General features: G+C 39.2%; 3 protein-coding genes and 2 long non-coding RNA genes across 10 annotated transcripts; 4 read left to right on the top strand and 1 right to left on the bottom strand.

Moving 5' to 3' along the window:
• Positions 1-495: 495 nt before the first annotated feature.
• On the top strand, positions 496-61573 carry LOC101747185 (uncharacterized). 4 transcript variants are annotated; one of them, XM_062668815.1, is made up of 5 exons: positions 496-671; positions 15514-15670; positions 58791-59018; positions 59668-60679; positions 60754-61573. In XM_062668815.1, exons 3-5 carry the CDS (start codon positions 58844-58846, stop codon positions 60926-60928), a joined length of 1362 nt encoding a protein of 453 aa, XP_062524799.1. In that variant the 5' UTR covers positions 496-671; positions 15514-15670; positions 58791-58843; the 3' UTR covers positions 60929-61573. The 4 variants fall into 4 exon arrangements, with proteins under 4 accessions (XP_062524799.1, XP_037866931.1, XP_062524800.1 ...); XM_038011003.2 differs by lacking the exon at positions 496-671 and having other exon boundaries at positions 15541-15670; positions 58804-59018; XM_062668816.1 differs by lacking the exons at positions 496-671; positions 15514-15670 and adding an exon at positions 15697-15910.
• On the bottom strand, positions 38596-54955 carry LOC101747046 (trypsin, alkaline C). The gene is made up of 4 exons (XM_012693868.4): positions 54705-54955; positions 52207-52378; positions 50757-51015; positions 38596-38938 (listed from the first exon to the last, which is right to left on the bottom strand). Exons 1-4 carry the CDS (start codon positions 54748-54750, stop codon positions 38648-38650), a joined length of 768 nt encoding a protein of 255 aa, XP_012549322.3. The 5' UTR covers positions 54751-54955; the 3' UTR covers positions 38596-38647.
• Positions 61574-62264: 691 nt separating the features above from the next.
• LOC134198952 (uncharacterized) lies at positions 62265-62923 on the top strand. The gene has a single exon (XR_009973251.1). It is a non-coding gene; the product is annotated as an uncharacterized LOC134198952 (long non-coding RNA).
• An 11260-nt stretch (positions 62924-74183) lies between these two features.
• Lix1 (protein) lies at positions 74184-102190 on the top strand. 3 transcript variants are annotated; one of them, XM_038010825.2, is made up of 5 exons: positions 74184-74791; positions 93477-93661; positions 97016-97209; positions 98461-98661; positions 101953-102190. In XM_038010825.2, the coding sequence occupies exons 1-5, from the start codon at positions 74770-74772 to the stop codon at positions 102119-102121; spliced, it is 771 nt and encodes a 256-aa protein (XP_037866753.1). In that variant the 5' UTR covers positions 74184-74769; the 3' UTR covers positions 102122-102190.
• Positions 77421-87090, top strand: LOC110386778 (uncharacterized). The gene is made up of 5 exons (XR_005244682.2): positions 77421-77559; positions 77706-77956; positions 78102-78288; positions 78619-86476; positions 86596-87090. It is a non-coding gene; the product is annotated as an uncharacterized LOC110386778 (long non-coding RNA).
• Positions 102191-134771: the final 32581 nt, after the last annotated feature.

Here is a 134771-nt window from a genome sequence, read left to right on the forward strand (position 1 = left end):
TTTAGCATAGACAATGGTGTTCTGTGCTCTTTGTTTTGCATTTCATTGTTTTTTTTTACAACTTCGTGGGTGGTGTTCTTACGTGTAGCTTCTGTTTGAGCACCTTTAAGAACAAGATAGGCTACCATAGCCATATTAGAGCGCATGAGAGGCGCGGACATTAGCTATTAAGTTATTAAACTGAAAAATTTAGTCGCCGTGGTCGAAACCGGCTTGGAACCATGATGATGATTTGCATTTCGAATATGATGAGGTCTTAGCAGTCGATTAATTTTATAGAATTTGTATTCACTCGTATGAAATGTCGTGGTTATTAGAATTTAATTGTTTAATATAATCTATCTGCGGTACCTATTACATTACATGTGTGTTCAAGTGTATATTGAAGCGTTACAGTACAGTTTTTGTGAAAAATTTTCCGTGAACAATTGCGCTCTTCGTCACGGCAGACGTTTAGACATTACGAATAGAATTTACGACACGTTAACTGAGTTTAAATTGGGGTAATCGAGCGATCACGACTAACGTGAAATATGTTCGTCCAAATCGTAGTTAATTTAACATTTTACAGTATGTTGTTTACTCGACTTACATTGTTATTTCTTTATTGAAGTGAAAACTTCTTTAGAATCGTTGTGATTTCAAACCGGATGCAACGGAAAAAACGACAGGTAAGAGACACAAATACAAAAATGTGTAGGATGAAGCCAGCAAAGAATGAGACAGAAATATACAGACTATTTAATACAGCGCCATCTGTGAGATTTTTTAATACTAACGTGTGTATGAAAGCTCTTGTAGTGAATTTTAATTTAGGATTATACGTGAAATTAAAATATCAATTCACAGAGGGCGCTACCTTACAATTATTTACTAATGACAAAATTTTACATATACTTAAGACGTTTAGGATATTTGTATTTTAATTTTGGAAGGTTTCACTTCTACCACGTGTGAATTGCACACATTTTGTTTTTTTATTTAAATAAGTACTGCCACATCACAAACATCTAACATTGAAAATAAATTTAAACTATTTAATTTATGGCCTGATGCATGTGACCAACAATGGCGTACATAGCATTGGCAATTCATCGGCTCGAAAATGGAATACAATAATAATAATAATAAAAAAAAACAGTATGTACTATTTGTTGAAATATTAATAAAAATGTCTAAAAATTTCATGTCATATCGAAAAGAAGAAATGTTAATACAATGTCAAGCAACAGCAAGTCAGTTATAGAACAAAAAATTATTAACGATTAAAGTTAAGGTGCGTTTTTTCTTTCTTTTCCTATTTTGTCCTTAAATACACGCAACTAATCACGCAAATTTCACGGAACGAATGTTCTATTAGTTTATTATTATATTATTAATATTTAGAAAAAGGAAAAAACGTGACTTTTATGACTACACTACATTTCTATATTCAAACTGCGACCTAGAAACAAGGAAGTACGTTTTTACGTTTTAAATGGACCGAAACGAAAAAGAATCGTTCCGATTTCACTCCCGTTTCCGACTGATTTCCATAATGATGCGGAAGAACAGGAAAATATAACGTCGCCTTTTGTCGCAGATGTTCAGAGCTCAAATTTTACAGGTCATTTAAAGGAACCGAAAAAGTTAAATCTAAATCGAGTCCGTCTGTGTTTGCTATGAACTTCTGTCACAGAGTCACGATGAAACCCTTTGCGCTTTTGACATTTGAGAATAGTCAAATGTTTTAATTAGTCATAGACCTATATAGTAGGGACACGACATATTGTTCTATACGTACAATTGCTTATATAAATATCACCCATTTTGAAGGCACATACATAAACATATATCTATCTCGTTCTTACTCACCACTTTAACTCGCAGGAAAACAATATAACAGTATTTCAGTGCGTACATAAAATGAAACATGAATATACGTAAATATCTCCGTCTCCGTCTAATGAGGCCGAAAATCCGCCATGTTTAGCGCGCCAAATGTCATTGTCACGTCAGTTCGGCCGTCTGTTTTGGGTTGTACATTATTTATTGACTATGATATCGATTTAATATGATTGATTATATAAAATTTCATAATTTATCATGCTTAAAACATACAAAAATAATAATTAAAACGTATTTTATAGGATCTCAAGAAAGTTGATGTCCTAAAACTATTATCTATATGTATTTAAATTCATTATGGAGCCCTCATCCGAAAAATCCATTTTTCGGTCGGAATCTATTGATCATGACACTAATCATAAATACCACTTTAAAATATGTCATCAAAACATATTTAGACATTCTGTTTAGATATTTCGGGAAAAAGGCTACCGACAAAATCTCTTCGGAACTATTTAAATAAAATAGTTTTATTCCGCAGTGAGTAAAACACTATTGTAAATTTGTTAAATATTTAATAATTAAGTGATTTTAGAGAGGAAGTCACAAGGAATGACGTTTGTAATTAATGAATAAATTATCTGTAGGTGTTTTTTTTTTTACGCGGTCCCTTGATAAGTTTAAAATTTGAATCACTCTCAAGCGAAAGTGATTCAAATGGTGCGGCGCACCTTCCTTGGGGTGCGCTGCGGTAGTATGTTACGGACTTTAGAGTCAGCAAAACAATTAAAATAGATTGTAATAGTCTAAGAAAAACACGTACTCAAAATACGATAACATTTAGCATGCTAGAAATGGGCTGATGGCTTTGAACTACGCCATATCTTTATGTTTTGCGACAAACGACAACTTTATAAAATCAGTGTAGCAACTTTTAAAAATCATCATATCGTTTACTTGGCAAATTCGAAGGACGAACTTGTCTTAGATTTCACCCATCTAAATCATATCATATTTGCACATAACAATATACCTACTTACTTCCCATTAAAGTATAAATTCTACAAATAAATAATACTCAACAATATTTAAAATAAAATGAGCCAAGAACGTTTATCGATAAAACCTGATAACATTGAAATCATTTGTACAGCACTAAAGCCGCCATGTTTTGTGGCCAGATGACGTCACAGTGGCACGAAATTTTGGTTGACGTTTCATTTCCATAGGTTTCCTACTTCATTGTAATTAGTTTACTATGGCAACATTTGGATAAAAATGAAAAGAGGTTTTTTTTTTTTTTCGCGCGTCGTAGTCTTTTACGATTTGATCTGGCGTTTTTATTTTCATTACACTTCCGTCGTTTCGAATACTTTACAGTTTTCAAAGTCACGGATGTAACTTAATTATTTAAATGTGAAGAAATTTTAAGTATCGACGCACTGTTGTCTGATTAGTCGTGATCTTCATCATAATTCAACTAGGTTTTTGGCTTATTTCAGAATTTGCTGTCAGCTGTTTTCGTTTACCGAATTGTGCATCGCGGTTTCTTCTATTTGGGGTACCGAGTTTTCGCTGTTCCCTTGTAATTAATTTCTACAAAAGCCAGACCGGTTTGATGGCGGTAATATTTCCGTTAGCTCCGACTTCCCGCTCGAAGCCGACATAATGTAGCCGCGTGGTGATAACAAATAGCTTGCAATGTTTTTTTTATTATCCTAGCTTCCATTTGTTTTTCGCAAGGTATTTCCCGCGGCTTTCTCTTCTAGAAAATTCTGCGTACTAAAGTAGTGAAAAAATGTTTTTGTATAGTCTATACTAATATTATAAAGAGGAAAGATTTGTTTGTTTGTTTGTTTGTATTGAATAGACTCCGAAACTAATGAACCGATTTGAAAAATTCATTCACTGTTTGGAAGCTACACTATTCCCGAGTGATATAGGCTATAATCTTTTTTGTATCGCGTGCCCTGCGAGAACTATTGCTGATAGAATAAAATATTATACTACGACTTTGTAGAACACATTATTATTAATAAAAAGTGTTGCGACATCATATGTGTAACTATTATACTTATGCCGCTATAAGTGTTCTTTTATTTTTAAAAATAAAACGTCAATTATCGTTGAAATTTTTGTTAAAGATCCAATGGAGCGGGCCGCTTGTACATAATAAAGCAGTAGAATCCAGTATGTTTGAACATTGAAGAAACGTATCAAAACCAGAAACTATTAATAAAACATATGCAGCGTTTTTTGGGTTTCTTTTCTCTGTCTGAAAATTTCTTTATACGGTTCGATGTTATATTTTTTATTTTTTTTTTATTGCTTAGTTGGATGGACGAGCTCACAGCCCACCTGATGTTAAGTGGTTACTAGAGCCCATAGACATCTACAACGTAAATGCTCCACCCACCTCGGGATATAAGTTCTAAGGTCTCAGTATAGTTACAACGGCTACCTCACCCTTCGAACCGAAACGCATTACTGTTTCACGGCGGAAATAGGCGGGGTGGTGGTACCTACCCGTGCGGACTCCCAAGAGGTCGTACCACCAGTGATTACGCAAGTTATAATTTTGCGGGTTTGATTTTTATTACACGATGTTATTCCTTCACCGTGGAAGTCAATCGTGAACATTTGCTGAGTACGTATTTCATTAGAAAAATTGGTACACGCCTGCGGGATTCGATCACCGGTGCATCGAATACTACATACGAATGCACCGGACGTTTTATCCTTCAGGCCACGACGACTTCAAAAATCGTGTTAAAAGTTACATAGCAAATAACATTATCAATACGAGCGTACCTCTGCCTGTCTCTTACGTTTTCATACCCAAACTACTGAGCTGACTTTGACGTAATTCGTTATGGAAATAGTTTGAAACCTAGTAATGAATATAGGCTAACTTTCATAGCACACCTGAGGACGGGTCTCTGCTCACGTCATGTAAAGTGTAATCCACGCATGCGAAGCTTCGATCGGAACGCTAGTACATAAATAGAACTTCATTACATTCGCATGATTGATCGTTATTACCTTAATATTTTTATTTCCAAAGTTTATATTTTATTTTATTTTTTTATCTTTTTTTTTTCTAAACGGTTAGCAGCGATTTATCTCTGCCCTTTGCATTGCTGACGTCCATGGGTGACGGTAACCACTCACCATCAGGTGGGCTGTATGAATCGCTGCCTACAAGGGCAATAAAAATTAATTCAAAACACTTCGTTTTGCATTGTTTTTATGATTAGGTTTGGAAAATCTGTATTTAACTAAAATGAGTTAGGTATTTGAATTATTATTAATCTCAAACGGAATTGAAGTCACTTCTGCTAAAGGCTTCCATACTTCCAGAACTTTCCATACAAGTGTACAGAATACATAATAGCGTTTCCTCGTTGTTATAATGTGATATTATTTATGATGCCCATCCCGACGTTAAGTAGGCAATCTGTGAATAGATTTTCTCGTGAAACTGCTGCAGGCCTTCAATAAAGGTGATTGATAGATGTATGACGTTCAAAATTTCTTGGTCACGTTTTGCGAAAGAACATTTTTATATTGCTATTTTAATGTATTAATTTTGTTACTATTTTCTGGAACGTTAATCATATTTTTTGTGTTTATTTTAGAATTTCTCATTATCTAATTGAAAATGGAAATTGTCGAAAGTATTATCAAAATAACTACACGAAAAAATGAACATTGATCACGCATATTGTCCATTAATTTCGTGCTGGTATCACTATGCCTTCCCTTAACATAATCCAGAAGTAGTAGAAATTCAAATTTCTTACAATTCCTGCTTGGTATTGCTTCGCTTGTGTTTGGAAGGTGGAATAAATATCATTTCCACATCCTTAAAGATCGGATCAGGTCCAATAACTCTTGCAAGAGACGCCTTCAGCTCTTAACGCTTGGAACAGACTTAGGGACCCCGGTAACCGTACTCATCGAACTCGGCGATGAGTTCCACATCCAACCTAACCCGTAACCTAACCCAGCCCGTTGAGTTTCTCGCCGGATCTTCTCAGTGGGTCGCGATTCCGATCCGGTAGTAGATTAATTCGCGAAGCAGCTGCTCTTGAGCTGTTAGGTCTTCTTAGGAGGCGCTTAGGCAGCTGTTAGTTAATCCCACCCCTCCTGGCTGAGCCTTTGCTCGCCCACCTGTCCTGGTGAAACTGGAAAGTTCTCCGGGTCGCCAGTTATCCTTCTATCATAAAAAAAGATATCATTACAATGTAGTTGACACATCTAGCTCAAGCTCAAACCTCCAAGCAAACCTCCAAAACCAAGCAAAAGACATTTACTAACCCCTTTATTTCTTTATAGAGATTAAGCCTAACTATTAGAAATATATATCAGTATCACGGTTTATTACCCACGGCCTCCGCTCCAGTGGAAAAGTTATGCCTTGGAAATCTTTAATCCCTCCAGGCTCTTTGTTCATAGTTTCTAACAACTTCAACGTAATGCGAGTTTTGCTTTTGTTTGCAACGCGGATCGTTACTAATCAATTTGTTAATGTTTCGTAATATTATAATATTATGAGTGGCTCTTACGGTACAGTAGTATTGCGCTAACCAAAGGTTTCGGACTGGTCGATACGATAACCAGTGTAATTTGAGTTTTTTCCAAAATTCAAATAGCCACTTTTTTAGGTGTTGTATTCATGTCTAGTGATGCACCCTGGCCTTGAATTAAACTCGGGGTCAATTACTTTAGACGTGCAAATGACTTCCGCAATGCATGAGAACATTATGTATATCCTAAAATGAAATTTACTGAATTTTTTTTGTACTTATTGATGTGAAGTATTCGTGGTCGATTTTAAATCGTGAGCCTGAAATCAAAGACACCGACTCCGACGATGGACTTCGTATCACATTGGGCAGTTACTAACCACAAAGTTACAGTCTCAGAGGTCACCCGATTTTTTGCTTACCTCGGGCATGACACCGTCTGGGAGAGCATATTAGACATAGGTATTGTTTTTGGCTGTTCTCGTTTTGCTAATGGCGAGTACTTACTTTGCGTAAATACTGCTTGGTGGTAGGACCTATTGTGAGTCTGCACGGGTAGGTACCACCGCCTTGCCTATTTCTGCCGTGAAGCAGTAATGCGTTTCGGTTTGAAGGGTAGGGCAGCCGTTGTAACTATACTGAGATCTTAGAACTTATATCTCAAGGTGGATGGCGCATTTACGTTGTAAATGTCTATGGGCTCCAGTAACCACTTAACACCAGGTGGGCTGTGAGCTCGTCCACCCATCTAAGCAATAAAAAAAACTTAAAAAAAAACTTGCATAATCACCACCAAATGGCTTATCCATCAACATTTCGCCCTGATATGGTTTTGTTGATTCTGCTGTACCGTTTTACCAATATCAACCTCAAGCAGTTCTTGAAAATGGTCTGCGCGTCGAGCAGTATTGGCAAAAAAGGAGTAATTAATAAAATATTTAGACCTGGCCCACGAGACTGTCGCAATCTGGTATATGGATTCAATCATCATTGTTCCGATTATAGTGTCGGTACCCAGTATGATAGCGAAAAGTTTCGATCAACATCTTAAGAAACTTTTATTATCCAGCTGGTTAGGGGCCTGATGTCGAAAACAGTTATTCTTGAAACGTGCTCGTATTGTGATGAGGTTTCAGAGGTAGACACTACTATAAGCAACTATTCATTTTTTATAATAATATAGTGTCTTTCGAAAATTACTTTTTTATTCATTAAAACTTTTTTATAATTTACCTGCTTTTAATAACTATAGTATAATAACAATAACGACAATTTCTCGATTTGGAAATCGAATCCACGATCCTCAATCTTGCAATAGGGCAATAATAATGACTATGCCGGCGAACCAGTCGTCAGTAATAGGTATTGCTAATGATTCAAAGTACTTCTAATGCAGCTGATGAGCACAGTTGTATATCCAACAATAAAGCTATTTCTAGTCGATATGGACAAAACCTAGCGAAGAATATATCAAGTCATTAGAAATAATGTTCGTATTCTACGTGCATTAGATGGGCTGTTGAATTCACCGCCCATTTGGTGTTAAATGGTTATCAGAGCCTATAGAATCGCAAAGTAAATGTCGTCTCTAAGCTTTGGAGATAAGATGGAAAATTGCATAGCGTCATAATACTGTGCTACTCTGCAGATCTGAATCTACCCATGCTACAAAATACGTAGGATAGTTGCGGGTACACAATAATACCAAGTGTGTTGTACTCCTTTCATTGCTTTTCCTGAATCCTGTTTTTTTCATATCAGGTTTGAAAGGTCCTCATAAGACCGTGGTCTGTTTATAACATTGTTATTGTGCAAGATCTACGGTGATCTGGCGACTGGTCAAAGTGGTCCTGCTCCCGAAAACAGTAAAATAGTCATAAACGAAACTAGAAATGCATAGAAGTTACGATCGCGTCTTTACAACACTGTTGCTTCTTAGACACACACGGTTGATTTCACCAACGTTTTTATAGATGTAAGATTTGCGAACATAAAATGTCTGGTGGTGATCTCGTGACTCGAAGCGTGTTTTACGATTGCATTTTACGTTCATCTCTGAGTATATGAAATTCCTTGTGACATTTCTCTGTTGCCGGACCAACGATGCTTCCGACGCCATATTGGTCCTCTCTCGTTTTTAATAACGGTGGGCGTTAAATAAATATTTTATGGTAGGGACAGGCTTTTCTTCCCGGATGCGTTCGTGATGTTTTTATCGCTGAATTTCGACGGCGCGTAACCTTAATGGCACAACCCGGAGATGTGTCACGTAGCGATTCTCGTTTTTCGATACGAGTTTTATTTATATAAAAAAAAAACAAAAATGTCTATCTCTATTGTTTTGTTCATGATGGAATAAATAAGTAAATGCAAATAAACGTTTTACAAGCGTGGCAAGAACAAACAATCCGAGAACACAAAAATGAAATTTATTTTATGAATTTGTTTTTTTTTTTCAGCCCGATTGTTGGAATCAAATCAAATCAAATTTTTTTTTTATTCAACATAAATGAAAGCACATACTTGTTGAACGTCAAAAAGAACTACTGCCAATTCACAAAAACTAGCCTCCGTCTTGAGAAGAACTGGCAAGAAACTCAGCGGGCATATCTTTTTTTTTAATATTAGTTTTTTTTTTAAATATTCATTTTTAGAAAGAGTATTATAACGTAACAATTATTGCAATATTGAAATGCCCGGAGTGAGCAACTCATTCCCACTTTGTGCAATCTTCTAGATAATCATTGACTTTATAGTAAGCTTTATCGCACACACGTTCTTTAATAGTTTTCTTAAGCCTATGTATATGTAGGTTCTGAACATCTTGTGGGATTTTGTTGTACAGACGTACAGACAAACACCCGAAAGAATTTCGTATCTTATGTAAGCTACTCATCGGCACATGAAGCTTGTGCTTGTTCCTAGTATTTCTATTATGTAAGTCAATCATAATAACTTAAACAATGTGGCAAGATGGGTTGCCCAAGCACATGGACTACGTGATGAATTTGTAGTTGTCAGGCTCAACGATAGTGACACAACTAAACCACTGCAAATAATTCGAATTTTATATCGTTCAATTTCTTTTAGCTCGCAGAAATCATTAGCTACCACATTTGCAATTTATTTTGAATGATGAGTAAATAAAAATTAATAAACACTATTATCAAAACATATCTATTTCTATTTATGTGACTTATATCTTCGTAGGACAAACATGGTAAGGTTTTATATCATTATTCTCCGTGACTTCAATATACGGTTCTCATTATTAATGAACAATAGAAAACCAATCACAATGCTATACAATAGACGGATCGCAACCCCTCGATAAAAGACAAGACTATGCGGGAAGTTTTATATGTGTGTACACTTTTACTTAGTAATGGATATTGGATGCTCGTGGCAAGTAGCTATCGCGCAAAGAAACTTAACGAAATCTCTCTTCAGATAAAGACTCCATTTATTTACGGTTAACAGCATTAAAATGTCGGATATTTGGTTGTTAATATTTGTGGGATAATCCCGTAATGAAGGTAGCGTTGTCAAGTCAAACATTTTAAATTGTTAAGTTCTTTTGTTTTTATTATTTTAATGTTTTTTTTTTATTTATTTTACACGTCTGAATACCATCATAGGATAAAGGAATAGATAAATGCTAATATTGTTTATCGCTCAGACAAAGCCTTCGATGAGACGGAGCAAAACAGGAAAATAGGTAATTTTTTTAGTGCTCAAAACTAATAATGTTTTTTGTTCATTGCTTCGTTCGAGCTGACAGCCCATCTGGTGTTAAATGGTTACCGGAGCCCATAGACATCTTAGACCACAGACAAGGTAAATGCCGCCATCCAAGTTCGAGATGCAAGCCATAGATTCAAGCTCGATCTAAGGTCTCAGTTTTATAGTAGAACGGCTGCCCCATCTTTCTTATCGAACGGCAGAAATAGGTAGGGTGGTGGTAGCTAACACGCCTTACCATCAGTTTTAGATTTAATCAAGGTTGAAGTTCAAGGAGAGCTTGAAGCAAAACACGTTATGTATGCCTATCAATAAAATCGTTCATATAGCTCTCACGGTCAGGACATTTTCTGCACATTTTAATCAAAGTTCATTGAAAAATATGATAGATATTACAAAAAAATCTTTACGTAAACATATAAATGCGTTATTTTTATTTTTTTGTGCCTAGCTGCGATCAGCCCTGGACTATGAACAGATGCGTTGCGTTTGCCATCGCGTCGAAGAGGCTCCTCACCAGGAGACCCTCATGAATAACCATCTGTCACCGATTCCATGTATATATCATGGCGTTTCAGTCATTTGATGTAACTGACTTTTATCAGCGCATTAGCTAGGGTATTTGGGTGGTTTTCCAGCCGAGTTCTGTACTTAGTCCCTGTTAACTTTATCTCTTCCTTAACAGTTCTCATGTTCATGGCTTCATGGATCTCAGTGTTTGTCACAATGCATTATGCATATGCGTTATGCAAACGAAAATATGACAGCCAATTTAAGTTGGCACGAGGTTTGAATTCGGGTCGCTCTATCCGCCACACTATAAAAAATGACAGATTTCAGAAAACAGTAGCGTGTAGCACCTTTAAAATACCTCCCTGAAACTGATTCATTAACGTAGAACAAAGCACTACATTGTCGGCATTAGGGTGGAGAAACAAGGGGAGATTATTATATTTAGTAGCCCCCTCGTGGTATCAGAAACGTTAAGGCTTCGACAGACGGCCAATTAAAGCGTTTGGTGTGGACCGGCCGTGCCTACAGATCGTTAATGAAAATTAGATTAGTTCGGGACGCGTTCTCCAATATATCCCGGGACTCGTCTATACTAATTTCATTTGACTCGGCACTGGAAAGGAAACCGTTGAAGACTGACACTATTTTTTTGTAAGTGTTCAAGGAAATTCTGAAAATAGCAGTGATAAAGTATAAACGTCAATAAATAATAGTACATTAATAATAATAATACATTTACGGAACGTACCGATACATTTTTGTTTTTTTTAATCATGCACGTACCTATATAGGTATAATACTAGCGAACCCGGTAGACGTTGTCCTGCTAAAATTCATTCAAGTCGATCCAGCCTTTTAGTTTTAGTATAGATAAGTAACTTCGATACCGACAGCAGCGCCATCTGCCGGGCTGATTTGTAAATCTAAACCATCAAGGGTGCCACCCAAACGCATATGAAGAAAATCATTCAAATCGGTCCAGCTGTTTAGGAGGAGTTCAGTGACAAACACACCCATAGAAGAAATAAGAATAACTAGCTGACCCGGCAGACTTCGTAGTGCCGCAATCGATAAATAAAAGACTTAAGATTTGTATAAAATAAACTTAAAACAAACAAAAGGAATCCGTTCGACGGGGGACACATCAAAGTGAAAACTATTTTTATTTAATTTCGAGCATTTTCATATTTATCTACCTTTTAAACCTTCTTTGGACTTCCACAAATAATTCAAGACCAAAATTAGCTAAATCAGTCCAGCCGTTCTCGAGTTTTCAGTGTTAACAATAACGCATAGTCATTCTAGTGGTTAGTATCAGAATTATTTAGTAGTTCGTTATTTATTTATTGAGGGATAAAGTAGACAAGGAAAATACGATGTCATCAGTTTCAGTAAACATCTTCTTTCCACAACGATTCTTGTTTATGTTTACGAAAATAGCTCGGATCAAGATTTTAATTTAAGGATGTCTAAGGTTTTCACAGATGTGAGGTGGTGTGTTTGTGGATGCCGGATGTAATAACTTCACGTTTGAAATTATATCATAAAAAAGTATGGATTTTTTTTTAAGGGATCTTATGACCCGGTAGCGAAGGCCTTTAAGTCATGTCTTATTTTAATTTTTATTTTTAATTTTATGAAAAATGATAATATGGAGTGAAATGAAATGAAATGAAGATGATTAATTTGAGACATTAATCAACTGGGATGAAATTAAATGAAATGAGATGAAATGATATGTGATGAAATATAATCTCAGTAAAATGGTGGTCATTTACTGAAAATTGTTTCAGTGGACTTCTTGGAGGATCCCGAGAAGTTACGTCCAGCGGCTTTGTTTCATTTTCCCACATTTGTGCACTTTCACATTAATATTAAACAGATAATAAACCACCATTATTACACATTGAAACCTGAAGAAACACTACATAGACGAAATAAAACAAATCATACAACTTCACTCCTCGCGTTCCCGCGAAAAAGTCCGTATGGAAATTTTAATATATATTTTTTGAACCACCCGCAATATGAGACAATTACAATTCAGCTGTCGCGCAGGTTTAGTGGCCTAGTGTGACGCAGAAGGTGTCCGAAAGTTACAATCGTTTTTGGGGCTATGTTCACGAAATATAAACTAGGTTAAACAAAAGGTATTTCTGGCATAGGATGAGCCCTTGGTGGACAAGCCGCACCCCACCCAGAAACAAGAGGTGGAAGTCCCAATGACTTTTCAATACGACTGTTCCGCTCTTCAAATGGGAATGAAGATATAACATTAGGCAGATATAGTTGGAATAGTTGTCCCACCCCTATTGATTGGGTAATCTCCTTTACCATCAGTAAAAATGGGGGAAATTAATCTTTTCCGCAGTCTCTTTTGGCTTCGGGAATGATATCTATTTATATACATTACTAATTATAATTACTATTTATTATAATATACATTATAATTACTATTTATATACAATACTTGTCTGCTATTCAATTTATTATTTATTATTATATTTAGACGACAAGAAATGTGTTCGAACTAAAATATCATTTTAAGGACAAGAGTGTCTCCGTTAGAAGTCGCTCTGAGTATTTAATAAACGGTTTATGTTTACTGTATTAATAACGGTTTGTGGCTATTAACATGATCGTCATCATAAAGTTATTAATTAGACATCAACTGATAAACATGGAGGAATTACGAAGAGAATAATAACTCTTTTAAACTTTTAGAGAACTATCTTTTATAAATAAGAATTAAGTAAAATTACAAGTAGCTGATGAAATACAGTAAGTAGCAAGTAATAACTCTGCTTAGATTATTAAATAAAAATGCTTTTTCTCTTTGGCTTCAAATAAGTTCGGTGCATTCGTATCTAGCGATGTAACGGTGCTCGAATCCCGCAGGCGGGTACCAATTTTTCTAATGAAATACGTACCTTAACAAATGTTCACGATTGACTTCCACGGAGAAGGAATATATATCAAAGTGTAATAAAAATCAAACCCGCAAAATTATAATTTGCGTAATTACTGGTGGTAGGACCTTTTGTGAGCCCGCACGGGTACGTACCACCACCCTGCCTATTTCTGCCGTGAAGCAATAATGCGTTTCGGTTTGAAGGGTGGGGCAGCCGTTGTAACTATACTGAGACCTTAAAACTTATATCTCAAGGTGGGTGGCGCACCAGTCCAGTAGCCACTTAACACCAGGTGGGCTGTGTGCTCGTCCACCCGTCTAAGCAATAAAAAAAAGTAGCGTATTTATTTTCACTGCACAGAGGATATCTGCAATGAAGAAGTGTGTGGTGTGTGTAAATAGTTGCACGCACGCACACAACTGCAGTCCTGTATCAAGGGAATGCCACAAATCGATCGGATAACCTCCTTTAATAGGTTTTCGCTTTGAGTTCACAAGCTCGAGTGGTTCGTTTTAATTCTATCAACCACTTTTCAGTAAATATTACTGGCGCTTAGTTGTGGGATTGGTTTTCGATATTGGGGTTTCGTTCGTTCGTTTTTCGTTCGAGCGTTTTACCTTTTATAATGAGTTTCATATGAGCTGGATTAGGATTAACGCTCCAAATCGGATAATATTAAAAGCCTGCAATCATTTCGAATCTATCTGCGAACCGAGAACAATAGCAAGGTTCACACGATTAGTGCAAATGTGAAATATAGCATTTCGTATTAAATCCGCATTTTCAATTAGCATAGTCATCGTGATTTAAACTCACAAATTACAGATAAAAAAACTCTTTGGTGCAATAAAAAAAAAAACGATTTCATATGCAGCACCGCTCACCTAGTTGAAAACAACTACAGACTACATATTCTCAACTTTCAGCACGATCTGCCCAATGGAAATTTGAAAAGTTTCACATTATGAAAATATCTCCGAGTTTCATTCACCGAGTTACAAGTTTTAATTTCGTTTACATTTATTACTAACGTTCTCGGGCATCATTTTGAATAAACTTTGTTACGAAAGGAATTAATTATGTTAATAGTTCCTTTATTCTTTTGTCGTCGGTACACACGACGCTAGAGAAACGCGTCAGATTTTATAAGGAAATCAGGATAAAATGAATGTAACTTTTATCACCTATGAATTATTTACGTGCGCGTTACGAGGTACGTGTGGGATTTCGACATGATTATTCCATAAATTATGTTTGTAATAATTCTCAGAATGTATCATGTTTACATTAGCGAAACCCACTCCTTCTAGGAATTTTAGATTCTGACGATATATGTATAAATGCATATAGAAAAAGACTATAACAGAATTGTTTGCTTTCATAAGTAATTAATGTCGGTTGTTTGTTTGTTTATTTTATTATCGGTGAACGCTATTCCAAGTAAATGAAGTTCTAAAACGTCTGAAGTTGTGTTCGCGACGGGAGCGTGAAAATGACGTTTGGTAATTTCATTTTCAATTGCCCCGCATGACTTCTTTTCCATTGTGCACGTTTGCAGACGAGTTGTTTGCGAAGTGCGAGGGTGCGGGCAGGATCCGGGAGCGCAGCCTGCCATCCGGCACGGGCCGGCATCTTCCGGCATTTCCTCGCTCCACAATCTCTTTTCCCCCTGCTTCATTATTCGGGACCCGGCCGGGTCGGAGGGGCTCGGGGCGGGCGCCAGTGTTGCTAGTCAATGCATCGATTTTAGACACATTTCGTGGAAATTTACGTATGAAAACAAAAAATAATTTGGTAATATTTTGTATTTGCTTAAGTGATCGTTTTAGTCCGGAACAGTATTCTAAGCTTTAGTTATGTCAAGTGATATGTTTGTCATATTTTAAATTAGAATATTCTTAAGGTTAAGCTTACAGCTTTTTCAAATTGTAAAACATACAAGCCTAACTAGATAACAGCTACTCATACATTTTTTGTTTATTTAAATATAGGAATTTTGATTGGTGGAATATGGCAACCCCGTGATCGGTGAGGCTGTGACGGTGCGCGCGGTGGCGGCCCGCGTCAGTCCGCGTGTAGCGGCGCGGCGTCTTGCAGTCCGGAGTGCCGCAGCCTCCGGACCCCCCCGCACCCGCCGCCCGCCCTCAGGTACCACGCATGCATCGCACCTATCCGCCCTGTTGCGCACTGCACACGACTGTTTACGTACTACGGCGGCTCTCACTTCACTGCCAACATTCTTTATTTTTGGCGGGCATTTTCCCAAGTCTATCTTTACCTACTCTGTTAATTTTACTTATTTGTATTTCTGTACTGTTTCCGAGGCTTTTCAATGTTATTCGTAAAATAATAAAGTAGTTACGATCGAACGCCTATTGTGTTAAACTGGTAAGTCACCTCTATGAAGTAATAGACGTAGTTAATTATTTAAGTAAGATTTGTGGTCTTTATTCAATTTAATTTTAATTAGAGGAATATTCGTGAAGTAAAAGAATACTTCATGAAAACATTGTCGAGAAGGACGTAACTAATTAAAAATGTATTCACTACTTCGTGTTCTAAGACTCATGATTTACAATTGAAATGGAATTCATTAACTTCGAAACTAAATTAAGAAACATTGCCCGAATCCTCGCTGGAATATTTGAGATATAACAGTTTACCACGAGTCAAAGGCGCGTGTTTTTCATAATTTGCATTCAGTTTCATGAATGTTTTATGTATTTACGCTTTACCAAGAAAAGTCGCGCATATATATATAAACTTACTATTGTAAGTACACAGTGAATTAATCTTGTTATTTGCTTCAAGAAGCTTATGTTTTATTATTTGTTATTTTTATAGGTACAAACTGAATTTAGTTTATCGGTGCTACTTGTGTTGTATGAAATTTGTAAGGGTACACAGGTAATCTTTCAGATTCCAATAATAATTATTTGTAATAGAGTTTGCAAAAGGTGTGTGTAGTATTTTAGATGTAAACAAAGAGAAGCGGGTAGAAATTCCTAGGTTTTTTTCAAAATATTCTTGTCTTCAGTGCTGATTCCCACATCATTATGATATACCTATCGTTTTAAATCTTTTGTTTATCTAAGGCCTTACATTACTCTTGAACATTACTGTCATATTACATTCAAATTTCATGGAACATATTTACGTCAAAGCATTTTCTTGACAGCTTTAAGACAAACAGGATTTAATAGGTATACAATTTTGAGATTAATCACTGTTCCATCTATTAGCTATATTTTAAACTATATTGGAGGTTAATAGCTTATCGTCAAGTGATTTTAGGTTCAATATTAGCTTTTGGGGACATTTAAAGTTTTCTAATGTATCGAGTAAAATATATATTCTAACGCATTTGAAGTTATGTCAAATGCTGGCAAAGCCTAATCTGTATAATTATGTATATAACAAAATAAATAAACAAAATAATATATACAAATATAATATGCTAAGCAATACTCAATTGTACTAGATAGACGGACGAGCTCACGGCTGTGCGGTTTTAAGTTGGTAACAGAGCCGATGGAAATAACGATGTTATTGTCACCGCCGCCCATCTTGACACAAGGGGTCGAAAACTCAATTAAATTGTGTATCACCTATGGCACTTGCCTGTGCTCAAATTCGAATGCATCACTGATTCGTAGTCACATGTGCGAGCTTACCACCTATCCGCCTAACCTTAAGGGGGGGCGGTTTATTCTTTGGAGTACATTTCTCCTCGTTACCCTACCCTGACGAAACACCACATTGACGGTCATCGGCACTACGAAAAATGGATCAGACGGCGGCCATCCAAAGCCCTTCTGGGTCTATATGACTCCACATACATCCCACGGGATATCCCGCACAGACAACTGCCACACGAATTCCACGACTCGCCTTAAGACAAGGGTCACGAAATAAGAAACTAACGTTTTCTTTAGGACAGATCTAAGAAGTTCGTTAACCGTACCGGCGAGTTTACCTTATATGTATTTTCATACCTACCATAAGGATATTGGATCGATGTACAAAAATATTAAGCACATCAAATGTTAAAGGATAGATCTTATGAATATTTAATGGCTGGAATAGTGGGTAGAGTAAAAATAAATGGGTCACACGAACAGGCTCCGTTTCGGGGGAATTCCTCTGCGTATTGGCGTCTACGCTGTAAGGTTTATAGCGGTCATCATAAAGCCTTTTTATTATTATTGAGTGAGAAATGCTATGACTAATGACTCGGGATAGTTAAATTGCGGCTCACGACCGCTATTGGCGTTGGTAGGATACGTCTAGCACGCGAGAAGCGATAAACTTTAAATTTTCGGGTTTGAAATCATCTCTAAATACGCCATATCATCAGGTCTGCTTTGCATATAATTACATAAAAACGTTCCGAAAACAAAAAGTGTATTTGCTAAATAGCATACCAATCGCATAAGATTTTATGTTTCCATAAAACACTTTTAAAATTTCATATCATTTATTCTTTGTTCGAACATAAAGTTTTGTATAAAACAAATTTATAACTTCATAATATTATTATAATTATTCAAAAGTGCTCTGTGAATTATTTATTACTCTGAACCGCAAACTCATGAATGTGATTGTAGACTAAGTTTTATGCTTCAAGTTGATATTGCAAATGTATTTTTACCCCTCAATTGAATTATTGTGTTTCATACAACACATAAAATCAATTCGTGACTGTTGAAACTGGGGAATTATACAATTCAACCGCAGCGTTCGATATAACGTTTGATTATGACAACACACAAGTTCCACAATGCATTAATCAAATAAAACATTTATTTACATTCAGTCTGTATAAACTTTATTTATTTATTGTTTTCATTTTTCATCGCGTACATTAATATTGGTTCGTTTGCAAATTTGTTCGAAGTGTATTTTGGACGTGTGGCGATTTTTCACCAAGCGAGTGAAATTGCTCGGTAGACCGACGGTCCAAATGCTACTGTTGGAAACTTGTATATCTACAAACTTATCTTGAAAAATTCGTAAGCCAGATTTAGGCATTCTTTAAATATCTATATATCCATATATATAAAAATGAATTGCTGTTCGTTAGTCTCGCTAAAACTCGAGAACGGCTGGACCGATTTGGCTAATTTCGGTCTTGAATTATTTGTGGAAGTCCAAAGAAGGTTTAAAAGGTAGATAAGTATGAAAATGCTTGGATTTAAATAAGAATAGCAATTTCGAACGTCGTTTTCAATTTCGTCGGACGGATTCCTTTTGTTTGTTTTAAGTTTATTTTATACAAAAGCTTAGGTCTTTTATTTATCGATTGAGGCACTACGAAGCCTGCCGGGTCAGCTAGTCTTATATATATTCTATGGTGACTATCTCCATAGACGTCAAAACGTTTTTGTTGGTGAATTGGAGAAAGAAACAGACTTTATGCATGCAGTAGAGTCCTCGGACTCCAATCACAAGGAGTTCACGTCGTAATGTCTATTGCCCGTAACCACCTAGCGCCTAGTAAGCTGTGAGCTTGTCCATACAACTAGTGCAAAAACAAGTGAGTTATTTTTTATGTTCGGTAGCTAGGTAGGACTGGTTTCAGGCTTATAACATTTCTAGACAAATTTTCAATGACGAATACGATAAAATCTGTGAATGGACTAATTTTAGAACACCACATTCGCTTAACAAGGAATCAGGTTCCAAAGACTGAATATAAAGACCAACGCTTTGAACTTTTTTTTTTTGTTGCTTTTTTTTTATTTTTTTATTGCCTTTGTAGGCAGACGGGCATACGGCCCACCTGATGGTGAGTGGTTACCGTCGCCCATGGACTTCAGCAATGTCAGGGACAGAGCCAAGCCGCTGCCTACCGCTTAATACTCTCCACAAGCCTCGTTTGAAGAAGGACATGTCATAGCGCTCGGGAAACACCGTGGAGGGGAGCTCATTCCATAGCCGGATGGTACGTGGCAAAAAAGATCTCTGGAAACGCACTGTGGATGATCGCAGTGGCTCCAGGTAGTATGGATGAACTCTACTCCGGTGGCGGGCGGTGCGATGGTAAAAACGAGATGCTGGTATCATCTCGAACAATTCCTCAGAGCACTCCCCATGGAACATACGGTACAAAATACAGAGGGAACCGAAGTCCCTCCGCAGACCCAGAGGCTCCAAACGATTATATGTGTGGACGAGCTCACATCCCACCTGGTGTTAAGTGGTTACTGGAGCCCATAGACATTTACCACGTAAATGCTGCGACCCACCTTGAGACAGGAGTTCTAAGGTCTCAGTATAGTCACAACGGCTACCCCACCCTTCAAACCAAAACGAATTACTGCTTCACGGCAGAAATATGCGGGGTGGTGGTACCTACCCGTGCGGACTCACGAGAGGTCCTACCACCGGTGATTACGCAATAATTTTGCGGGTTTTGATTTTTATTACACGATGTTATTCTTTCACCGTGGAAGTCAATCGTTAACAATTGTTAAGTACGTATTTCATTAGAAAAATTGGTACCCGACTACGGGATCCGAACACCGATGCGTCGCTACATACGAATTCACCGGACGTCTTATCCTTTAGGCCACGACGACTTCGAAATTATTTGAAATTACTTTAAACTTTAATACGTAGTGTATTTACATGTTAGTTTTTTTTAATTACTAGGCGATTTTCTGTTTAACACTAAAGGACGTAACGAAGCGATTTCAGTAAAGCTAAACTTTCTTTAGCTGTAGAAGATAGGGTTGTTGACTAATCGAAAAAGTAGATAGATATGAAAATAACGTTTTTGCTATTTTGTGATTTACATTTTAGTTAGTTGGGATTTTGTTCAATCTTTACGTCTTACGATCACGGTCTTACAGTCCACCTGATAGTAAGCGGCTACTGGAGTCGGAGCGGCTTGACATCACAATGTGAATACTGATTGCTACCTTCAAACGATAGCTTAAAGTCTACGAAGCTTACGTTGTTGTGTGGACCCGGTGGCCACTTAAAACCAAGTGGGCCGTAAGCTCGGCCGCTGATGTAGACAACAAAAAAAACTCGTGTTGTTTAATAACTGTTCAGCGTTTCAAATCAGGATGGATAGCTACCCCACGGTGGTGATAGGCAAAATATTAGTACCTACCTCGGTAATTTAATAATAAATTAAATGTGGGATAAATAGCGATCAATATAGCTATAAATTTGAGCGATTGACATTTGTTAGATAAAAATAAATGCAACCGATTTTTGGTGACGCATAGATAAAGTATTTTCCGAAAATTTTTATACGGATCATTATATTAAGCACTCAGTTTCAATTCATGTTTCAATAGATGAAAAGCGCAGAGTCCGAAACGCTCAATATAATATTTAAATCAAATTAAAAACAAAAAAACAAAATTCCTACATAATATATTTTATTTTATGTATAGCGCTAACAGGAATTGTTATTAGAATAGGTCGATCCTAAATAAGATTCTAATATTAAGATTTATAATCGGCCAAACAGTTGTGATGGTATAAGACCTAACAACCTCATATGCAGGATGCTCGGTTGATACAATATTTTTTAATTAAACGCGCGAACTGATGAATAAATTATAAAGTGTGTCGTATAGTGTCATTTCTCTTGTCTGAACCTGTGCTCGCCCAACTGTCCTGGTGAAACTCGGCCGGTGGCCTCCGGGCCACCAGTAAATCTTGCTTTTTATAAGCAGGTGTCTGCTAAACTAATATCATAGCATTGGCTTTTATCACAATTTTTCCACAAAACAATAATGCTTGGGCAAACCCTGCGCTAAGATTATTTTCTAGATGAGGCTTCAAAGGTATTACGAGTTAGGCAGCGGCTTAGTTTTGTCCCTCGCACTGACGATGTACGTAAAGGTATAAAATAATAACGGTAAATGCTTTCGATCGCGCAGAAGGTCGTCTCCTATCGTTGATTAAAAAATACGATTTGCTGTCTCATGATTGGAGATGGCATCTGAAGGCCTGTGTTGCCGCCTACGGTTACGAATAGGACTATAGTTTTTGTGGGTCTTGAGCGAGTTGCTTTATATCTGTCATATAAAAATTACAGTAAGCTGAGTCGACTATTCAGCTTAAGACAATTTTGTGCTTTAGTTGAGTCTGATTTTAAGCAGCTACCGACGTTTGTAGATGCTGCATCGTAAATTACGTCCCTTGAATAATTAGGTCGAAGTCACTTAGGACGAAGCTATATATACTTGAAACCTGCAATTGCTTCGCATTATAATAGACAAGACGGTGTTACTAACTAGGTGGGTTGACCGCGCGGTCTACCAGTGTCAAAAACAGCAATTGAGTGGTCGTGCAGCCGTGCAATGATTGCACACCAATTCTTTAATTTGTTTCTTCTTCTTCTTCTCAATTGTGTCATTCTTGGTAGATTTGTTGTGATCGTCATGTATTGTTGGTGGCGGGCAGACTTGATGCGTCTCAGGATGTCAAGCCTCCCTCCCTGCTCGAGGGCATTCTACTGCACTAATTTAAAGGACCTCCCATTGTAGTTTTAATTTGGTCGGTCCACCGTATTGGTGACTTCCTACGCGGTCTTTCACCATCCCCCCTTGCATGTGATCAAAATTTTATTTATTTATGATTAGAAAGATCAGCTGTCATATTTTTATACTGTATTTAACTACTAGCTTTTGCTCGCGCCTTCGTCCGCGTGGAATAGTTCATAAATAATGGTTTATTTTAGAATAAATCTGGTTAGCATAAAGAACATTATAGTAAGTCAACCTTAACATATAAACATGCTGTCGCAAACTTTTTGTTAGATTTTTTAAAGGGGAACAATTCTCTCATACATTACTTTAGCGAAACTTTCACCGTTTCCGCAGCGCACGCAGTGGAAGCTCTCAGAAGGGATTAAAACCACGATTTTGAAACATTCTTTACTGGTGCTCCGCTTGCATTGGTCTTAGCGTGATGTTATATAGCCTATAGCATTCCTCAATAAATGAGCTATCTAACACTGAAATAATTTTTCAAATCGAACCAGTAGTTCCTGAGATTAGCGCGTTCAAACAAACAAATTCTTTAGCTTTATAATATTAGTATAGATGAGCAAACTGCTTACCTTGTATTCGATAGTCAGCAAAGCCTATAGGCATCTGAACCTGTACGCTGCTACCAGTCATGAAATGTGAAATGTAGAAATATTTTATGCACATACGCGTGTGCATGGTAAAACCTACCACCCGTTATTGTCTAGTATATGTTCTCAGAGAACATGGCTGCCAAATCTCCGGTATTTCCATTAAGTGACTTTTACAACACCTATAGGGACAGACGGAACAATAATAATTACTGATAGTAATCATCATCATCATAGTCGGTTGCTCTTGGCAGAGCAGTCGTGGTCATGTGGAATTATTGTTTATTAAAGCCCTGACAGATGTTTTCCATAGTTTGCGAAACGAGGCTTGGCGCACGTTCTCGTTAAGTGGTGTTTCAGTAAGGTCTTTCACCTGATCAGTCCAGCGCATGGGGATTCGTCCACGAGATCTCTTACCATTGACCCTACCCTGAACAGCAAGTTTCTCGATAGATTCTGCTGGTCGTCACGATACGTGTCCAAAAAAAATATCGAAGAATCCTGGATTGCACTGTTGACGACAACCTTTGAGAGATATTTTTTAGTTTATGATAGTAATAAGTGGGAAAAAATCACGCACGGTCATCCGGCCTCAAAATTAAGGTTCCCTGTGTTAAGTGTACCAGACACTGGCATACATACTTAAAATTCGAATATAGATAAACACTCTAACGAAGAGTAAAAAACCTGTACATCACACAATTTTTTGTCCGATGTGGGAATCGAACCCACGACCCTCGGCGCTATGGTCTGGGGGGCTAGATACTGTACCACCGAGTCAGTCGAATATTGCTATACTCGTATATTCTAGGCCAACACATCAAACCTAATGCACTTCTCAGTGGGTCGCGATTCCGATCCAGTAGTAGATTCATTCGAGAACTAGCTGCCCTTGAGTTGTTAGATCTCCTCCAGAGGCGCTCGGGTAACTTTTTTTTTAATGCATAGATGGGTGGACGAGCACACAGACCACCTGGTGTTAAGTGGTTACTGGAACCCATCGACATCTACAACGTAAATGCGTCACTCACCTTGAGATATAAGTTCTAAGGTCTTAAATATAGTGACAACGGCTGCCCCACCCTTCAAACCGAAACGCATTACTGCTTCACGGCAGAAATAGGCAGAGTGGTACCTACCCGCGCGGACTCACAAGAGGTCCTACCACCAGTAAATTAGCTGTAAAGCAGCTGTTAGAAAATCCCTTCCCTCCTGGCTGAGCCTTAGTTCGCACATCTGTCCTGGTCATACTGGAAAGGCCTCCGGGCCACCAGTAATTTCCATTCCTAAAAAACACATAAAGCGGTTGCACAAAGGCTTATGTACACAACAATTCGTTGCCAGAACGCTGCCTAAATAAAATTATGTGCCTATCAGAACAAGTTATTGCATGTTTAATTATCCAACGAAGCGTGCTACCTCGTACACAATGAAATATTGTTTAATTAATGGCACAAAAGCAGTATATAGCTCGATCACAAACACGATGCTTAAAACGAGTACAGACAAGCGCCTTCATAGAATAATATGTATAGATTTATGTATAATTAAAAACATTTTTTGTTAGGGCCACGGACGACCGCGAAAACTAAAAAAACCGTCGAAGCGTCGAAGCGTAAATAATATAATGATAAGGTTTAATAAATTTTTTTTATTGCTTAGATGGGTGGACGAGCTCACAGCCCACCTGGTGTTAAGTGATTACTGGAGACCATAGACATCTACAACCTAAATGCGCCACCCACCTTGAAATATAAGTTCTAAGGTCTCAGTACAGTTACAACGGCTACCCCACCCTTCAAACCGAAACGCGTTACTGCTTCACGGCAGAAATAGGCGGGGTGTGGTACCTACCCGTGCGGACTCACAAGAGGTCCTACCACCAGTAAAAAATCTATATGTATGTACATATATTAATCAACTTCATACACAAATGGGAACAGTAGCGTTACTCAGTACCTAAGATAATTTCTCCTTCAAATTCATCCATATGAGTGATCGTAGCATTTACGAGTATTCATATCGCCTATTATCTTTATATTAATATTTGTATTCTCTTCACTGACGCATTTTAAATTACTAAATTAAACTTCCTCTCCTTATCAATGCGTATGGTTTCCAAAACATTCAGAACGATCTACTAGAAAGAAAAAAAAAGTCGATAAAATATTTTGTGATCGAAGTCTAAATAAAAGACATGAATAATTATGATAGTTATGTTATGTTAACATGAATTCATCATTACGACAGTTCCGACGTAAAATCGATATAAGAAAGATTAAACTGTAATTTGTCAAGTTTGTAAAATAAGTATTGTGTGGACAAACTTTATGTACGTCGTCCGTTATCTGTCTTTGCTGCTAATTTATCGTTTTTAGATAATTACTTTTAGTAAACCCAGAAGAAATGAACGATGTAATGATATTATTGTATCAATGGTACAAATGGTACCCTTTGCCTTATCCAACGCCGCCAGGTTTACGTTAAATCGCTTCTCGTGGCCGCCTACTTTTCAGAATTAGCTCAAGAGGAAGTCAGTCGGCCTAGACATGGATCCGACTGATCTACTGACACTTTTATTAGAGGCTTACTGCACTAAGAGCAGGCCTGTATACGGAATACCGACCCTGGTAACTGTAGTTTCTAGCCGGATGCATTCGTGAAGAAGCCGTCCATGTTAGATTTCCTTCCGAAGCGCCGATGGGGTAGCTGTTAGCGAATCCAATCCCTCCTGGTTGAGCACATGCTCATCCACCTCTTCTGGTAAATCTGAAACGGCTAGCAGCAATGACTGCATCGCACAAAAAGATTATTTTTGTCTTGTACGAAATGTTCTATGGGAGTACTGTGAAAAATTTTCTCAGCTTATTCAGTCGACCCAGCGACGGAAACAGAGTATGTTTCTATAATCTGTGCGTCTGCTTTTTTTTTATTATTTCAAAAATATGCAATGCAAAAGGATTATATATTTTTGAAGTGAAACTTCTTTATCGGCGTTGGAAAAAAATTTACCGTCACATTTTTCGGTTACGCGTCACATTTTTCCGTTACGCGCCATCTTTTTCTTCACCATTCATTGTTGCCGTACACAAGTGAAGGTGCCTCTTTACTCGGTAACAATAATTATAAAATACCGATGATTTTAAGTGGAGATTTTAATGTAAATTTTGCATCGGAAAATTCTTTGAAGCTAGTTGAATTTCTGAAAGATAAATTGAATTTATCCATGAAAAACAGTCCTCAAACGTCAACAACAAGATCTGGCACTACAATTGATGGAGTTTTTACTCGGTCACTAAATTTCGTGGAATGTAAACCATATATTTCATATTTCAGTTACCATAAGCCATTAATTACAAAAATATATAATGACAATGACAATGATAGTAATAATTCTATTACAATTAATGAAATGCTGTAATAATCTTAGTAGCAAAAAGGTAAAGTGAAATAATTGTATTATTTGTATTCATGTCTATGATAATAAAATCCTTTTGTTTAAACTTTATCTAATTTAACTTTATTTAACCAATTTCTAGAAAGTTGCATGTAGATCATTTTTCGAAAAATAAGGCCATAAACAAGTTTCACTTCTTACGTGTGTACACTAGTACACGCACACATTTTTTTTTACTGGTACTGTGTCACACTGCTACTGTCTTCGTTTTCCAGAACGATTACAGTCAGTCCGTTTATTTGATACATCGAAAATCGATTAAAACTAAAATTATTCACGATTCCGACATTAACATTTTAACTTAACATCGTATTTTTTTTAAAAATCCATTCGATTATTCATAAACGCGTAATTCTGTTCCATTAATGGACAAAGGGGTACCCGAGTTACGGAAATGTTACCCTAATAACGTTTGATAAACGAGTCGACCGGTGGAAATAATTTTAAAGGATCCCGTTTATTTGAAAGGGCAACAATTATGTGGTAAAATTAATAAGTTTTTGATTTTTATTTGCCGGCAGCACTAAACATTTCAAGAGAGATTAATGTCGTTAACGTTTTTATTAGGATCGCGTTATAAAGGATCAGATTGACCTGCTATTTTTAACCAGTCTATTACTACTGAATAGCTTTCGACCTTTTATCGAAGTATCTGTAGGTGCTCTTAGCACATTGTAATATTTATTATTATTCCTACATTAAAATGTATGTCTTTACTCCGTTCGTTTTCATGAAAGAGCCACTCATGTTTTATATAACAGGGATTAAATTAAACCAGATTAAAAATAAACGATTGCGGTCTCACAATTATTTCATACCTCAGTTATTCTACCGCTTCGGGAGGTTTATTACACGGTTGGCAACACTGGTAATCGGTACTCAAAATCGCTTGTTGGGAAATTGAGTGTTATAATGAAATGTTTTCAGAGTAGCACAGAAGAGTGAGCAACATTTTTAAAATAAGATTCGGATTTGAGGAGGATTAAAAGAAAAACAAACATAGTAATACGGAATATTCATTTATCATTTGTATGAGTTTTTCTTACGTTGGCTTAACTTTACATCATTTTATTGTTTTTTTTTATAAGGATTATTCGACTAATTTGGAATTGAAGTAAATAGCCGGTGTTAGGTATTGGTTGACTTGAATAATTTCTTAGCTGCTATAAAACTACTTTTTTAAAATCTAAGTACCAATGAAATTATTATATGTTTGAGTATTTTATATGAAAAAAAAAAAACTATAAAATTACTTTGCTGGTTTTTTTTTTTTTTTTTTTTTTTTTTTTTTTTTATGATTGAAAGTTTACTGGTGGCCCGAAGGCCTTTCCAGTTTCACCAGGACAGGTGGGCGAGCAAAGGCTCAGCCAAGAGGGGTGGGATTTGCTAACAACTGCCCGAGCGCCTCCGAAGGAGACCTAACAACTCAAGAGCAATTGTTTCGCGAATGAATCTACTACCGGATCGGAATCGCGACCCGCTGAGAAGATCCGGCGAGAAACTCAGCGGGCTGATGCATGGGTTAGGTTGCACGTCGACCTCTTTGTCGAGTTCGACGAGTACGGTTACCGGGGTCCCTAAGCCTGCCCCTAGTATTAGAGCTGAAGGCATCTAATGCAAAGGTTATTGGATCTGATGGATCCGTAAGGACGTGTCTAGGGCGTCGACGGTGACTGGCTCCTGCATGATCAGGATTCGGGGAGTAGTCAGCGGCGGCAACGATAAGGCGATTATCATGACGCATAGCCTTATCGAAGTATCGTTCCGACGCTGACTTCATGTATTTCCGAATTGATTCGAGGCCCAGGTCGTCGTGTAGGTCAACGTTCCTCACGAACCACGGAGCCCCGACAGCTAACCTGCAAAAGCGGGATTGTAGGGATTGGAGGGTGTCTATGTGTGTGCGGGCCGCGTGAGCGAACACCACACTCGCGTAAGTCATGACGGGCCTTATGCAAGTTTTGTAAAGTGTCACCTTGTTCCGAAGGGACATTTTACTCCGCTTACAGATCATGGGGTAGAGTCTACCGAGAATAAACGCGGCACGGTCACGGACTGATTTTATATGCGGGCGGAATGTCATCGATGCATCCAGGGTAACGCCCAGGTACTTGACCTTCCTGGCCCAGGGTATGGGTTGTCTAAAGAGAGTAATCGGTGGTGTGAGATTCCTCCTCCTAATCCGGGAGGAAATCCGTGTGGAGCTTCCCCTCTGAAATAGCACCGCAGTACTTTTCGCTGGGTTGATGTCTATGCGCCATTTTCGGAACCACTGTCCTAGGGCTAGGGCTGCGCTCTGAAGCTTCTTCGCGATTAGGGACTTGTTTCTACTGGAATAGTAAACAGTCGTGTCGTCGGCGAATAAAGCTAAATGGGTCGGCGGCGACCGGGGAATATCGTTAACGAATAAGCTAAATAGGAGGGGTGAGAGGACAGAGCCTTGCGGGACTCCAGCTGTGAGAGATCGTGGGGAGGAGCGGGTTCCCTCGACTCGATATCGAAAAGAGCGGTTCGACAAGAAGTCCCGTATGATGAGCACGAGACTATCCGGCACGCCCATGTTGAATAGTTTGAAAATCAAACCATTGTGCCAGACTTTGTCGAACGCTTTTGCGACGTCGAAGAAGAGAGCTCCCGTGTATAACGGTTTTGGTCGATTAAGCCCCACAAGAATGTGCTCCGTGAGGCGGTGCACCTGTTGAACGCATGAGTGATTTGTACGGAATCCGAATTGTTCATCGATAAGAATGCCCTTGGATGAGACGAAGTCTCTGAGGCGTTTGTAGAGCAGACGCTCATACAGTTTGCCTAGAGACATGAGGAGGCTAATCGGGCGGTAGCTCGTCGGATGATTTTTTGGTTTACCGGGTTTATGTATGCCGATAACGTCCGCTTCTTTCCACACCGCGGGAAAGATACAGTTCGCCATAGCGGCATTGAAAATAGATGCCAACATCACGATGAGTTGGACGGGTAGAAGTTTAATAACGCGGTTGGATATACCGTCGGAACCGGGAGCCTTGCGAGGACGTAGGTCTTTGATCAAGTCTTTAACTTCCATCGGGGTGACGGGTGGTAACGCATCAGAGGGTGGCAAGGAGGCTCTGCGTTCTACCTCACTGTCTACTAATTCTACATGAACAGGGTCCACGGATTGAGTGCTGGGCGTGCACTGGGTTTGCAATGTATCGGCCAGCAGCTCTGCTTTTTCGTCATCATCGAACGCCGCGAGTCGGCCTGAGGGGCCTACGAGGGGGGGCATAGTTACTACCGTATCCGATTTGAGAGTACGAGCTAAGCGGTAGTAAGACCTTTGAGAGGGCGCGAGTCCTTCTAAGAAATCAGACCATCTGGCATCTCGGACTTCGGTGATGCGAGACTTTACGTCGCGTTGTAGGGCACGCATTCGAATACGATTTTCCGCGGTAGGATACCTATCGTACGCACGGATCGAGGCGTTCTTAGCTCTAAGGAGTTCCCTAATATCGTCGGGCAATTTGAAGCGGTGAAGGAAGTCCTCCGCTACAACTTGCTTCGATGACCTATCTAATGTCGAGGTGATGTGTGACGTTACGATGTCTATGGCTTCAGCGGTATCCTGAGGAGACGGGATAGAGTCCGGACTAAACGGAAGCGATGGTGGATCAGATTCAGCCAGGCTGATGCCCAGCGTGTGCCAATCCACCACAGTCCTCGTGACGGGAACGGAATCGGGAGCGCGACCGAGCTTCATAACGACGGGACGGTGGTCTGAATCTAACTCTGAAACTACTTCGATCGAGTGTAAGCGCAGAGTTACGTTTTTTAATAACGCTATGTCGAGTATATCCGGGCGATGCGCGATATTTAGCGGGTAGTGAGTCGGGGTTAGCGGAGCGACGATATCGAAGGCGAGATCATCGACTAACGCGTCAAGCCGCCTGCCATTCGGGGTTGTGGTGTGTGAGTTCCACCTGATGTGTTTACAATTTAGGTCGCCCGCCAGAATGACAGAGCTCCCCATACCGAGCAGCGCCTCGATATCACTGCTTAGAACGATCTTATCCGGTGGAAGATAAACGGACGCGATAACGATCGGCGCGTGTCCCGTCAGTGAGATTCGGCACACTGATGCTTCGATATTAGCGAGCGCGGGAGGATCGAGCGGGACGCAATGCAGGGCTCTTCTATAGTAAATGACGGTACCACCACCACGGGCAGAGAGCCTGTCGTTCCTGACCATGTTATAGTTCGCGATTTTAGGGTCACGGCGCGCGGGCTTAAGTAGGGTCTCCTGCACTAAAAAGATATCAATTTGGTGGTCACGCAAAAAGTCAGAAACCTGATCACGTTGATTTGCGAGACCGTAAGCGTTAAAAAATCCTATCGTTACGGATAGGGGCTTTATTCTACTTATATACGCCATTGATTACCGGCGGAGTGAGGGGAGGACGTACGTATTTAATGACGCGTATACGTCGGCGTATTCCTGCACAACGGCGATAAAGTGTTGTGCAGTGGAGGCAGCGCGAATGGCGTCGCCCAAAGCGTTAACGCGCTCAAAGTTGATCGACTGAAAGAAGTCGATCGCTAAAGCGAGATTGTCGGACGCGGTCGGAGGGCAAGTCGCGGGAGAGGGACGAGTCGCGGGGGCGGGACGAATCGCGGAGGAGGGAGTTGTAGCCGTGTTCGTGTACGGCAGCGGTTTTGCCCAGGCCGAGACACTGGGCACCGCCGCCGGAACGAACGCTGGCTTAGCCTGCGACGCAGAGGGTGCCGAGGCTTTGATGTCTGGGCCGGAAGCTCGGAGGCGGTTTTGGCGGGCGACGCGGCGATTTATTTTAGGGGCTCGGGGGCAACCACGGTAATTCGCGGGGTGACCCTGTGTTCGACACAGGACGCAGCTAGGCGGTTCCGTCGCGGTTTTTTGGTCGCGAGCGCAGAGGGCCGTGGCGTGATCGCCCAAACACTTAACACATCGGGGGCGCGCGTGACAGTTACGGGAAGAGTGCCCGTACAATTGACAGTTATGGCACTGGCTAGGAGTGCCTTTTTTATGGGGGGCTTCGACAGCGATACCAGAGAGCCTACAGACGGTCTGTGTGTTAAAGATTTTCTTACCCTCGGGGGTAGGCTGGAGAGCGACTAGAACCATATTATATGGCTCCCTACCGCGACCGGTGTGCATACGGTGCACAGAATTCACTGGTAGGCCTTGTTCTAACAGGTCGGCTTTTACGAGCTCTACATCTAACTCTTTAGGGATTCCGCGTATTACAACGCGGAGTTCGCGCTCCTCCTGGAGCGTATACGTATGGAAACTTATACGCTCCTTACGGAGGTAAGAAGAGAGGGCCCTATGGTCGTCGGGTGTTTGAACCTTAATTTGAATGCCGTTCGCGAGGTTACGGGCATTCGTGAAATTTATATTTTTGGCCTTAAGGGCCAGGCAAACTCGATCCCAAGCTGCCTTCTCCTGAAGGATAACCGGGGGAGGGGTCTGGGTTTTATTTTGTGCCACCGGACGCGGCGACGGAGTGGCACGGGCTGGGGGCGCAACGGGAGTCTGAGGGCGGGGGCGCGACGCGTTCACGGCTTTGCTAATTTTAGCGGCCGCGGGAGCTCGAGACTCCGCGGCACGCTTCTTACCCTTCTGTACCAGGGTGAATCCATCCGTCGATGAAGCGGGGGCGAGGTCGACCTCCATGTCCGAGTCAGAGTCGGAGCACGAGGAGGCGGGTGCAGGCGACCTACGAGCAAGTGTAGGTGTTTTAGAGGGCGCGACGGAGGCCGCGGATGATCGCTCAGCTGAAACGATGGTCACGGCGGACGACGCAGCAGCTTTTCTCGCCAGTATAGGCGACACGGGAGCGGCAGGCACGACAGAGGCTGCGGTGCTCAATGCAGAAGCTCTGCACGCAGGTACAGGCGACGCAGGAGCAGCGAGCGCGGCGGAGTCCTCGAGAGGGCTCGCAGTGTGATTGGCCTTGAAGGCCAAAAACTCCGAGGCGAGCTGTGGGTGGCGAAGTCGGAGGAATTCCGCGAATACAGCGTCCATGATCGCTGAGTACCCAGGTGGGGCGGCCCCGGGTCTTGAAAACACTCGCCTTGCGGCGAGGCCCCAACTTCTCGGACCTGAGCGGTTCTATTGAACACAGGTGGCAATGCGGCGCGATTACTACAGGACAAAGAAAAAGCACAACAAAACAGAAATTACGAAAAGAAACAAAACAAATAAATACTTGCAGGAAACCACTTTGTCGGCAGATGTACCACGAACACAGAAACAACAAAAGGAAACAAAACAAATAAAAACTTCCAGAAAGAGCACTTAGTCGGCAGATGTACCACAAACACAGGCCGCGCGAACAATGGCCGGGCTAACAAAAGCCGGGCGAACAAAGACCGGGCGATCGAGTGGACGATGAGCACGTCCGCACGTGACGGGTGCCTCTATCGGAATGACTTTGCTGGTGCTGCTTACTTAAGTAGGTGAGCTCACGGGGCTCTAACTTGACGAAGTTGCTAACACTAGCCCTAGCGAACGATCAGAGGCGACATGTTAAAAATAAGGCCCCACAGCGCCCTTTCTAATTAAATCTTTCGATCCACTATCGGTGTTTTTTGGCATTCCGAACACCGGTCGACGAAGGGTTCGTCGTGAAAATTAACTAACAGACACGGCCCACTGAGTTTTTGTCGGAATGCCTTAGTCGATGGCAATTTCGACCCGGTGGTAGATTCAGCGAAGCACTGCTAGTGTTAGCAAAGTCTCCTGACTGAGCCCCTTGAAATCGCCTACACGTCACGTGCAGCGAATATACATTTCTTTACAATTACTTTAGTAACTAGTACTTTAATACTAACTTGTTTTAAACCAGGCACTCGAAAACAAGTGAAATACTAGTTTTCAAGTTTTAGCATCAACCATATTAACGAGTTTTCGATGTAAAAGTTTTAATTGTGTTCGTGTGTACGTTAAGTCGAGTTTCTAATCTATGTTAATAAGTTTTTAAGACTTAGCGGGTCATATCGGAGCATCGAACACGCGAGCCTTGCATTTGTTTGAAGATTTATTTTACATTTGAACACGAACGATTTTTCAATTGTAAATTAATGAAGAAAATCTTTGTTTCTTTTGTAATTTAAATAATGATTGTTGATTGAAAACTGCGCAATCACTTTCACTTTTCATCAAACCATAATTTGCAAAGCATAAATAGCTCTGTTTTATCAATTATAATAATTATGTAATTTAGCAAAATTATAATTTGCGTAATTACCGGTGGTAGGGCCTCTTGAGAGTCCGCGCGGTTAGGACCACCGCCCTGCCTATTTCTGCCATGAAGCAGTAATGCGTTTCGGTTTGAAGGGCGGGGCAGCCGTTGTAACTATACTGAGACCTTAGAACTGATATCTCAAGGTGGGTGGCGCATTTACGTCGTAGATGTCTATGGGCTCCAGTAACCACTTGACACCAGGTAGGCAGTGAGCTAGTCCAGATATCTAAGCAATAAAAAAAATATTTTTTTAGATCCGTAGATGTAAATAAGTCATATTTTAAATTAATTTTTCTTCGATTTCCGCGAGTAGTACACATAATTATACCTTAACTAGGTTTACTCTCGCATTTATTGTTGTTATTCTATCACTTCCGACGTCTCAAGTACTTTTTACAGTTTTCATGGTCACTGAACACTTTGAGTATTATGCTGACCACCCTTTAGTTCTCCATAAGAAATATCTATATATTAATACGTGAAGCAAAAACTTTGTATCCCTTTTTACGAAAATTGCGTGGACGGAGGAGTATGAAATTTTCTACACTATAGAAAATATAGAGAAGAAGTGCACAATGCTAATTTTTTTTTTAAATAATGCATAAAATATACTTTAAATCAATAAAGAAAACATTACACACACTACATACCACGTATTTGACGCACACACGCATGCATACTATTTATTGTCAAACTTTTGTTTTTGACGTCTGTTGTCAAATTGAGAATAGATTAAATATTGTTTGTCCTTGTTAATATTGGCGAAATTTGTGATTATAGAAATATAAAATACAATCATAAGAGTGTACAAACTTACAATTCCAATTAATTATAGTCGAATTTCGACTACTGCGGGACTTCTAGTTTTATTAAATACAAGGAATTAACTGTAAAACTAATTTTAGTTACGCGTTCAATTAATTTTACCATTTAATAATTTAAAGTAATGTCTGTACAAACAATGCCAGCGAGTTTATTAGTTACGCAAATGTGGAGTGTGACCGAAGGCCGCGTAGATGTGTTAGGCACTCTCGTTAGTCTAATAGCAGTAGGGAACTGAGGCCTGAGAACCACTTACACTTTGAAAGTCGTTGACAAGACGACTTCAGTTCTGGTCGTAGACAGCGTCGTTCATATAAATGCGGTCGGCAGTTGTCAAGTTGTTGCTAGCGACCCGCCCTCGCTTCGCTTCGGAAACATTAAATTTTATTATTGATAGCTGAGCCCCGAGATGTTATGTGATGAAGCCGCGGGGCGAAGCTAGTCTAAAAACCTAGCCTAAGTTACTCCTTATATCATCAGTTATCTATCAGTGAAAGTCCCGTCAAAATCGGTCCAGCCGTTCCAGAGATTAGCCGGAACAAACAGACAGACAAAAATTGTAAAAAATGTTATTTTGGTGTATGTACCGTATACATATATATTCATATCCATGTAGTAAAAAGAGACTATTTCAATATTACAAACATACACTCCAATTTTATTTATATGTATAGACTGCCTTCAAGGAAAAATAGGGAGGTTACTACTTCGACTATCTTTTTGATATTTTTTTATTTGAAAGCTCGTGTTTCTCGTGTGGACTCATTTAAACATGATCTAACCAGTAGTTTTTGAATTTTTCTTAATAATGCATATTCGATTGATGATATTCCTATTTAATTTTGTTGAAGCCGGTTTTCTTTTTTGTATTATTGTTACATTGCTGAATAAGGCAACTCAGAGCCTACCTGAAGTTAAATAAATATAGTGGATGGTGGAATCCTGGTATATTCAAATGACTTCAAACAGTACGCCAACTGTTTTGTCTGTCTGTCACCGTATTCCCACAGAGGTATATTATTTATGTATTGATCGACATTAGTTAAATAATTTAATAATCGGTGATAAATTACACACGACCACGTGTGACGTGACTAGAATTTTCTGTACTATGGTAAACAAACACTGATTGATATGCATACAATACATCTATATAATGCATCATATAATTATTTTATTTTTTTATCGTCCGTGTAAGCAGATGATTATACGGTCCATTTGACGGTGAGTGGTTACCGTCGCTCATGGACGTCACCAATGCCAGGAGCAGAGCCAAGCCGCTGCCTACCGCTTAATACAACAACAACAACAAGCCTTGTTTGAAGAAGGACATGTCATAGCGCTCGAAAAACACCGTAGAGGGGAGCTCATTCCATAGCCGTGGAAAACGTGGCAAAAAAGATCTCTGGAAACGCACTGTGGATGGACGCAGTGGCTCCAGGTAGTGTGGATGAACTCTACTCTATGAAAGATATTTAAAGTTATTTTTTATAGCGTAGTTCCGAAGTAGAACGAATTCATGACAAACTCATGCGTAAAATGGTTAGACAGACGTGAGAACTTCAGGCCTGAGGTCGAAATTTGTGGTATTGGCGAAATAATTGTATTTTAAAACAGATGTTCCACCCTTCAAACTGGAATACGTCATTGCTTCGCGACTGAAATAGGCGGAATCTTGATGATTCGTGCCCGTCCGGGTTTGCAATACGCCCAATCATCATTTAAATAGTGAAAAGGTTAATACGGAATTCCATTAATAACACAAATTGTTGATCTTAATTATAACTTTGAAAATCAAAGCGTATTTCACAATAATGATAATTTTAACTATATGCACACTGCATTACGGATTTATTTATTCAAATTATTATTATTTATTATCTATTATTATTATTATCTATTATTTTATTTAGTCTCGTCTCACTAAATTTACTCAGGAATTATACTACACGAAAATGGATGTCGTTTTCAATGACTTTTCATTGAGCAATAGAGGAAATGTAAATGGTTTCCAAAAATTCTATGACGTATGTCACAGTGAGAAATGAAGTCACGTACAATTCTGTATAAATACGAATGAGCTCTTACAAAAACAAAAGTTCCCGTGACACATTCTACGAGTATTATCACAACATATGTGCCAGAAGAGATGTCTTATTGTGATACCTTACCTACGTAAATTTTTATTCATACCATTGTTATGAAGGTAATGTGGAATATGTAAATATATCCAAAGTACTTTGATATATTATAGTCGGCTTAATGCGATATTTCCGAGCCCGTTGTATGAATAACGCTTACATACGTCACATACAATATGCCGCGATACTGAGGTAGCCAAACAGGCGCTACTCTTTCTTTCCCTTTTTTATTTATTTATCACTTAAGATTAAAATAAATCATGTAAACAACAGATAATTCAGGCTTTTTTTAAAGGTGAGCATTCGTTTTTATGTTATTACTATAGATTGGACAGAAAATATTACGATCCTCCCGACATTGAGTAGGCTTACGTGATACGCTCTGGGGTTCGGGATAAATAAATATTCTACCGAAGTATAAATTAAACCTGTATTAACACTTAGAACACTTAATGAACACTTTAAAATTCTCAATATATTTCTTCCGTTTCGCTTCAGGTGATCCGTTCGCTGTTTCGCTTCGAGTAGCTCCGATTACTGACTGACTGCGTGCCATCTCTGCAACGCTTTTATAGTCGATACGACGTCCCTAAATTTATCGAGAACATTCTGGGCAAGTCGAGTAGTTTCGATACGTGTTTCTGCTATCTGACAATAGATGGCGCTGTACTTCTCGATTTTATTTTCGATATTAGTTTCTGCTATTCGGAGATAGATGGCGTTACTCTTACCCGCGTAACAATAGTATACGTTACAGCAGAGATTCCAGAGTAATTTTTAAAACTGATCTAACTTTGTTTACTATCTATTGGTATAACGCCACTTGGTTTAACTCTCACAGCTATAATTGAATAATTTTTATAGTCCAAGTAGATGCACAAGAGAAACTATGCTATAGCTACTACTAGTATTAGTACTAGGAGCATCCTGCACCTCTGAGAATAAATCAATAGGATCCCACCCACGTGTTTAGGGCGTAGACTCTACCTATACATGTAATTCAGGTTCGTAGAGTACTGATATAATATTCGGAGAAGAGTAATCTCCATTTTCTTGTGAATCCCTGAGTCGCCAGTTACGACACCCATGGGAATTCTAGATGGGATATTCTAGGCCAACAGCACACAACGATATCTCGTCGCGTCATCCTAATATGCCCATTCATGAAACATGTGCACGGAAATTAAATTATGAAAATGTTAAAAAAATACCATTGTAAAAAGTGCTTTTACATTCACTGAGCTGTATTATTATTAATTCATAAAGCGAAACAGGTCACGCTCGAGAGTAAAAGTATGAATTTATGAGAACCAATAAAATAATTTTAATAATAGGCACAATTTAGATTTCGGCTTTTTGATAGATGTAAAAATAGAACTCGGGAAAATAGGCAAACATTTGTGAAATTTTAATGCTGGATATAGTTTTCATTGTTGTATATACGATGAGGAGAGCCGCAGACCGGGCTCAGTGGTGTAGATTGGGAGAGGCCTATGTCCAGCAGTGGATGACTATGGGCTGTTGATGATGGTGATGATATACGAGTATTTGACAAAAATGTTATCACTTGTTTGATTGTGTGATTAATTGTTTTAAGGCGCTGTCTAAACAGAAAATTACTTCAAAAACTCACGTTTAAGTAAACTTCGGCATCAAAGCACAACTTACTTAAGTTCTCAGTGATAACAATAGAATTTTTACGCATAGCATTGTCACAGATTGTTATTATGATTGAGTCAATGAAGACTTTAAAACTAATACAAAATTCGATTAAGTATGATTAAACAGCTGGATTTTCTCACCTGATATGAATGGGGTATTAAACGAAATCACACTAATCCAATTATTTGACGATAATTAAGAAGTGTTTTCGGAGATTGACGAATTTTTCGGAGATTGACAATGTAACTGTCTACTTATTTTATTAGTACACTGTATATGATATAGCTATCCAAAGGAGCCAAACTGCAATCAAACGAACCAATATTACATACACTACTGGTTATCTGATTCTTACCACGGTATTCACATTTAAAGAGTCCTTAATATCCTTAATATTTCGAGTAAATGCCGCCACCTACCTCGAGACATAACTGTTAAGGTCTCAGTTTTTACAGTAAACGACTGCCCCACATTTCAAACCGAAACGCATTACTGCTTCACGGTAGAAATATGCAGGCTGGGTGATGGTACCTACCCGCGCGGACTCGCAAGACGTCCTATCATCAGTTCAGACTTAACGTAGATGGCCGCGAAAGTTTAAAACAATTCAATCAAATAAAATACTGGAATCCTCAGCTTATATGATTTATTTTATGACAGAAAGTAATATAATAAATTGAATTAAGAGTTGCTTTGAATCCATGAAGTGTACCGGGATACGCGAGCGTAGACGCCAGGGTAGCGGGCATGACCGCAGTTATTTCCGAAAGAGCTCACACCAACGACCACGTTGTTGTGATAAAGCGGACCTCCAGAGTCACCGGTGCATGAGTCGCGACCGCCAACGTCCAGCCAGCCAGCGCAAAGCATGTTGTTTGTGATGGTATTACCACCATACCGAGACCTGCAGACGCTTTGGTTTACGACCCAGACTTGGACGTGACGAAGTTGCTCAGAGAGTGAGCCGCCGAACTGCAAGGAATAATATAATAATTATTATTATAAACAAACTAGCTGACCCGGCAAACGTTGTTTTGCCATATATAAGATTTCTAGGAAATTTCTAGTGTAGAAAAAAAAACCAACTTTTTGTAAGTGCGTAAGTATGTGGTAAATGAGTAAAAGAGGCATGTAGCGCTTAAATGATGAGGGAATATAAAAATAACAAAACCTCATTCAACCACATAATGCCTCAATAAATAAATAAAATAAAAATTAAATGTTAGCGGTGGACAACCCTTATCACTTAGGGATATGAAAAATAGATAGTAGCCGATTCTCCGACCTACTGAATAAGCATATAAAATTTTCAAAAAATCGGTCAAACCGTTTCAGAGGAGTACGGTATACTAACATTGTGACATGAGAATTTTATTTATAATCCGGGAAAAAGACACATGGTCATCGGCGTCACGTTAAGATTATCCTTAATAAGGATCTAGGAACTGGATAAACATTCATGCATATTTTTAAGCTGAAATAGATAGTTATTGAAAGGGATTTAAATATAAAAGTTTACTTTATTTTAAAATCGGTTTGAATGGAGTTCTTAGTGGTGGGCAGTGCTACCTAGAACTCATGTTTTAAGGAGGATGGCAGCATTTACGTAATTTATGCCCAAGCAATAAACATACACATTTATCTATATTAATATATAAATTCACAGGGGTTTTTACAGATGTTCCGTTATAATTACTGAACCATGCATCTGATTGACTTGAAACTTGGTATCCATGTAGAAAATACATATACTTAATGGATAATAATATTTATATGAGTGTTGGACTCCCTACATCAGTTGCCGGGGCGTTAATTATGAGAATCTTTGTGGGGGTGAGAAATAATAATGTTAATTTTAAATGCCCAGCGAAGCGGACGGGTACAGCTTGTATTATGTATTAATAGAACTAATTTAATTGTAATTGTAGCTTGATAGTACGCTGATAACTTAAGGCGCTATTCCAGCTACAAGCATACGGGAGCTCGTTCAATGATTGAAATACAATACTGACAATAATGACATATATGTCGAGATTTAAAAATAAATTTATGTAGCGCGTTTTTTTTGGGCGTTAATTTTTGTAAAATTTGATTAATAACTTATTCCCTGAGAGGTGCCCTCCACCCGGGCCTGAGCGTAATCTGTTACGCGGACGACACGTTGGTCGTGGCCCGGGGGGGGGGGGGGGGGAGTTTTGCTGAATCTGCCCGTCTTGCTACGGCTGGGGTGGCGCATGTCGTCCACAGGCCCCGGAGAGTGCCATCTGTCGATGCCCATATCGTGGTTGGCGGCGTCCGTATCGGGGTCGGGGTGCAGTTAAAGTACCTCGGCCTCATTCTGGACAGTCGTTGGACCTTCCGTGCTCACTTTCAGAGCCTGCTCCCTCGTTTGTTGGGGGTGGCCGGCGCGTTAAGCCGGCTTCTGACCAACGTCGGGGGCCTGACCAGGTGACGCGCCGTCTCTATACGGGGGTGGTGCGATCAATGGCCCTATACGGGGCACCCGTGTGGGGCCTGTCTCTGGCCGTGGGGGTGGCGAAGCTGCTGCAACGGCCGCAACGCACCATCGCGGTCAGGGTCATCCGTGACTATCGCACCATCTCCTTTGAGGCGGCGTGTGTATTGGCTGGAACGCCGCCTTGGGTTCTGGAAGCGGAGGCGCTCGCCGCTGACTATAAGTGGCGGGCTGACCTTCGTGTCCGGGGCGTGGCGCGTCCCAGCCCCAGTGTGGTCACAGCGCGGAGGGCCCAATCTCGGCGGTCCGTGCTGGAGTCATGGTCCAGACGGCTGGCTGATCCTTCGGCTGGTCGTAGGACCGTCGAGACGATTCGCCCGGTCCTTGTGGATTGGGTGAATCGTGACAGAGGACGCCTCACTTTCCGGCTCACGCAGGTGCTCACTGGACATGGTTGTTTCGGTGAGTTCCTGCACCGGATCACAGCCGAGCCGACGGCAAGTACCACCATTGTGGTTGCGACTTGGACACGGCAGAGCATACGCTCGTCGCCTGCCCCGCATGGGAGGGGTGGCGCCGTGTCCTCGTCGCAAAAATAGGAACCGACTTGTCGTTGCCGAGTGCTGTGGCATCGATGCTCGGCGACGACGAGTCGTGGAAGGCGATGCTCGACTTTTGCGAGTACACCATCTCGCAGAAGGAGGCGGCGGGGCGCGTTAGAGACGCACAATCCCGCCGCCGTCGAGCGGGGGGCAGGGAGGCGGATCTCGCCCAAGCCCTGGCCCTCTAAGTGTTTCGGGTCCCCCTCACATGTCGGTCTGGGGACCGGCGAGGGGGGCCTAAGAAGACGACGTGCAAGCTGCTCTGCATGCGTTTTAGGCAAGAGGATCCGGGTGATGGAAGGCCGGCTATCCTCGACCCACGCTGGTTCTGGCCCAGCGGGGTATGCCGTAGGGTAACCCACTCTAACCGACGCCATCTAGGCGGGCTTCGGACAGTCTGCTGACCGAGAGGGCTGGTGGTCGTGGCGCCAGTCCGGCGTGACGACCGCCAGTCCGGCGTCCCGAGGGGGAGGGTGATGGGAGAGATGTGCTCCGCACTAAACGCTTCACTTTCCCCCCTTTGCCTTGTCATGAGTTCTGTCTCATGCAAGGTTTGGACGTTGGTTGTTGAGCGACAGGAGGTTTTAGTCAGTTCGACTCTGACATACCCCGCCCAGTATCCCCAGAAAAGGGTGGAAGTCCGGCGATTTCCTCCTGACCAAAAAAAAATAAATTACTTATTCCCATAATTTTTTTGTTGTCGTTAGCATCGAAGATTGTTAATAGGTACCATATTTAAAAAAAACATTGACAAACAGAGGGGAAGAGCATATTGTTTTCTTTTTGTCTATTTATATATAGAATTTAAGACATGCCTAAGAAAATTATTTTAATTCGACAACGTTAATTACGGGAAATCTGAGATTAGAAAATTATCGATTACGTGTGTGCGATGCCGATATAATTAAGATATATTTTAATTATTGGCCTTATCGATCGAGGAAAATATATTATTATCATTAAATCACTGCTAACAGTAGTATTAAAGTCGATAAGGAATTGTATTTGCAACGTATGGTGGGAGATTTGTAAAAGACTTACTGTACCCATTTTTAATGACAATTAATGAATAAATGAAATCTGCCACGCTTTACTTTTAATTTGCTTAATTGAAGAGGATCGGATCACAAAAATAATTCAATTTATATGGATATAATTGATTAGAAAATGCATTTTACCACAATCTACTCAACTACAACCTCTCAAACTTTTTTAATAACAATACGCCCCGAGCAAACATAATGTTACTATATTACCGGCTAGTAGTTACCGGGTTTCCCATTTTAGCTATTTTATTTTTGGAACGAAGTTCCTTATCGCGCGTTGTGAAAGGGGGCTAGACGGAAAAAATTCTTACGAAAAGTTGTCACGACACTTTTTAGATCAGTCATTCTGACCAATCAACGTGTAGGCGCTTATCGCGTGACATTGCTCGTATCCGATTGGTCCGCGTAATGAGTACAGTTTCTCGAGATAGCGTTTCAACAATATTAATTTAGTTCATAGTATTGTTTTTTCTTCTTCATAATGCCGTAATTTATTATTATAATTTAAAAAAAATATTACAATTCCTTCACTAATTAATCGAAAGGAACTTCGTTCCATCCGGGTGTCCCTTGACACCTCTGAAGTTTTTTTATTTCATTTACTTCAGATTTTGCATCCATATTACATTCATTAACAATTATTGAGTAATAGTATTATTTTGTTACATTGGAAACGAATCGATTATTCCGATTTTAAGTAGTGTTGCTCTTATCCGGCTCAACTTTTCCAATAATCACGTGAATGTCAGTATAAAGTGCAAAACCGTGTCCGAACAGAGCGGGAAGAGTTTCGTTATACGAATCTGTACATACGTAACTTAGTGGCTTTAGTTTAAAAACTCCTGAATTCCTATAAACTATTGGAATCTTAATAGGGATGAAATGTGTTTTTTTTTTTGATTAGTTGAGTGGACGAGCTCCACGGACTATCTGATGTCAAGTTGTTACTGGAGCCCATAGAAATCTACAACGTAAAAGCCGCCACCTACCTTGAGATATAAGTTCTAAGGTCTCAAGTATAGTTAAAACGGCTGCCCTACCCTTCAAACCGAAACGCATTACTGCTTCACGGCAGAAATAGGCAGGGTGGTGGTACCTACCCGCGCGGACTCACAAGAGGTCCTACCACCAGTAATCACGCAAATTATAATTTTGCGGGTTTGATTTTTATTACACGATGTTATTCCTTCACCGTGGACATGTATACATGTATTATATTATGTGGATAAAGAAGTCTCCCATTCAAGAGTTACAATGTTATTCTTTGCACCTGTTGACGTTATGCTATCAAGGTTGGATTTGTTGATAACTTGAATTTTGTTAGGAAGTAGGTATCAACTCTTTGATGGAGTGTATAATCTTGAAATAGATATGTACGAATATCAATCAATTAATTAATCAGATTTAAAAAAACGAGATTAAATAGTAAGCCGCCCGATGAGTTTGTTATGATTAGCCTAAAACAGTTTATTAACGTAAAATAACGTTGATTTTTCATTAACCGCTTGATGAATAAAATAAACTAATGAAGCAAATGATAATACGACTGCGCTACCTCTTGGAACCTCTGGGTCTGCGGAGAGGCTTCGGTTCTCTCTGTATTTTGTACCGTATGTTCCATGGGGAGTGCTCTGAGGAATTGTTTGAGATGATCCCCTCATCTCCTTTTTATCATCGCATCTCCCGCCATCGGAGCAGAGTTCATCAATATTATCTGGAACTGCTGCGTTCATCGAAAGTCCGTTTCCAGAGGTATTTTTTGCCACGTACAATCCGGCTATGGAATGAGCTCCCCTCCACGGTGTTTCCCGAGCGCTATGACATGCCCTTCTTCAAACGAGGCTTGTGGAGAGTATTAAGCGGTAGGCAGCGGCTTGGCTCTGCCCCTGGCATTGCAGAAGTCTATGGCGACGGCAACCACTCACCATCAGGTGAGCCGTATGCTCGTCTGCTTACAAGGGCAATAAAAAAAATTTAGTGATATGTGACTATGTGTTATTTTTAATTTGATGTCATAATTTTTGTTGTTTCAGTTTTTGGAGTTTACTCCTTTAGAATCGATTTACATATATAGGCCCGGGGTATGAAAATTATGGGGACCAAAATCGTACTAGCATGTCACACGAAATGCGTTATGCGCCTGCGCCGGCAGTCCGCCACAAAGCCTCGTACTGATCGCGCGTTTCTCTCATTATTGTATTTTCATATATTTGTTAGTCGTTTGTTTTGTGTCTCGTTAATTTGTTAATAATCTGTAGTGTATCGTGTTGTCGTAATATAGAACTATTTCTCGTATTGTTTCGTTTAATTTTTTATATCCAGTAAACTCCAGTCGTGCGTCGGAGCGGACACACACACTTTTTTTTTTTGTTTTTTTTTTTCGCGGTCTCCTATAGTAATAATATACCAATTGTTACTTTCACAGTCTAATGACTAGCTGACCCGGCAGACTTCGTAGTGCCTCAATCGATTAATAAAAGACATAAATTTTTGTATTAAAAAAACTTAAAACAAACAAAAGGAATCGGTCCGACGGAGGACACATCAAAGGAAAAACAAAATTGTTATTTTTATTTGATACCGAGTATTTTCATATTTATCTACCTTTTAAACCTTCTCTGGACTTTCACAAATAATTCAAGACCAAAATTAGCCAAATCGGTTCAGCCGTTGTCGAGTTTTAGCGAGACTAACGAACAGCAATTCATTTTTATATTTAGAGATTGGAATCTGTCAAAAGGCAATGGAATGGCTGTGCCGCGTACCATTATATTAGAACAGTAGTTGGTAAACAAAATTTATCAATTTGATTAACAATCATACACCTAGTAGTGAAGGTTGCATTTTTTAAGCTATAAACTGTTTTAATCAGTTCACTTCTGTACTAACCCGAAAAAGCCTTCAATAATTATTTTCCGAGTAATGTTTTAGAATGATTAGCGTTGTTATTCACATACAGAAGGTGAGTGATATATTTAGACTACCGATAAAACACTTTTGAAGAAGATATAATATGATTATTATGACAAATAACGTCAGTTAAAAGCAAACACACAATAATTTCACCAATTTTAGGCCTTCTATGTCTAGTTTTATATTTCTATCTGTATTGAATAAAAATCCTTTTTTTTTTTTTTTATGATTGAAAGTTTACTGGTGGCCCGAAGGCCTTTCCAGTTTCACCAGGACAGGTGGGCGAGCAAAGGCTCAGCCAAGAGGGGTGGGACTTGCTAACAACTGCCCGAGCGCCTCCGAAGGAGACCTAACAACTCAAGAGCAATTGTTTCGCGAATGAATCTACTACCGGATCGGAATCGCGACCCGCTGAGAAGATCCGGCGAGAAACTCAGCGGGCTGATGCATGGGTTAGGTTGCACGTCGACCTCTTTGTCGAGTTCGACGAGTACGGTAACCGGGGTCCCTAAGCCTGCCCCTAGTATTAGAGCTGAAGGCATCTAATGCAAAGGTTATTGGATCTGATGGATCCGTAAGGACGTGTCTAGGGCGTCGACGGTGACTGGCTCCTGCATGATCAGGATTCGGGGAGTAGTCAGCGGCGGCAACGATAAGGCGATTATCATGACGCATAGCCTTATCGAAGTATCGTTCCGACGCTGACTTCATGTATTTCCGAATTGATTCGAGGCCCAGGTCGTCGTGTAGGTCAACGTTCCTCACGAACCACGGAGCCCCGACAGCTAACCTGCAAAAGCGGGATTGTAGGGATTGGAGGGTGTCTATGTGTGTGCGGGCCGCGTGAGCGAACACCACACTCGCGTAAGTCATGACGGGCCTTATGCAAGTTTTGTAAAGTGTCACCTTGTTCCGAAGGGACATTTTACTCCGCTTACAGATCATGGGGTAGAGTCTACCGAGAATAAACGCGGCACGGTCACGGACTGATTTTATATGCGGGCGGAATGTCATCGATGCATCCAGGGTAACGCCCAGGTACTTGACCTTCCTGGCCCAGGGTATGGGTTGTCTAAAGAGAGTAATCGGGGGTGTGAGATTCCTCCTCCTAATCCGGGAGGAAATCCGTGTGGAGCTTCCCCTCTGAAATAGCACCGCAGTACTTTTCGCTGGGTTGATGTCTATGCGCCATTTTCGGAACCACTGTCCTAGGGCTAGGGCTGCGCTCTGAAGCTTCTTCGCGATTAGGGACTTATTTCTACTAGAATAGTAAACAGTCGTGTCGTCGGCGAATAAAGCTAAATGGGTCGGCGGCGACCGGGGAATATCGTTGACGAATAAGCTAAATAGGAGGGGTGAGAGGACAGAGCCTTGCGGGACTCCAGCTGTGAGAGGTCGTGGGGAGGAGCGGGTTCCCTCGACTCGATATCGAAAAGAGCGGTTCGACAAGAAGTCCCGTATGATGAGCACGAGACTATCCGGCACGCCCATGTTGAATAGTTTGAAAATCAAACCATTGTGCCAGACTTTGTCGAACGCTTTTGCGACGTCGAAGAAGAGAGCTCCCGTGTATAACGGTTTTGGTCGATTAAGCCCCACAAGAATGTGCTCCGTGAGGCGGTGCACCTGTTGAACGCATAAGTGATTTGTACGGAATCCGAATTGTTCATCGATAAGAATGCCCTTGGATGAGACGAAGTCTCTGAGGCGTTTGTAGAGCAGACGCTCATACAGTTTGCCTAGAGACATGAGGAGGCTAATCGGGCGGTAGCTCGTCGGATGATTTTTTGGTTTACCGGGTTTATGTATGCCGATAACGTCCGCTTCTTTCCACACCGCGGGAAAGATACAGTTCGCCATAGCGGCATTGAAAATAGATGCCAACATCACGATGAGTTGGACGGGTAGAAGTTTAATAACGCGGTTGGATATACCGTCGGAACCGGGAGCCTTGCGAGGACGTAGGTCTTTGATCAAGTCTTTAACTTCCATCGGGGTGACGGGTGGTAACGCATCAGAGGGTGGCAAGGAGGCTCTGCGTTCTACCTCACTGTCTACTAATTCTACATGAACAGGGTCCACGGATTGAGTGCTGGGCGTGCACTGGGTTTGCAATGTATCGGCCAGCAGCTCTGCTTTTTCGTCATCATCGAACGCCGCGAGTCGGCCTGAGGGGCCTACGAGGGGGGGCATAGTTACTACCGTATCCGATTTGAGAGTACGAGCTAAGCGGTAGTAAGACCTTTGAGAGGGCGCGAGTCCTTCTAAGAAATCAGACCATCTGGCATCTCGGACTTCGGTGATGCGAGACTTTACGTCGCGTTGTAGGGCACGCATTCGAATACGATTTTCCGCGGTAGGATACCTATCGTACGCACGGATCGAGGCGTTCTTAGCTCTAAGGAGTTCCCTAATATCGTCGGGCAATTTGAAGCGGTGAAGGAAGTCCTCCGCTACAACTTGCTTCGATGACCTATCTAATGTCGAGGTGATGTGTGACGTTACGATGTCTATGGCTTCAGCGGTATCCTGAGGAGACGGGATAGAGTCCGGACTAAACGGAAGCGATGGTGGATCAGATTCAGCCAGGCTGATGCCCAGCGTGTGCCAATCCACCACAGTCCTCGTGACGGGAACGGAATCGGGAGCGCGACCGAGCTTCATAATGACGGGACGGTGGTCTGAATCTAACTCTGAAACTACTTCGATCGAGTGTAAGCGCAGAGTTACGTTTTTTAATAACGCTATGTCGAGTATATCCGGGCGATGCGCGATATTTAGCGGGTAGTGAGTCGGGGTTAGCGGAGCGACGATATCGAAGGCGAGATCATCGACTAACGCGTCAAGCCGCCTGCCATTCGGGGTTGTGGTGTGTGAGTTCCACCTGATGTGTTTACAATTTAGGTCGCCCGCCAGAATGACAGAGCTCCCCATACCGAGCAGCGCCTCGATATCACTGCTTAGAACGATCTTATCCGGTGGAAGATAAACGGACGCGATAACGATCGGCGCGTGTCCCGTCAGTGAGAGTCGGCACACTGATGCTTCGATATTAGCGAGCGCGGGAGGATCGAGCGGGACGCAATGCAGGGCTCTTCTATAGTAAATGACGGTACCACCACCACGGGCAGAGAGCCTGTCGTTCCTGACCATGTTATAGTTCGCGATTTTAGGGTCACGGCGCGCGGGCTTAAGTAGGGTCTCCTGCACTAAAAAGATATCAATTTGGTGGTCACGCAAAAAGTCAGAAACCTGATCACGTTGATTTGCGAGACCGTAAGCGTTAAAAAATCCTATCGTTACGGATAGGGGCTTTATTCTACTTATATACGCCATTGATTACCGGCGGAGTGAGGGGAGGACGTACGTATTTAATGACGCGTATACGTCGGCGTATTCCTGCACAACGGCGATAAAGTGTTGTGCAGTGGAGGCAGCGCGAATGGCGTCGCCCAAAGCGTTAACGCGCTCAAAGTTGATCGACTGAAAGAAGTCGATCGCTAAAGCGAGATTGTCGGACGCGGTCGGAGGGCAAGTCGCGGGAGAGGGACGAGTCGCGGGGGCGGGACGAATCGCGGAGGAGGGAGTTGTAGCCGTGTTCGTGTACGGCAGCGGTTTTGCCCAGGCCGAGACACTGGGCACCGCCGCCGGAACGAACGCTGGCTTAGCCTGCGACGCAGAGGGTGCCGAGGCTTTGATGTCTGGGCCGGAAGCTCGGAGGCGGTTTTGGCGGGCGACGCGGCGATTTATTTTAGGGGCTCGGGGGCAACCACGGTAATTCGCGGGGTGACCCTGTGTTCGACACAGGACGCAGCTAGGCGGTTCCGTCGCGGTTTTTTGGTCGCGAGCGCAGAGGGCCGTGGCGTGATCGCCCAAACACTTAACACATCGGGGGCGCGCGTGACAGTTACGGGAAGAGTGCCCGTACAATTGACAGTTATGGCACTGGCTAGGAGTGCCTTTTTTATGGGGGGCTTCGACAGCGATACCAGAGAGCCTACAGACGGTCTGTGTGTTAAAGATTTTCTTACCCTCGGGGGTAGGCTGGAGAGCGACTAGAACCATATTATATGGCTCCCTACCGCGACCGGTGTGCATACGGTGCACAGAATTCACTGGAAAGCCCTGTTCTAACAGATCGGCCCTGACGAGCTCTACATCTAACTCTTTAGGGATTCCGCGTATTACAACGCGGAGTTCGCGCTCCTCCTGGAGCGTATACGTATGGAAACTTATACGCTCCTTACGGAGGTAAGAAGAGAGGGCCCTATGGTCGTCGGGTGTTTGAACCTTAATTTGAATGCCGTTCGCGAGGTTACGGGCATTCGTGAAATTTATATTTTTGGCCTTAAGGGCCAGGCAAACTCGATCCCAAGCTGCCTTCTCCTGAAGGATAACCGGGGGAGGGGTCTGGGTTTTATTTTGTGCCACCGGACGCGGCGACGGAGTAGCACGGGCTGGGGGCGCAACGGGAGTCTGAGGGCGGGGGCGCGACGCGTTCACGGCTTTGCTAATTTTAGCGGCCGCGGGAGCTCGAGACTCCGCGGCACGCTTCTTACCCTTCTGTACCAGGGTGAATCCATCCGTCGATGAGGCGGGGGCGAGGTCGACCTCCATGTCCGAGTCAGAGTCGGAGCACGAGGAGGCGGGTGCAGGCGACCTACGAGCAAGTGTAGGTGTTTTAGAGGGCGCGACGGAGGCCGCGGATGATCGCTCAGCTGAAACGATGGTCACGGCGGACGACGCAGCAGTTTTTCTCGCCAGTATAGGCGACACGGGAGCGGCAGGCACGACAGAGGCTGCGGTGCTCAATGCAGAAGCTCTGCACGCAGGTACAGGCGACGCAGGAGCAGCGAGCGCGGCGGAGTCCTCGAGAGGGCTCGCAGTGTGATTGGCCTTGAAGGCCAAAAACTCCGAGGCGAGCTGTGGGTGGCGAAGTCGGAGGAATTCCGCGAATACAGCGTCCATGATCGCTGAGTACCCAGGTGGGGCGGCCCCGGGTCTTGAAAACACTCGCCTTGCGGCGAGGCCCCAACTTCTCGGACCTGAGCGGTTCTATTGAACACAGGTGGCAATGCGGCGCGATTACTACAGGACAAAGAAAAAGCACAACAAAACAGAAATTACGAAAAGAAACAAAACAAATAAATACTTGCAGGAAACCACTTTGTCGGCAGATGTACCACGAACACAGAAACAACAAAAGGAAACAAAACAAATAAAAACTTCCAGAAAGAGCACTTAGTCGGCAGATGTACCACAAACACAGGCCGCGCGAACAATGGCCGGGCTAACAAAAGCCGGGCGAACAAAGACCGGGCGATCGAGTGGACGATGAGCACGTCCGCACGTGACGGGTGCCTCTATCGGAATGTGCCTCTATCGGAATGAAAAAAAAAAAAAAAAAAAAAATTCTACGGTTCGACCTGGCGTTTAAATGAGAGATCAAATCGGTTTTTTTTTATTGCTTAGATGGTTGGACGAGCTCACAACCCACCTGGTGTTAAGTGGTTACTGAAGCCCATAGACATCTACAACATAAATGCGCCACCCACCTTGAGATATAAGTTCTAAGGTCTCAGTATAGTTACAACGGCTATCCCACCCTTCAAACCGAAACGCTTTACTGCTTCACGGCAGAAATAGGCAATGTGGTGATACCTACCCGTGCAAACTCACAAGAGGTCCTACCACCAGTAAAAATCTTTTTTTTTATCAGGTCTGCAACTTCGAAATGTCCAGAAATGCTGATTTAAGTGTTAACGTTCTCTTACCCGAGTGACTCCCCAGCCAGCCGCCCAAACCACCTGGTTGTCGCCCAGGTTGTAGTTTGATCCAGGAATGCGGGCCGGTTGCACAGCATTGTTCACGTAGTTGATGTTGCTTGAAGTACGCATGATCGCAATATCATTGTCACGAGACCATCTGCCGTAGTTTGGGTGTATTATGTGTCTGTTCACGTGATGCACCACGCCGCCACTGTTGCCCCAAGTTGAACCGACTCGAACTCGCCAGACGCCAACTGCGTCGTCGCTGAAAATAGAATAACAATAACGACAACCGTGATAGTTAGCGCCCTTTACTGCTGGGCCGAGGGTCGTGCGTTCCTATCTCTCACATAGGGCAACCAATCATACAATTTTTTTTCATACCTATGCTGATAGCCTCGATAGGCTATTTCAGCTTTACCCTAGCGTCTACTTAAACGGGACTCAAACCGGAGGTGTTGCTAACACTGGCCCTAGCAAGAGGAGTGCTTTGCAGAATCTACGATCGTATCCGAATCGCGACCCACTGAGAAGATCCGGCGAGAAACTCAGTGGGCTGTGTCTATGAGTTAATTTACTCGGCGAGCTCTTTGTTAGCGACGGGTTCGGCGTGTTCGCAAGGCTTACTGGTGGCTCGGAGGCCTTTCTAGTTTCACCAGGACAGGTGGGCGAGCACAGGCTCAGCCAGGAGGGGTGGGGTTTAATATATATATATTTAAATGTACATCAGTCTCTGGCTGCCATAGTAAAAGGGGTCTTATAGTTTGGGGCCAGGTAACCATGAGACTTAAACCCGGTTATATTAAAGTAACCAGTGCCTATGACGTCATAGATAAGACGCTAATGTATAAATGTTATTAGGGAACCACCTACAATCTCCCAATGTTTCAGACGCACTAACAGATTCCGGTTTCACGGGTGGGACAACCTTTGTACATTGCAATCGAAACTTAGATATTTCTTAAGGTGGCAGCCATAATTTAAAAAGACAGGGTGCGAGTGGCGGTATGTAATCTACGAATAAATAATAAGACTTATTACGTTAAATTAATAAGACTTATTATTAATAATAATAACTTATTACGTTTATACGTACGTTTAACGTAATAAGTCTTATTATTTATTCGTAGGGTGTAATGTTCCAAATCCGTGCAGATAAAAAAAAACATTAAAAAACTCCAAATTATTATTTTAAAGTATAGGGTCGTGATAATATTTCATATTTAATGATTTTTATCTGTTTAGATGACTGAATGAGTTTCCGGCCCATCTGGTGTTAAACGGTTATCGGAGCCCATAGACGTCACGATGTCAATGCTGCCACCCACCTCAAGACATGAGACAACGGAGGACCCACTACTTAAACCAGAACGCAATACTGCGTCGCTTTAGAAAGGCAGGCAGGGTGGTGTGGCCCGTGAGGCCATAAAATGAGAGAGAGAGAGAGAAAACTCACATGATACAGTGTGCTGCGGTCAAAACGGATCGGTTGTTGAGAATAGAGCTTCCGCAATTCTGGGACCAAGTACTCCAGTTCCTGGTCATAAGCAGGGCAGCTATTGTTGGGTACCGATTTATCGTCGTTGTACTACCTCCAACGATCCTCAGAGACGGGGCCGCAGAGATGGCTGCCGATAAAATTGAGTGATAATAAAATTGAGTATAATTGTTATATCTGTGATTAGCGCTCAGAATAATTACATAATTATATACTTTTTTTTATTGCTTGGATGGGTGGACGAGCTCACAGCCCAGTGTTAAGTTGTTACTGGAGCCCATAGACATCTACGACGTAAACGCGCCACCCACCTTGAGATATAAGTTCTAAGGTCTCAAGTATAGTTACAACGGCTGCCCCACCCTTCAAACCGAAACGCATTACTGCTTTACGGCAGAAATAGGCGGGGTGGTGGTACCTAGCCGCGCTGACTTACAAGAGGTCCTACCACCAGTAATTACGCAAATTATAATTTTGTGGGTTTGTTTATTATTACACGATGTTATTCCTTTACTGTGGAAGTCAATCGTGAACATTTGTCGAGTATAATAGCCGGCAAACTTCTTGAGCATTTGTTGACGTAGTGGGGGTAAGTTCGCGCATGGTACACTCACGTGCAAAAACATTACTTACTCTGCGTCATAATGCTATTAAATTATTAAAATCAACATATATGTATTTATTTATATATTTATTAGAACATCAACAAAACATATAGGTTAATAATTGTAATAATTTAATCTTGGGGTAAAATAGATATTCCTTCTATTAAGTCAAAACTAGAGCTGTTGCCAGGTCTTGGTTCAGTTGAAGCGAAGCTGGTATTTGTAAAAAATTTTTCGTTATCATAATCTTGACCATCATCATCATCACTGTTTTCATCACCCGAGTCGCTATCATCGTGATTAGTCGACATAGGGCTCATCGGTGTAGTTTACAACTCGGTCGATTAGGTCTTCTTTTTTGTATATAATTAATTATTTTTTGAAGATATTCGATTCGTAGTAATCGAATGTTACTTTTTTCAATTACCAGCTTCCGATTATTTTCTGTTCTTTTTTTCCATCTGAAGCCTAGCTCTTTCATAATACGTCGTAAGCTTCATTCCGAGCCATTAAAATTTATATCTTCTTTAAATTTTTCGAAGCCTTTCTACGGTACGGAGTTTCGCTGCTTGTTATGTAGTTATTATGATTACATCTTTTTATTACAGATTGAACGAAACTATCCATTCCGGTAACTTTCTTCTTCCCTGATCTTTTCTTACCCGGAGTCCGAAACACGGCGAGCAAGCCAGAGCCTTTAGCTTCCTTAATAATAATGCACCTAACACCTGTTGGTTTTGTTACTTCCAAAGTCTGTTTTAATTTTTCCATATCATTCTTCCCCTGTTTTATAATGAAGCAATATACGTTGTACACAATTTTTCTACCCTTTCTTTAGAATAGTACACCAGTTTGTCGCGGCATAGTGTATGTTTTATAAAAAATCAACAAACACTCAACAAATAGCAATGGCAACAAAGTCCACAAGTAGTTATAACAAATAACTTAACGATTAATAGCGATAGACTTTCCACTGTACGCAAGCGTACTTTTGGGAGCAAGCGGAATGAGGGCGCGGTGCGGGGCGCAAGGTTCGACTGATCTACCAATAACGCGCTCGATACGATTTCCCCTGCCGTCGCGCCTCACCCTCACCACCAAAGTGATCTAAAATTCGGTTCTGCGCAGTCAAGGTCATTTGCTCAAGAAGTTTGCCGGTTACTATACGTATTTCATTAGAAAAATTGGTACCCGCCTGCGGGATTCGAACACAGTTGCATCGCTCGATACGAATGCATCGGACGTCTTATCCTTTAGGCAACGACGACTTCAAACGAGAAGAAACGAGACTGAATGAGAACCAGATAAATTAATTTGCCTCAATGATTCTTTTGTAATTCTTTGGGTGCATGCGAATTTATCGGAAGGTAGCGATTCCAGACCGCTTCACAACACTTCTACACTTCATGTCCATTCCATCCATACCAGTCATGATAACAATAATTACAAAGTGAAGGTATTTCCACTAAAAAATGGATGGTGAAGTACATGTTGTTCAAGCAGGCCATGTTGATATAGCTGGGCCATTTGATTAAGCTGGAAATACTATTATCTCTCCGAAACTCTGCTTGTCTACAATTCGGTATATAGATATAGGAATATAAAGTATATAGATTTTAATCCAAGCGATAGATGGATTGGCCAGAGAAACTTCTAATAATCTTTAAAAAATTATGTTTCTGGTCAATAACAGAAATCGATGTAGAACAGTTATTAGATTGCATTAAAATAACAACGATTTTAATTAATTTAGGGAATGATTGAGAAAGAAAACTGTATTTAATACTACAAAAAAAGCGGTATTTGACCTATTACTCTCAAACCAATCAAGATATACACATATGTACATACCCGTAAAAGCTGTGAGGCTTAACGCGAGAATGAATATGGAACGCATTTTTTAATATTATCACCAATTAGCACGGGTGATTTTGGTTTAAATACTCTCGGGAAATCTGTGATTAAATCGTATGGTATTGATAAAATGATGATAGGTGCGAATGTCATACGTAAAATTATGATAAAATATGAATAATTGTTTTTTTGGCAGTAAATACGTACTTCTGCTAAGTAGACAATGTTGTTTTAATGAAATGCTATGTTCATTAAGGTATGATAAAATGATCCGTAAATATTTTTTATAATCTTGAATAGAAATTGATATATGAGCTACCCTCAAAATAATATACATTGTATACTTATATTATATTATAGTAGAGCTACTAGTATAGAGAGATATATAATAGAGTACTCGTCGAACTCGGCAAAGAGTTCGACGTGCAACCTAACCTAATCATCAGCACGCTGAGTTTCTCGCCGGATCTTCTCAGCGGGTCGCGATTCCAATCCGGCAGTAGATACATTCGCGCTCTTAAGCCGCTTTTGAGCCTTCGGAAGCTCTCGGGCAGCTGCTAGCAATTCCCGGGAGACCCTTTGCTCGCCCATCTGTCCTGGTGAAACTGGAAAGGCCTCTGGGCTACCAGTAATGCATCAATTACACAAAAGGCTCAAATGTCAGTTTTGTTATGATTTTATTGATATGTTAACAACCACAAAACACTTTTCTAATTTCTGAACAGACAGACACACTTTTCTATGAATGTGGTGTAAAGCAATCTGAATTTGCTATCAGATTTTTTTATTTAGTTTGTACAATAAATAGAAATAATTGATTAAAAGAACTGGTGAAATTGATAGAAGAATGAAGATTTTCTAAGAAAAATTGAATCTCGACTTCAAAAAAAAATCAATATCCATTTCTAGTTAATTCGTATAGATTCGTTAATTGTACGGGTCAGTATCGTATCCAGTAAGTGAATGTCTTAACCTCAATGGCTTAATAATAATAATAATAAAGTTTTCTTTATTCCCTAGAAAAATTATTAATAAATAATTAAAATATTTTGCTCTATAAGTAAATTAAAATTTAACATAAATGCACCTTAATTAGAATTTAACAAGCAATACAAAACATAATTTGAATATGAGTATTGATTAAAATTACTTTCTTATATTAAATATAAATGATTATTTCATGAATGTACATTCTTTTTCTGCAGACTCCATTCGGATAAGCCTCCTCTAAGCTATACAACTTCTTTTTAATCCTTGGCGGTGTTCAGCCAATTTTTACCAGCCAATGACACAATTTCGTCAAAGGCTTAAATAGGTATACTATATATACTGATATATAAATCTATAGTGATTTTTACGGATGTTCCCTTATAACCACTGAACCATGCATCCGATTGACTTGAAACTTGGTATCCGTGTAGAAAATACTTAATGGATAAACTAATATTTATATGAGTGTTAGACTCCCTACACCAGTCGCGGGGGCGTTAATGATGAGAATCTTTGTGAGGGTGAGAAATAATAATGTTAATTTTAAATGCCCAGCGAAGCGGACGGGCACAGCTAGTACTATATAAGCTTGTAGGCTCTCGCGTTAAGTAGACCGAGAGCTCCCAACCATGAAGTCTTATCACGTCCCACTAGACACTGGGGCAGTGGAAGCAGTGAACTGTGTGCTTTGTGCGGGTTTCTTAACGTTCTCGAGAGCGTAAAAATCAACTCAAATTTGTATGGAGTTGGAACGTTTGCCTACGTTTACCGCTAGGGGCGCTGTTCCAATTGCGTATACTGGTGGTAGGACCTCTTGTGAGTCCGCACGGGTAGGTACCACCGCCCCGCCTATTTCTGCCGTGAAGCAGTAATGCGTTTCGGTTTGAAGGGTGGGGCAGCCGTTGTGACTATACTGAGTGAGACCTTAGAACTATATCTCAAGGTGTGTGGCGCATTTACGTTGTAGATATCTATGGGCTCCAGTAACCACTTAACACCAGGTGGGCTGTGAGCACGTCCACACACCTAAGCAAAAAAAAAAAAAGTTAACTTTTACGCTATCGAGAACGTTAAAAAACTCTCACTAAGCGCACTGAAGAGGTCGCATATGTACCTAAGTATATTCTGATTAATTTCCAACTAGACTACTAAGGTACCTAACTCATCGTGAGTACAAAGTGAATATAAGATAGGTCAAAACATTATCATGAAATATAATAAGTATTTATTCTAGAATAATATACAAATGAAAATTGAAAACTTAGTTTCCTCTGTTTTGTTCGACTTCAAAGCTATTTCTAGTTCAATTACTTTAGGTTTATGAAATGGAAATAATTATTAGAGGAACTGTTTATCAAAACAAAATTGCCACACAATTAATTTATGTTATATTATATAAACTGAACTTATGTTTAAAATTTGAAGCAGAGATTATGCCTATTCGAATACAAATATTTCAAATAGGTTACTACTCCGTCAAAACTATTATACCTACTAGGTATATCCCTTTAAGGTTTAAATTCCCTTTCTGGATTTATCAAAGCTGTGTAACTTGTTACTTTTCATATATTGTACTAGCTGGCCCGGCAAACGTGGTGGCCATATAAATTATTTCTAGGAAAGATAAATAACCTAGGTACCAACTGCAGCGCCATCTGCCGGACTGATTTGTGAATCTAAACCATCCAGGGCGCCACCCAAACGCATACAAATAAAATTATTCAAATCGGTCCAGCTGTTTAGGAGGACTTCAGTGACAAACACACTCACAGAAGAAATATCTCATACTAGCAGACCCGGCAGACTTAGTAGTGCCTCAATCGATAAATAAAAGTCCTAAACTTTTGTATAAAATAAACTTAAAACAAACAAAATAAATCCGTTCGATGGGGGACACATCAAAGGAAAAACAAAATTGTTATTTTTATTTATTTCCGAGCATTTTCAAATTTACCTATTTGCCCTTTAAACCTTCTCTGGACTTCCACAAATAATTCAATACCAAAATTAGCCAAAAGGGTCCAGCCGTTATCGAGTTTTAGCGAGACTAACGAACAGCAATTCATTTTTATATACATAGAAGATAGAAGATAAAAGATAAAGATTTGATAAAGAACTCGCGAAATGCATAATGACAAAAACCCTTCCCCGAATTGCCCACAGCTGTAGTTTCATTTCACAGTCGAATAAAAAAATAGTTTGAGAATGCAAACAGTGCAAACAAAAAGTATAAAAGAGTTCGTTTTTATTGATATAAATGATTGTACAAAGCTTGTGATCGTGTATGATTTCAAATTTAAGCAAAAAGCTGTGCCGTGGCTAGATATGTGGCCCAGTGCATTCTAATCGATCGGTGTGACTATGCCGGTGTTTGAATCCCGTAGGCAGGTATTCATTTTCCTAATGAGATACGTACTTAACAAATGTTGACGAATGACACCGTGAAGGAATATTTGCGCAATAACTGGTAGCAGTTGGGTGTCTTCCTATAGCCCGCATAAGTAGGTACTACCACCCTGCCTATTTCTGCCGTGAAGCGGTAATGCGTTTCGGTTTGAAGGGTGGGACAGCCATTATACTGTAAAACTGAGATCTTAGAACTCATGTCTCAAGATCAGCGGGGTATTTACATCGTTTATGCCTAGGGGGCTCCGGTAATCACATAAAACTAGGTGGGCTGAGCTCGTCCGTCTACCTAAGTAATAAAAAAGTTGATATGGTACACAAATGCTCTGAACGCCTACTGAATTTATTTAAATTTTCTATTTGACCTCAGCTGGGCTGTGCTTCTGCAAAACTCGCAGGCGCTATCCGCGTACTTTTTCGCGTACATCACTGCCCATTATCGTATTTTTAGCCTTTTGATAGTTATGAAATTTTCTAACCTAATAGGCAGCGATACATATTTTTTTCTAATTGATCATAAAGCAAAGTTTAGTTAGCATTGTTCCTTTGAAAGACATTGCGATATTTGAATTTTGCAAATACAATAGAAAGCAATCGATTTCATTAATTTAGCGCTTAATTATCTTTCAGTTCTTGATAATTGTGTGTAAATTAATTGGTGAGAAAACAGCGTAAACGGTGTGACAGTGTATGTTGCCAGGGAGGCGCATAGGCTGGGCCGGTCTGCGGCGAGCGAGCGTATGGCTCTGCTGTACCGAGCGACGCGGCTGAAGGACCGCGCCGACACCCATGTCTTCACTTTTGTGGTCACGCGCTCCGCCACCAGGGAGCCCGACCGCGATGTCACCTCCAAGGACTTCTGCTGCGCCCACCAGAGATGGGCGGTCGCCTTCAGCCGCACTGACACCTCACTCGGTTCGCACTTTATTTTTTTATACGATATCCAGAGCCAAATTCTAACTTTATGCCGCATCTGCCGCATCTGGGCACCGGAAATAAAAATCCGCCCCGATACTGGAATTTTACTTAAACTTATAGTTTATATATTTTATTTTTCAAATTAAAGTAACTAATTTATTGCAGAAACTTTGTTATACTTGTATTATGTTATATATTCCAAAAACATAAATAAATATTTGCTTTTTTTCCTTCTAAAAATTGTAAATTTGGCACTAAGGGAGACTCATAATTATACGCTATTACATAAAAAATAATACTAATTAAATTTATTTAATTTCAGAAAAAAGAAAAATCAATTACCTACATATTATTACAAATCTCCAAGGAAATAAATTGATTAAATCATTTTCATTCTTAATTTTTACCAGAAGCGCCAAAATTATGATTCACAAATAATGGAATTAGATTGAATTTCTTGAATTATCAATTAATCAGAAAATCTTGATAAGATAAAAAAAAAAATTTTTACAATCAAAATTTTGCCGCCTTAAAAAATTTGCCGCCTTGGGCACTTGTCCCGACTACCCTTAGTGTAAATTCACCGCTGACGATATTCGTGTATATTCAAATGAAATTGGTAAATTAACAGCAATGTTTGTTACAGGTGTATATCTGGTGTGGAGAGGAGCGTGCGAAGGAATGAGGGTTTACGTAGACTTCACTTTTACTCTTCTAAGCCGTGACCATTTTACAGCCAACGAAGGCTTCTCCGGCAAGCAGGTTCGGTTCAGCGCCGGATGCGCTGCCCAAGGTCGCGGCAGATGCGTGTCGCTCGCGGAGCTTAACGCCAAGTTCGCGGACGCACGCGGCGAATTTCAACTTGAACTTACTATGTCCCGAGTGCGCACTCTCTACTCTTGCGAGATACGCGCGCCTCGCCTTGATACTCCGCCAATAGCATTTGCCGGCTTCGACTGGCAAGTTTCAGTCAGCGGCGGGAACAAAGAACCCTTAGCTTTACGTCTCGTTCGATTGTCTGGCGAAGGGCAGAAATGCCGAGTTCGTTATGCCCTTGCGCTTGGCGAGGGCGAGCGGCGTATACACTCAGGACCTCTAGAGTGTGTCTGTGATTCTGAGGGACGGACCCCGCCTTGGAACCCTCGTCCGCCTTCTCGCCTACTGCACAAAGGCGTCCGACTTACTGTAGAACTGGTTTGGGCGCGAGCAGTCGCAGAGTTGGCGGTTTCGGCTTCGGGAAGAGCAGCCACTTGCTATGATCGTGATAAGCAAGCGTGGGCACTTCGGTGCGACATGCATTCGGAAACAGTGCGTCTGCACATGCTGTATAGAGATGTGCATCACGTCCCGCGCAACCACCTGCGTTACGTCAGCTGGTCGGCTTGGTTGGTTCGCGCTACTCCTGCAGACTCGGAATCTGAGGCAGAGGAACTTCCTGGAGCTCCTTTCGAACATTACTACGCTCAAGACAGTGCTGATGAGGGTCTCATGATGGAGACCGCTTTGCGAGTGGAAGACGTTTCACGAGCCGGTTGTTCTTTTATGCACCCTGGAGGGGAACTTCGCGTACGCCTCGAATGGGGCGACACCTATCTACTCTTTCAAGCAACTTATCACGTTTATGATGATTTGTGCCGTTTACATGCCCACCAAATGAGGTAATCATTGTGAAATGTGGACCAAGACATGTCTTCTAATACTTTGATTTTGAACATTCACGTGTTTATTGCAGACGGGAGATTGCAGCACTTCAGGCGGAAAATTATTCATTGGAGCGACAGTTGTTTAGCTATCAGAAGAGTCTGGCCTATGCTCAAGCACAGGCGGAGGAGCCACCGGTACCGGAACCCGGCGGACGGCGGTCGCCGGCTGAACGCTCCCTCTCTACAGACACGGAGTACGCGTGAGACGGGCTCTGACGCCCGTTCTCGATCCTTCTATCCTCTCGACTGATTCTGACATTTTTGAGCGATTTATCTATTTTTCTAGACGTTTTATGGCGAGGTGCGCCTCGTCCGCACCGCTTCCCGCCGGTCGCCTGCACCCTCGCCGCTCGATTCTATTGATAGCCGATTATTATACTCGACTACTTTTCTATTTATCTGTACATAAAATATATTTAGATATTATATACTATGTATATTTCTTAACTCGAAACTCGAATTCATATACTTAATACAGTCGATTTATGAATAAAAGTCCGAAGTCTTATGTGGATTTTGAGTTTTAATCGTATTTTACCTGAATCCTTTCACCTTTTTACATTTCGTAAAATTAAATAGAAATCATAACTATCTAAAATTACGTAGGCGTTAACTATTTTTTTTAACGATACATACATTTATATTTGTTAATTAATACCTTTCGTCAAGTAGTTTCCTTATCGTGTGCGCCGAAAACTATAAGTAGTTAATAAATAGCATTTATCCTTCATTGCATAATAGTACATATTCTATTTTATTTCCTCACTTGATATTTCAGAAAATAAAACTATATAAATCTGTATATTTCATCTGTAGCGTTTGGATATGTAAATAAAGATAAAACATAAATGTTCTTTCATTTAAACCAGTAATAGCCTGAGAGATCATGGAATTATGAGTACATTATTCCACATAAATACTTTTTTTTTGTCACGATGGCACCATAGGATGGCACGTATTGTTGACATTCCATTTTAAAACATCTATAGATAGGTGACAGATAGACAATATGGCAACAAATTTAGAAATACATTCTGTTTAATTCAGTTTTATCATATTGTAAACAATACGAGTATATTACGTAAGTAGCAATAGGTAGCAGTAACAGTAGATTAAGTTACCTACTATAAAGTTCGATAGAGAATAAATCTGTAAGAACATTATTATGGTACCATCATTATTGGTTTAAAATTATTGTGGCTTACAAAATGAATATGAGCCTAAAATCACACTCGAAGCGAACTAGTTTAAGGAACCTAACTTCGGAAGAAATACTTATGTAGTGGTTCCATCACTGTACTGAATCTTCCAAGTATCAGTTGTTACCATTTGGCCATTTGACTACATACGAAGAAAGCCTCTTGAATTATTGATAATCAAGGAATTTTAGTATATTTTGGCCATTTGAAAGAAATATATTATATTATTAATAAAGAATAATAAGAAATATATTAAGTATATTTTTTCTTGGCGAGAACGTGAGAGGCTAATTCAAATGGAGTTTTAACTTTGTTGATTTAATATATCTTGTAATAGTGGATACTGAATCTTTATTTCAAATCAGTGAATTTCATCCCATAACCCATTTCAAATATGTACAGTAGTGCCATTTAAAATAAAATATAAGATAAGGCTTTATGGTACGATGCCTTCGCTTTTCACATAGAAGTGACAGTCTCAAAAATAATCAAAATCAGTCAAAACAAAAGCACGTTTCAAAAATTATTTTGATCTGATTCATTTTCTAAAATAAAACTTAGTAAAGAAATTAAAAATGGCTCAAGGCAAGCTAAAAGTAAAAACGAAGCTACCCTCCGGTGCCAAAGCTAAAAAGGGCAAAAATAAGGCAAAAGGTAAAGCAGTCACGAAACGTCCTAACGCGCCCGTTCCAAGTAAATCTTTGATTGAGCGTAACAAGATGAAAGCTGCTGTAACGAAGATGGTGAATTCTGTTGCTGAGCAACAACTTCGAGCACTGGCAACTACCACTCCGCAGCTCTCGGCGGCCCAGCAGCGGGCGGCAGCCGCTCCTACAGCACCGGCACCTGCTAAATGACCTCAAACAATATTGGGATAACCTAACGTGTGATTGTTCAGATTAATAATCTGTAAAAAAAACCTAATAATCAGATTATGTATAATTTTGTACAGATTAAGTGATATTTTTATTAAAATATAAGTATCCGACTGCCCAACTTATTACCTGGTAATGAATACCTAAGTTTTAAATCTGTATGTTTTTCACAAAAAAAATGAATGTCCTAAGATCATATTAAATATTAATATTATCACATCAAATAATAATATCATCAATAAAGCACATAAAAGCTGTTTTAAACTTTTACAGGTACATAATATGTATATATCGACGCTTGAAAGGCAAACATGACTAAGTGACAATAACTGTTTTGTACATAAATGATAGGCAATAACCATATTCGATGCGCAAAAAATATATATTTCTAGGTCTATTAAAATCATTTCAATCCTACAACTACTAGCTAGATTCTACTACAGCTAGATTCATTAAAATAAATTTAGTTTTCAGGTATTTCAACTTTAAATTAGCCTACTGTAAAATTCACGCATTGTCGCTTAGTCACGTTTGCCTTTCAAGCGTCGATATCAATATTAGGATTATGAATACTGCTATAAATAGGATCTAATTATGCTGGTTGCTAGAGTTCAAAGTTCTAACTTTATATCTAACTTATCTTGGGACATGAGGACTTCATACTGGAACACATGGCTACTAAGTTGTAGAGAGTGAGAGATAGTGGTATGTTTTTTTATTAAAATATAATTATCCGAGTACCCAATTTATTACCTGGTACTAAATACCTAAGTTTTAAATCTGTATGTTTTTCACAAAAAAAACATGAATGTTCTAAGATCGTAGTAAATATTAATATTATCACATCAAATAATAATATCATCAATAAAGCACATATAAACTTTTACAGGTACATATGTGTATATCAATCAATATATGAATTATGAATACTATGAGATAATGGTATTTGTCCATATGGGTCCATGACATACCATAACATCGGAAATTATGAATTCATAGGTTTTATTTTAAATTACCTTAAATGCTGTTTACATTGACCAATATTCATCGCGGAAGTTTCATGTGAATGTGTCAGGCATGGATTTAGGTTTAAATATTTCTTCGAGTCAGTTATGCTCGCTTTGGTTTTTAATTCAGGACTAAGTTGAAAATAACTTGCGGACATAATATTCATACAGTTTTCTTGGGAAAATAGTGCAGTGGTTTCTCCTTGCCTTCTGCACCAGATATTTTAGGGGTTATTTGGACCCCAAGGTCACTGTAACCTCTTCCAACTGGTTGCCCGGCCAGGTGTATGGTTATACCGCCAATGCTCGGTCGCCAGAGCCTCGTCCGTTATCCAGCAGGGAGCACCACGACACGGTATACGCCACGCCGTCGCCATCCGGCGCGTGCAGGAAGGAGGAAGAGCGCCAGCTAGATGGGTTGACCAACTTAAGGAGGTGACTGGAGGCCAGATATGGGGAGCGGTATATATGGCGCAGAACCGGACCGAGTGGAGAAGATTGACATACAGTCACGATCCTCAGCATTGAGGGAACGACCAGAAAGAAAGAAGAAGTTGAAAATAACATTATATATTTATTGGTATTTCAATGGTGTAAAACCATGTTATATCATCTGAAACTATTTTATGTCATTGTTATAAATAAAGATGTTGAGTTTATAACTGCTTAAGGTTTTTTTTATTGCATTATCTACATGTTTGAAACATTTTAATTTTGTAAAACAATAAATGGAAATATTTGTGTTTTTATGAATTAAAAGTGCAAATCCACTCTGAATGCCATTATCTATTGTATTTTTTTTCGGGTAGAGGGCCGAACCTCCTACGAGGTCCCCGCGCAAAAGGGGCGCGCGGGGTATTTGAGACTCAACGATCTGCATGGTGTTGTGAGCAGACCGCGGGCCCAAGGATTTTAGGGCCCACCCACTAAACGACTCCCCTGCACTCTTATACCCAACGTCCGATCCCCTCCGAGGTCAGAACCCGGATGAGGTAGGGGGGCTACCGCGGTCAACACTACAACCAGACGGCGCGGCTCACCCCAAGGACGCCCAGCCGACGGAGCCTTCGAGGCGAATCGAAGGCTCTGAAACGTCGGCCGTCTCGGTACGGCAGCCCGTCGGGCCGCCCAGACGGTGCCGCTGGTGTCCCGGAATACCCCGCTGGACCAGAACCAGCCTGCCGGGTCGGGACGCGATACACCGTCGACCGGTCGCTCTATTCACTCCACGGCAGCGCGCTAGAGTGCTGGTAGCGCGCCGCGCGGCCTCACCCCCTCAGGTCGCCCCTTGACCTTCACCGGGGGGAGGCCGCTACCTACAGGATCACCAAAACACTTTTTTTTTTATTGCCTTTGTAGGCAGACGGGCATATGGCCCACCTGATGGTGAGTGGTTACCGTCGCCCATGGACTTCAGCAATGCCAGGGGCAGAGCCAAGCCGCTGCCTACCGCTACTTTACCTATGATGTTTGTTTCATGCCCTATGCCAGGTCTTTGGCGCCTTTTGTATTCTCTATAATGGTATGTTTTTCATGGATCAATCAATCTAGAAATATGAGAAGGAGGATTAAGTTTTTTTTTTGCTTAAGCAGGCCCATATTCATATAATGGCAATTAATGGTAATTAGTTATTGATGTTCCAGGATATCACTATGCGACTAGGGTATTGGTAATGTGTTACTAACTAAAGGTTTAGTAAATTTTTGAGAATTACCATGCTGGAGAGTTCTTTCCAGAGTCAGATAACCTGTGGGGAAAACTGTGGTGGGGCCATATTATGAACATGCGCGGTTAGGTACCGCCATCAGGATGGGTTTTTTTTATTGCTTACATGGGTGGACTAGCTCACAGCCCACCTGGTGTTAAGTGGTTACTGGAACTCATAGACATCCACAACGTAAATGCGCCACCCACCTTGAGATATAAGTTCTAAGGTCTCATGTATAGTTACAACGGCTGCCCCACCCTTCAAACCGAAACGCATTACTGCTTCACGGCAGAAATAGGCAGGGTAGTGGTAGGCACCCGTGCGGACTCACAAGAGGTCCTACCACCAGTGGGTAAAGATATTCTGTTTGTTTTTGCCGTGCAGCACTCAAGCGATCTGGCTTGAGATGTCGAACAGCCGTAATACAATATATTTGAAACCTCTACCACAAAATGGTATATAGTCCCCACTATATCGTGAGTTTGTATACCCTTAGTCTTCTGAATGAATGACTTTCTCGTTATGTAGTATAATTTTCGTTTTCTTAAACAACATTCTCATTAGCGTATTGAAATTTGATATCAGTAGAAATACGTAATTATTCGCAAATGTAAATTAATGAATTAGCATACCCATGTACGATAATGCACACATATGTATCAATTCAAGGCAATGTCGCACGGTGAGTGAACTGTCGCGGTCATTACGGGCACATGGTGACCATTAGTTTAAATTAATAAGGACAAAATCGTATTTTATTTGCTTGTTTTCTTTTATTTTCTCTATTCGATTTCCGTTTCAACATTGTAATCCTCCTACAAAACGGTTCCACTCTAACACGATAAGAAAAAAATCCCCACAACCCTCTTACAACACGCCACGTAGGTATACAACGCGATAACAAGATTTTTGTTTAAAATAATTTAGGGAAATATGCTATGAACACAATATATGGTAATAAGCGAAATTTTATTGCTTATTTTTTTTATCTAAAATAAGTAAAAAAATACATAAAGGCATGGTTGAGATGTTTCTTTCAGAAAAATTACTCTCCTTTTTGTATTGGCTTCTAGTCTCATTTATAACACGGTTTCGCACAGCACGGGATTTTGTAGGAACGTATCTATCATGTTATAGGAGGGTTACCTGTACTATAATGTTTCTAATTATTAAATACAAGAAATCTTAAGTCGCTGTTCGTTGATGGTCAACTGAACTTCTGATTATTTTTGCTTAGATGGGTAGCTATGCTAACAGATTTTTTCCAAAGGATGGCCTATGATGGTCAGTAATCGCAATATACTAGTTTAATACCCGAATTTTTTGTCTCTACCTATTTGCTGGTATCCTAAGAGACTATTCCCATTACCACTTCCGAGGTTAAGGAGGCGATCGCTAACCTGCAACCACGGAAAGCTCCCGGCTCCGACGGCATCCGCATGGGTAGGCATGGGAAGAGTTCGACGAGGATAGTGACCGGTGCTTGAGAGGCCTAAAAGCACCGAGAGTAAATCGACGGGATCCGACAAGACATGTTTAGGGCGACGGTGGCTTTTCCTTGCCCCGTTGCGGTCGGAAAACGGGTACCAGCGAATAGCATGAAGGCTTACAATTCCTTCCCTTACCAGTCATCACGCAAATATATTATACCGGCAATAATCCTACTGCTCTCTTTGCCTCGTTTATCTTCGGTGTTGTCTATTACCGTATTCATTGGCGAAAATAATCCTGTTTAAAATAGTACCAACGTAGCTTTGAAATCGTGGAGTCACTACGTTAGTCCGAGCGGGGGCGAGAGCAAGATCGGGTGATGCGTCGATTTCTTCGAATAAGATTAATAAATACAGGCGGCGGAGAGCAGAGCCCATCGTGGCTAATGACACGCGCGGCTGCAGATTTATATGTATTTTTTTTTTATCGCAAATTTAAAACCTAAACTGGTTGGGGCGATGGCTTTCCCCCTCATCCTTCGAACTGCATGGTTCACTCTTGCATGCACCTAATCACACCTAGCGCCAAGCAAATAAAACTTTGTTACCCGCCTCACGATGCATGTGATAATTATCTAGTTTGTGATACAGGTGTCTATCCACGGTGATTTGATACATTGCGAGATAACTATCCACAATTAAGACATAATACGAGTCGTTTGATACGAGTTCTAGGTCTAGTTTTTGTTTGTTAACGATTAGGTAGGTGTTCGTTGCGGTGTTGTTTTGAATGGTAAGAATGTAATTATGTTGGAGTGGTTTAGAATTGAGATCGATTGAATTAAGCTATTATTTGTGTTACGGATATTTAAAATGGAGTTCGGGAATCTTTAAAACAAAAATTTCTTTTAAACATTTTTACAATTTTTTTTTGTAATTTCCACATTACATATCCTGCGGTTAACGAGAATATTGTGTCAAGTTAATGTTTCGGAAGTCATAAAACTGTAAGATACGTAAATCATTGCAATTTTAAATTAAACTAATTTTTTTTTGTTTTTCTAAGACGTGAATCGTGTATGTGTAGCAATATTGGTTAATTTATTGATGAAAAACAAGAACAGGCCAATTTTAGGGAAAATTTCGAAAGGAAACAAATGAAAACGTGTAGTTTCACTTTCACTTTTAAGAAATTAAACAATCACTCATAATCATTTTTTGGGTGTCAGACATAAATTAAACAGGCCAATTTTGTTCACACTCTGCTTCAATTTGCTATTTGTACATTGATGCGTTTTGTTCTTGATTCATTCTTTTTTTTTTTTTTTTTTATGATTGAAGGATTACTGGTGGCCCGGAGGCCTTTCCAGTTTCACCAGGACAGGTGGGTTAGGTTGCACGGCGAACTCTTTGTCGAGTTCGACGAGTACGGTTACCGAGGTCCCTAAGCCTGCTCCTAGAGCTGAAGGCGTCTAGTGCAAAGGTTATTGGATCTGATGGATCCGTAAGGACGTGTCTAGGGCGTCGACGGTGACTGGCTCCTGCATGATCAGGATTCGGGGAGTAGTCAGCGGCGGCTACGATAAGGCGATTATCATGACGCATAGCCTTATCGAAGTACCGTTCCGACGCTGACTTCATGTATTTCTGTATAGATTCGAGGCCCAGGTCGTCGTGTAGGTCAACGTTCCTCACGAACCACGGAGCTCCGACGGCTAACCTGCAAAAGCGGGATTGTAGAGATTGAAGGGTGTCTATGTGTGTGCGGGCCGCGTGAGCGAACACCACACTCGCGTAAGTCATGACGGGCCTTATGCAAGTTTTGTAAAGTGTCACCTTGTTCCGAAGGGACATTTTACTCCGCTTACAGATCATGGGGTAGAGTCTACCGAGAATAAACGCGGCACGGTCACGGACTGATTTTATATGCGGGCGGAATGTCATCGATGCATCCAGGGTAACGCCCAGGTACTTGACCTTCCTGGCCCAGGGTATGGATTGACTAAAGAGAGTAATCGGGGGTGTGAGATTCCTCCTCCTAATACGGGAGGAAATCCGTGTGGAGCTTCCCCTCTGAAATAGCACCGCAGTACTTTTCGCTGGGTTGATGTCTATGCGCCATTTTCGGAACCACTGTCCTAGGGCTAGGGCTGCGCTCTGAAGCTTCTTCGCGATCAGGGACTTATTTCTACTAGAATAGTAAACAGTCGTGTCGTCGGCGAATAAAGCTAAATGGGTCGGCGGCGACCGGGGAACATCGTTGACGAATAAGCTAAATAGGAGGGGTGAGAGGACAGAGCCTTGCGGGACTCCAGCTGTGAGAGGTCGTGGGGAGGAGCGGGTTCCCTCGACTCGATATCGAAAAGAGCGGTTCGACAAGAAGTCCCGTATGATGAGCACGAGACTATCCGGCACGCCCATGTTGAATAGTTTGAAAATCAAACCATTGTGCCAGACTTTGTCGAACGCTTTTGCGACGTCGAAGAAGAGAGCTCCCGTGTATAACGGTTTTGGTCGATTAAGCCCCACAAGAATGTGCTCCGTGAGGCGGTGCACCTGTTGAACGCATGAGTGATTTGTACGGAATCCGAATTGTTCATCGATAAGAATGCCCTTGGATGAGACGAAGTCTCTGAGGCGTTTGTAGAGCAGACGCTCATACAGTTTGCCTAGAGACATGAGGAGGCTAATCGGGCGGTAGCTCGTCGGATGATTTTTTGGTTTACCGGGTTTATGTATGCCGATAACGTCCGCTTCTTTCCACACCGCGGGAAAGATACAGTTCGCCATAGCGGCATTGAAAATAGATGCCAACATCACGATGAGTTGGACGGGTAGAAGTTTAATAACGCGGTTGGATATACCGTCGGAACCGGGAGCCTTGCGAGGACGTAGGTCTTTGATCAAGTCTTTAACTTCCATCGGGGTGACGGGTGGTAACGCATCCGAGGGTGGCAAGGAGACTCTGCGTTCTACCTCACTGTCTACTAATTCTACATGAACAGGGTCCACGGATTGAGTGCTGGGCGTGCACTGGGTTTGCAATGTATCGGCCAGCAGCTCTGCTTTTTCGTCATCATCGAACGCCGCGAGTCGGCCTGAGGGGCCTACGAGGGGGGGCATACTTACTACCGTATCCGATTTGAGAGTACGAGCTAAGCGGTAGTAAGACCTTTGGGAGGGCGCGAGTCCTTCTAAGAAATCAGACCATCTGGCATCTCGGACTTCGGCGATGCGAGACTTTACGTCGCGTTGTAGGGCACGCATTCGAATACGATTTTCCGCGGTAGGATACCTGTCGTAGGCGCGTATCGAGGCGTTCTTAGCTCTAAGGAGTTCCCTAATATCGTCGGACAATTTGAAGCGGTGAAGGAAGTCCTCCGCTACAACTTGTTTCGATGACCTATCTAATGTCGAGGTGATGTGTGACGTTAAGATGTCTATGGCTTCAGCGGTATCCTGAGGAGACGGGATAGAGTCCGGGTTAAGCGGGAGCGATGGTGGATCAGATTCAGCCAGGCTGATGCCCAGCGTGTGCCAATCCACCACAGTCCTCGTGACGGGAACGGAATCGGGAGCGCGACCGAGCTTCATAACGACGGGACGGTGGTCTGAATCTAACTCTGAAACTACTTCGATCGAGTGTAAGCGCAGAGTTACGTTTTTTAATAACGCTATGTCGAGTATATCCGGGCGATGCGCGATATTTAGCGGGTAGTGAGTCGGTGTTAGCGGAGCGACGATATCGAAGGCGAGATCATCGACTAACGCGTCAAGCCGCCTGCCATTCGGGGTTGTGGTGTGTGAGTTCCACCTGATGTGTTTACAATTTAGGTCGCCCGCCAGAATGACAGAGCTCCCCATACCGAGCAGCGCCTCGATATCACTGCTTAGAACGATCTTATCCGGTGGAAGATAAACGGACGCGATAACGATCGGCGCGTGTCCCGTCAGTGAGATTCGGCACACTGATGCTTCGATATTAGTGAGCGCGGGAGGATCGAGCGGGACGCAATGCAGGGCTCTTCTATAGTAAATGACGGTACCACCACCACGGGCAGAGAGCCTGTCGTTCCTGACCATGTTATAGTTCGCGATTTTAGGGTCACGGCGCGCGGGCTTAAGTAGGGTCTCCTGCACTAAAAAGATATCAATTTGGTGGTCACGCAAAAAGTCAGAAACCTGATCACGTTGATTTGCGAGACCGTAAGCGTTAAAAAATCCTATCGTTACGGATAGGGGCTTTATTCTACTTATATACGCCATTGATTACCGGCGGAGTGAGGGGAGGACGTACGTATTTAATGACGCGTATACGTCGGCGTATTCCTGCACAACGGCGATAAAGTGTTGTGCAGTGGAGGCAGCGCGAATGGCGTCGCCCAAAGCGTTAACGCGCTCAAAGTTGATCGACTGAAAGAAGTCGATCGCTAAAGCGAGATTGTCGGACGCGGTCGGAGGGCAGGTCGCGGGAGAGGGACGAGTCGCGGGGGCGGGACGAATCGCGGAGGAGGGAGTTGTAGCCGTGTTCGTGTACGGCAGCGGTTTTGCCCAGGCCGAGACACTGGGCACCGCCGCCGGAACGAACGCTGGTTTAGCCTGCGACGCAGAGGGTGCCGAGGCTTTGATGTCTGGGCCGGAAGCTCGGAGGCGGTTTTGGCGGGCGACGCGGCGATTTATTTTAGGGGCTCGGGGGCAACCACGGTAATTCGCGGGGTGACCCTGTGTTCGACACAGGACGCAGCTAGGCGGTTCCGTCGCGGTTTTTTGGTCGCGAGCGCAGAGGGCCGTGGCGTGATCGCCCAAACACTTAACACATCGGGGGCGCGCGTGACAGTTACGGGAAGAGTGCCCGTACAATTGACAGTTATGGCACTGGCTAGGAGTGCCTTTTTTATGGGGGGCTTCGACAGCGATACCAGAGAGCCTACAGACGGTCTGTGTGTTAAAGATTTTCTTACCCTCGGGGGTAGGCTGGAGAGCGACTAGAACCATATTATATGGCTCCCTACCGCGACCGGTGTGCATACGGTGCACAGAATTCACTGGTAGGCCTTGTTCTAACAGGTCGGCTTTTACGAGCTCTCAACGCGGAGTTCGCGCTCCTCCTGGAGCGTATACGTATGGAAACTTATACGCTCCTTACGGAGGTAAGAAGAGAGGGCCCTATGGTCGTCGGGTGTTTGAACCTTAATTTGAATGCCGTTCGCGAGGTTACGGGCATTCGTGAAATTTATATTTTTGGCCTTAAGGGCCAGGCAAACTCGATCCCAAGCTGCCTTCTCCTGAAGGATAACCGGGGGAGGGGTCTGGGTTTTATTTTGTGCCACCGGACGCGGCGACGGAGTGGCACGGGCTGGGGGCGCAACGGGAGTCTGAGGGCGGGGGCGCGACGCGTTCACGGCTTTGCTAATTTTAGCGGCCGCGGGAGCTCGAGACTCCGCGGCACGCTTCTTACCCTTCTGTACCAGGGTGAATCCATCCGTCGATGAGGCGGGGGCGAGGTCGACCTCCATGTCCGAGTCAGAGTCGGAGCACGAGGAGGCGGGTGCAGGCGACCTACGAGCAAGTGTAGGTGTTTTAGAGGGCGCGACGGAGGCCGCGGATGATCGCTCAGCTGAAACGATGGTCACGGCGGACGACGCAGCAGCTTTTCTCGCCAGTATAGGCGACACGGGAGCGGCAGGCACGACAGAGGCTGCGGTGCTCAATGCAGAAGCTCTGCACGCAGGTACAGGCGACGCAGGAGCAGCGAGCGCGGCGGAGTCCTCGAGAGGGCTCGCAGTGTGATTGGCCTTGAAGGCCAAAAACTCCGAGGCGAGCTGTGGGTGGCGAAGTCGGAGGAATTCCGCGAATACAGCGTCCATGATCGCTGAGTACCCAGGTGGGGCGGCCCCGGGTCTTGAGAACACTCGCCTTGCGGCGAGGCCCCAACTTCTCGGACCTGAGCGGTTCTATTGAACACAGGTGGCAATGCGGCGCGATTACTACAGGACAAAGAAAAAGCACAACAAAACAGAAATTACGAAAAGAAACAAAACAAATAAATACTTGCAGGAAACCACTTTGTCGGCAGATGTACCACGAACACAGAAACAACAAAAGGAAACAAAACAAATAAAAACTTCCAGAAAGAGCACTTAGTCGGCAGATGTACCACAAACACAGGCCGCGCGAACAATGGCCGGGCTAACAAAAGCCGGGCGAACAAAGACCGGGCGATCGAGTGGACGATGAGCACGTCCGCACGTGACGGGTGCCTCTATCGGAATCCTTGATTCATTCAAAATTGCTTTGGACTTCTTATACTAATTTTTACACACAACGCTACCGCGATGTAATTTTGTTGGCCTGTGACATCTATTGACGACATTTGTCAACTGTTGGATTTAAACTTAACAATATTTTAATGGTGTGCAATATAAACCTCATATTTAATAATAATTCTTAATATGTACAGGACTCTATATAATCATATAAATAATCATAAACCTTACACATTCGACTTAGACTTAGGTTAGGTTTAAATGAAAGGCTCTCGTTGATGTCTTTTACACGAGCTTTAAAGCGCTTTATTCGACACTCCTACGCATGAAGGATGACATTGATTTAATTATAGTTCTATTTCTTAAATAATGTTTCTACAAAAATGTTCAAAATCAAATTTACCATATATGTAATGAAATATAAAATTATTTATTTATATTTATTCATGTATATTTACATTGGTGAACTTAACGCTTGCATAGTAATAATGGTAGGTGCATCGAAATATCTATAAATTATTGTTACGAAGTGCAAAATGCGGGAGCGAAATTTCTTGTTTGTTCGTGTCTCGTCAAGTTTGAGGTGATATCGTTCGGCGGCAGACAATAAATCCGGTTCTGGCAGCAGAGCGGTGGGTTGCAATTAAACTAGTGTCGCGGACCGTGCGAAAGTGAAGCATAGAGGGGGGCGAAGACCCGATCTCAGGAGGGGAGGGGCTGGACGTCGCGACAAAGAGCGCAGATCATTCTTTTGCACTTGGATACAGTGGTAAAATTATAAAATCGTTGTTCGATTTCAGCGAGCTTTTGTCAAAGTTATCTATCGCCTTAGCTCCCGATCCTGGATTTAAATGCGGTGATAAGGTCATGTTTGTCTCAGCGAGTGTCTGATAGAGAAGTCAACGGCCGCGCGTCCTCGTCGTCGGAGGTGTGATGAGGATGAGAGGCGAGCGCCTGTGGTGGGCTGGTGGGTGTCAGTGTGCGCGCAGACGCCGGTGCAGCCGCACGCGCCGCGAGCTGCGATGAGGTAGCGGCGCGGCCATGGTGTACCCGGAGCCGTCCCGCTGGGGCGCGCCCGACGCCGCGCTCGCGCCCCTCTACGACGACGTCTACAGAGGTCAGCTGACATTTGCAACCTCCGCTATGCGAATGCAAGCCTCTTTGTTTCTGTGTTAGAACCTGTAATTCCCGTGCACGCGACCCCCTTTTGCTTTCCCCTTTTATGTTAACGTTCTGATTTCTGGTTTTCGAATCCTATTTAATCTTAACATAATGGCACATTTCATGCTTTCCGCTCTAACATTATTTATTACTGTATCTTATATGACGATAACACGATTCGGTGTCTTTATATAATTAAAAAAAACTAATTTCATTTATTAAAAAAAAAAAAAAACTGAATAACAACAAAACTGACTTTGTGTTTTAACGTGCATTATTCTTGAATGTATATCACAAATATCTGTCCTGGAATACGTTTTCAACTGGTTATAGTACCGTTTTAGGTATCCTTTTGCTTAAAAACCTGCTTTGGTTCGAAGAGTGCAAATAATTGCAATATGACTAATCCGGCGGCGAAAGGTACGTTGAATAAAGTCTAGATTTTTCTTCGGTGTCTACAATTTTTTATTTATTACCAATCGGCTAATTTAGAATTCATTTAGGCGAAGTCTCGCGAAGAAAGCGGCTAATGTCTGATTAGAGAACAGGTTTATGCGAAATGTTCGTTTTCGATATAACGCTTTGAGCACTAAAATATCAATCGAGAGTCGCTTATTTACATTTAACTAGAGGTCCCGCAGTAGTCGAAATTCGACTATAATTAATTGGAATTGTAAGTTTGTACACTATTATGATTGTATTTTATACTTCTTTAATCACAAATTTCGCCAAGACTACACTATAAGAAATATTAACACAGACAAACAATATTTAATCTATTCTCAATTTGACAACAGACGTCAAGAACAAAAGTTTGAAAATAAATATTATGCATGCGTGTGTGCATCAAATACATGGTATGTAGTGTGTGTAATGTTTTTTATATTGATTTAATATATCTTTTACGCATTATCTAAAAAAAAATTAGCATTGTGCACTTCTTCTCTATGTTCTCTATAAGTGTGGAAAATTTCGTGCTCTTCCGTCCGCGCAATTTTCGTAAAAAGGGATACAAAGTTTTTGCTTCACGTATTAATATATAGATTCTCAAATGTGAACTTAATCGGAAACAAGTCTAACAGAGCGGTGGCCTCCCGCTCGCGTCCGTCGCGCCAAACTTTATAATTGCCTGTTAGGTATTGCCCCATTTGTTTTTGCGTGCCGTTTGTTTGTGGATTCGGCTTGTTCGAATTTGTTTTGTCGATTCGAATATCAATATCGTATGGCTTCGTGTGACCCTTTGTGTTATGAATATAATTTTACGAATCGGAGGAAGGCCTTTGATGTGTTTAACTTTGCGTCTTTACAGACGAATAGCTGTCGTTACGGTCGGTCGACCTTCTGTCGCAGTTATTAGAGTCTAAAGTCGCTGATTGAAAACGCGATGGGAATAAAAGCAATAAAAGACAGATGTGATAATTTAAAAAAGTAGAATAACGAGTTCGCATAAAATATAAAGTATACTGAATGATATCGGCACTTTGTAAAAACAATAATCAGACTATAAACGGTTTTTGATAGTTCATTAAAGGCTTTCAGTGGGCGCTGTCGCTATCGTCAATGAAAAAGCTTATATCACTATGGCACTATTAATATTTTCGAAAAGAACTTCCACGTTTTGGATGTAAATTTTAAAAAGTATTATTTTTCTAGTTGCGCGGTCTTTTTGTACGTTCCAAACGACTGCAACATAACATAAATAAAATTAACATAAATTTTCATTGTGTAAGGAGACCTTTGTTTCTTGTACGGATTTTTGTGTTTCTGTGACGACAACACCGCCACATCAGTTGCATCTCGTACTCACGCTGTAGAGAATTGTCGATGATGATTTAAACGCTGCACGTAGAGACGTAACCAGGTACCTAATGCTAGTCAAGATTTTTATGAACACGAATGTTCATATTTAAAATGGATTTCCGTAACAAATCTTAAGATTCTAATTTACGCTATGTGAATATTTGATTAAATAAATAGCACTAATTCGTGATCAGAGACATTTAGTACCATGTGCCATTCGATTCTGGAATTAAGTTCTCTCTACGATGGTTTTTGGACCCTATGACATGCGCTGCTTCGAATGAGGTTTGAAAGGAATCTTGAGTAGTAGGCAGTGATGTAGCTGTAGCCTTGTCTTAGGGGTCGTCCGTCATCCGCGGTGACTACCCACAAAATGATCAATAAAATCATTTCAGGGGCTTAGCAGTAGCCTCGTCGTAGGGGACATCCATAAGCCGCGGTGACTACCCACAAAATGATCAATATAATCGTATCCGTGGCATAGCTGTAGCCTTGTCATAGGGGGCATCCATAAGCCGCGGTGACTACCCACAAAATGATCAATATAATCGTATCCGTGGCATAGCTGTAGCCTTGTCATAGGGGACGTCCATACGCCGCGGTGACTACCCACAAAATGATCAATACCATCGTTTCAGTGGCTTAGCTGTAGCCTTGTCTTAGAGGTCGTCCATAAGCTGCGATGACTACCCACAAAATGACCAATACAACCGATTTAGTGGCTTAGCGGTAGCCTTTCTACCCACAAAATGATCAATACAATCGTTTCAGTGGCTTAGCTGTAGCCTTGTCATAGGGCATGTCTGTAATCCGTGGTTACTACCCACAAAATGATCAATACAATCGTTTCAGTGGCTTAGCTGTAGCCTTATCATAGGGCACGTCTGTAAACCGCGCTGACTACCCACAAAATGATCAATGTATTCATTTTACTTTTAGAAAAGTGTGTGCTTAAGATAAATGACATAAAAGTTCACGATGTGGTCGCGCGGCCCCCGTCCCGTCCCCAAGTCCGCGCCCGACTCAATAACCTCCCGCAGCTGTATCACGTATTTCGCAGACAATTAGCAGAAGACAAATATTGTGCAAATATTGCTGTCAACTGTCCATTTCGTATTACGGACTTACAACAAAAAAGCAGATCGCGGACCATCACTAGTGCTGCCTCTGCAGAGCGATTTGTGAAACTTTAGTGCATTCTTTTCCATACAACTAACAACAACTGGCCTAAAGTCGGTATTACGGATGCTTTTGTGTGCCACACAACAGCAGATATTTAGCAATTTCGTTTGTCAAATTTGCGACACCTTTTGTATCTGGTGCTGAATTGTTGCTAACTATCTGCAAGTGTAAAATTTGTGAAATTAAATTATTTTAACGTGATTTAGGTAAGTGTAATTGGTTTAGATCTTTATTTGCTTTTGTGTTTTCCATAGTATTAACATTAAATTTTAATACCACGCTGGGCAATTTAAGTACATTAATAATGTTGAGGTTATAAAGTTTATTTTTTACAAATTAATATTTCTTCTAGGTATGTACTATGGACAGAGCTCAAATAATAAATGGGGCTTTGGAGTCTAAGGAAATTAGGTCGGATACATACGAATTAGTGCGTATGCGTGTCTGTCTTCGTGATCAAGCCTGACCCCTTAATCTATCGGAAAGTTTGTTCAGAACACATTACAGAATTTCGAAACATCAATATTTACAATTGTGCTCTGAATTAAAGCCGTTAATAACCTAGATCATCAAGACGAACAAGAATAGAAAGTAAAATGCAAGGTACTTATATATATTCAATTTAACATTTTAATATGTGTAAATAATGAAGAAAATAAAAGATTCACAAAATCTTGTCTTCAAAAGTAGCATTGTTTTTTTGATTTCAGATTCTTAACTAAATGTTTTAAATAACTTGTTTATACAGGTGTTAACAGCATTGCAAAATTTCATACCAGAAACCTGTGGGAATGAGCTTTTTGCATTTTGAGTTAAACTGTAGCAAATCCAATGCCATTAGGGAAGTGGCTATGGCATTAAACAATCTTCCAGTTTTATTGAAACATTTAAAGTTTCTGCAAACAGTACAATGGGTCACAAGTTATTATAAATGGGTAAGTTAAATAATTATCTTATAGTATAGAGCACAAGAGTTCCACTGATTTTACAATTTCCACGAGTCAATCATATAGATCAGTTATATTCTTGAAGCTTTATAACTATAGCTATATTTAGCTATATATAGCTATATTTTAAACAGAGTTCTGAGAAATGTCAAGTCCTGGTGAAACTGGAAAGGCCTTCAGGCCACCATGAATCTTTCCTACATAATTTTTTTTTAATTCAAAATTTGTCTTATTTTTATAGTACATAGATATTTGAACAATAATAATTTTGTGATTGAAATCATAATATAATAGTAAATAAATTTCTTTTCATTATAGGTTTTACAATAAATTTGGCTATCCTGGGGTTTTGGGGTGTATATATGGCACTCATTTGCACTTATCAGATCTTCTGTATATGAAGAAAGGTTTTAGAACGCAAGCATTATCATTTCAAGAATGTGCAAATACTAAGTATTTTGCTGAAGCCTATCATTCACAATAACAAACATTTGATAGTACTTATCTAAAGAATTAAATTTTTCAGATCTGTGATAGTGATCTTAACATTTTAAGTATTGATGCAACATTTCATGATACATTTGTCTGGCTTATCACAACTGAATATGCCTATGCAGGACCTGCACCATAATAGTGAAAAAGTTTTGTTTTTTAGGCAAGTAAAACATCATGAGCTCTGTCTCAGTAACCTGACTATAAAGTAATACTCAATCTAAAAGTATATTTAAAACTGGGAAGGCCGTTAATATATAGTACTATAGTAATGTTTATTGTCATACCAGGAACACTGTTGACCATTGTGAGTATTGAAGGCCAGTTGGAGATGCTTGTTGGTACATACAGTACTGCATTATGATCATCATATGATGGCCAAGACCATAATTGTTAGCTTGTATTGCATAACATGGCAAACACACATGGGTTTCCAGTGCCCCAACTCTCTGACGAAGATGCTGAAATTGATGTTTCTTATCAAATTCATAACATTGTATTTTTTGGGAGAGAAGAGTAAACACAGCACTTAGCACCATGTCAACATTCAAGGGTGGTTCAATTGGATTGTGGAGAACAGACATTAAATTTAGTCCAACCTCTGTATTCTAGTAATTTTATGTAGATATTTTTAAAACTGCTGTTCTTAATTATGTGAACTGAGAGGGCAAGAATAGCCTAATTATTTCTGCCTATAATTTTTTATTTGTGTTTAGTGGAAATATACATATTTCCTTAACATTTTTGTGTTTATAGTAAAGGATGGATTCATAACAATTTGAAAGCAAAATTGTGAGGTTGTTTTATTAAGACGATGTTTTAAATCTGTCATGCTCAATTTGTTCTGTATCATTTTATCTTTATGTTAACCCCGTTTGTATGTTGTGTTGTTATATATATTATTGTATATACTGCTGTTTTAAATAATAGAATAGAATGAATAACAAATCGACTAGTAATTCATAATTCTTCTAGATTTTGTTGGATACTTACATGAATATTACTTACAAAATGAAAAACATAATTCATAATTTAGACAAAATGTGGATCAACCACCACTCATTTTTGTTCATTGTGATAATAATAATAATAATAATATAAATATAAATATTTAACTGGTCCCGTGATAAGTTCGTAAAGAACTTGTGTTACAGGTACAAGATAACGGAAATAAATGTAGGATTTTTATTATACACATACATATATTTAATATACATCCATAACCCTGGAAAAGACATTTATATTTATCATACAAATATCTTCCCTTGGCGGGATTCGAACCCGCGACCCCCTTGTGTAGCGACCATGTCACTTACCACTACACCAGACGGCCGTTAGATAAGTTTGATAATTATTATTTTTGTGTAATTTTGTTTTATTTGAATAATAATTCTTAAATTAGGAAATCGTAGTTTGTTTGTAATACATGTCCAACTTCTTGCCGCATGAAATTGAAGCCACAATTGAAATATAATATCGACTGCCGATAACTTCAAAGAAACATAACTGAACTTGAGGCCGAGGTAAGTAGGATGATAGCAAGGTGATAGCTCTATAACCCTAGACTAGAAGCAGAACATGCCAAATACTGTGAGTACAAAATATACAATGAAGCTAAATACTGGTATTCTACTGGTGGTAGGACCACTTGTGAGTCCGCACGAGTAGGTACAACCACTCCGCCTATTTCTACCGTGAAGCTGTAATGCGTTTCGTTTTGAAGGGTAGAGCAGCCGTTGTAACTATACTGAGACCTTAGAACTTATATCTCAAGGTGGGTGGCGCATTTACGTTGTAGATGGCTATGGGCTCCAGTAACCACTTAACACCAGGTGGGCTGTAAGCTCGTCCACCCATCTTAGCAATAAAAAAATAAATGTCATTTTGAAATGCTAAGTTGAGAGTAGTTTTATTAGCGTAAAATATACTCATTAGTGTCATAAAATTTACTGTAGTACCAGCCTAAAGTAAAACGTATATATTTGGATTTGCTTGACTATTGTAACAAGCGCTATTCCGTTTTTATGGTAATATGAACTATTACGGGCTCAGCTAAAATTAAAACAAAATTGAACTTATTATTTTAAACATGGTTTTTGCCGATATTGGTCAATTCCTTGAATTTTTCTATATATCTCAGCTGGAAGATGCGCGGCCTCTGCCTGCGTACGAGCAGCCTCTGCTAAAATGAAAGCTGCTTGAGCCAGTGGTTCGCCTTAGTTTCCATTTTCTCCTCTTTCTACAACTACAGCTCACGATGTGTCTACTCTTGTTTGTTGTCCGCTATAGTCTAGATAATATAATGATTGATTAACATTCTTACTGCAGTGAGTGAGTGCAAAGAGTACCTGGTTATTGAATACAAATAACTTACTAAATATCGGCCTGATATTTGCAATGAAGCTTCTCTTAAGATGGCTTCGTCGACGAAAAACTGGGCTAATTATAAAAATAAATATTTATTTATTGTCTTAAAATATTAGATTCATTTGTTTAAAAATAATATAGAACATTAAGTTAATGTCTGACATGCAGTTTCCTATTCACGTCATATTGCCCATGACCTTGGGTGAACATTATTTTGAATAGTCTGCATAGCTTTTATTTCCCTTCAAGCTGTGAAAGACTGCACTATATTTCTGGTATTCAAATCAAAGCCTACTCTTGCCAAGTCAAACAAATCCACTATCTATTACTTGATAAAAAATAGCAGCATCTCGCCTAGAATATCATCGACTGGTTGTTCTAGCGTTGTCGGCCTCATGTCGGCGTAAGATGGATCTGTTGTACACGTTATTATTGATAAAACCATACAACTAACTCATTTATTCTAGAATTTACTATTTAATTTGAAATCGTCGTGGCCTAAGCGGTGTATTAGAGACTGCCGACTTTCTAATAAAGATGCGACTGAACCAGTGTTAGAATCCCGCAGGCAGATATCAATAAATCCAATGAAACACGTATTTGACATATATACATGGAAGACTTCCATGATTAAGGATTCATTCATCTTTTATTTAAAATCAAATTAGCAAATATTCTTTAAGAAATCGTTGGTGGTAGGGCGTTTGATTAACCCGCAAGACCACCATTCCGCCCATTTCTACCGCGAAGCAGTAATGCGTTGCAATTTGAAGAATGGGGCAGCCGTTTTGGTATACAGTTGAAATTCAGACCTCGTTTCTAAAGGTGGGGGCGGCATTCACGTTGTGAGTCTATACCACTTAACACTAGTTGGGTTGTGAGCTTAGTTACTTACTTAATTGATAATGAAATTAATAAATTACGCTATAATTTTGATCCATTCTTTTTTTAAATAGGTTCGTAACGTAAACAACTATCTGATTACAAATTATCAAACGATTACAAAAAAAAATGTTATCAGTGTTTGATATGACACAATTACGTTTTTATAGCTATTATTCAAAATAAAGCAAAAATTATTATTAGATCACTTATTTTTAGTAACGCTTCATCGAAAAGAACAGAATTAGCAGCTCTCACATGGCGTTTCAAACGTGAATTCCACTTAAACGTTTTGAAATGTTTATATGTAACGCGCTTTTATAAATTCATTTGCCGGTTTCTTCAGCAAAAAAAAAAAAGTAATGTGGCTTTTTAGTGCCAATTATTGCTACCCGATTGCGACTGGCGCTAGTTGTATGTCAGAAAACTGCAGTAAGCGGTAAGCGAACAATCGCGGTACGTGATACGAAATAATTTGACGTTTTGCGATCGGTCGCGACGCGTCTGCACAGCATCTGCAAAATTGTGGCTGTCGCAAATTTTTACGTGATCAGGGGGCCGAACGGTTGTTTTATTGATAATTGGGAACTACGGCTCATGTCGGTGCTTTAAAACTCAATTAAACCTTGAAAATTGAACTGTCTTAAGGAAATTCAAATTGTGATTTTATAGTACGTATCTCGTTTACGATCGTCTATAAAGTTGCTTCATGATGTGATTCTGTGATGGCCAGCTAGAGAGCAATTTGTACTGTAATATTTTGATATTATTTCATAAAGCCTATGTAGATTTTTGGGTTTTATACACGTTTCGTGTGATTTTTTTACGGCCCTGATTAAGAATGGTATTACGATTTAAGGTTGAGTTTTTAAAAAATAAATGAATTATGGTAATCTACCGATAATCTCAACGATTAATACCAAAATCATGTATTAATCATGACCTAATGGTTGAGTGTTTTAGTTTTGACATTTGACATTTTGACGTCCGGATTTAAATAGATTCGCGTATAACACGTTCCTTATTGTTATTCGTTACCTTACGTGTGTCTATGTAATCGATTCTTTCAAGGTAATTTTGATCGATTTCAAGACTTCCTATTAAAATGAGAGTTTATACGCGTTACAAGACAATGTTCTACCTCGACCGATGTCACTACAATCATTTTATTATTTTAACCTAAATTTCTGGTACAATAAACAGCATTTTCATTTAAAAAAATAATCACATTTATTGTTTAGTTGGCCCGTTATGAATCGAGACATCTTTAATTTCATTTACTCGATTAAAATCTTAAGAAATGCGTTCGGGAATTATGAAGGATTCGCGTGGGATCCGCGGTTTATGAGACGCGCCTTATTCTCGGAACGAAGTATTTTCTTTTGAAAGTAGATTTCTCAAGTGGATTCCTTGGATTTATAAAGTTCATGATACGTGCAAACACAAGATTGGATCGAGGATTGTTTGTTTTGTTAAAAAATCTGTCAAAAATCTTCGAGATTACAGTGGCCTAAAAGATAAGATGCCCAGTGTACACGCTTCAACCGTTGCGGTTGGGTCGGCGTTCGAATCCCGCAGGCAGATGCTCATTTTTGAAAAACTCGTACTCAATCGTATCGTCGTCGTGCTCACGAACGACTTTCACGATGAAGAAATAGCATTGTATAAATGAAAAGATAAACTATAAGTTTGCGTAATTACAGCCCGGGTTACTCGGGTTTTTTTTTATTGCTTTGATGGACGGACGAGTTAGCGTGGTATGGACATGTGATGCGTAGAGAGAAGATGCATGTGACTAGGAGATGTATGGAAATGGTAGTGCAAGGTAGAGGGGGAAGAGATCGACCGAAGAAAACATGGATGGAGTGTGTGAATAACGATATGAGAGAAAGAGAGGAGTGACTGTTGAAATGACGGCTGATAGAAGAGAATGGAAGAGAAAAATTAGATGTGCCGACCCCACCTAGTGGGATAAGGTGGAGAAAAAGAAGAAGATGGATGGACGAGTTAATACCACCATCCTGGCTATTAATGCCGCGAGCCAATCACGCGGTCCGGTGCAAAGGCGGTGTCATTAGTTAATATAGTAGAATTTAAATTTCGACCTCATGTCTCATGGGTGGACGCATCATATTGTCTGCGAGTTTCGATAACCACTTAGCGGATGCGTCAGCTCTCGTTCAGCCATTAGCAATATAGACGTACAATTACGAAATTAACATAATCTTCTACGAGCTGAACGACTGCCTAAATAGTATCAAGCTGTCGTTGATCTTATTTGCACAATTAGGCGAATTAAAAAAAAAAGTAGGCCAAATTTTTTACCTTGCATTTTGGAATGAGGAAATTATTAGTTACATTTAAAAAAATAATGAATTTTCGTATGCTACACAAAGCAGTATATATCGTAGAAGGGTAATTTAATTTATGTGTCCAAAAGACTACAACAGCGAACGGGCCCCATAGACACAGCCCACTGAGTTTCTCGCCGGATCTTCTCAGTGGGTCGCGTTTCCGATCCGGTGGTAGACGCTGCGAAGCACGGCTCTTGCTAGGGTCAGTGTTAGCAAGGCCTCCTGGTTTGAGTCCCGAGAGCTCACGTCAGGGTTACGCTGACATATTCTCTCAAGGCTTAGGTAGGAAAGAAAATAAACGAACGGGACAGGTTTAATGTTAAATGCTATGACTCGTCCGATGATGATATTAAATATAAATATTATATAAAATATTTTGACTCGTCCGATATTATGACTCGAAAACGTCCGAATTCGAAGTAACTATCCAACATACAATAATACATGCACATGTGACATCCAAAAATTTATCGAAAAAGAAAACTGATTTCAACTATATAAAAAGAGATACCATTGTGTCTCACCCACACGTTACTCCGCACACCATCTATGGAGGCCAAATCAAAATATTCATAACTATAAGAATTAATTCAAAAACTACTGGTAAGATCTAGATAAAAATTAGCTTTCAAATGAACCAGTTTTCAAACAAAAAAACAAAAGAATTATCATAATTGGTTCACCTAGAAAAAAGTTCTGAAGTAGCTCCGAACAAAAATACAGTTCAATTAATTATGTGAATAAATTATGATTTATTTCGTAGAATCTATTCCATTTGTTATGGCACATATATTTTAATAAACTATAGGCAGCAGGTTGGCTCTGCCCTTGGCATTGCTGACGTCCATGGGTGACGGTTACCACTCACCATCATCTGGGCCGTATGCCCGTCTGCCCAAAGGAGCAATAAATAAATAAAATGTAGATTACACATATAGTCTTTAGATTGTTTAGCCTCTTATGGTTGCTATGGAATAGGTAGATAAAACGCTACATACTATGTATTTTATTTAGTTGAGAATTTAAAAATATCTTGGGGACTTTCAACGTAAATAGACTAATTATAAAGAAAAAAAATGTTTATCTGTTACAAGTAAACGGACGGTGGATTATATTTTATTTGCTTTAAAATACTTTACGGAGTATTAGCTGTGAAAGAAAAAAATAGATAACCTTATATATTCTGTGCAACAGCAGCAATAAGGACATAGAGGACTTTTTGGGTGGAACGCGAGGAGTGAAGTTGTGTGATTTGTTTTATTTTATCTATTTAGTGTTTCTTCAGGTTTAAATGTGTAATAACGGTGGTTTATAACTGTTTAATATCTCTGAAAGTGCACAAATGTGGGAAAATGAAACAAAGCCGCTAGACGTAACTTCTTGGGATCCTCCAAAAAAGTGAAGAAATCTCAGTAAATGACCACTATTTTACTGAGATTATATTTAATCCCTTAAAATCTCATTTGATTTAATTTCATCCCAGTTGATTAATTTCTCAAATTAATGATCCTCATTTCATTTATCTCCATATTATCGTTTTTCACAAAAATAAGAATATAATATAAATTAAAATAAAACATGACTTAAAGGTCTTAGTTACCAGGTCATAAAATCTTTAAAAAAAAGAAAAAGGACATAAATTGTTTGTATGTCGATGCCGTATTCCATATCACAATTCCATTGGTAAATGATAATAGTACAGGCTTCCAATTATCGTCAAATATTATTTCGATGTCGCCAAAGATTTTGACGAGTATCGCATGGAATTTCGTTAACAATGAATGAAGCCTTAACGATCGGGCGTAGCGTTACAATTTGTTAAATTGCCTGCGATTACTGGAGTTCGGTTCACTGTTATTATCGGCATTCATATTTGTAGCGTTTGCCTTTTATTGGAGTGACTGTGAATATTTAGATTTTTTGATAAAAAATATTTTTGTTCTTGTGCGATTGAGTTGATCAGATGAAAAAGTTTGAACGTTTTTAATTAAATTCCCTGTATCTTGATTATGATTTAGAGAAGCTATTGTTAAAATGTTGTCTACGGGCTTTGGTGACAATTTAACATCAAAGGGAGTCAGGTGATCTGCCCATTATCAATTCTATGTTTGTGTAAATATTGGCCATGCTGTAAGCTTGCACGGTCGACGCGTCTATGCTGATTATTTATACCGCAAAGCAATCATTATTCTGTTCGCAGGTTGTAGAATACTTACTACTTGGCCTCTAAATGCTGGAACAATATTCCTCCACCTATCCGGCACCAGAGAACGCTAAGGTCCTTTAAAACAAATTTAAAAGTATATCTTTTGAATATACAGGAAAAATTCGAAAATATCAAATATAATTACTCCGTACTATAATCAGTTGTGCTTTGCAACTGCAATTTTTATTTAATTAATTTAATAATGTCATTTTGTTGTCCTTTTCATAACTGTTTTTTTTTATTTTCTATTACTCATGTTCTTTTTATTTTTTAATATATTTTACAATGATGTGTATTGGTCGGTCTGATGCTGGTGTGCGCGTCACTCCGCAGGTGCCGGCGGAAGATCAGCGCCGCAGTACCGATTGTCTCGATACTGTTAGGCATTGCTGAGCCGGTAACCATTTCCAAGCCTCGTTATTTTTGTTATCTTTTTTTATTTATTTTTTGTACTTAATTTGTGTTTGGAATAAATGTTTATTATTATTATTATTATATTATTATTACCTTGTAAGACTTATACTTAAAGTGAGCGTCAATATTCATCAGACGGGAATTGAACATGTCTGATGTACTGGTGGTAGGACTTCTTGTGAGTCCGCGCGGGTAGGTACCACCACCCTGCCTATTTCTGCTGTGAAGCAGTAATGCGTTTCGGTTTGAAGGGTGGGGTAGCCGTTGTAACTATACTTGAGACCTTAGAACTTATATCTCAAGGTGGGTGGCGCATTTACGTTTGTCTATGGGCTCCAGTAATCACTTAACACCAGGTGGTCTGTGAGCTCGTCCACCAATTGAAGCAATAAAAAATAAAAATGTCTGTGCATTTAAGAACGTCCAAAAAAGAGTACCGATTTTTTCGTAAATTTCAACTTAGCCAACGCCATTTATTCTCGCGACTATGATAATTCTCACAGTTATCCTGATAAACAGACAATATCATAAAATGTATTCATAACTTCTTTGTTGTGGAATAACGAATAAAAGCAGAATAATAGTCTATAATTGCTTCATCAGTACAATTAAACGTGAAACGCTATGTTCATAATATGATTTTCTCACGGGATCTTTACGACTTTTGTATTTAAAGCCTGTGCACTAGAAAGTGTTCGTTGGTTAAAGTATAAATACAACAGTTTGATATAACGAAATAAAAAAAATTAAATTAAAAAGAGGACACGTACAGCTACAAATAAAGCTCAATTTTGTATTTTAGTAACAAAGAGTAAAATTCAGTGAAATAATAATGGATCTAGTTACATTCGTGATAGACAGTGTCTCCCAAAAGAAATAAGTCGAAGACTGAACCTAACTAAAATGAAATAAAGTTTAAATTAACTCATAAAAGGACTAGCAATTAATATCCTAATAATGTCAAAACGATATGTTTCTGATTATTGTAGGCAGCTGATTATTGTGAGCAGATAGATTAATCGCCAATCTAGCGTTAAGTTATTGTTAGAGGCCGTGGATAAAACGGCGTTAAAAAAAATCCCTATCTATTCATTGGTAGCCTAAGAGGCTATTTTAGCTAGGCCCGGACGGGTAAGTGAGCTCACAGGCTCAACCTGATAGGATTTGCTAACAATAGCCCTAGCAAGAGCAGTGCTTCGTAGGTTTTACCACCGGATCGGAATCGCGACTCACTGTGAAGATCCTGCAAGAAACTCAGTGGGTTAGCGTTAATGCTACCACCCATTTGCCCAATCTAGAATCTTCTTATTGCCCTTATCCCATTATGAGGAGTCGGCGCAGCATGTCCTCTTGTTTCGTTCAGGCCTATCATACCTCATCTCAGCACAGAGACGCTTTTCTTACATATCTTCATTCTCACAGTCTATCCAAACGTGTAAAGGCTCCCCTTTTTGTGATATTAAAGGTATATAATTAAAGGTATTTAAATTGCATATTTAAATTTTACAATGAAGTTTTTTTTAAATATTACTAAAGTTAGCAAAAATCTTAATTATACATTTAGCGTGTGTTAATTTAAGGTAAACCTAAAAAAGCCTTCCAAAACATAACATATCACAATTTTCAAAGTTAAATATCTAATATTTTCTTTTACGTCGAGGGGTGCTTGCTCATTACGACTAACGCAATGAATTAATTAAATGTTTTATTTAATATTCTTTGTGATCTCAAAATAAAACACAGTTCTTGTTTTTGAGTGTTTTTATTTAATTAAATGTTTTACAGAGTGTTTTGCGTTTTGTGCCCGTGTCGTAATTGCTTTTAATATTGTTTTATTATTCTTAACCCCGATAATGACATTAAAGCCGGACCGAATACAATTCGATGCTAATTAGTTTGTGTATTCGGTATATAAAATATATACGTTTAATAATGCTTACAAAACGTACAGTTAATCAGTTCATCACAGGATTATTGGGCAAGCTTCTATTTATTTTACTTTCTTAGTGCCTATTTCATCTTTCAATGATAGCTAGGTTTAAGGAAAGTGGTTTACTTCAAGCGTGCTATTAATGATTCGCTTACCCGTAGTACCCGCTTACCGACAGTACCCGCTTACTAATGGCACACGCTTACCGGCAGTATCCGCTTACCAGTTGTAACCTCTTACTGGTTGGATTCGTTTATCCGCTACTAGTGATGTCTGTATGCAACGAAAATTGCTTAACATGATGTGGGTTCGTTTCTGCCGCACTATGTGCAACAAAAAACAACTATTGAAATAAAATATTCATCAGAAGTATAAATTTATTTAATTTAAAAAATCTCCTTAATAATTTAAAATTGAAAATTTGAAACATAAAACCCGCAAATGCTCGATGAATGCGTGATCTAACTTATTTTAAACCATGAATAATTTGGTCCGTTGAAAATAACCGGTCAAAAATTCGAAATCCACACAATCAATCTTGATTGACTAGCCAGAAAGCTAGAAATTGACTAGCCAATTATAGAATAAATCGCAATTTACCGCTCCAGATGCTTCGAAATCCTGGTGTCTGCCTTGCGGTAAAGTCTCAGTCAATTGATTATATCGCCGGATCATTCTCGAAGCAGCTGCCTTTGAGTAGATAGGTCTTTTTCGGAGGCGCTCGGAAGGCTGTTAGTAAATCCTACCACTCCTTAGCCCGAACTCGCTTACCTGTCCTGGTGAAGCTGGAAAGGACCCCGGACAACTGGCCATCCCTCAAACTAAAAAAAAAAGTTCCCCCGCTGATTAAATAAGTCGAATCACAGTGGTACCATAACAAATCATGCTCTCAAAAAATCCTACGCGCCCAGAAAAAAAAAAGTAGATACATCACCTTCGTTTTCATCGAATCTAAATGTACAAGATTGTCAAGGTGAAGCCACGAGCAGAATATTTAATGATATATTTGAATAGACGATTCCTACAGAGGTCCGCATTGATTTATATGAATAAAAAAATAATACTAAAACCTGAGGAATGAAATTGAGTCATTTCCTTTTTTGTTAGTTACCTGTTTACGCTAATTGAATATGAATATGCGAATTAGGTATTGGATCCGTAATATTTGTACAGAAAATTCTGAAATAACAACTACCTTACAGCTTAATTGCACTTGATTTCTTATTTTATTGTTTTATCTCACGATCCACCCGGAATTATGTGGTTACCGGAACCCATAGACGTTAGCAATGTAAATGTCTATGGGTCTAACGTCTAATTTTTTTTTTATTGCTTATATGGGTGGACGATCTCACAGCCCACCTGGTGTTAAGTGGTTACTGGAGCCCATGGACATCTACAACGTATATGCGCCACCCACCTTGAGATATAAGTTCTAAGATTTCAGTATAGTTACAACGGCTGCCTCACCCTTCAGACCGAAACGCATTACTGCTTCACGGCAGAAATAGGCAGGGTGGTGGTACCTACCCGCGTGGACTCACAAGAGGTCCTACCACCAGTAAAATGCCGCCACCCACATCGAGGCATAAGTTGTAAATCTCAAATTTGTAGTACAACGTCTGCCCCACTCTTGAAACCGGAACGCATACTGCTATACGGCAGAAATAGGCAGGGTGGTGGTACCTAACCGTGCGGACTCACAAGAGGTCCTACTATAAATAATTACGCAAATTATTATTTTTTTGCGGGTTTTCATTACACAATGTTGATCCTTGACTCTGGAAGTCATTCGGGAACATTTTTGAAATAGGTATTTTATTAAAAATTTGGTAATGCTTACCTTCCATTTTAATTTCATAAGAATGTAAAACAAACATTGGCACGAAAATGAGAGAACTCAATATTTTACATTTGAAAATGGCAAATTCAAATTCAGAGTGCCAAATTGAAATATTATATTGTTGTTTTTTTTTGTAACAAAATTTATGGCCGGATTACATTTATTTATACGTATAAAATTAAAAACTGTCAAGAATTTTAAAAACATTTCTTTAGTTTCAATAATCATTATTAATGTCCCATAGCTATTATTTTACATAAATTAAATGTAGAAATATATTATGTCATCAAATTTATTTAGTCAAAAGATTAAAAAAATACTAATGTCTTAATGCCTTATGTTCTTTCTTTTCAATTATTAAATCTTAATAAAAAAACAATAAGTCAATAAATATAGACTAAGCAATTGAGACGTATATAGACTTGAAGTCCAAAGGTGGGTATTCATTCAGGATTTGATGTCTATGGGCTTCAGTAACCCCTTAACACTAGGTGGGTCGTGAGCTCACTCACAGCTAAAAAGCGCTACAAATAAATAAATAAAAACGTAATTTAAATATTAATATAAAATTTATAAGATTAATTATTATTACAATTTTTCTTATAATAAATTGAAATTAATATTAATCTTAAGCAAATTATGCCTTATCAAGTCTTCTGGGCCATTAGTAGCACGTCTTTAATATGGACATATTGAACGTTGCAAACGTATTGAATGTAAATAATAAATAAAATACACTAAACATCAGTAAATGTCTTTTACGTAGTTTAATGATTCTTACGTTGTTTTCGTGGAACAAGAACGACTTAACGGCGTTAAAAGTATTGTACATAATAATATTTACAAAAAAACATATCCTAGTACTGTCTTATGTATTATAACTCTAAAAAACTGTAAAAAACTGAACTGAAATATTGATCTATTGACTGGAAAACAGGTTCTTTGTGCACTAGAAATATCATTTAGATTTATATGTTTTTTTTTTTTTTTAAAGAAGAATAATTAAACTTTATGTTTCGAACTTTGAATTAAGTATAACTTGAGTATAACGTGCCAATGGAAATATGAGAAATATAAAAAAGGAAAAGGAATATTCGTGTACATTCGCGTTTAATGCAAAGTGCAAATTCGAGCTTAATCCGTAAGTTTTCTACGGTGACATTTATAGAAAGAGAGCGTCCCAAAATATTTATTCAGTTACTGAATAAGGACCATCTAATAACCCAGTTATACTCGCATGATGCGAAAGTATATTATAAACACTGGTACGAGACAGTGCATTAATTAATTTACTCGATTTTAACTGAGAATCATTCTTGACAAACATAGTATTTAAATGTATTATCTGCGGAGTGTTTATTTTTTTATTGGCCTTCAATGAGTTATTGTTGTTCTGGCGAGGCTTGGAGAAGACCCATGTACAGAAGTCGATGTCTGTGGACTGAAAGATTGATGGACAGATAACTAAATAGATAGACAACTATATAGAAATGAATTATTGAAGGAATTATTATGCTGGGCATTGCTCGCATAGATATCTGTAATAAGCTCATTCGATCCAGTTACAAAATCAAATGTTTCATCTGAATTTTTTTTCCGCTTTTGAGAGCGCGCTTGTGACAAAATCTGTAAATGGTCAACATTGTTTAGCTCATCTTAAAGTCTATGTAGCGTCAACCGAAAAGTGTAAAGTTGTCAACCGAAGTTGCCAGCATCAAAAAAACTAGTTAAATCATTGAGAAAATAATACGGTCTTTGAATCCTGAATCCTTGGCATGATCCTTCTAATGATGAATCTTGACAGAATCCTTATAATAGAAAAATAATCCTATTGCTTCACTCTTCATTATTATTTTGAGACATTCCCCCTCGGACGATCATAAACTTGCATTTCAATTAAAACCACTTGGCTTTTTTTTGTTTAACTCTGTATTTTAAGGATCATTTTCGTGTATTAATATATACATTTGGTTTTGGAGTTTCCATTTTATAAAATTGTTAACAACATTATCATTCATGACTAATGTCTATGTACTATATTTATCCTTAATCATAGACACATACATTTTTTAATAATATTCTATGTTTAAATATGTAAGGAAAATTGTTGTAACTGATTTCAGAGTTTTTACTTATTTATCTGTTCACGAAGAAATGAGGTCGGGGTCTTAATGTTGTTAAGTGGTAACCAGCCATAGATATTGCATGAGTGGGGCCGCCCATTAAGACATAAGGTTGAAGTATAAAATTTTTTTTACGAATGTATTTCCACTCTACAAACCGGAACCTATTGATGTTTTGCGGCAGAAATAAACGGGTGGTGGTACTTATAATGTGAAACCACGAGTAATTAAGCAAATAATTAATTTTGCGGGTTTCATATTTAACATAACCCTACACAGTTGAGATCGTTTGTGAACCGGTGTTAGGTATTTATTTAGAAAAATTATGGGACCTAATTGCCCTTGACTTTCAACCTCGGTATAGGACTTCACTCTATTAATTACTAATTCAATAATTAAAGCTATTTTTACGATTTAATATCGCGTTTTTTATTATCATTTCCTACGAATAAATAATAAGATCATTTCACATTTTTCGACGTTTCAAATTATTCTGTTTATTATTTATAATATTATTATAGTATAGATGAATATATATTTTAATAAATAAATGTGTGTTACACAGCTGATGGAGTCCTCTCGACTGTGAATGTAGTGGAAGCCCTCCAAGAGTTTTGGCAGGTGAAGGCGGCACGAGGCGGGGGCGCGGCGGGCGGCGCCCTCGTCATCTACGAGTCTGTGCCGGCTGCTCATCCGCCCTACGTCTGCTACGTCACGCTCCCCGGTGGAGCGTGCTTTGGCAGTTTTCAAGTAAGCACCTTCTTTAGTAAATAAATAATAATTTAAAAAAACTAACAAAATACGCTTTTATAAAAAATGCAACTAAAAAAATAGAAAATAAATCTTAATAAATTTGAATTAAAAATAGTGTAAGAAAAAATTATTTTATTGTAAAAAAGCGTGGGGTGCTTTTCAGGATATTATCAAAATAACCCTTCTACTCATATCTGTTCATAAAATATTTATAACTACTGATACCATGCAACCCACGCTTTTTTTACAACAAAATCGTTTTGTTTTACACTATTTTTAATTCAAATTTATTAAATATAATTTTTTTTAGCGGATTTTCTATAAAAGCGCATTTTGTTAGTGTTTTTACACTATCATTTAATTTTAATTTTTTAGTTAAATTTAAATTTTTTCAATTATATATTTTTTTTTAATATTGTATTGTCATCGGTCCTTAATAAGTATACCAAAATTCGAGTTAATACGACGTTTTGAAGGGGGTCAAAATCATGTTTAAAGATTCCGTTACAAACATACATACGTCTGAAACTAATAAAAGCGTATTAAAAACTTACTTGTGAGTGAGCTGTTAATTAATTAAGTAAGTCATAATTTGCAATTCATTCTATTGCTGATCTTTTTTAGAAAATATTTCACTCATAAGTGGAATAGACATTAAATTACATAAGATTCATAATTAACTTAAGAACTTAAATTAACCTTAGAACTTCAATTTATACAATACAATATAATAATAAAAAATATTTACCACAAATTTCAAATATTGGAAACTTTTATATAATGACTTTAGTTTGCAAACCGACCCGAGCGGAAAAACTTTTAGCATTTAGCGTCTAAAGAGGTTCTACACAAAAAAAAAGATAAGCAATAACAAACGTGTATTTATTCGATCATCAACCGTCCCAGTTGACAAGCTCTATCATTATGAGCTAACTGTTGATTCGGAATTAGCTACGAATAATCGATGCTTAATCTGATACAGTTATATTTTACTGTTATCGATATTTTTTTCATAACAAGTCGACTTTGTTTCGTGCGATTTCGGTTGATGGCTATCTTTATTTATATATTTCTTCTGTGCGTGTGAACTCCTCCTAAATGGCTGGATCGATTTGAATGATTTTTTTTGTATGCGTTTGGGTGGCACCCTGGATGGTTTAGATTCACAAATCAGCCCGGCAGATGGCGCTGCAGTCGGTATCTAGGTTATTTATCTATACTACAACTAAACGGCTGGATCGACTAGAATGAATTTTTGCAGGACAACGTCTGTCGGGTCCGCTAGTATTATATGTTTTAGGCGACGTCACTTGAGCAAGTAATATGAATTTGCAAGTTTCTCATTCACCGCGTTCCAAGTTAAATAAGGAAATTAGTTCCAATTAGATTAAAATTAAAAGGAATAGGGTAAAATCTATTAGGTATAGTCCTCCATAACCGTGTGAGAAGTACCGATTCCACGTGTATACTCGTTAAAATATTACTACAGTGCAACCTTAATATAACGAACCTCAATATTACGTAGGTGTGTAAAGTATGTGAATCAGTCGTGACAGGTTTGAGAAAAATTGTTACCTACCTAATTGTTTTTAAATAGAAAATACATACAGTAATTTTATAAAAATGTGTTTTCTTTTATTAGTAGAAGTTGTTCGCTATAACAAGATGAGTACGTAACGTTGATGTGAATAAAACTATATTGTTTTACCTCATAACAAATGGTAGACCAACCTAACCTTAATATAACAAACCTCATTTTACCGAATTACTTGATATAACGAATGTTTACTTGTGCCCTTCCGATTTGTTATATCGAGGTTGCACTGTATTACCGTCACAGCCTTAAAATGACCTCTGGGAGCGCTGTTCATCAACATAGTATGGTACTTACATACGTACAATGGCTGGTAGGAATAAACTCTGTGGAGTGAGGTATAATAAAAAAAAAATGGGCAACATAATATAATATAATAAAAATAACATACAGATATGATTAATATACTCAGAGGTTTTAATTAAAACTCAGCTAAAACACAAATAACACTTATTCCCTCAAACCCTTATTACTTATGTAAGTGATTCCCGCCATTATTTTAGTAACCTTTCACATTTAATGTAATATCAGGAGCTTACATCCTAATTACTTGCCGATATCCCTAGAATTATTACTCGAGAAAATACTCCGAAAATTACTTAGCGCAACTTGGAGGTAGTTCGTAGATAGTATTAAGGATGCTAGGCATCAATTAATCATTCTTAGAGCGTTCCGAGAGATGAAATTCCCTAGAATCTTTCTGTATAATTGCCAACCTGCCGTGTCATTGCTGAGATGGAAAGCGTGTCAGCTATTTAAGCGCTTAAGTTAAGGTTGATTGTTCAATGTTAATTGGATTATATTGGGTTATGTCGAAATAGAAGTGTAATGTTTGTGAAGTATTAGATAAGCTCCGTTGTTTCCCCTGAGTTAAAGTGAAAGTGTTGTGTTCTCCCGGAATAATGAGATGTATCACTATCGAGTGCAGAAATCATCAGTTTATTTTTAGATCCATTAAATCACGATACAGGGAGCGCACTGTCGTATTGATTTTAACATTGTTGCATTGTGGTAAAGTGTCATGGCGGTCCCTGACACTTTTTTTACAATGACGTTCAGAAATTGAACAATCAGATTGCTAAGTCGGGTTATAAAAGTTATTAACCAAGATTGATCTAGGTTATAAGTTTCACATAACTTTGTATTTGGTCTAATGTCGGATAGTGAATTGTAGGGTTGCGATTAGACCTATTCTATGAGTTTAGGTGAGCGGATAAGTTCATAGCCCACTTGAATTTAAATGGTATTTGGAATCAACAGGCAACCCATATAAAGTGCGTTACTTTTTAATATTATTTTAATGTCTCAATATTGGACTAACGTATTAAACCTTCAAACCAGAATGAAGAATTTCCTATACGAGCTTGCCGCGTTACCTACCAGTCAATAATTTTAGTTACAGTTAACCTTCCTATAACGCGGTATTTCTACAACACGATAAAGAGATTTTTGTTAAAAATTATTTAGAAAATTACATTATGCACTATAAATACACGATATATGGCAATAACCGAAATTTTACTGCTTACTTTTTATGTATAATTGGTAAAAAAGTACACATAAGCATAGTTGAGATGTTTCATTCAGAAATGTTACTCTCCTTTTTGTATTGGCTTCTAGACTCATATAACACGGTTTCGCATAACACGCGACTTTGTAGGAACGTATCTACCGTGCTAAAGGAGGGTTATTTGTATAACACACGGCGGATACATTTCACTAATCGTGCCCAGTTTGAACTGTTCTTCTTCGTTCAGAACTGCCCAACTAAAGCGGAAGCAAGACGCAGCGCCGCTAAAATAGCATTAATGAACAGCGTATTCAACGAGCACGAATCTCGGCGGATATCCGACCATTTCATCGAGAAGGCGGTGGCGGAGGCACGCGCGTCCTTCGCCGGAGACACGAGCAACCCACACCAGGACCCCAGCGCTGGTATCGCTGCGTTTAGGTAACCTAAAACATTATGATACGATTGTAATTGGCATATATTATTCGTGGCCTAAAGGATAAGACGTCCGGAGCATTCGTGTCGAGCGATGCAATTGTGTTCGAATCCCGCAAGGGGGTATCAATTTTTCTAATGAAATACGTACGTAACAAATGTTCACGATTGTCTTCCACGGTGAAGGAATAACATCGTGTAAAAAAAAATCAAACCCACAAAATTATAATTTGCATAATTACTGGTGGTAGGACGACTTGTGAGTCCGCACGGGTAGGTACCACACCCCGCCTATTTCTGCCGTGAAGTAGTAATGCGTTTCGGTTTGAAGGGTGGGGCAGCCGTTGTAACTATACCGAGATCATAGAATTCATATCTCAAGGTAGGTGGCGGCATTTATGTTGTAGATGTCTATGGGCTCCGGTGGTAACACCCACCCAACAATGCAATAAAAAATAGTTGAGGGTATAACTCATTTTCATTTATAATAGAAGACTGTTAAGATATAATGTTTCATGTGTAGGGGAATGATGCCTCACTTAGCTTACTAGACAGTTTATACTAAGTGATGATTCATATACGTATCTTGATCACTGGTTGCAGCGATCCACCGCGGTCGTTGATGCGAATAAATATACCTACTTAGTATTTCATTGATCTCTTCGATGAGGTTTCCGAAGGATAACACAACCAACCATAAATAACCTCACACATGTATACATGTTGTTACTTACCCAATATCATCTGCAACAAAGAATATGCATAGAAAAACATATTATCTAAATGATGGCGATCGCTTTGAAATCTTAATAGATATAGATTAGATTGTAGTATTCGGTGTTGTTTCTAAAGTCCTATGGAAGCGCTTATAGCACAGTGAATACACTGACGACAGTTACAGTAAATAATATTAATATTTTATTTAAGCCTCTTAAAATACAAACACGTACAAGAATCTATAGCACTAGTACAATAGTATACATGGTTTTTTATAAGGTACACAATAACAATATTCCCTGTCTTTTATGCTAGGAAAACCTGTGTTATAAAAGTCAATGGTTCAGTGCTAGGTCACCAGGTACAGTACGTACGTGTGTGTGTGTTTGTGGGTGTGTTTATGTATATGATTGACAGTAGGATTATAGCAGTGCGTAAATTAAGATTCTTGACGAAGTCATTAACTGCCCAAATAAATTATTTAACTTTCTTGTTCCTTGTGTATTTTCATCGAATATTGACCGAAATTGTAATGTACAGGTTCATGCTGGAGGCGAACAAAGGTCGGACGATGCTGGAATTCCAGGAGCTGATGACGGTATTCCAGCTGCTCCACTGGAACGGGTCGCTGAGAGCGATGCGCGAGCGGCAATGCTCGCGGCAGGAAGTCGTAGCGCACTACTCGGCCCGGGCACTAGACGACGCGATGCGGGAACAGATGGCGCGAGAATGGGCCACCAGGTTATTAACATTGTCAATACGTTGGTTTTTTCATTTATTCAAAAACTACTGGTGGTAGGACATCTTGTGAGTCCACACGAGCAGGTACCACCACCCTGCCTATTTGTGCCGTGAAGCAGTAATGCGTTTCGGTTTGAAGGGCGGGGCAGCCGTTGTAACTATAATGAGACCTTAGAACTTATATCTCAAGGTGGGTGGCGCATTTACGTTGTAGATGTCTATGGGCTCCAGTAACCACTTAACGTCAGGTGGGTTGTGAGCTCGTCCCCCCATCTAAGCAATAAAAAAAAAACAACTAGCGACCCGCGACGTCAATGACGCAAATACCCACCTGCTTCTGGCATTGCTGACGTTTACGAGCGACCGTAACCACTTACCATCAGGTGGGCCGTATACTCGTCTGCCTACAAGGGCAATAAATAAAAAAATCAATGTACAAAGGCTGCCATCTCCTTCAAACCGAAACGTATTAGTGCTTCACGGCAGAAATAGGTAGGCCGATGGTAGGTACCGTACGTACCCGTGTGGACTCACAAGACACCTAGCCACCAGTACTTCCTAATTAAGCACGTCAGCATTCAACGTATTGTCAGCACTCAACAGAAACACTAACTATACTGAAACCTTAGAACTGATATCTCAAGGTGGGTGGCGCATTTACGTTGTGGATGTCTATGGGCTTCAGTAACCACTTAACACTAGGTGGGCTGTGAGCTCGTCCACCCATCTAAGCAATAAATAAAAAAACACATTTCTGCTGCTTTCGTTCAAGCCTTCACTTCACTTTATATATATACCGCCTGCTTTACAATGGGGATTTGTTTCACTGCTCTTTTCTTCGTTAGAGACACGATAAATTTTAATAAAAAATGTGGTCATTCTATTTTTACTTTTATTCATTATTATTGAAAACAGTATTAACTTAGATACTCTCAAAAGCCGGTAACTACCATTTACCATTACCACGTGTTGTTAGGACATACTCTGAGCACGCGGGTAGGTACTATTATTCAGAGTTTTTCTGAATGCATCAAACAATACTGTGCTATGCTTTGAAGGATGAAAAAGCAGTCCCACAATATAGATTTAGTTATTGTTTTAATTGAGAGAAGATCCCGATGTTTTGTTGCCCCAAACATTTATTTATCGCGGAGATGTGTATAGCCCTTCGAACAGAGCGTCTCTTCTTCCCCAATTATTGTTTCTGGTCGACTACAGATCAAAAATAAGGGGGTTTTCATTTCGGGGCTCCTTAGCGTGGCCTTTATTTCCTTTGTAACTATTTTCGGCCGTAACCAAAGCAATTATAACGAAAATGGTTTTCTTGTTCTGTCGTCTGTGACTAAAAGTTTTAATTTGTTATTATAAGTTATAGGGCTATTATTAATTTTTCATTTTCACGTTTGTCTAAACCAAACAGAATGTTTTTGACGGGTTCTTAACAGATCAATTGTCCTCATTCTTATTCGCATTCGGTGTTACTAGGCTGCACTAAAAGTATCGGGAATGGAATATTTCCACCGTTCCTGTCATATTAAAATCTTTTTAATTGAAAACTCCTTGGTTTTAAAAATCGAATACCATTTATTTATTTAAAAAAAGATTCTCGGTCTTGTCACGAGGTTTTGTCAAACTTGTTTAGTCGTTGAGAAAATGGAATTGACTCGAGAAAATTCAAGAGCGATGATTTATTATGACTTTCGAAGTGGTTTAACACAAAAACAGTGTGTTGACCGGATGATTTCTGAATTTGGTGATGAAGCCCCATCCAAAATCACAATTTATCGCTGGTTTGCTGAGTTTCAACGTGGACGTGTCAAGCTCAGTGATGATCCCCGTCAAGTTCGTCCAAAACTGCAGTCACCCAAGAAAACATTGATGCTGTGCGTAAGCTGATTGAGGAAGATCGACATGTGACATACCGCGAAATTCAGGCAACTTTAGACATTGGCATGAGTCAAATACAAATAATCTTGCATGAACAATTAGGTGTAAAAAAGTTGTTTTCCCGATGGATACCGCATTCGCTCTGTGAAGAGCAAAAAGCGGCTCGCGTTACTTGGTGCGTCAGAACTCTCGAAAGATTCCACGCAGGATCCTCAAATGCTGTATACAACATTGTATCAGGTGACGAATCCTGGATATACGCGTACGAACCCGAAACAAAAAACCAGTCACGAGTTTGGGTGTTCGAAAATGAGTTAAAGCCAACAAAAATTGTTCGTTCACGGAGTGTTGCAAAAAAAATGGTGGCCACGTTTGTCTCCAAAACCGGCCATGTTACGACTATTCCTCTTGAGAGATAAAGAACGGTTAATGCAGAATGGTATGCTAGCATTTGTTTGCCACAGGTCGTTTCTGAACTCCGTAAAGAGAACTGCAACCGCCGCATCATCCTCCATCACGACAATGCGAGTTCTCACACCGCGCACATAACAAAAGAGTTTTTAGAGCAAGAAAACATAGAATTATTAGACCATCCGCCGTCCAGCCCCGACCTAAGCACTAATGATTTCTATACTTTCCCTAAAATAAAGAATAAATTGCGTGGACAGAGATTTTCATCACCTGAAGAAGCTGTGGACGTGTACAAAACGGCCATTTAGGAGACCCCAACTTCCGAATGGAATGGTTGCTTCAATGATTGGTTCCATCGTATGGAAAAATGTGTCAAATTTCGCGGAGAATACTTCGAAAAGCAATAAATACATTTTTAAATAGTAATGTTGTGTCACTTCGTTAATTCCCGAAATTTTCAGTGCCGCCCTCTTACTCCCGGAAATCGTCCCGACAAATTTTTATTTATTGCTTTGATGGATAAGCTCACGGCCCACCTGATCTTAAGTGGCTACCGGAACCCATAAACGTCTACAACATAAACGCCGCCACCCATTTTTAGATATCGCTGTTGGTAGGACCTCTTGTGAGTCCGCACGCGTAGGTACCACCACCCCGCCTGTTTCTGCCGTGAAGCAGTAATGCGTTTCGGTTTGAAGGGTGGGGTAGCCAATGTAACTATACTGAGACCTTAGAACTTATATCTCAAGGTGGGTGGCGCATTTACGTTGTAGGTGTCAATAAGTACAAATAAATGTAACTTGATCAATTCAAGTGATTTCCATTTACTTCCTTCTTTATATCCATACAAAATATCTATCAAACAAATAAAATTAAAATTTTCTTTTGAAAAATGAAACCATTCCATCAGTATTTTCTTATGACGTTGTCACGTTCAACTATCGTCACTAAACCGACTTTACAGACAACCGATTTTTTTTTTGTTTAACTTAGGGAGCGTGAAGCGTCTTCGTCCGGTGGCGGAGTACTACGCGCGGAGCTGGCGAGATCTGAACGCGAGCTTCGGGCCGCGAGGCTGGCGGCACGTGAGCTTCGCTTCCCTAAAGAAAAGCGCGACATCCTCCAACTGGCCGCCCGTCTAGCGCCGCCGCCGCAACCGTGATCTCAACAACACCACGCACGTCTGACGCAACGCAACGCGTTACTTAATTATAGTCTTTAGTATAAGATAGACACGCTTTTTATTTCAAGTCCTTAAACCCCATCTTTTTTTTTCCTAAGCTGATGATAGCCTTCAGAGGCTATTTCAGCGTAACCTTAACTAGTAGATGAGCTCGCAGGGCTCAAACTGGAGTGATGGTAACACTGACCCTAGCAGTGCTTCGCAGAATCTACCACCGGATCGGAAACGCGACCCACTGACAAGATCCGGCGAGAAACTCAGTGGGCTAGCCCATCAACCATGGATAGAAGACATAAAATAAAAAAAAAGAACATTAAAAAACATTTAAAAAAATAAAACACCATGATTGCGTTCAGATGTGAACAAAGCTTTAAAAAGCATGCATATGTACATTTGCAGGTAGAATGCTATAATTTGATGAAACAATTTAATTAATGAACACAACGCAAAAATCACAAAATAACAACTTTACTCATAAAGGAGACTGAAACGATTACATACATTTTTGGGCCCGAATGTAACGTGATGAAACTAGTATGAATTAATAGATTCAGATTTATCAGTACCTTGCTGAAAATTATAAAGGTTTTCTCAATCTGAGAGCCGAGGTAATAAAGATTTAGTAAAAGTTAAGTTATGTTACAATCTCTTTAAAAGAGCTGAATAATAACTTATTTAAGCATAAGTAAATGTTTATTACATCCATTGGATAATCTTTTAAATGTCATATTATGAATAAATATCAATGATATATATCAGGTATGGAATATGGAATTGCTATCCCACAATTCACACAGCGATCCATAATTTCAACAGTATCCAATGCAACAATTTCAAGTCAAACGTGTGAGCGATCTTCGGTGTCCAGTGTAGAAGCAATTGTCGTACAAGGCTGGCAGAGTTGGAATCCGTAATAATAAAGCAGTGATCGTTGAAAATATAAAAACAACCCGATAGATACATACTCAAAATGCGTCGAAGATACAAAACGAGTAGAGCAGAAAAAACCAACAAGCGCCAAAAAATAATTGTATAATCTATGAACAAACGTCATGTCAGCTTACTGTCAAAGCTGTCATCAAAAATACAATCGATTTCAATCGATTTGAAATCGATAATCATATTACTTTGTTAAGTAAAAATAGACTTTTTCTTCATTTATGTATATAATCGCAATTAAATCCGGCGTATACCGCACTTGTATACAACAAGTATAAATTGCTCATTTAATTACTTTGCATTAATTACCTAGTGCAATGTTTTTCTTTTTATAATCCTGTAATCGATTAATTAAATCGATCACACCGTTATACCGACAAAAACTAACTTTCTCATTTTTCTCCGGTCCCAGAAAGAGGATTGAGGTGATTTTTAATATTCTTATATAAAAAAATATGACAAATTTTTTAGACGACATTCCAAGTTATTACATTTTTGGCCCACGACTTTCCGTCTCCTTTAGCATCATATCTTTATACACAATAGTTACAATTGAACAAATTATGTGTTACATAGACACAGACGACAAATAATAACCTGATTTATTTTGATAAATCCAATGAAATGTTGATTTTTTAAGTTTATGTAGTTAGTCTTTAAATTAACATACCGGTTTATATCTTATCTCGCTGCGATGACGGGAGCTATAGATAACGAATAAAAAACTATATGCCGGAGTTTAAAACAGAATTACAAACTTTTTTGTTAAATATTTAAAAAACAAGTAATAAATTTGTCTCGTACCAGTTGAAGTTTTTTAGTTAATGTGTTAAAGGATTGTATCATACGACTTTTTTTTATTGCATATATGGGCGGATGAGCTCATAGCCGCTGCCCACCTTGTGAGTAAGTTCTAAGATCTCAGTATAACTACAACGGCTGCCCCAGCCTACAAACCGAAAAGCAATACTGCTTCACTGCAGACATAGGCAAGGTGGTGGTACCTACGCGTGCGGACTCAGAAGAAGTCCTACCAGTATTAGCTCTTTTGTGTTTAAACAAACACAACTACCAAACATAATCAACACAAAAGCACTTAGATTAGCTACTTTTCGGCCCAAACTTTATCGACAGTGCATTTCGATCAAAACAGTGAAATACTAGGTGTTGAGTAATTTATAGTATACATTTTGAAACAGCAATGATAAATGCATAAATCATGACATGGCTTCATTCGTTAATAAAGGTTTGTGTTTCTAAAATTTCACCAAAGAATATTCAAACGAATCTATAAACAATTCATTTGTTTCTGTGCTTCACTTCTTATTATTCATTAGCACTGAGTTAAATTTTACAAAACGTCTTTGATAGCGAACAAACACAGAAATAAATTCCAATATACAGCGATTCCCCGGATTATTGGAGTTATTGAGAAATGCACAACTAATAATAGATCAAAATTAGATTTGGCTACATTTAAAAGAATGTTAAATTCTCTAATGATAAGCGTAATTATGACAAGTCTCTCTCTTCTTCAACCCGTGTCCACCTAATGCTGAGTGTAGGTCTCTTCGAATGCACCCCATTCTCTTCGGTCTCTTGCCTTTCTCATCCAGTCCTTACCAACCACTTTGACCAGATCATCGGTCCACCTCGTTGGCTGTCTACCCACGTTACGACGTCCAGTACGAGGTCTCCACTCCAGTACTTTTGTGCGTTTTTGCATTTATTACAAGTAGTCTCAGTCAATTAAGCTTATTGCAAATAAAATTATTAAAACAAAATATTAAAATAAACAAACCAAAATGTTACCCGCCATTTTCGCTCTGAAAATAGCAACACAACAATCTCGCTTCATGTGTGTGAGCTACGTAATGTAAACAGGGTGAGGTGAGCCTTCCATTGTACGATACTAACTCGACGCCCGACGTGCGCCGACACAATAATTTCCTGTTGTTCGTACCTTCAAACTCACCGTTCTACAAACACAATTCAATGTAGAATACAATCTATTTTGTTGGGCTAAATATAGCGTTTTACGCGCATTCAACATTCGTGGTAAAGGTATCGCAGGTAAAATCGGACTCTTGGTGTAACACAATGAACGATTTCCTTTTGTGTTTCCAAAAAATAATTCTTTTTTAAAAGAAAAAGCTACTGTCTGTTTTACTGAATTGGCACATGAACAGGCTGGATCGTAGTCCAGCTGTTCGTAAATTGTTACAGGGGTCCATTAATATTCAAACATGAATGTTCCTGTCCATCTTGAAGTTAAAGGTTAATTTTTTTCCTACCTAAACTGAAAGCCTTGAGAGGCTATCTCAGCGTAACCGGGTGAGTAGGTGAGCTCACGGGGCTCAAACCGGGAGTGTTGCTAACACTGGCCCTAGCAAGAGCAGTGCTTCGCAGAATCTACCACCGGATCGGAAAAAGGAACCCACTGAGAAGATCCAGCAGCTCAGTGGGCTGTGTCTATGGGTCAGCTGGTCTACTCGTCGAGCCCTTCGTCGCAAGCGACGAGTTCGGCGAGGACGGTAACCAGTGCTTGAGGTACCAAAAAGCTCCGTTAATGGATTGGGAGGATCCGTAATGACGTGTTTAGGGCGATGTTGACTGTTTACCATTCGGTCCACAGGATTGGGTATGAAAAGATTAAAATTTCGATTGATTTCACTACAAAGAATGCTATGCTTTTTTTTTAATTCTAATGAGAACTCTATTCGAATCCCATTAAAGAAACACATGACGCAGCGTTACAGAAATACAGATGTGGTTCACTCAACAGCCGAACAGTATGTCAGAAATGATCTCTGGCTATCTATCTACCGTGAATGAGCGCAAAGGTTCCAGGAAATAGGGGTGAACTCTTCTACGGAGACATTTCAAACATTCACTAGAACATACCCTGGCCTTTGCGCTTTATAACCGGCTTTTAAGAAAAGCACCAAGAGGTTAAAAATTTGGCAGTTTTATTTTTATTTTTTTATTGCTTAGATGGGTGGGAAGTTAGTTTAATATGAATTGATAATGCTGCTGCAGACCATTGTTAAGTAAGTAGTGAATAATAGCCGTATATATTCTTAATAAGATCCCCTAACCAGGCCTGACCCCAATCATGGTATTTACAACAAAAAATCAGATTACAATGATGTTCAAAATTTTGCAATGATATTGTGATAACACGCTATATAACGAAGTTAATGTTTTACTGATTGATTGCGTTAAGGACACAGGTTGATAGCGGTCTAAGCTATCAAAAAATTGATCATCGTAGCTTAAAGTTGTTCGGGATACCAATTAAATTTTACCCCGCCTATTTCTGCCGTGAAGCAGTAATGCGTTTCGGTTTGAAGGGCGGGGCAGCCGTTGTAACTATACTGACACCTTAAAACCCATGTCTTAAGGTGGGTGACGGCATTTACATTGTAGATGTCTATGGACTCCGGTAACCACTCAATACCAGGTGGGCCGTGAGCTCGTCCAGCTATAAAATAAAGAAATGGCTGTCCTACCCTTCGAATCGGAACACTTTACTGCTTCGCGGCAGAAATAGGCAGGCAGGATTGACGACCTATCGATTGGGCAATCGGCAATTAAAAAAAAAGGTACAAAATGGTCTCCTTTTGCACGTAAGTGTACTTATATGCTTTAGACTTTTGAAATTTCAATCGTATTGTAAAAGGAATCTATCTTTAAAACTGAAAAGTATCATTAAGAGACTGTACACAGACACCTACCACTGTTTATAAAATATCTAAATTAGTGAATATTTTTAATGACCTGTAGTTACTCATTCACGTTTTTTGGTATTTTTCTTTTTACGACTTTTGAAAATTTGAATTATGACATAATAATAATAAAAAAATGGCAAATCATACACCAAAAATCGTTGAGGAAAAAGAAACACCAAAAGAAGAAATAGTAAAATTCACTACGGCACGTTGCAATTGATATACTACTGGAGATAAAACCCAAGAAGGGTTGATGTCAGGCAGGCGGTCGATCGGAAAACTCATGCTAAAGATCTGTACAGCATGATAAGACATGTTGTCCCGATATCAAATAATTAAGGAGGATGAGAGTAAGTATAAGAAAAATTACACATTGATCCTTGGAAAATACAGCGTATTTGATGGAATAAAAAATGAAAAAAAAAAGGTACATACACGAAAACGTGGCTATTTCATATACTAATATTTCCTCTTGTAGGTTTTACGTTGACTATTGACGAGACATAAACTCTGATTCCTAATCTCGAGAAAAACTAGGCCCTATTTTTTTGAAAAATCTCTTTTACACACATTTTCTTTACTTATCCTCTTTTAAATAATCTTCAAATGAATTGCTCAATAAAATTACATAGTAAAAACGATCGCATAGATTATACAAGATCGCAACAATAAGATGAAAACAAAGACTACATAATAATAGCTTGTAAGAAAGCGGCTGCGGTAACAGTGGATACGACTTTATGCTTCATACCTCCCGATATGTATTTAACGTTACAAACCAGGATTATCTGAGAGTCTGGGCCGCGTCGTGGCATACGACAGTTAGTATCAAGTTTACCTGGCTTGTTGATTTTGAACATAGCAATTTGTTCGTTGGTATCAATATTACTTTTATGAGTACTTTATTTCATCAGTAGTAAAGCGTATTGAAAGTCGCTTGATCGTGATCCGGGGTACCATTATCTTGCCTATTTATGCCACGAAGCGGTTATGAGTCTGGCAAGACAAGTTAGGATAGTCTTGATAGAATATTTTTGAGAATTTGTCTGAATCTGCATCTGCACTTAACATTAGATGGATCGTAAGCTCGTGCACTAGCCTATGCCATAAGAAATAAAAAAAAACTGATGGCACTGTGGTTCACTACTCATTTTTACTTTCCATTGGGTGTTTTATTAGTGCGTAGTTATGGACTATATTTTCTTTAAATATATTGTAAAACATTCGTGCCTTCAAACTGAGGATGTGAATAGTGACGTAATTGTTCAAATTAATATAGTCTACGTTTACCATAACACAGAAACGCTTATGTCGCGCCTTATTTCTGTATTTCTAAACTAAAAACAAATCATCAATACGCGAATTCGAATAATTGCCAAGTAAAGTCAAATGAGCTGACTAGTCGGTAGTTATGTTTGAATTTCAGTGGAGTTGAAACCGCATTTGCATTTACGCGTCGCCGGCTCTCGGTAGGTCGGTTAGTTAGTTTCCGAAACATCCCAACATTTTCCCTGTCAGGTCAAATAGACGGGATTCCACGTATCCCCATACATCGTCGAGTAAATTGAAACTGTGTTTGCCTGAGTAAGGACATGACGATATTTGTACAGATATATTTATTGAATAAACTTATTTTATGAAAATTATTTTATATTGTACGATTTAGATTTCGCATTTTATTTTTTATTTTTTGATTAATTGATCGACGAGGTTGCTATTCATCTGATTTTATGGAATGTCAATGTGTCTGTTCTTATTAAGGTACGGCGTTGGATTCTGTCGACAGATGGTAAGACATTGTGAGCTACGAGTAGATACTAATGTTTAGCCTATTCCTGCAGTAATTCAGGTTCGAGATTTCCACCAGGTCACATTGTAAGCGTGAACACCTAGAGCAGGGGTGAGCAACCTTTTTAATTAATGTTTGGCCCATTTAATTAATAGATCCATTAAATTTAATTTTTTTTTTGAGAGTCACACATAGACATCTTGTTAATAATTAACGAAACTTTATTTATTAAAAAAAAAAACAAGAAAAGAACAAAAAAAACGACTTGATGGGAGAAAGTCGATAAAATAAATTCAATTTTAGAAATGTCAATGTGGCGAGCCGCGTGTGGCTCATCCTTGATCCTAAAGCAATAAAAAAGTAATCGAGATCTTAGTTAGACGTCCATGTGGATGTCACCACGTTACTGCTTTAGCTAGTTCTGTAGCTACAGAAAGAAGCAATTTACTGGTGGTAGGACCTCTTCTTTACTAGTGGTAGGACCTCTTGTTTACTAGTGGTAGGACCTCTTGTGAGTCCGCACGAGTAGATACCACCGCCCCGCCTATTTCTGCAGTGAATCAGTAATGCGTTTCGGTTTGAAGGGTGGGGCAGCCGTTGTAACTATACTGAGACCTTAGAATCAATTATATCTCAAGGTGCGTGGCGCATTTACGTTGTAGATGTCTACGGGCTCCAGTAACCAGTTCACATCAGGTGGGCTGTGAGCTCGCCCACCCATCCGAGCAATAAAAAAAAATGTTTGATACTACGAACCAATTCGGGCGTTTTCCATCTTCTACCACTAATTCGCCAGAATCACTTTTTTCATTTGACGAGTCATTCTGATAATGAGATGCTTGAGGCGCTGATAGTAATGCTAAGTAGCTGCTAATACTAAATCTCCGTCTCAATGATTCAGCGTTGAACTAGCCTCCGTAGCAAACTAAAACAAAACGGATAAAATAGAAACAAGATAATTCCGCTAGTTTAGAGCTATCTCACAGTTTATTTTTAAAATAGTCTTATCGGCGCTTGCAAACATTTTAATCTTTTAATTTATACGCAGGATGCATCGGTTTTAATTAATGTAAAAACGGCATCGTTCATATCACCGCATCATACTTTACTCAGGAACACATTAGCGCTGATAAAAGATAATTATTTTCCTGAGTACGACGAGCTCTTGCCGCCCGTGCTAATTGATGTATGTAAATATGGACGCGCGATAATCTGCGCGCTCATCTCCACACGAGTACGCGTCCGCACTATTGCTTTATTAGTGAACAACTGTTATTTTTAAATAGCATTACGTTTGTTGTTCACTTTATTTTTAGTACAATCGAATTAATTAAGCCTCTAGGTATAATTAAATAATCGAATCGAAAATAAATCGATAATATTGGCGATCAATTTAATATTCTTTATTGTACGCATAGTTAATACAATACAATAATTGCGAAAAGTTATAAAATGGCGAGCTTAACTCAACAGTTGAGCTATCTACCAGTTAAAGAGGGAATGCTTTACATAAGTGGGTAGAAGGGTACAATCTAAGAAATTTACTTATTGATACAATAACAATAACAATAATAATAAAATAAAAACTAATAGATAATAAATATATCAGATTATATACATATACAATTACACACATAAATAACTAAAACATATACATACACGTACATATATAATGAAATACATAAAATAAATACATATATTATTTACATACATATTATATTTAATATATTTCGACTGCACAGCTGAAGAGTGTTCATAAAGCTTTTTAGTAATGCAATGCTTATCAATTCTTAATGAGCGTCACTTCGGATCATCCGAATCACAATCGGCACTTTTAAGCATTTCAAGCCGGTGTCACCGTTTTCGTCGAACCCGCCGAATGCGAGGAAGGGTTCATCATGCAATGTAACACACAGACATAGCCCGCTGAGTTTCTCGCCGGATCTTCTTAATGGGTCGCAATTCAGCGAAGTAATGCTCTTGCTAGTTAAGATATTAGTAGTCTTCCAGGCTAAGACCTATGAGCTCGCCCACCCGTCTGGTGAAGCTTGCATAACTAATCGAGGCTACTAGACATAACTAGGGAAAACAAATTAACTTAATGATCTGGTGGTAGGACCTCTTGTGAGTCCGCACGGGTAGGTACCACCACCCTGCCTATTTTTGCCGTGAAGCAATAATGCGTTTCGGTTTGAAGGGTGGAGCAGCCGTTATAACAATATTGAGATCTTAGAACTTATATCTCAAGGTGGGTGTCGCATTTACGCCGTAGATGTCTATGGGCTCGAGTAACCACTTATCACCAGGTGGGCTGTGAGCTCGTCCACCCATATAAGCAAAAGGTACCGCATAAAAGTGCTGTATTCTATTACGTCTTAAATTGGTGGATATAATTTTAATAGGTAAACCATCTGACAAACTCCAGCCGTAGGCTAGCTCAAGTGCGAGTATTGCAGAGATATGAAATATGACGTCGCGATAAATACACATACACGGGAATCCGTTCAACTGATGACGCCGCTTATGGGAACTTGTTGAAGATATTTCAGTTGATGTCGCGCTCCTATTAAGGGGTTAGATTAACGTGTTTATGTAGAGGCTCTTTTGGCGAATACGAATGCCCCTTAACCCTCACAGCACGAACCGTCGATAGATCGAGTCTCTGTTAATGCGTATAAAGAGCGGAGCGTCGGAATACCGACTATTGCGCAAGTTTAATTTTGAGGTATTGGGTATCGACCTGTACGGACGTGTCTTAGTGCGCACATGTATAACGTATTTAATAAGTTGATCACATTTATAAATAACCATTTAAAATTATTTTGCTGTGAATTTAGCATTGATTTTGTATATTTTTTTAAGTGCAATTTCTTTTTATAAATTTCTACTTTTTAAAAAAAATCTTTATCAATTTCAACAAAATATGTGAAAATAAGCTCAGCACTAGAAGGGTTAAATGAAATCAATAAACTTAGACGCTAGTTGAGAACATCTTCGGTTAAAACTATTTTCACGCTTTAATCTTGCGTTTTATACAGCCATTATGTTTTCATTTTATACTAGTGGTCCCGCAGTAATCGAAATTCGACTATAATTAATTAAAATTATAAGTTTCAACATTATTAAAGTTCTATTGTCAAAGACTATTATACTTCTATAATCACAGATTTTACCAAGGCTACACTACAGACAAATGATATTAAAGGTAAACAATATTAAGTAACCTATTCTCAATTTGACCACAGACTATTTTTTTTGGTACAAGTGACCACAGACTTTGAGCAATTACAAAAGTTTGACAATAAATATATGTATGTGTGTATGTTTCTAATACATGGTAGTGTGTGTAATTTTTTTTATCTATATATTAATACGTGAAGCAAAAACTTTGTAACCCTTTTTACGAAAATGGCGCGGACGGAGGAGTATGAAATTTTCCACACACCATAGAGAATATAGAGAAGTAGTGCACAATGCTAATATTTAATTAAAATAATGCATAAAAGATACATTAAATCAATAAAGAAAACATTACACACACTACATACCATGTATTTGACGCACACACGCATGCATACTATTTATTGTCAAACTGTTGTTCTTGACGTCTGTTGTCAAATTGAGAATAGGTTAAATATTGTTTGTCTTTGTTAATATTTTTTTATAGTGTAGTCTTGGCGAAATTTGTGATTATAGAAGTATAAAATACAATCATATAGTGTACAAACTTACAATTCCAATTAATTATAGTCGAATTTCGACTACTGCGGGACCTCTAGTATTGATTTAATGTACTTTTTATGCATCATTTAAAAAAGCATTCTGTACTCATTTTCTATATTCTCTATTTAATAAGTGTGGGAAATTTCATACTCCTCCGTCCGCGCAATTTTCGTAAAAAGGGGTACAAAGTTTTTGCTTCAAGTATTAATATATATAGATTTCCGATGTTTTGAATACAGTTTCCTGCGTTTATTTTTTTTTATTGCCCTTGTAGGCAGACGAGCACACGGCCCATCTGATGGTGAGTGGTTACCGTCGCCCATAAATTTCAGCAATGCCAGGGACAGAGCTAAGCCGCTGCCTACCACTGTTACTACCACTGTCAGAGACAACTAAGGTTTTATTTGTCGTCATTTCAATGTTTAGGTTACTATCGTCTATTTTTTCTATTAAAAAAATAATAGTTATGTCTATGACTTTTGAAATTTGTAAAAAATAATAACCGAGTAGACTATTCATATTAAGGACAACCTATCGACCTTAATATTAATAGTCATAGTTTTAGGTTTTTCAATTGAACAAATCTAAATATGATTAATACAATATCAACAAAATGTTACCTCAATAATTCAGTTTCATGTCCTTTCGCGTCCTTTTATTTGAGCAAGGGTCAGTTGAGAGCGCTCTTAACGACTATTTCTGGAATAATCCACAAATACTTAACACAGTAAGAGGTATCAATTTCAAAATATCTCTCTCTGTTTCAAGTACAATCACAAGATCCATTGAAACTAATTTTTATTCTTAATGTAATGCAAAAAAAATATTATTATATTATATGTAACAATATTATTATACTGATTGCATTTATATAATGAATCAAAACAATACGTAATTAAATTACCTCAGTATAGGACATTACCCTTAATTTAGTTTAATAGCTATAAAACCTTTTTTGAGACACTTTCTGAGGTTGACATCGCCAACCAGCCTTATTTTTTTGCCGCGAACCAGTTGTTTTCTGTAGCTTAAGGAATAAGCGTTATTTATTCCAATGCTCCTGAGACGTAGCTTAGTTTCCTGTTTCGTGCAAATCGATAGCACGTTAGTAAAAGGAAACGAGGCTTAGTATAAATGAATTCAAAATAAATTATTGTAGTATTTTAAAAATATTCAAATTTATAGATTTAAACTGTGTAACTATACTTGAGACCTTAGAACTTGTATCTCAAGGTGGGTAGCGCAATTACGTTGTGAATGTCTATGGGCTCCAGTAACCACTTAACACTACGTGGGCTGTGAGCTCGGCCACACATCTAAGCAATAAATTTTTTTTTTTTATTTCTTTTACTTGAGGGCGGGTGAATTGGCATTCCTATTGGTTTTTGACAACACTGTTAAGAAATTAACTCTTCGACTGTCATATTCCCTACGCGGCGCACTCAAGTAATTATGTCGATTTCGTTATATTATGTTTTCGTTACGCGTTACTAAGCGCGTCTGGATTACCTAGCTTTGTAGCTGGCGGTAGTTCTTTTGACGTTCAACAAGTATGTACTTTCATTTATGTTGAATAAAACTTTTTTGATTTGATTTGATTTGATTTGCCTTCTTTTGGTTTATTATAATGTATGTTTTAGTCTTTTAGGTCGCTTACAATACCGTCTTTACCATAAGGGCACACAGGGCCTGTGCCCAGGGCCCCCATTCTTAGGGGGCCGCGAAAGACCGACAATTTCTCTCACACGTTTATTCTCAAAACATTTTTGTCAGGCACAGTACACTTTTTTCACAAATCAGTTATCAAAGAGTATTTACAAGGCATATACTATGACTATAATAGAAGATTTTGCTCAACAGAAATCCCGAAAGAAACCGTTATCGAAATCGTAACCAAAAAACCAGCAGCATTCTAATATAATTAATGACATATTTTATCATACTGTATTTGATTACCTATAATAAATGGTCTCAAACTCAGTAAAAAAATGTTATTATAATTCGCGTTTTTTACTTTCCAAAAGGGCCTCAAATTCTTGTGTGCCCAAGGGCCCCATCCTAGTTTAAGACGTCCCTGGTCACTTAGAAATATATTCGTTCTCAGTATCGTTCGGATTCGTCTTTCTCAGAGTCTAAGTAGATATTCCGGCGCCTTAGTAACCGAAATCGACGTAATTACTTCAGCGCGCCGCGTACGACACCGGTGACCTACACGGCAGTCAAAGGGTTAAATGCAGTTTTAAAATCAACCAATGTAATTCTTCAATAAAAGTTTTAATTGATTATGTGCCCATCCCAGGTGTTAAGTGATTATCGGAGTCTATGGGCATCAACAAAAATGCTGCCACCCACCTTGAGTTCTAAGTCTCAGTTTTCACAGTACAACCGCAGCTTCATCCTTCAAACCTAAACCCTACTGTGAGTAATATATATCAATTATTTTATTTATAGTGATATAGTGGATCCAAAATTTCAGAAGCTCAATCAATGCCCCATTCCCTCGTTTCTGAAGTATGCATCCATTGCGAAACGTTCAATTGCATAGCAAATATTTCAGCCGGAAGCAATCCGGAGCGACTGAACTAGAGTGTTGTAACAGCATTTCGATACGGGTTTCGTGGTCTAAATTTGAAACAAGCATCTGGAAATTTATATGCCATTTAGTATGCAAGGATATTGACACATTTTTTTTCACTAATAATAATTAATGAATTAACTATAGATTTTATGCAAAGAAAATAATCTATTTGTGCCAAAAACGAATTAGCGGCTTAAATTAATAGATCAACCTTTAACAGAACGTTGCCAAAAAGTTAAGTCGACGTCGCCCAAAACACGTCATTACGGATCTTCCCGATCCATTAACGGTGCTTTTAGGTACCACAAGCACAGATCACCGTCCTCGTCGAACCCGTCGCTTGCGACGAAGGGCTCGACGAGCGAATTAACCCACAGACACAGCCCTCTGAGTTTCTCGCCAGATCTTCTCAATGGGTCGCGTTTCCGATCCGGTGGTAGATTCTGCGAAGCACTGCTCTTGTTAGGGTCAGTGTTAGCAACACTCCGGTTTGAGTCCCGTGAGCTCACCTACATGTTAGGGTGAAGCTGAAATAGCGCCTCAAGGCTATCAGCATAGGTAGGAAAAAAAAGGTTAAACATATCCGACATATCCCACTCAGGCGACGAGGCAACGCAAAGCCGCCGTCGCCCAAAACATGTCTTGTCGGATCCTTCGGCTCCGCTCTTGATGGTTTTAGGCTCTTCAAGCATTACCCATTACGAAGAGTTCGACGTGCCAAGTTTTTATTTTTTATTGCCTATATGGGTGGACGAGCTCACAGCCCACCTGGTGTTAAGTGGTTACTGGTGCCCATAGACATCTACAACGTAATTTTAAATAAATAAATAAACAAGTGAATTTTATTTTATTTTTATTTTTACTTTTATTTAAGTTTTACTGTTTATTTTTACTTTTATTTTATTTTTACTGTTGGTAGGACCTCTTGTGAGTCCGCGCGGGTGGGTACCACCGCCCTACCTACCTATTTCTGCCATGAAGCAGTAATGCGTTTCGGTTTGAAGGGTGGGGCAGCCGTTGTAACTATACTTGAGACCTTAGAACTTATATCTGAAGGTGGGTGGTGCATTTACATTGTGGATGTCTATGGGCTCCAGTAACCACTTAACACCAGGTGGGCTGTGAGCTCGTCCACCCATCTGAGCAATAAAAAAAAAATGCTTCTACAGAGGACTTGCTTTCCCAGAGTAATCTCCCATCGAATATTCGATTAAACACACCGACAATCGATCTCTGTTATCTGTTAATAAGCATAAGCTAATACGTGTTAGTATTATTATTAGTGTTTATGTACCCACGCTATTCAGATGTGTTAAATCTATTTATATTAATACGTGAAGTAAAAACTTTGTACCCCTTTTTATGAAAATCGTGCGCATGGAGGAGTATGAAATTTCCCCCACTTATAGAAAATATAGAGAAGGAGTGCACAATGCTAATATTTTTTTACAATTATGCATAAAAATTACATTAAATCAATAAAAAAAACATTACGCACACTACCATGTATTTGACACACACACGCATATATACTGTTTTGTTTATTGTTTATTATCTGTGGTCAAATTGAGAATAGATTAGTATTTTTTGTCTATATTATTATTTGTTCATAGTGTAGTCTTGGCGACATTTGTGATTATAGAAGTTTAATAGTTTTTGTCAATAGAACCATAATAATGTTCAAACTTATAGTTTAAATTAGTAATTACTGTCCAATTTCGATTCTTGGGGGACCACTAGTTTAATATAAATTATCTGACCTAAAGAATGAATTGCACTGGTGGTAATAACCTGTCAACTGAAGTTGTCATGCATTCTGGTTTGACGGGTGTGACAGCTGGTATTTAATCAATGAAGTAGGAAACCTATGGAAATGAAACGTCAACCAAAATTTCGTGCCACTGTGACGTCATCTGGCCACAAAACATGGCGGCTTTAGTGCTGTACAAAAGATTTCAATGTTATCAGGTTTTATCGATAAACGTTCTTGACTCATTTTATTTTAAATATTGTTGAGTATTATTTATTTGTAGAATTTATACTTTAATGGGAAGTAAGTAGGTATATTGTTATGTGCAAATATGATATGATTTAGATGGGTGAAATCTAAGACAAGTTCGTCCTTCGAATTTGCCAAGTAAACGATATGATGATTTTTAAAAGTTGCTACACTGATTTTATAAAGTTGTCGTTTGTCGCAAAACATAAAGATATGGCGTAGTTCAAAGCCATCAGCCCATTACTAGCATGTTAAATGTTATCGTATTTTGAGTACGTGTTTTTCTTAGACTATAACAATCTATTTTAATTGTTTTGCTGACTCTAAAGTCCGTAACATACTACCGCAGCGCACCCCAAGGAAGGTGCGCCGCACCATTTGAATCACTTTCGCTTGAGAGTGATTCAAATTTTAAACTTATCAAGGGACCGCGTGAAAAAAAAAACACCTACAGAACATTTATTCATTAATTACAAACGTCATTCCTTGTGACTTCCTCTCTAAAATCACTTAATTATTAAATATTTAACAAATTTACAATAGTGTTTTACTCACTGCGGAATAAAACTATTTTATTTAAATGGTTCCGAAGAGACTTTGTCGGTAGCCTTTTTCCCGAAATATCTAAACAGAATGTCTAAATATGTTTTGATGACATATTTTAAAGTGGTTTTTATGATTAGTGTCATGATCAATAGATTCCGACCGAAAAATGGATTTTTCGGATGAGGGCTCCATAATGAATTTAAATACATATAGATAATAGTTTTAGGGCATCGACTTTCTTGAGATCCTATAAAATACGTTTTAATTATTATTTTTGTATGTTTTAAGCATGATAAATTATGAAATTATATATAATCAGTCATATTAAATCGATATCAAAGTCAATATATAATGTACAACCCAAAACAGACGGCCGAACTGACGTGACAATGACATTTGGCGCGCTAAACATGGCGGATTTTCGGCCTCATTAGACGGAGACGGAGATATTTACGTATATTCATGTTTCATTTTATGTACGCACTGAAATACTGTTATATTGTTTTCCTGCGAGTTAAAGTGCTGAGTAAGAACGAGATAGATATATGTTTATGTATGTGCCTTCAAAATGGGTGCTATTTATATAAGCAATTGTACGTATAGAACAATATGTCGTGTCCCTACTATATAGGTCTATGTATTTAATACGGTGACTTCTAACTGACTACTAATGACTTCGACCTCAAGCGTCTATATATTTATTGGCTCCAGTTACCACTTAGCACCTGATGGCCTTTGAGGTCTTCGTCCGAACGTATGCAATGAATAAAAAAATAAGTCGGTAACCGAGTCTATGAGTGGATTATATTAGAAGACGTGAGTACACGGAGTGTGTTTACAGACGGGTGCTAACAGCTGACGGCGTGGCGCGGCTCGCTTTTAACTACAGAGCATATAGTACTGTATTTCTATAGTCAAGCTCGCTGAACCACGATTTATTATTATTAACTATACAGGGTGTACGGAACCTCTCCCGACTCCCGACTACATATTTTTTGTGATTTTTACCATCCTAATATATAATTTGATATAAAATGAACTGATTCGCTAAACAGTGGACTCGGAGGAACGCGGCGTCATTTTCCCGCTAAGTTCGCGTTGTATTGCGGGCTCACGAAAACGCGGGCACACAAACTAACTGAAACTACAAGTATTCTAGCAATTATGCCTACTTTATGCGCATTAACTCTCTCTAGGTCGTCCAATCCTGTTTTTGCGGGATATTGTGGAGAACCGCGGTACGCGAGGAATGTCGAGCTTCACGATGACGTAAATTTAGAATCGCTACGTATTTATCCTAACTTTAGTAAGTATTATATATAGTAAGTAAGTGTCAGAACGCTAATTTAAAAAAGCGGCGCGACACGATATCTCTCTTATCGTGGCCGCCACTAAATACATAACCGACACAGACGACGGGGCAACGCAAAGCCGCCGTCACCCAAAACATTTTGTCTTGTCTTGTTGGATCCTCTGGATCCGCTCTCGGTGCTTCTAGGCTCTTTAAGCACCGGTCACCGTTCTTGTTGAACTCAACCGAAAGTTTGACGTGCGAACTATTCCATAGATATAAGCCACTGAGTTGCACGCCGGATCTTCTCAGCGGGTCGCGATTTCGATCCGGTGTGAGATTCAACGAAGCACTGCTCTTGCTAGGGTCAGTGTTAGAAATTATCTCAAGCTGAGTCCATGAGCTCACCTACCGGTCCATGAGTAGTTGATATAGTTCGCTAGGCTACCAACGATTAGGCAGGGGAAAAAAATTTGTTTAACCATAATAATATGGTTTCAGTTTTGTGAACAATCCCAATACACACATACAGGGTGATGTTGATTTATACAGTCAGTATACAGGATGGCTTTTTTCTTCTTTAAGCGTAGTGTTTTAGTTAGATTCTTGTAGCTTTGTTAGAAGAGCTACACTCTGGAACTCCATCGTTTCCTTGCGGAATAAGCTTTAAGCCTCAATTGCTATCCTACCTTACTTTTGGTTAAATTATTACATGAATAATTGAAAGCTAACACTTGAACTGTGTAGAGAAAGTTTCTAGAAACTACCCACGTGAATTCTGACCCTCTTTTGTGTTCAGTTGCCACTCCAATCCCGTCACTCAGTTGTATTTTTTAATGGCTGTTCTGAAATAAAATTGAAACGCACAATTACATCAGTTCATTCCCCCTATTTTCATAATTAAAAGGCTTAGAAAATAATGGTTCGGAACACTGTGGATTCTTCTTGCGTTCATTTCAACTTAAGTCTAAGAAATCAGGACGAACCTTAATAATCTGTCTCTATTTCGAAAGTATTTTGTTCATTTCTCCACTCCAATTTAGATAGCAATTTTTTTAATGTTAGAAAATAACTAAGCGATTGCTTTTAAATATGTAATGGATGTTTTTTTTTCCGCCTAGATGTGTGGACGAGCTCACAGCCCACCTGGTGTTAAGTGGTTACTGGAACCCATAGACATCTACAACGTAAATGCGCCACACACCCCGAGATATAAGTTCTAAGGTCTCAGTATAGTTACAACGGCTGCCCCACCCTTCAAACCGAAACGCATTACTGCTTCACGGAAAAATAGGCGGGGCAGTGGTACCTACCCGTGCGGATTCACAAGAGGTCCTACCACCAGTAATCACGCAAATTATAATTTTGCGGCTTTGATTTCTATTACCCGGTGTTATTCCTTCACCCAAAATTCTTCCCAATAAAACTGGAAGCTGTGCATATAGCGTGCTAAAATAAAAATGTGAACGAAACTATAATATAATATAAATGTGAGAGTATGTTTGTTTGTTTTTAACCACTCCAACTCATCATGGAACTTTGCTGAGCTACAACGAAACATAATATCTTTTCGTTCAGAAAAATAATATTCAAGAGGAAAAATCATTGGTACTGACGCGAACGAAACCATAGAGTCCTTGGAACTTTTAAACAAATTTAGGTTAAGCATATTTTAAAAAGTTTATCATGGTATGGATATCTTCGAATATCAGTTACTTCCATAAGTGTACACGTATAGAATTAATTGTGCTTTTGATCGTCGCAACGTCCGCCAACAAAATGAAGTTCATCCTTGTTCGTACATCTGTGCTTATGAGTGCGTTTCCGTAATATAATAACCTATTTACGCTTTTTCCCATTTGCCTTTTCATGAGTTCTGTCTCATGCGAGGTTCGGACGTTGGTTGTTGAGCGAAAGGAGGTTTTAGTCGGTTCGACTCCAACATGCCCCGCCCGCCATCCCCAGTGGAGGGCGGAAGTCCGGCGATTTCCTCCTGACAAAAAAAAACTTATTTACGTTAATTATTAAAACTCTAAAATTTTTTAATCAGCTAAAACAAAACTTATCTCCCGATCATAATATAAACCTTGATTAATTACTTTAATTGCCTTCGAAGGCTGACGAGTGAACGTCTGATGGTTTTTGGTTATTTATTACTCATGGCCATAGTCATGGTCTCTCATGGTCACCAACGGGTTCTGCCTACCGCAAAGTATTGTCATATCGCTCAGGGAACAACAAGGAAGAAAGCTAATCTCAAATTCGGATGGTACGGCTTCATAATCCACCCGTTGTTGAACGGTTACTGATGACTTAAGAATTACTAAAAAGTAGTTTATTTCTCTTTTTTTTGTTGTTTAGATGGGTGGACGAGCTCACGGACCCCCTGATGTTAAGTGATTACTGGACCCCATAAACATTTACGACATAAACGCCGCCAAGCATCTTGAGATATGACTCCTAAGGTTTCAGATTTTACAGCACAACGGCTGTTCCACCCTTCAAACCGAAATCCATTACTGCTTCACGGCAGAAATAGGCAGGGTGACTGGTACCTATCCGCGTAGACTCACAAGAGGTCCTGCCACAAGTAAAAAATTGCATTGTAGAATCTACCATTTAATGTGGCGTTAAACCATATTTGCTCCACGTCTGAATCTCTTAGACGCGCTATTCAATTACAATCTGATGTTTATAAGTCGCGTGACGTCAGCGCGTCATGTCGCATATGAGAAATCCTAGCTGACCTGTAACATACACGAGAATTTAGGTGGAAATAATTTAACAATAAAAGAGCAATGAACAATTAGGACCTTAAAAAAACTTCAGAGGTGTCAAGGGACACACGGATGGAACGAAGTTTCTTTCGATTAATTAGTGTAGGAATTGTAATTTTTTTTTAAAGTTATAATAATAAATTACGGCATTATGAAGAAGAAAAAACAATACTATGAACTAAATTACTATTGTTGAAACGCTATCTCGAGAAACTGTACTCATTACGCGGACCAATCGGATACGAGCAATGTCACGCGATAAGCGCCTACACGTTGATTGGTCAGAATGACGGATCTAAAAAGTGTCGTGACATCTTTTCGTAAGAATTTTTTCCGTCTAGCCCCCTTTCACAACGCGCGATAAGGAACTTCGTTCCAAAAACAATTAAGAAACCGAAAGAAGCGTTTTGAAATAACGAACAAGCGGTCCACATTCAACTATTGACAAAACACGACACATTCTCGCATACACCAACCGTATCAGAGCCTCTCCTAGAATTTTGTTTAAGAAATATTTTTAGTTGTGTCAATAATAATAATATATGCACCCTGTAGATCTGAGTTGTGTGAACAGCTGCGATAGCGTCGCACGCGCATCCCACCGACTAATATTTACTATAAGTCCCTCGAACTACCGTGACCTCCTCATATCCGGTGACGAACGTCGGCATACTACGTTCAACTGAGCCATTGTTATACGTATTTAGAACTTTAGAAATTGTATGAGCAGTAAGTTGTATCTCGGTTGTTCTATTTTACCAACTTCAGTAATATTATCTAGGGGTGACAAGCTATTTGGTATAAGTGAAATTTTGCTTAATACGCGATATTTTTCTTCATAATTAAAGATGAATTTTATTTGGTATTAACTTCAACAATTCGATTCGGCATATTACATTCAACTGAGCCATTGTTATACGTATTTAGAACTTTAGAAATTGTATGAGTAGTAAGTTGTATCTTTGTTGTTTTATTTTACTAACTTCAGTAATAATATCTAGGGGTGACAAGCTATCTGGTATAAGTGAAATTTTGCTTAATACGCGATATTTTTCTTCATAATTAAAGATGCATTTTATTTGGTATTAACTTCAACAATTCGATTCGGCATACTACGTTCAACTGAGCCATTGTTATACGTATTTAGAACTTTAGAAATTGTATGAGTAGTAAGTTGTATCTTTGTTGTTTTATTTTTACTAACTTCAGTAATATATACTCTTCGCATATACGAGTGTTACTGTGTTACTTATAATATTTGCTATGTGTATGTGCTATAATTCTCATGTTGTATTTGTTATTTTAGTTATGTGTTATTTGTTCTACACACACTTATTACTTTTTATTATTATTCTCATTATCCTCTCGCAGGTCTGCTGGAAGAGATTTCTCAAAGAAATAAGCAGTGCCTTTGTACATAATTTTCCTATTACTCTGTACTGTGTCTTGTTTTCTGTGTGTACATAAATAAATAATAATATCTAGGGGTGACAAGCTATTTGGTATAAGTAAAATTTCGCTTATTACGCAACATTTTTGGTTATAATTAAAGATACATTTTATTTGGTACTAGCTGACCCGGCAGACTTCGTAGTGCCCCAATCGATAAATAAAAGACACATCAAGGGGACAAATCAAAGGAAAAACAAAATTGTTTGTTTTTTATATAATTACGAGCTTTTTTATATTTTTTCGCCTTTTAAACCTTCTCTGGACTTCCACGAATAATTCAAGACCAAAGTTAGCCAAATCGGTCCAGCCGTTCTCGAGTTTTAGCGAGACTAACGAACAGCAATTCATTTTTATATATAAAGATTAGCATCAACAATTCGATGCTTGTAATTGAACTTCAATTATGTTCACCCCATTCAATGAAAATAGCTGAATAAATTTTTATTGTCATTATATTTTTCAAAATTTTTAAGCTTTAAATGACTATCCTGTAAAGTTGCAAAACTGTCGCTCAAACCAAACAGCCCCGCGATATAATGACATTAAAAAATACGTGATTAAACCCTTAGAGTAGTTTTAGTGTAAAATTTGCAACAATGTCGCTTAAAGCAAATAGCCCCTCGATATAATGACAATAAAAAAATGCGTGATTAAACCGTAAAAATAGTTTTAGTTATGTCTACGACTCACAAAACCCCTCAATACTTTAATACATAATTAGTTTTAATGATCAAGACCTTAAAAGTTAATGTAAAAAAGCACATATGTATGTATACATAGTTCTAAAAGTCATTTTTACAAAAATGGAATCAATCTCATACTCCTAATAGATTAGAAGTGGCTACTTCTATTAAAGCACAATATATATATACAGATACAGACCTGCAACGTTTACAGGAAATAACTTACCGACTTGAATGCAATGCGCGCCTCAAACCGACAGAATAAGGATTCGACTCTGCCAGTATGTGTGCGTTAATATTTTAGGCATACAAGTATTCCAAGATGGTTGTCTGCTGCGAAGTGGTTTGTCGTGTATGCGAAGGCAATTACGGCCACATTTCGAAGCCCTACGTCCCCGGACTCCTTGAATTTAGCAAAGAAAAAAAAAATCGAAACGGCCAGTAACTTAACTCGTGTAATTCAAAATTGATTAATCTGTGGTTTTTATGTTTTTTATTAGTGGACGAGGTCATGGGCCAGCTAATGTCAAATGGAATTCATGGTGGATGGTGCGATTTAATTTTTTAATCAATATTGAATGATGCCTATCCTACTCTTTAAACAGGGAGTTATGATCTAGGGAGTTATGATCATTCCATGGCAAAAATAGAACAGTGTTACTAATCGGTGAAGAGCTCATGGGTAGATAGTCTGAGGAGTTTACCAAGTAGGTATTATGCCCATATTTTATAATGAACACCCAAATATATAATAATCGTATAGGTATCAATTTCTTGACATATTCGCTATATTATAATTTTCGAAAAGGTAGTGACATTGCATATTTCTAGTTTTGGAAAGTAATAATAACAAAAGGTCCTATTGGTAAGTGTATAAAAAAACCATAGTACATTAAAATTGATGCACTGCAATTTAATTCCACTGTAACCTGATGCAAGTCTCAGTGTCATTCCCGAACAGGGGAAACAAAAACTACATCAAGTCCCCCGAAAATTGCAACTGCGATGTTCGACGCAATTACCGCTTTTTACTGTCCACTCTTACTGCATCTCTCGAAAACGTGAAAAAACCGGCCAGCGTTATTCTGGACCCGCCATTATATTTGACAGTGACATTTGTGACATTTGTCATACAAAAACTCTAAAACAATGATGAAGTCACTAATTTAATTCGATAATTAATTCTGTAATATCGTCAATCGAACGCAGGCTGCATGCGTAATGTCTTGTTTTGAGAATCAAAGCAACATTGTTGCAAATGATTCTTGTCTGTATGATTTAAATTCTCATAATCATACCACTTGCCGTTCGGATTCGAGGTTCTTCGATTACATTTATTCGACATCGATAAAGTGGAATTAATACTCGTTTTTGGAAGGGACGCCAAATTTGGCATATATGTAATTGTTTGCCATAATAAATTTTCAACAATCTCTACATTTCTTAGAAATAAACATATTTTTATAATTTCGTAATTATAGTATTTCGTAACTATATTATGATAAATATAAATATTGTTTTTTAAAGGTATAAATAATTGCAGAAGCCCTTCATTCTTTTATATTCTGCAATACCTGTCCTGAAGAGGCAGGTGAACTCACAAACCAATAACGGGGGGCCACAGACAAGAGAACGTGCTACTGATCTCTTTTATTAGAGTCTCACTTGCATTAGTACAGCGACTGTGCTACCCTTCAAGTTTAACTATAAATCTCGTAGCCGAAACAAGCGGAATTGCATTAAAAACCAGCATTTGCTCTCAAGATTCCTTACCACCAGTCGTTAAGATACGAATTTAAGGAAGGATAGAAACCAGAGAGTTGGAGTTAATTACTTACCAACTTAAAATGATTAGTTTATTATATATTTTTTTATTATTATTTGGGCGAATGAGTCTACTACGGTTCACCCAAATAATCGGAGCCCACATCTTTTTTTAATGCTTATGTGGGTAGACGAGCTCACAGCTCACCTGGTGCTAAGTGGTTACTGGAGCCCATAGACATTTACAACGTAAATGCGCCACCCACCTTGAAATATAAGTTCTAAGGTCTCAAGTATAGTTACAACGGCTGCCCCACCCTTCAAACCGAAACGTATTACTGCTTCACGGTAGAAATAGGCAGAGTGGTGGTACCCATCCGCGCGAAATCACAAGAGGTCCTACCACCAGTAGAACATTAATCACACTATGAATGATGCCACCAATCCTGAGTCATGAGGTCGAAGCCTCAATTATGTTAATAACGACTGTTCCAAGGATCAAATTGGAATACAATGACATGATTCTTCGCGCAAAATATACGGGAACAAACTAACTCCTTTTTATTCGGTTATAGGGCCAAACCTTAATGGTAACTGCCTCTGGGTCCTACAATAAGCCCTATCACCAGTATAAGGTGGCCCCGCAACAAATATTTTTTAGTGTTAGGCAAGTTTTTTTTTTCATTACTTAGATGTGTGGACGAGCTCACAGCCCACCTGGTGTTTAGTGGTTACTGGAGCCCATAGACATCTACAACGTAAGTGCGCGACACACCTTGAGATATAAGTTCTTAGGTCTCAGTATAGTCACAACGGCTGCCCCACCCTTCAAACCACATTACTGCTTCACGATAGAAATAACTACTCTTAATCTCCTTCTTAGTCTTATCAAAATACTCAATTACGACTTAGGAGGTCACATTATATCCGTATATACTGATAACATCCGAGCAAATGTTATCGTGTTGAGAATGTAATGAATCATATGACTTTTTGTGTAAATTACATAAATTTAATTTAAATAAATTATACTAAATAAAAAAATATTTTATACATGAATTAAATTTAAAAAGTCTTTCATTCAAAATAACAGAGATTAAGCTTACGAATACGAGCGAATATTTTAGTTAAATAATTTACTCTGTTTTGTCTGAGAAAGTTTTCAGAATAAGGTAATTAATAAAACTACACAATTTTACTTCTATTATTTTCAACACCTATTCCGCCTGTCTCTTCTTTCATACCGTTATCTCACTCCTTTAATCTGAAGTAATGAATTTCTTTACGAGTTTAAAACTAAAGATTTTATAACGAATGACTTTAGATATTAGAGCTGTATCTATATTTTTTGTTAAATTAAAATAGTTGCTTTAAAACTTGCTAACGACGTGTCGTTAAAAAAGAAATAAACACTGCAGTTACTGGCGATAGTGACTGGTTACTGTCTCTATATTTATTATATAGAAGTATCTAATGTACATCCTTCTCTTTCTTGTATCAATTCCCATCATTAGAGCAATGAACCATCAGAGCATCAATGTTTACTCTATATGATGTTTCGACTTTCAGGAGTATATACTGTCTGTGAGCGATAGGCAGCGGCTTGGCTCTGCCCCTGGCATTGCTGAAGTCCAGGGGCGACGGTAACCACTTACCATCAGGTGGGCTGTATGCTCGTCTGCCTATAGGGCAATAAAAAAAGGACCTTAATGTTGAGTCCTTTATGGGTGTGATCAGTTAAACACCTCCCAAGTTTTTTCTCCCAGATTAATGTACTCTATATTTTTAATGACGATTAGTTTTTAGGGGTCCGCATCGGATGTAGATGGTATGTGTTAAAAAAACTTAAATGTCCACACATTTGTTTTTCTTACCTAAGCTGATAGCCTTGAGAGGCTATGTCAGCGTAACCTAACCAGTAGGTGAACACACGGGGCTCAATCCTGACGATGTTGCTAACACTAGCCCTAGCAAGAGCAGTGCTTCGCAGAATCTACTACCGGATCGGAAACGCAACCAACTGAGAAGAAAGAAACTCAGTGGACTGTATCTGTGGGTCAATTTGCGTGTGAAGCCCTTCGTCACAAGCGACGAGTTCGACAAGAACGACTAGTGCTGAGGTACCTAAAAGCACCCTTAGTGGATCTGGAGGATTCGAAACGACGTGTTTAGGGCGACGTTGACTGTGTACCATTCAATCCGCAGGATGAGGAATCTGTCCACCGCAGTCATGCGGTTGGTACTCAAATTCAATAAGAAGTCTTACTGATTCGTTGGTTAAAATCTCATCAGTCTTAATCTCATATTTTCATATCCTCTCGGGCCGTTAGCAGTATACGAGTATAATATTATCATAATTGAAATGCATTTTGTTTCAGATGATAAATAAACTTATCGTGTTTAAGGTTCAGAATCCAAGTTCATTTGCTTCACTATGCACATGAGCACCGGTTTCAATAAGTCAGATAATAATTCAGAAAGGACATTGTAAATCTATAAGCGATTCCGGGCATTAGCCATAAATATCTTAGCTGCAATTGAGTGTTTGCAAGCCAGTATCCGTGAATACGCCAAGAGGAATAAATAGTTAATACAAGTTGAATGCGTCGCTCGAATTATATACGGCAATTTCTAAATTGTTTTCCAGACTGTTGCTCATTGAATAATATTATTTAAACTGTAATAATGTAGGTAAATTATAAGGGAATTTTGGTACACAGTCAACATCTCTCGTAGACTTCAATATAACAAAGCCAAGGATAATTTCCAAAAATGTAGTTTGAAAAAGGATATGTTATGGTAGAAACAAAAACACCTTGGAGGACAGTTTGTCTTTGGCTCCGGTGGCACGCGATACGATGGTACAAAGCATTAGGATCATCTGAAACTTTATCTCAGAGACTATTTTAAATTATACGCAATTACGCTTAACAAAAACCAAACCAAATGAACAGAACGACTAAAACTTATTTCACGCCTAATCTAACGTAATGTTAAAACGTTGTAATAAGATCTAAAATTCGCATGGCACATCCAAGGTTGGCGATACATCAAATCGGCATGAGTGCAGCCGGTCGTTGACCTCGCCGGTCGTGGGAGCGACGGAGTTTTTGCAACTGAACTCACCAGGCCCGTCAGGTGCCCTGCATCAGAATTCTGTTAACAGATCCTGCAGGAACAACGGTCTTATTGTCTTTGTGTTTTTATTAGAGACAAGTCACACGCAACCGTTTGATCTAAACCCTATACTATGGTATAGGGAATTCTAGCTACATAGGTACATATACCTAAACCATTAGACCATTAAGCACATAGACAAAGGCCAAACTTGATCATCGTTGAAATTGAACCTACGACCTTGAACCCAACAATCAAAACCCTAACAACTTCTCCACCGAGTTAGCCACATTAAAATCCACACTACACTATCTTTTATTATCATATTCCAGAAGATTCATATACACATATCGAGCGAAAGGTTATTATTTCGTTTAAGCCATATTTCACTTAATACGCGACTTTTGTCTTTGTAATTAAAGATCCGTTTTATTTGGTATGTACTAGCCGTACTCACCCGCTTCGCTGGGCATTTAAAATTAACTTTATTATTTATTATCATTTTTATTAGGGAGTCCAACACTCATATAAATATTAGCCTATCAATTAAGTACATGTATTTTCTACATGGATACCAAGTTTTGAAGTCAATCGGATGCATGGTTCGGTAGTTGTATCGGAACATCCGTAAAAACCACTGTACGTTTATCTATTAGTATGAGTATCAACAATTCGATGTTCTTAATTGAACTTCAATTATGTTTACCTCATTCAAATTACCTGAAGAAGTTTTTTGTTATGATATTTTTTCTATAATTTAAATTTTATATGGCTCTCCTGTAATGTTGCGAAAATGTCTCTTAAGCTAATTAACCTTTCACCCATCTATCTACTTATATATATACCTATATATATAAAAATGATTTGCTGTTCGTTAGTCTCACTAAAACTCGAGAACGGCTGGACCGATTTGGCTAATTTTGGTCTTGAATTACTTGTGGAAGTCCAGAGAAGGCTTAAAAGGTGGATAAATATGAAAATGCTCGGAATCAAATAAAAATAACAATTTTGTTTTCTCTTTGATGTGTCCCCCTTCGGACAGATTCCTTTTGTTTATTTTAAGTTTATTTTATACAAAAGTTTAGGTCTTTTATTTATCGATTAAAGCACTACGAAGTCTGCCGGGTTAGCTAGGCGATATATAGATAAAAGATATAGAACAAGAAATCAAGTAATTTGTACTAATAGCATAATCTAAACCTTGTACCTAATTGCCGTCAGATATATACATTTGGGCATATTATGTGTTCGATTGGTTGACTGAATTAAAGCTTTTTTCCAAGTTGTTGGTGTAAGCTTTTCTGACATAATATCATTAACGTATAATTTGGTCGCTTTGTTGGTCCATACCAGGACAGTCCAGGCTGGAAATGTTTAACGAGCCAAAGTAATTACAACATTAACCGGCGGGCGACATTAACCAAATCTTATCAGTCGTGAAATAAAGGTAATATAACGCGGAGAAATTTAGTAAAAACTGCGATTATTCTCAGAGATTATTCTTAATATTGCGACAAAATTTGTAATTAAGTTCTACGGGCCTCGCAAATATGGATAGCGGGCCAATTGTGGCTTGGAGGCCTGACCAACTGACCACAAGATCCGAGTTCGATACCGGACGCAATCAATGCTTTTGTTGAAAGTATTTGTAATGTATGGTTTGGACGTCCTTGTCTTTGCCTATGTGCGTATCTGATACCCATAACACATTTTTTTTAATTGCTTAGATGGATGGACAATCTCACGGCCCACCTGGTGTTAAATGGCTACCGGAACCCATAGACATCTACAACGTAAGTGCCACCACCCACCTTGAGATATGAGTTCTAAGGTCTCAGTATAGTTACAACGGCTGCCTCACCCTTCAAATCGAACCGCATTACTATTTCACGGCAGAAATAGGCAGGGTGGTGGTACCTACCCGCGCGAACTCACAAGACGTCCTACCACCAGGAATTACGCAAATTATAATTTTGCGGGTTTGATTTTTATTAGACGATGTTATTCCTTCACCGTGAAAGTAAATCGTGAACATTTGTCAAGTACGTATTTCATTAGAAAATTTGGTACCCGCTAGCGGGATTCGAACACCGGTGTATCGCTCGATACGAATGCACCGGACGTCTTATCCTATAGGGTAAGACGACTTCAAAAGACACAAAAGAGTCTTCAAAAACAAACGAGACACTCATGATTATCCAATGTGGGACGTTTGTAAAATAGAACAGCGGGAATATTTTTCGTTAATAGATTAAATCCTTAAGCAATAATGAAGCTATGAACAAATTTCTGTTTACTGTTTATCGTGAGCTCGAGCAGTGACCACATTCTTCAGATTGATTTGTACATATTTTTTTAATTGGACTACCCGCAGCAATGTTTTTATTACTATAAATGAGCAGATAAGCAATAAGGTAAATATTTCCAATATTAGTTCGAAGTTTTTTTTATTGCTTAAATAGGTGGACGAGCTTACAGTCCACCTGGTGTTAAGTGGTTACTGGGGCCCACAGATATCTACAACGTAAATGCGCCACCCACCTTGAGATATAAGTTCTATGGTCTCAGTATAGTTACAACGGCTGCCCCGCCCTTCAAACCGAAACGCATTACTGCTTCACGGCAGTAATAGGCAGGATGGTGGTACCTACCCGTGCGGACTCACAAGAGGTCCTACCACCAGTAAAGTCTCTATTGTATTGTATAAAGAATATCCAAGCCTTCGAATCGGAACGGATGACTGCTTTTGAGTAGAAATAGGTGCTGGCTACCCGTGGGGAATCACGAGTTAACGAGTTAATGCGGAATCATTAAATTTCTAACTACTTACTAAATATAATTAAATTTAATCTTGTACCGCATTAATTTATCGATTCATTGGCAGTTAGTATTGCTTGTTCATTTCAGTAAATCAGCTGGATAAACTAGATATTTTGTTATTACGATACCGGCTCTGGTTGCGCGAAAGTTGATTAAGTTATCGTCGCGACGGAGACTCGCGGGAATGTGTTTTCTAATGAGAAAACGTATACGCCCGCTTCTCTACGGAACTTCTTCGTGTTTCTAGTTTAAGTTAGTTTGAAATGCGCTTCCGAAAAACTTTCTTAAGCATAGAGGGAACTTCTATTTTTCAATTAGCACTATTTTTTTTAATGGAAGTAACATTCAATGGAAGTCGTTCTAAAAATATGTAATGAATGATTGAATGTCAATCTGTCATATGACAATTTATAGTTGCTTAAATAATTTTTGTTGTTTTATAATGGTATTTACGGTGTTTAAATAAGAAAAGACGAAATTGCGTTTCTTCTAAACAACAAGAAACAACATTTAATGCCCTTTCTTCAATAATTCTATAACACACATTTCACAACGTCCATTAACCGAAAAATTATTTAAGCAACTATAAATTGTCATATGACAGATTGACATTCAATCATTCATTACAAATATATAACAATACCCATATAACATAAGAAAAATAATATCCCTCGGGAATTGTATTTATTTTCTGCATGAGAGGTGTCATAAGTTGTTTTATGATCCGTGCAAGTTCACCAGACACCTAAAGGACTAACCTTTATCCGAGCCTCCAATTTATTCGAGCTCTTATGATCCGAGCCTCACGAGGTGTCCGCGCCAAGGAGGCGCGCTGGAAGTATACCGCGGGCCTAAGGATGCTTTTAAGGCCCTACCCACTAAAAGATTCCTCTTGCACTCTCTCACCCGACATCCTATCTCCACCAGGGGTTATAGAACCTGGGCGGAGTAGGGGACCGATGGGACACCCAACCGATGGGTCGTCGAACATACCTGCCTATATCTGCTGCGAAGCAGTAAAGTGTTCCGATTCGACGGGTAGGACAGCCATTTTCTTATTTTATTGCTTTTATGGCTGGACGAGCTCACGGCCCACCTGATGTTAAGTGATTACCGGAGCCCATAGACATCTACAACGCAAATACCGCCACCCACCTTGAGACATGAGTTATAAGGTTACTAATTTTTATTTACAATTAAAATAATAATATTGATAGCCTCGACTGGCCTCGAGGTCTGATATACAGGGTGACCCTAATAGACGTTCCAGTCTACTCCAATTATTTTATTTCAAACTGTATCTTTGAACACAAATTACAATGCGTGTGACTGTATTTAATATTTTTTTTATTTTTAAATATTAATTATGGGTCTAAAAATACTGCTTGTTTTAATGTGCAAAGTTTTTTTTAATGAGTAAACTAATCTTGAACCACAAAAATTTTCTATCAACACAATCCTGTCTAGTGCCGCCGCGAAATGTTCGGGCTTGGAGACTAAGAGTATCGTTGTGAGATTTCGATCCTGTCTTCAGGCAGATAACAGCATCCGTGCTCCAGTGTCTATGAACTATGGTAGCCCCTTAATATCAAATGGGTCGTCTTGTTTAGACCTAATCTGTGAGACATGTAAAAATCTGTAAAAAGACCAAGACCTGTAAAAATGTGTACGAATTATTATTTTTCCGTTCGTTTTAATCTCGTGGTTATTTAATTAAATTTTATAATTACCGAAATTTGGAATAGGCACTTTAAACTTTTGATTAATTGTATCTACGACTCGTGAAAATATGAAACAATTATAAAGTTTACAGATTAGATTCATACAGAATTTTGTTAGTAAATTTTGTGAATAGCTTGGATTTTTATAATACTAAAATGATATTTTATGCACAATTATTAATTAAGAAAGAATGTAGTTCGTTATATTTTCCCTCGGGATAAGTTGTTTCTATTACTCTCGTCCTAACAAGCTGTTTGATTTTCAGATCCATTGGAACGATTTTTTTTTTTAATTAGATCGCTCAACGAACTCACGACCCTTTCGATGCAAAGTGTTTACTGTAGCCCATCGACAACACAATGTGGAATGGCTCTCTTACCATTCACCGGTATGCGTGACTGCTTCGCGGCAGATATAGGCGGGACGGTACCTACCTTTTACAGATAGTAGGTACGACGATCAAATTCATTTACGATAGTTTACTGATAGCAAGGTCGAGATGCCTTACTATGAGTAAATCACGAATCAGAACAAACACACACACACACACAAACACACACACACGCGCGCACGCACACGCGCACGCACACACACGTCCACACGCACGCACACGCACACACACACACACACACACACACACACACTCAAACACACACGCTCACTCACACGCACAAACACACACACATACGCTCACTCACACACACAAACGCACAGGCACGCACACGCACCCACAAGTTTTTTTTATTGCCCTTGTAGACAGACGAGCATACGGCCCACCTAATGGTGAGTGGTTACCGTGCCCATGGACTTCAGCAATGTCAAGCGCAGAGCCAAGCCACTGCCTACCGCTAGCAGGTGACCTACTACAGATTAAAGAGTTTTTATAGAATTACATGAAAATACTCACTTTTCCTATGATAACTAAAGCGATTTTTGTAGTTAAACCCTACATTTATTACGGAGCACATTTATGTTTATACAATAGCCAAAACTAAGGTAAGCGATTATCGCAAAAAAACAAACGCGTGAAATCGCAGTCTAGTCTAAAATACAATACGCCGAAGTGATGAAACTCGACAAGAATTCAAATTAAATATTCTAAAATCTTTTTCTGGCATTTCCGTTGCTGATTCTCGTCTTACTTTATTCTTTCATTAGCATATCGAAATGAAAATAGTATCAAGGCCACGGACGATTTAGAATTTTGCGTAAAACCGAATGACTTCATTTATTGATATTTAATGCTAATAGTTGATATAATATGATTTTTAAGAATTCAATTTATGTTTATTGAAAGATTTTAAAAGGTGGTCACTTTTTAATCAATGTTTTATCGAATTTCGAAATAATCAAAACAAATTCAATTCATATTAAATGACTTAAAGATATACTTGTTGAATTTCAAAAAATGTGATCCCTAAAAAGGGTTTCAAAAAAAAAGCCACAATCAAGCCTAAGAAGAATCAAAAGATCAAACTCATCGAACTTTTTTTTGTTTTAAATCAGGCATAATTTCGTAACATTTAGTACATTTACATTTAAAATTTTATTATCTTACAAGAGAATTAATAAAATTAGATGAATTAGAGCGATCACCTCATACCCACATCACAGTAGTATCACGTCATATTAATTTTTGATTTTACCGCATAAAGGTCCCTTGATTGTTTTCCTAAGCCTTTTAAAGGTTATGATTAA

This window comes from Bombyx mori, chromosome 5 (assembly GCF_030269925.1).
Source record: "Bombyx mori chromosome 5, ASM3026992v2".
NCBI lineage: Eukaryota > Metazoa > Arthropoda > Insecta > Lepidoptera > Bombycidae > Bombyx > Bombyx mori.

Coding starts and splice junctions, on each gene's coding strand:
- LOC101747046 (XM_012693868.4), bottom strand. CDS start 54,750: ATGCGTTCCATATTCATTCTCGCGTTAAGCCTCACAGCTTTTACGG. Junction 51,016..52,206: donor ACCGCAGCACACTGTATCAT/GTGAGTTTTCTC, acceptor TTCTATTTTCAG/CGACGACGCAGTTGGCGTCT. Junction 38,939..50,756: donor CTGGCTGGGGAGTCACTCGG/GTAAGAGAACGT, acceptor TATTCCTTGCAG/TTCGGCGGCTCACTCTCTGA.
- LOC101747185 (XM_062668815.1), top strand. CDS start 58,844: ATGGCTCTGCTGTACCGAGCGACGCGGCTGAAGGACCGCGCCGACACC. Junction 59,019..59,667: donor CCGCACTGACACCTCACTCG/GTTCGCACTTTA, acceptor TGTTTGTTACAG/GTGTATATCTGGTGTGGAGA. Junction 60,680..60,753: donor TTACATGCCCACCAAATGAG/GTAATCATTGTG, acceptor TGTTTATTGCAG/ACGGGAGATTGCAGCACTTC.
- Lix1 (XM_062668459.1), top strand. CDS start 75,201: ATGCATGCGTGTGTGCATCAAATACATG. Junction 75,229..93,476: donor GTGTGTGCATCAAATACATG/GTATGTAGTGTG, acceptor TGTGTTACACAG/CTGATGGAGTCCTCTCGACT. Junction 93,662..97,015: donor CGTGCTTTGGCAGTTTTCAA/GTAAGCACCTTC, acceptor TTCTTCGTTCAG/AACTGCCCAACTAAAGCGGA.